Source organism: Choloepus didactylus, chromosome 3 (assembly GCF_015220235.1).
Source record: "Choloepus didactylus isolate mChoDid1 chromosome 3, mChoDid1.pri, whole genome shotgun sequence".
Classification (NCBI taxonomy): Eukaryota; Metazoa; Chordata; class Mammalia; order Pilosa; family Megalonychidae; genus Choloepus; species Choloepus didactylus.
Window position 1 is genome coordinate 81,119,451 of NC_051309.1, and position 144,179 is coordinate 81,263,629.

At 37.4% G+C, this 144,179-nt stretch overlaps 3 protein-coding genes across 5 annotated transcripts in view; 1 reads left to right on the top strand and 2 right to left on the bottom strand.

The window, feature by feature from the left end:
* Window positions 1–206: 206 nt before the first annotated feature.
* Window positions 207–50,134, bottom strand: NUP54 (nucleoporin 54). 2 transcript variants are annotated; one of them, XM_037830016.1, is made up of 13 exons: window positions 50,028–50,094; window positions 49,228–49,389; window positions 46,371–46,454; window positions 46,129–46,281; window positions 34,935–35,161; window positions 33,721–33,908; window positions 31,809–32,005; window positions 30,418–30,472; window positions 29,881–29,974; window positions 21,360–21,467; window positions 3,365–3,484; window positions 2,994–3,104; window positions 207–838 (listed from the first exon to the last, which is right to left on the bottom strand). In XM_037830016.1, the coding sequence occupies exons 1-13, from the start codon at window positions 50,092–50,094 to the stop codon at window positions 710–712; spliced, it is 1,695 nt and encodes a 564-aa protein (XP_037685944.1). In that variant the 3' UTR covers window positions 207–709. The 2 variants fall into 2 exon arrangements, with proteins under 2 accessions (XP_037685944.1, XP_037685943.1); XM_037830015.1 differs by lacking the exon at window positions 49,228–49,389 and having other exon boundaries at window positions 50,028–50,134.
* A 23,569-nt stretch (window positions 50,135–73,703) lies between these two features.
* SCARB2 (scavenger receptor class B member 2) overlaps window positions 73,704–144,179 on the bottom strand; it is a 91,461-nt gene continuing 20,985 nt past the window's right edge. The window contains exons 2-12 of one of the 2 annotated variants that reach the window (XM_037830017.1): window positions 137,590–137,747; window positions 114,561–114,708; window positions 113,335–113,523; window positions 105,637–105,728; window positions 98,405–98,524; window positions 86,548–86,717; window positions 82,842–82,960; window positions 80,006–80,079; window positions 78,494–78,545; window positions 75,680–75,838; window positions 73,704–74,155 (exon numbers count right to left, since the gene is read on the bottom strand). In XM_037830017.1, the coding sequence (XP_037685945.1) occupies window positions 74,117–74,155; window positions 75,680–75,838; window positions 78,494–78,545; window positions 80,006–80,079; window positions 82,842–82,960; window positions 86,548–86,717; window positions 98,405–98,524; window positions 105,637–105,728; window positions 113,335–113,523; window positions 114,561–114,708; window positions 137,590–137,747 (1,320 nt within the window). In that variant the 3' untranslated portion in view covers window positions 73,704–74,116. The remainder of the gene's footprint in view (window positions 74,156–75,679; window positions 75,839–78,493; window positions 78,546–80,005; window positions 80,080–82,841; window positions 82,961–86,547; window positions 86,718–98,404; window positions 98,525–105,636; window positions 105,729–113,334; window positions 113,524–114,560; window positions 114,709–137,589; window positions 137,748–144,179) is intronic. The other variant, XR_005215889.1, reaches the window with a different exon arrangement.
* On the top strand, window positions 102,041–102,536 carry LOC119529540 (10 kDa heat shock protein, mitochondrial). Its single transcript, XM_037830018.1, has one exon. The coding sequence runs from the start codon at window positions 102,117–102,119 to the stop codon at window positions 102,423–102,425; it is 309 nt and encodes a 102-aa protein (XP_037685946.1). The 5' UTR covers window positions 102,041–102,116; the 3' UTR covers window positions 102,426–102,536.

Sequence of the window (144,179 nt, forward strand, 5' to 3'; positions counted from 1 at the left end):
ATAAAAGTCATTACAAATCAAGAATTTATTTGTTTTCCTTTTTTAGAAATAAGATTTAAAAAACAAAAAGATTACAAAAATGATAAGTGATTTTGTCATATCCTAATTGCCTAGTTGTGTTCTGTAAATTCCAAATAAGTAAAATAATACAAAAATATATTTTAAAATCTTTATAGAATGAAAAGAAAACCACATTAATCATTAAATACTCTTGGATTTTCTTTACTCCTCCCATAGATGAATACACAAATATAAAAACAGATGTACATTTACATTGTGAAGTACAAGTCGCCAACATCCAAGTAATTATACAATTTTTGCTATGTGCAAAGTAGACAGTTCATATTTACTTGCTATGGAAAGTAGAGTACAGGCTTATGGAGAATAATTATTAAACACTGATTATTTTTAAGAACAATGCTGTTGTAAAAATGTACAATAGTACTATTTGGTAATTATGTACTTCTCTTTTTAAAAGTAGATACAGCTTTTAGATATAAATCTTTCAAAGCTATCTTTGAAGAGCTGTGAGGTAACTTATTTCGGATTTGATGAACAATAATTTATTAAGTAACCTTCTCAGAAAACAAGCCAAGAGAGGGTTGTTTCTTTTTTTTATTTCCTCCATGTGGTCAGTTTTATTCTTAAGGAAGGCCTAATGCAATAAGAGGATGAATGTCTTAAATCTCCAACACAAGGTTGTGAATTGTCAACTGAAGACACCACCTCTGATATGGATGCTTTCATTCAATCCATGTTCTACCAACTTTATATCTTCTAGATCATCTTTTATGATGCTAATCAAGTGGCTAAGGCCTTCCTGTTGTTGTTTCAAATGCTAGAATGAATTAAAGAAAACCAAATTAATACATCAGTAAATTGCAAGCTACTCCCAGGAAAGGATTCCATTTTTCACTTTTTTACTAGCAATACAGTACCTAGTAAATTTGTTCCATATATAGTGGGCATACATATTTAAACACTTAAACTACATCTTTTGCTAAGAAAACTTCTGGATGACCTATAGTAAAAAACATACTCTGAAGGGCAATAAAATCAGACAAATAATGAGCAATATTTTCAGCAGCAATTTTTACAGAAGATGCAGATATGTATTTTCAGATAGCCATTCCTTTTATCAACCTTTGATTAAAAAACACGGGTATGATATTAATTCAAAGGCATTTAATACAGATGACTAGCAGAATGATCATTCTGTTAAGTGGGAATTCTCATGTTTTGAAATGCAAAGTACATAGTGATGGTAATGGTGATGACAACTACAGTTGCTAACCTTTATAAGAGTCCTTCCCATGTGTGTGAGCAGTATTATAAGAGTGTCACAATTATTAACTCATTTAAAATCCTTTCGAGCACCTTTCTGGGTACCATTTTCACATCTACTTTACAGATAAGGAAATTGACACAGGTATGTGTTCAATATCACTAGGTGATGAGCCAGGATTCAATACCAAAACAATATACTGCATTTCATTATTTTAGGAAGGTAGGTGCTTATATTACTCCCAATTTTATTGTAGTTTTCATACATAAGCTCTTTAATAATAGCTCTTTATTACAACTTGCTGTATTCTTTCTCAGTTTTGTTGCAAATATTTACAATGAAGATAACTCAGGGTATGAACACTTTCCAAGAACCTAGGAGTCAAACAAGTATTACTTTATGTAGAATGACACTAACCATTCTAACCCCCATAATAAAATTGAATTTGTTGATGACATTTATAACCATCTAAAATCCTCAGGGTCATGCCAGCAGTTCTAACTAATACGTTCCATAAACAGTTTACTATCTTAAATATACTTTACTTAGACACAATTCATGGTAGGACAGCTTTCCTTAATTAATCTGTATTTGTACTAATGAAAAGTAGCCACAGCAGTATTCCCAACTTTTTTCATACAAGGTGAGCTTTAGAGAGAAACAAGTGGTTTGTGGTTCTGGCCACCCCAACCTTCTTCACTCAGGTGCCCTGCAGGCTGAGGGCATCAGTAACTCACAGGTTGGGAGGTATGAACTATAGCAGCTGATTCTCAAATGTCAATGTGCATACAGATCACTCTGTGAGCTTGATAAAATGCAGGGTCTGAGATTTTTTTTTTTTTTTGTAAAACATCTTTCTCAAATTTATTTAAAAAAATAAATGCATTATGACAGAGCCCCCCAAATTGGTACACAGGAAGATTTTAAGTAGTATACAAATTAACTTAAGGTACATTAGGAAAAATAACTGGCACATAGAGCCTATGACTTCACAAATACTCATTATTTAAAACAAAGATTTAGAATTTTTAAATGAATTTATTAAAAAAATTAGGTAAGTAGTAGTACAAATGTAAGTGTTAAATGTAAACAGCAAAAATGTGGTGTTGGTACACATGGGAAAAATTTGGGCAATACTGAATTAAGAGGCAAATACTGAATTAAGAGGAGACTCAGTATGTGCCTAATCAAGCCATAGGGTCCTGGCTCTTTAAAGAGGCTCCTTCAGATTTCCTGTCCAACCCACAAAGTTTACCATTAACTATTTTTGCAGGCAGAGAGGCCTTTATTTACTTAGCTGAGTATGGACTGCCCCTCATTGCTGGGTAATCCACTAGCAGAAGCTGCCACTCATCACTGAGCAGTGATGAAATCCCTTCTCTACCCTTCTCTAAGTGCTGTGAATACCACCATACTTGTCTTTTGTTGAAGGAAATATGCTGACCTCAATGATTTCAACAGGTCTTTCATTAAGAGGTTCTTGTGAAGCTCCCAAAGCTTTACACAGTGTGTGTATGGGGAAAGGGCTGGGGGTGGGGGAAAGAGCACTGAGTCAGAAGGGGTGTTTCTGGCCTACCCAGGGTCTGAGATTTTGCATCTCTAAGAGATCCCAGGTGAGGCTGCTGCTGCTTCTTAAACTTGAAGTAGCAGGGTCTAGAGAACTTTGGTGCTTTCACTACCTCTGAATTCACCCTAGTACAAGACTTACCTGCTTGATTTCTCGTAACAGATCTGCATCTATGTAATATCTTTCTTCAGATTTGACTGCCCCAAAATGATTCTGCATTCTGATTTGGGACATCAATTCATTTAGTCGGCCCTAAAAATAAAACAAAACTGCTAACAATACCAACCATTTTTACAAGAAAAAATATGTAAAATTTTCCAATTCTTCCTTGTACATATTTGAAACATAAATGTATTTAAGTTGAAAACATCACAGATAAGAGTTTGCTTTGGAAATGAGGTTTTGATGAAAGAGAATGTATGCTCTTCATACAAAATAATTCCTTTTTGAAGACTATTTAACTTTTTCCCTGGAGAGCATTCTGAAACTTTGTGGGTCTTCTAAGTGCTCACCTTGAACTGAGTAGGTGCATTTAGTTCACACTGAATTGTATCCAGCTGAACTCGTAACTGCTCTTCATCCGCCTGGATGGCATAACCACTCTTCCTCTGAATTTCCTGTTTGATTAGGACCTATACAATCACAAAAGAAAACCCACCAATACCAACAGAATCTTTTCAGTTATGTAAGTAATTTTATTACAATCAGTTGTTGAAGGCTAACACTCCCCCTAGTAGGGCTTAGTTAGCAGTTTAACATTTGAATTATGTTTCTGTCAGTTTTAATATGGCAATTTATCACATAAGTATGGAGACTTACACTTAAATTTTTTTTAAACTATGGTCTTTTTATGGCTTTACCAAAACAAGTACGAAAATAGTCAACATAATGACAGTTTTAGACATTTACCCACAAGCTTTCAAAATCAAGTGTTCTTTAAATAAAAACAAATTTAGTCTATAATACTGAAGAGCTTTAAAAATTAATTTTATTTGATTTTTTATTATATTACAAAAGCAATGTGTTAGAGACAACAGAATGACAATATATAAAGGCAATGCAAATTCTCTCTCCCACACTCGAGACAGTGCTGACACACTGATGTGCATTCTTTACTTTTCTCCTTGCTCATACATACAAGGAACCAAGAATGTTTGTTTCCCAACTTTTATTAAAAAAAAACCATATCAGACACCATTCTGCAATAAGTCTTTTTTTTAAATTAAATTTTTAAACTTAAAAAATACAGTAAAATCAGGTGAGGTAGTTTGCATACTGATCTCTTAAGGCATACTGATCTCTTAAGGCATACTGATCTCTTCTTGCTTTGCTTCTACTCACCAACCCCAAGCTACCCTGTTAATAACTAAGTATGAGTCCCTCTAAACATTTATCCCATGTTCCATAACCACATATCTTTCAGACATCTATAGGTAACTATCTAATTTTCAAAAAAATTGGATATTGCATTTTTTCTCAGCCTAACTTCATGAAAATCATTATCTAATTTTTATTTTTAATAGTGCAAAAATTTTCATGCATTGTTAAATTGTGTTTTTTTATTTTTAGGTGATATTCATATGATATACACACCATCATACTGAAGTGTACAGTTCAGTGGTATTTACTGTATTCACAATGTTAATGGAACTACCACCTCTCTCTTAGTTTCAAAACTTTTTCATCACTCCATAAAAACACACCCCGTATTCAATAAGTAATCACATCCTCCCCTCCCCCCCATCCCCTGCTAACCTCTAATCACGCTTTCTGTCTTTATGGGTTTACCTATTCTAGATATACAATATAAAGGGAATCATACAATATATGACTTGTACCTGGCTTCTTTCACTCAGCATATTTTCAAGGTTCATCCAACCATATCATGTATCAGTATCTTGTTCCCTTTTATGGCTGAATAATCCATTGGATGTATATACCACAATTTGCGTATCCATTCATCTGTTGATGGGCATTTGGGTTGTTCCCACCTTTTGGCTATTACGAATAATGCTGCTATAAACATTCATGTACCAAGTTCTATGTGGACATAGGGTTTCATTTCTCTTGGGTAAATACCTAGGAGTGGAATTGCTGAGTCATATGGTAATTTTATGTTTAATTTTTTGAGAAACTGCCAAACTTTTCCACAGTGGCTACTCCATTTTACATTACTACCAGCAACATAAGAGTGTTCCAATTTCTTCACATCCTGGCCAACACTTATTCTCCATTTTCTTGATTAAAGCCTTCCTAGTGCAGTGGGAAGTGGTAGCTCACTGTGGTGCTGATTTACACATCACCTTGATGATCAATGATGTTAAACATCCTTTCATGTGCTTGTTGGCCATTTGTGTATCTTCTTTGGAAAAATGCCTATCCAAGTACTTTGTCCATTTTTAATTGGGTTGTTTGTCTTTTTCTTGTTGAGTTGTAAGAGTTCTTTATAAATTCTGGATATTAAACCATTATCAGAAAAATGACTTGCAAATATTTTCTCCCATTCTGTAAATTTTTTCACAAAATTCAGTATTGCCAACCTAACAATATTAAGTCGTCTGACCATTGAACACAGATGTCCTTCATTTACTTTGGTCTTCAATTTCTTTTTTTTAGTTTTCAGGATACAAGTCTTTTACTTCCTCAGTTAAATTTATTCCTAGGTATTTTATTCTTTTGGATGCTATTGTAAATGGAACTGTCTCCTTAATTTCTGTTTTTGATTCTTCACTGCTGGTGTAGAGAAACTACTGATTTTGCATGTTAATCTTGTAGCCTGCAACTCTGCTAAATCCATTTATTAGCTCTAGTCTGTTTATTTGGATTCTATGGGAGAGTTGAGATATAGAATCTTATCATCTGCAAATACAGTTAGTTTTACTTCTTACTTTCCAATTTGGATGCCTTTTGTTTACTTTTCTTTCCTCATTGCTTTGGCTAGGACTTCCAATACAATGTTGAATAGCAGTGATGAAAACTTAAAGTAGGCATCCTTGTCTTGTTCTCATCTTATGGAAAAGATGTTCAGTCTCTCAACTGTAGGTTTTTTCATAAATGCCCTTTATCATGTTAAGGAAGTTCTGATCTATTCCTAGTATGCAGAGCATTTTTAACATGAAGTGTATTAAGTCTGCCTTTGCTGTGTCAATCGCTGTTCATGTTTTTGTTTCTTCCTTTTGTTCCATTAACACTGATTTTTTTCCTTTTGTTCCATTAACACTGATTTTCATTTGTTTAACCATATTCCTATGATAAATTCCATTTGGTCCTGGTGTATAATCCTTTTAATATATTGTTGGATTCAGTTTGCTAGGATTTTGTTGAGGATTTGTAAGACATACTGCTCTGTAGTTGTGTTTTGTTTTTATCCTTTGCGCTATCTGTGTTTGACTTTTGTATCATAATTCTTTGGTAAGAAATGTTCCTTCCTTTTCTATTGTTTTTGAAAGAGTTGAAGTAGGATTGGCGTTAATACTTCTTTAATGTTTGGTAGAATTCAGCAGTAAAGCAATTTGGTCCTGGACTTTTATTTGTTGGGAAGTTTTTATTACTGATTCAATCTCTTAACTTGTTAAAAGTCTACAGAGATTTTAAATTTCTTATTGAATCAGTTTTTGTAATTTGTGTTTCTATGAATTTGCACTTTTCATTTAGATTAGTTTGTTGGCATACATTTGTTCACAGTATTCTCTTATAATCCTTTTAATTTCTGTAAGGTTGGTAGTAATCCCCCCCCCCCTTTTATTTCTGATTTTAGTTATTTGCATCTTCTCTTTTTTTCCTTAGTCACTGTAGCTAACTTTTGATTTTATTGTTTTTCTATTCTCCATTTTGTTTTTCTTTGCTCTGTTATTATTTCCTCCCTCTGCTGTCTTTGGGTTTAGTTTATTCTTTTTCTACTTCCTTAAGGGTAAAGTTAGGTTGTCAATTTGAGATCTTTCTTCTATTTTAATGTAAGCATATAAAGCTACATATTTCCTTCTACATACAGCTCTAGCTGCATCCCACAATTTTTTTTTCCTTTTCATTAATCTCAATTTATTTTTTAATGTCCCTAGTTATTTCTTCTTTCACAATACATTATTAACCAATAATTTATTCAGTCATTCCTCAGTTGATGGGCATATATTGTTTCTAGTTTTAACACTGAACAATGCCCTAATGTATATGAATGTATATCTTTATTTACTGATCTATATCCCCCAAAATGAGATTGCTAGGTTTAAAAATATGTGTATCGGTTCTAACAGAAGCTGCTAGATTGCTTTCCCCAAAGATCCTAACAATTTAGATTCACAGGCTTACATGTGAGAGAATCCATTTCCCCACATTCCTGTGAGGTGTTGTTGCTTTGAATTTTTGCCAATCTGATGGTTTACAGGGATCTCACATTTTTTCCTAGAATTTGCATTTCTCTAATTCCTAGTAAGTTAAAGGAGTGTCTTTTGATGGTTAAGAACTACTTAGCATTTGCTGTTCTGTGAACTGCCTTTACACATACCCTGTTCATATTCCCAGGTTTTCTTGTCAAATGATAGGATCTTGTTCTAGTTTGCTAATGCTGCAGAATGCAAAACACCAGAGATGGATAGGCTTTTATAAAACAGGGATTTATTTTGCTACACAGTTACAGTCTTAAGGCCACAAAACGTCCAAGGTAACAGATCAGCAATGGGGTACCTTCACCGGAGGATGGCCAATGGCGTCCGGAAAACCTCTACTAGCTAGGAAGGCAGCTGGCATCTGCTCCAAAGCTCTGGCCTCAAAACGGCTTTCTCCCAGGACGTTCCTCTCTAAGCAAGCTTGCTCCTCTTCAAAACATCACTCCCAGCTGCACTCCGTTCCCTCTCTCTGAGTCAGCTCATTTATATAGCTCCACTGATCAAGGCCCACGCTGAATGGGTGGGGCCATGCCTCCAGGGGAACATCTCATCAAAATCATTACCCACAGCTGAGTGGGGCACATTCCAGGCAAATCTAAGCATCACCAAAGCGTCTGCCCCACACAAGACCACAAAGATAATGGCATTTGGGGGACACAGTACATTCACACCGGCACAGATCTCTTTGTACATTATCCATATTAGCAGTACAGCAAAAAAAGCCAACGGATAAATGGCTTCTGGTATCATTTCCTCTACAAAATTTTCTAATTCTTATGTACCAAATTTTATTTTATAGTTGCTTTCTGGTCAAAGGTCTCCTCAATCCCTACGTTATATATATAGCCTCATAATTTTCTTAGAGTTAGGACTTTAATCCAGTTTTACTATTTGGTGTGATACAATGACCAATTTTTTTCCAGAAGGATAGCCAGGTACTCTAGCATTATTTATTAAATGAACCTACTAAATAAATATAAATAATGTATGCATCTTTTTCACATACATTAAATTTTCATATATATTTGCAACTATGTCTGGATTCACTATTATGTCCAACCCTATGTCAATACCATCTTGATATGACTGCATTAGCATTGACTCTTAAAATCTGGTAAGATAAACCACCTCATCATTTCTTCCATCTCCCCTCCCACGAGCTAGTCTCAAACATTTATCCTCTTAAAGATCATTTTAATCAATTTTTTTAAAAAGGGTAGAATTCATTTTAAATATCTGGAATAGAAAGTGGCTATTTTTATACTGTCTTTTCATCTAAGAATATGGTTTATCTATTTATTTGTAAAGACCTTATTTCAGATTTTTACTTTCCTCATAAATTTGACACTAAGATTTTGTACTTTTTGCATACGTTTATTCCTGTTTTACAGTTTTCATCATAGTGAATGGAATATTTTCCTATTTCCATTTGTAATATAAAGAAAAGCTAAATTTTTACACATCTTGTATCCAGCTACCTTAGCTTAAAAATTCTACTAATTTATTCCCTTGGGCTTTCTGGAATACAATCATATTGTCAGCAAAAAGGAGGTAAGTTAATCTCCCTTCCAATGGGTATATTAATTATTTAATTTCCTTAGTCATTTTCATGAACATTAAGTAATAACATTAAGTAATAATAACAATATTGGGTATCAGTGTCTACTTCCTGGATGTGATTTTAGTGTTTTGCCACTTAGAATATTTGCTGTTGGTTTTTGGTAATCTAATCTATTCTCCCTTTTTTAAAAAAATATTTATTTTTATTTAGTAATGCATAAAATATAGGATTCTCATATTCCACTCTATTATGAACACCTTGCGTGGGGGTGGTATATGTGATACATTTCATGAAAGCACATTTTTATAATTGTACTATTAACTGTAGTCCATGGTTTAACTCACAGGTCACTGTTCATGTGCAATTCCATGGATTTTTTAAAAACATTTTTATCCTAGTACCACATATATGACTTAACATTTCCCCTTTTAATCACATTCAAATTTATAATTTAGTGCTGTTAATTTTGTTCATAATGTTGTACTATGTCATCACCACAACTTTTCCATCCTCTCAAATAGAAACTTTGTATATTTTAAGTCTTAACTCCCTATTTCTACTCCTACCTTGTCCCCTGGTAACCTTGAATACAAGATTCTGATTCTGTGAGTATACTTACACTAATCATTTCATATCAGTGACAGCATAAAATATTTGTCTTTTCGTGGCTGGTTTATTTCACTCAATATGTCGTCTTCAAAGTTAATCCATTTTGTTGCACATATGAGAACTTCATTTCTTTTTACAGTGGAATATTTCCATTGTGTGTGTGTATATATACACACACACAATTGTATATAAGTATATATACATAATTGTATATATGTATATATACATTGTGTACATATATAACGTGTATATATAGACACACATTTTGTTTTATATATACACATAAGTTATATATATACACACACACAACATTTTGTTGATCCATTTATCAGTTTATGGACACTTGAGTTACTTCCATCTTTTGGCAATTGTGAATCATGCCACCATGAACATTGGTGTGCAAATATTCTGTTTGAGTCCCTGCTTTAAATTCTTCTGGGTATATACCCAGAAGTGGGATTGCCAGATTATATGGTAAATAACTTTCTGAAGAACTGCCATACTGTCTTTCAGAGAGGCTGCACCATTTTACATTCCCACTGACAATGAATGTGGGTTCCTATTTCTCCACTTGCTCTCCAAACTTGTAATTTTATGTTTAACAGTAGTCATACTAATGGGTGTGAAATGGTACCTCATTATGGTTTTGATTTGAATTTCCCTAATCGCTAATAATGATGAGCACTTTTAATGTGCTTTTTTGGCCATTTGTAGAGCTTCCTTGCAGAAATGTCTATTCAAGACATTTCCAATTTTAAACTGAATTTGTCTTTTTGTTGAGATGAAGGATTCTTTATATATTCTGGATTTAAATCCTTACTGGATACCTGGTTTCCAAATATTTTCTTTCATTGTGTAGGCTGTCATTTTATTTTCACGATAAGAACTTTGAGGCATAAAAACTTATTTTGATGAGGGTCCCATTTATCTATTTTTTAATTTCTTGCTTGTGCTTTGGTTGAAAAGTGTAAGAAACCACTGCCTAACACAAGGTCCTGAAGATGCTTCCCTACATTTTCTTCAAGGAGTTTTATAAGCCTGGTTCTTATAAATAGACTTTTGATCCATTTTGAGTTAATTTTTGTATATGGTGTGATTCATTCTTTTGCATATGGATATCCAGTTCTCCCAGCGTGATTTGTTGAAGAAACTACTCTTTCCCGAGTAGTGGTCTTAGCCCACTGGTCAAAAATCAGTTGGACAAGAAGTGCAGGTCTGAGCTCAGCAGCAGTATAGTCCCCAGCCTCTCCCTGTCCCGGCTCTCAGTCAGCGACTTGCAGGGGACCCTCTGCGAAGAACCGGGCTACCGGGCTCCAGGCGTTGGGCGGGCAGTGATGCGGAGTCCATGATCACGATGGAGGCTTTGCTGGCCTTGGCCGTCAAGGCCTTGGGCTTGACCACAGCCTCCGGCTCCTACAAAGTCTTTTGCAAGGGACTCTCTTGAACCCCTCTTGCCTTCAACTTGGACTAGCAGCTGTGCATGAACTTTCCATAATTCTATGTCGCAGGATCCATGATCCTCAATATACACTTGCAGGTATAGTTTTAGAGCCCTGATTAAATTGCTGGCTTGATGGCACACCCACCAGTAACCTGACAGCTAAGTGGCCCTGCCAGTGGGAAGCCCTACAGTCTCGCGAGATTCCCGGTTGGCGTTGGCTCTCCTGACCATCACAAACTGCTTGCAGGGACAAGAGAGAGGAATTATGCGATTCTGGAAGCAGAGAATTTAAATTAAGACCCACAGAAATATTTAAGAAGCCGTGCAAACTTAAAATAGAAACAGGAGAAACTTAAGGATGTGACAAAGGGCACAGGGAGCATTATAAAAAAGGGAAGATGCTAAACTTTTTAGAAAAAAGTTTTTTATGTGTACAACAAACTCATGGCCCAAACCATGAGGAAACCAGTACACTTCAGGAATTTTGGATTGGATTGTAAGCAACACAATGAATGAGAAATAAGATGAAGAAATTAAGGATATGATGTGGTATTATGTATTTCTTCATCCCACAAGAGTAAACATCAACAATCAGGTGAAAACAAAACTTACGGGAAAGGGATTCTCCAAATACCAAGCAACATAAAATGCTATGATTTCTAATAGTGGTAGGACAGTAAGAAAGTGAACTCTATTTCATCATCCCTATGAACAGCTGTTTCAAGGACAATATCAAGACCTTTGGAGCCAGAGAGAAGGGAATGCAGTCAAAGTTTGGGTGTTCAATGACTCACATTTAAATAATCCTAACAATGTAAATGCTGTTTCTCATCTTTTAAGGGAATACTTAATTATAGTTACAAAGTTGAATGCAAATGTTCTCAACTTTGATAATGTAGAAATTTAGGGTTCACAAGTGGAGATATTGAAGGGGGGAGGAGAAAAAATTAATGGAATAATTGTGGTATTCTTATAAAGTGGGAAGTTAAGAGGTACTGGGTATTGTTGAAGGAAAAAAAGACATGTTTTAGTACTTAAACAGTAGCCACAAGTCTAAAGTAGTATATAACTATATTAAAGAGGGAGGAGAGTAGGGGAGAATTGCATGACATCAACAGGAAATGCGTAAAGGAGAGTTCAGGTGGGATGTCTCAAAAAGAAAAATTGTTAAGAGAACGTCTTTGCATTTGAATGTACAAATAAGAGATTTTTTGTTTTCCAGAGTTTGGAGGTAAATTAATGATGTGTAGATTTAAAACATGAAAAAAGCAAAATTAAGGTGATTGTAACCCCCAGGAAAAGTGAAAAGTTGTTAATGAAGTACACTGCAGACCTCAACTGTGAATAATACTAGTCATATAAAGTCGGTCATTATTTTGTAAACACTGAATACTGATTTAACAAGAAATGATTATGTAACAATGGGAAAACAGGAGAAGGGCAAGGTGTGTATGTAATTGGGGAGAGTCAATCAAAATCTAATATAAAAAACTGTCCAAAAAAAAACTGTATAGACATGGTATTTAGAAAAATGGAGGTAACTACAATAATAAATAGCTACGATAAACGTAGTTGTCTATGGAGAAAGGAAATCAGGGGAAGTAGAGAAAAAGCAGAGGAACGCTGTATTTCACTACCTAATAGTATTATTTTATTTTTTTGAACTATTTATATGTATTTCTTTGAGTAAATTTAATTTAAATAAATTTCATTTTTTTAAAATTCCCCAGATAATTAAAAGTGTACACCACTGGTTGAGATCTACCGGAGTAGAATGGGATTGAATTTTTAAATCAGGCAGGCCTCTGTTAAACTACATTGTGGCCTTAGGTGAGCCTATATATCTCCCTAAACTTCGGTTTCTTAAACTGTTAAATGAGGGTAAAAATACCCACCTTGAAAGGTCAGTCTGAGATTTAGAAATGTCTGCCTTAGTGCTGGATATATACACAATAAGCATTATATACTGTAACAGAATATCACATTAAGATGTGAATAAAACTTAAAACTCAACAATAACAAAAAAAAATCAGTTGACCATAAATGTGAGGGTTGAATTCTGAACTCTCAATTCCATTCCACTGGTCTACATGTCTGTTATTGTGCTGATACCATGCTGTTTTGATTACTGTGGCTTTTTAATACGTTTAAAGTTAAGGAAGTATGAGTCCTTCAATTTCATTCTCCTTTTTCAAGATGGCTTTGGCTATTTGGGGCCCCTCACCCTTCCAAATAAATGTGGTAACTGGCTTTTCCATTTCTGCAAGGAAGGTTGTTGGATTTTTTAGTGGGATTACGTTGAATCTAAATCGCTTTAGATGGAATTGATATCTTAATGATATTTGGTCTTCCAATCCATAAACACAGAATGTCCTTCCATTTATTTATGTCTTGATTTCTTTTAGCAATGTTTTGTAGTTTTCGGTGTACAAGTCCTTTATAGCTTTGGTTAGATTTATTCCTAGATATCTGATTCTTTTAGTTGCTATAGTAAGTTTAACTTTTTCTTTTTTTCTTGATTTCATCTTCTGATTGTTCATTGCTAGTGTATAGAAATGCTACTGATTTGGGGGTTTGATATTGTACCACGCCACTTTGCTGAATTAACTTATTAACTCTGGTACCTCTGTTGTTGATTTCTCAGGATTTTCTGTATATTGGGATCATGTCATCTACAAATAGAGCAAGTTTTACTTCTTCTTTTCCAATTTGAATGGCTTACATTTCTTTTTCTTCCTAACTTCTAGGACAATGTTGAATAACAGTGATGACAGTGGTCATCCTTGTCTTGTTCCAGATCTTAGAGGGAAAGCTTCCAGTCTTTAACCACTGAGTACGATGTTAGCTGTGGGTTTTTCATGTATTTCCCTTATCTTTGCATACCTGGGATAAATCCCACCTGACCATGGTGTAATTATTTTAATGTGCCCTTGAATTCGGTTTGCAAGTCTTTTGTTGAGGATCTGTATAAGAGCTATTTGTAATTTTCTTTTCTTGAGGTATCTTTATCTGGCATTGGTATTAGGATGATGTTGGCCTTATACAATGAGCTGAGTAGTATTTCCTCCTGTTCAATTTTTTGGAAGAGTTTTGGCAGGATTGGCAATAATTCCTTTAGAATGACTGGTAGAATTCACCTGTGAAGCCATCTGATCCTGTGCTTTTATTTGTTGGGAGGATTTTGATGACTGATTGTGGCAGCCCATGGCCTGAACAAAACAGGCCTGCAGACCTTGGCACACAGCAGTCTGCATGACCTAGGTAGCTAATGTTTAACCTATCATCTTTGTAAGCCAGTAAAGAGAAAAAGGGTAAATTGTAACTTTAAACAGGAAGTAAGCAGTAGATGAGAAACTCTTGGTCTCAGGAAAGAGCAAGAATGTTAATCTAGTCTACCTGCTTCCTGGCCCCTAAGTGTTATCACTCTTGTGGTTATTTACAAAGCCCCATCCTATAATTCTTTCCTTCCTGCATCACTCTCATGTAACAGGATGCCCTTCCACCCTTAGGAATGTCTTTGTCTTAAACCCTTAAAACTGGCTTGCTGTCCTTTTTCAATTGTGTGGCCAACTTCCCTGCAAAAGCGCTACCTGCTGGCGAGAAAAAAGTTGTTTGATTTCTGCTGATTTCCACCTCTCTGTGAGTAAACCTCTCTGTGAGTAAGCCCCAAATAAAGTTCATGTTTCAGAAAATGCTCAGTGTATTCTTTGGTCTCTTGACTAGCAAAGCCCCCTTGGGCTGTGACACTGATTCAATCTCTTTATTTGTGACTGATCTGTTGAGGTCTTCTAATTCTTCTAGAATCAGTTTAGGCTGTTTCTAGGAATTTGTCCTTTTCTTCAAAGTTGTCTATTTTGTTGGCAGACAGTGGTTCACAGTATGCTTTTATGGTCCCTTTTACTTCTGTGGGATCAGTAGTAATGTCCTCCCTCTCATTTCTGATTATTTATCTGCATCTTCTCTCTCTTTGTCTTTATCAATCTAGTTAAGGGTTTCTCAATTTTATTGATCTTTTCAAAGAACCAACTTTTGGTTTTGTTACTTTTTATTGTTTTTTAATTCTCAATTATACTTATTTCTACTCTAATCTTTGTTATTTCTTTCCTCCTGCTTGCTATGGGATTAGTTTACTGTTCTTAGTTCCTTCAGGAGTGCAGTTAGGTCTTTGATTTTAGCTCTTTCTTTTTTAATGTAAGCATCTTGGGCTACAAATTTCCCCCTCATGGCTGCCTGTGCATTTTCTCATTTTCCTTCATCTCAAAATTATTTACTGAATTACTTTGCCATTTATGATTTGACCCACTGATCATTTAATAATATGTTATTTAGCTTCCATATATTTGTGGATTTTCCAGTTCTCCACCTGTTACTGATTTCCAGCTTCATTCCACTGTAGTCAGAGAAGATGCTTTGTAGAATTTCTAGCTTTTTACATTTATTGAGACCTGTTTGTGATGCAATTTGTCATCTATCCTTCTCATGTGCACTTGAGAAGAATGCATATCCTGCTGTTTTGGGGTGATCATTATATGTCTGTTAGGTCTAGTTCATTTACCATATTATTCAAGCAGTTTGTTTCCTTATTGGTCTTCCATCTAGATGTTCTATCTCTTGATGAGAGTGGTGTATTGAAATCTCCAACTATTATTGTAGAGGTGTCTATTTCTCCCTTCAGTTTTGCCAGTGTTTGCCTCATATATTTTGAGGCACCATGGTTAGGTGCATAAATATTTATGATTGTTATTTCTTCTTGGTGGATTGGTCCTTTTGTTGATAACATACTGTCCTTTGTCTCTTATAACAGCTTTTGACTGGTATTAGTATATTATTATAGCTACCCCAGCTATTTTCTGATTACTATTTGCATGGAATATCTTTTTCCAATCATTCACTTAACCTATTTATGTTTTGGGGTCTAAGGTGAGTCTCTTGTACACAACATAAAGTTGATCATGCTTTTTAATCCACTTTGCCAATCTGTGTCTTTTGATCGGTGACTTTAATTCATCAGCATTCAGTGTTAATACTGTAAAGGCAGTACTTCAACCATTTTGTCCTTTGGTTTTATTATGTCATTTTTTTTTTCGGTCTCTCCTTTCCTTTATTGCAACCTTACCTTTCTGTTTAGTTGATCTTTTGTGATGTATCCAACCCCTTTCTCATTTCTGTTTCTGTATATTTTCAAAGTACTTATCCTGGAGTTTACATCACACATCGTACATCTATAACCTACTAATTTGTAATGATACCAACTTAGCTTCATAGCAGAAATATTCTCTGAATCTTCATTTCTTCATAGTACAAGTCATTCTCTTCTGTCTTTTCCTTTCAACTGGCAGAACTCTCTTTAGTAATTCTTGTATAGTAGGCCTTTTGTTGACAAACCCACTCAGTTTCTGTTTAACTGTGAATATTTTAAACCCTCCCACATTTTTGAAGGGCTGTTTTGCCACTGTTTTCCTGGATAAAGTATTTTTGACTGGCAGTTTGTCTCTTTCAGTACCTTAAATATACCACTGTGTCCTCACTTCCATGGTTTCTGATGAGAAATCAGCACTTAGTCTTATTGAGGATCCCTTGTATGTGATGAATCACTTTTCTTTTGCTGATTTCAGAATTCTCTAGTTATCTTTGGCCTTTGACACTCTGATTCATATGTGTCTCGGAGTAGGTTAGGATTAGGATTTATTCTGTTTGAAGTACACTGCGCTTCTTGGACATGTATATGTCTTTCATAACAGTTGGGAAATTTTTAGTCATTATTTCCTCACTATTCTTTCTGCCCCTTTTCCCTTCTCTTCTCCTGAGACACCCACAACGTGTATGTTTGTGTGCTTTGTGCTGTCACTTAAATCCCTGGGACATGCTCAATTTTTTCTATTCCTTTCTCTACCTCTTCTTCTGACTATATGATTTTGATTGCCCTGTCTTCTAATTCTTGGATTCTTTGTTTTGTCTGCTCAAATCTTCTGTTCTATGCCTCTAGTGTATTTTAAATTTCTACTATTGTGCTTTTCATCCCCATAATTTGTTGTTTCTTTTTATACTGTCAAATTCTTCTTCATGCTCATACATTGTCTCCTCAATATCTTTTATCTCTTTATATATAGTCCTTTATTTCCTTGAATTGATTTGGATTTGTTTGAACTTCTTTGATTAGTTCCAAATTCTGTCTCCTCTGAAGTTTTAATTTGTTCCCTTGTCTGAGCCATATCTTCCTGTTTTTTTAGTATGGCTAGTAATTTTTTACTGATGTCTAGGCATCTGATTATCTTGATAAGTTAACTCTGAAGTTCAGTTTCTCCCTCTTGTCTAGGGTTTTACTGTTGATTGGCTTTGTGCTAATGCTCTTCAGTGACGCTTGGTCCAACTTATTCTGGACCTTTAGAGTAGCCTGAGTTTTAGTGATCAGATTTTCTCAGCTGCTCTTTGATTCATGAACTGGATATGTGGTACAATTTTTAAGATTGCACTTTTTGTGCAGTTGTTTCACTCCAGGATGAAGTTTCCTTTTCTCTGTTCTGTCTCTGGGAATCTTGATCTGTTTTTGTCATGCAGAATTTTCTTCCCAGCTTCTCTTATTTAAATTTGCTCCCTCACTCAGTGCCCCATTTTCCTTACACTTTTCATTTCTGAGACTCTCCAGTCTCACAGTTCAGTTTAACTCCCTTAAAAAATTTTTTTTCTTTGGTATCCTGCCCCAGGGAGTAAGATAAGATCAATTCAGAAAAGTGGGACACTCCAAAAAATGTTCATTTTGCATTTAGGGAATCTACTTGGGTAGAACTGACATCTTAACAATATTTAGTCTTCCAATCTGTGAACATGGAATGTCTCCATTTATTTAGGTCTTCTTTCATTTCTTTTAGCAGTGTTTTATAGACTTCACACCCAAAGCACAAGCAAGAAAAGAAAAAAATGGGACCTCATCAAAATTATAAACTTTAGTGCCTCAAAGTACTTTTATCATGAAAGTAAAATAACAACCTATACAATGGGAGAAAATATTTGGAAACCACATACCAATAAAGGTTTAATATCCAGAATATCCTTCAACTTAACAACAAAAAGACAAACAGCCCAATTAAAAAATAGTCAAAAGACTTGACTAGACATCTCTCCAAAGGAGATATACAAATGGCCAGAAAGCTTATGAAAAGATGGTCAACATCATTAGCCATTAGGGAAATGCAAATCAAAACCACAATGAGCACACCCATTAGAATGGCTGCTATTTAAAAAAAAAAAAAAGGAAAATAACAAGCGTTGGAGACAATGTGAGAAATAGGAACACTCATTCATTGCTGGTGACAATATAAAATGATGCAGCCTCTGTGGAAGACAGTTTGGCGGCTTCTCAGAAAGCTAAGTATAGACCTACCATATGACCCAGCAATCTCACTTCCAGGTATATACCCAAAAGAATTGAAAGCAGGGACTCAAACACATAATTGCACAGTGATGTTCGTAACAGCATTATTCACAATAGCCAAAAGATGGAAGCAATCCAAGTATCCATCAACTGATGAATGGATCAACAAAATGCAGTATAAACATACGATGAAATATTGTTCAGCTGTAACAAGGAATGAAGTCCTGATACAGACAACAACATGGATGAACTCTGAGGATGTCAGGTTGAGTGAAATAAGCCAGACACAAAAGGACAAATATTGTATGATCTCACTGATATGAACTAATTATCGTAAGAAAACTCATAGTTAGAATCTAGAATACAGGTTTCCAGGGTGGAGAATGGGGAGCTGATGCTTAATTTTTGCAGAATTCTATTTAGGTTGATTGTAAATGTTTGGAAATGGATAGTACTGATGGTAGCACATTGTTATGAGTGTAATTAACAGCGCTGAATTATGTTTGTGAATGTGGTTGAAAGGGGAAGTTTTGGGTTATGTATGTTACTAGAAGGAAAGTTAAAAGATAAAGCATGGGAAAATGAGACGAAATAGTTTCAGTGGCTGAGAGATTTCAAATGGAGTCGAGAGGTCACTCTGGTGGACATTCTTATGCACTATATAGATAACACCTCTTAGGCTTTAATGTATTGGAATAGCTAGAAGTAAATACCTGAAACTACCAAACTCCAACCCAGCAGCCTGGACTCCTGAAGACAATTATATAATAATGTAGATTACAAGGGGTGACAGTGTGATTGTGAAGACCTTGTGGATCACACCCCCTTTATCTAGTGTATGGATGAGTAGAAAAATGGGGATTAAAAACTAAAGGACAAATGGGGTGGGATGGGGGGATGATTTGGGTGTTCTGTTTTCACTTTTATTTTTTATTCTTGTTCTGGGTCTTTCTGATGCAAGGAAAATGTTCAGAGATAGATTGTGGTGATGAACGCATAACTATGTTATCATACTGTGGACAGTGGATTGTATACCATGGATGATTATATGGTGTGCGAATGTATTTCAATAAAACTGAATTGAATTAAAAAAAAAAAAAAAAAGATAAAGCATGGGATTGTATAACAGTGAACCCTGTTGTGGATGATGGACTGTGGTTAATAGTACAAATATAAAAATGTTCTTTCATGAATTATAACAAATGCATGAAACTATCACAAGGTGTTAATAATAGTGTGGTATGTGGAAAAGAATACACCTAATGTAAACTATGGACTATAGTTTAACAGTAGTATTTTAATATTCTTTTACCACCTGTAAAAACGGTACTACACTAATGCAAAGGGTCAACAATAGGTGAGTACATGGGAACGCTGTATTTTTTACATGCCTGTTTTGTAAACCTACAGTTTCTCTAATTTGAAAAAAAAACAACTTTAAAACAAAAACATTATGCTAAGTGAAAGAAACCAGACACAAAGCACTACATATTATATGATTCCATACATATAAAATGTAAATATAAATAAATCTAGATTCAGAATTAGATTAGTGGTTACATAGGGCTGGGAAGGATAGAAGGATTGAGAGGTTACTGCTAAGGAGTATGGGGTTTTTCTTTTTGGTGTAATAAATGTTCTAAAATTGACTGTGGTGATGAATGCACAGTCAATTTATAGTTAATGTTCTAAAATGACTGTGGTGATGAATGCACACGGTCAATTTATAGTAAATGCCAATGACTGTCCACTTTGAAAACAAAATAAACAAGCAAACAAATGGGGATGCAAAATGATGCAGCTGCTTTGGAAAACAGTTTGGCAGTTCCTCAAAAAATTCAACAGTATTACCATGTGCCCCAGCAATTCCACTCCTCAATATATACCCAAGAGAAATGATAGTATATGTCCGCACAAATACTTGTACATAACTGTTCATAACGACTTTATTCATAATAGAAAAAAAAGTGGAAACAGCCAAAATGTCCATCCACTGATGAATGGATAAGTAAAATGTGATATACTCATACAGTGGAATATTTTTCAACAGTAAAAAAATGAAGTGCTAAGATATGCTACAACATAGATGAACCCTGAAAACATGCTATATGAAAGAAGCCAATCACGAAAGACCATCTATTATATGATTCCATTCATATGAAATATCCAGAATGGATGAATCCATAGACAGAATTAATTTTGCTTGTTTTTAACTGAAATAAACTGGAATGAACTTTTAAATGTTATATTTGCTTTTACAATTATTCCACATTAAAGGAAAGCTTCATTATGCAAAAAATGCAGGCTAATAAATATAGAAGGAATGAAAGAATTATAAAATCACTTTGTGAATCCCAATGTAATAAGTGAATCAGGCAAGGTTCATCAATGTAAATACTAAAACACCAAATGAAAGGTAATTTGGGAATAGCACTGTTCACATAGTGCCCAAGTATTATCCTACTGATTCCTTTCTAATTACAAAGGAGAGATCTGGCAATTCCTGCTTTAACCAAATGATCAAACTTGGCACTACTAATAGGAAACATCCTAAAATTATGTGCTTAGTGATGTAACACAACATGAAATATACATCACCACCTATGAAGCATTCTTGCCAAAAATGTTTAATGTGAATCCCAAATCTAATTTCCAGTTTATAGGAAATAAAGGTAAGAGGAAAAAATTAAAAGGTATCATGAAAAAATAATCAGACAAATCCAGAATGGAGGTACTATATAAGAAATCTGGCCCAGACTCTTGAAAAATTCAGTGTCATTAAAATATACACACACAGTAAGGGGATTCTTTCAGATTTAAAAAGCCTATATAAACATAAAACTCAAATGAACATTGGTTGGATTAGAAAAAAGAAGAAAGTTATAAAAGACATTTTTGAGATAACTAGGGGAATTTGAATATGGACTGGATGTTAGATATTATGGAATTTCCAAGTGTCACAACGTCTACAACTTACTTCCAAAAGATGAAAGATACACCAAAAGAGAAAAAGGAAAAGAAGGAAAAAAGGAAAAGAAAAAAAAAGAAAAAAAATTAAAACAAATGTGGCAAAATGTTAACCTTTCTGTAGAGGTGAAAAGTTTTAATATAAACCCTGAAAAAAAAAAATCCAAATTATTACCTGTAAGGTTCTATGGGAAAGATCCATGAGTTTCCTCTTGTATTGTGCAATTTTGGCCATAGTTGTAGTCTGATTCTTCTGTAACTCACTAATATCTTCAGATATGATCTGTAAAAAAATTTTTTTGAGGTAAATCAAGTATAGATATCACAACTATTTATCAGTTACACCTAGATGCAAAGTCAAATTCTAAGGTAAGCCTAAAATTCATCTCTCAAAATATAAAATCTTTCCTTTTAAACCTGCTTTTAAAAACTTTCTTCCCTTTACAACATTTAAAAGTTTAAAAGTAGTACTCAAAGATTTGGCAAAGAGTATGGAAAAATAAAATATTTCAGAATAATTAAGGACTTTGAGGTAATATTATGGAATAGAGCCACCAAGTAGACCATGAATGGGAAAAGTTAAGATCTATATGATGACATCCAGGAGGGGCCTTAACAGACAATTAGACCTGAATCTAACTACTGCCAGAAAGGATGGTCCAATATTAACTGTTAGAAATACCTGGAGGGAATGATCAGAGTGGAGAGAAAAAGGAAAAGATATTAATTACACAACCCAATACATTTTTATGCCTTTAGATCTGTAATTTTGCCTCACCTTAGCATAAAACCCCACTGTTTTGCCTTATGAAGTCTTAACCTTAAAGGCTGAGTTAAAAACCCCACCATTTCATTAAAGTTGCCCAATCAGGGTTAATACCAGAACTGTTCCTAGCATAATTCATTATTCTGTGCTATTGGCTTATACTAAAATGTTGTAAGAAACAGGATAGGAAGATTGTATAAGACATATTTTAGCATGCCTGCCTGCTCATAACACTTTTTAAGGAAATTTCACACCTTAGGCCATGCTGGAGGGACTAAATTAGTTGATCATGTTTTATATTATATAACCTAGGTACCTTCCCATCCCAGTTTTGAAAATTCAGCAGGAGTTCCTGAACAAAATTAATTATAGTGTACTTCTATACCAGTAATAACTTAAGAAGGAAAAAAAAGAGAAACATTATCTTTCACAATATTGACAAACATTAAAACAATCTAGGACTTAAGAAAGAATGCACAAGATTTTTAAAGAGGATAATTTTAAATTATTTCAATTATAAAAAGACCTGAATGACTGAGACATTCTTAGTCTCTTAGCTCACTGATGGAATGATTTAAATTAAGATTCAACTCTCCACAAATTAATCTACAGTTAAGGAAATTCCCAACAAAAATTCTAGCTTTTTGACAAGTGGACTCTGAAACTGTTGTGGAAGAATAAAGATCTACAAAGAACTAAGACAGATCGGGGTGAGAGGTATCCACTGCGGCACGCTGTCAGAGCCAACCCGCCTGGTTGTGTGCCACTCTATCTCTGTCATTGAATACAGCTATAAAAACTGGACAGAACTCATGAAACAACTATTTTAAGACTGAAAAATAAATAGTAGTAAAATGATTGGAGAAGACCTGAATTTGAAGTACCACTCACTGCAGTGAGTTTACCATTTTTTACTTCCCCCTCTGGAATCCCCTGCTCTGGTTTCAGTACAATTTAAAATTTACAAGTGAGTATCAGCACTGACAAAGAACCCCAGGAGAAGCCTGCTATTTCTGGTATAAGGAGATAAAGGTTGGGGGTTGCTGAGAGTAGGGGAAATCCTTTGTTTTTATTTCATTTTCTCTGTTCTTTTCTGCCCCAGTTCTTCAATCCTGTGGAAGAAAGCATGGGGGCCTGCAGAAGCCTAAAATTCTGAAGGAGGGAAACTTCCTATCCCAGTGGAAGTGCAGTAGTTGAAAGAGGGTGGGGGCAAAGCTCAGTTACTTTTCTTTCTCTCCCTGTCCTCTCACTACTAGGCCCTAGATATAGGCAGACTTGCAGGAAGTACACAGAAGAGCAGGGTAAATAAAACCCCAGCCTTCTAGAGGACCAACAAGGGGAGCCCCAAGGAAGACTGCAAAGTACTGGGAAGATTACATTGAGGGAGGATCTCAGGAAAGCGACTGCATACACTTGTTTATGAATTCCTGAGCTCAACCATTTCTTCAAGTGAGTGATATGACCATAAACAGCATACCACACACTTTGAGAAGTGATGTAGGAGACAGACCACTGCCCAGGCCCCTGACAGGTCACAGTATGGCACACATGGTACAGATTTAAATAGCACAGCAAAGGCTTTGAAAAATGGAACTTATACTGAAACCACGAACCACAGAAAGCCAGTCAGAATCTGGGAACTGAACCCAACAGGAGCCAACTGCCTATAAAAACAAAAATATCTCAACATTCTCCATAATATTCAAAATGTCCAAGATATTAAGCAAAATAACTCAGCATACAAAGAACTAGGAAAATATCAAAACATGGGAAAGAATGATCAATGGATGCCAATGCTGAGATGATGCAGCTGTTGAAATTATCTGACAAAGACTTTGAAGCAGCTGTTAGAAAAATGACCAAGTTATGTTAAAAACTCTTAAAAGGAAAAATACAAAGCCTCAGCAAAGAAACAGAAGATATACAAAAGAAGCAAGTAGAAATTTTAGAACTGAAAAATAGGATAAACAAAAATTTCACAATAGCAGACATGAGCAACAGAGATGACAGACGAGTTAGTGAACTTGAAGATAAAGCAATAGGCCTAATTCAATCTGAACCACAAGAGAAGAAAAGATTGGGGGGCGTGGAGGGAGTGGAACAATACCAAAAGTCTAATATTCAGGACATCAGAGTCCCAGAAGAGAAGAAAAAATATGGCACAGAAAAAAATATTTGAAAACATAACAGCTGAAAACTTTTCAAATTTGGCAAAAGACATAAACCTACAGGTTCAAAAAGCTCAGCAAACTCTGAACAGGATAAATCCCAAAATACCCATGCCCAGACAAATCAAAAGCAAACTGCTAAAAACCAAAGGCAAATAACAATGCATTATTTATAGGAGAACTACTCAAATGACAGCAGATTTTTCATGGAGACTAGAAACACTTTTAAAGTGCTAAAAGAAACAAAATGTCAACCAAGAATTCAGAAATGAAAATGAAATAAAGGCATTCTCAAATGAAGAACAGAAGACAATTCAATGCCAGCAGATCTAAAAAAAGTTCTTCAGAATTAATACAAGGGAGAAACAGAACAGAAATGATATACATCTAGATAAACAGATTAAGACTCTTTCCGTTTTTAAAAATATTTATGTTTGATGGTTGAAAGCCAAAATTGTAACTTTTTTTGATGTGGTTGCAATGTATGTGGATATAATATATAAGACAATTACAACATAAAGGAACCTATATAGCAGTAAGGTTTCTATATTCCACTAGAAGTGATAAAATGCTAATTATGTGTAGTGAAATAACTAAAGGAGGTTTCAACCTTAACACTATTAGTTTGGGGCCAGATAATTTTTTTTGTCATGGGGCACTGTGCTGTCGAGTATAGGTTGTTTAGCAGAAATCATGGCCTCTACCCAATGGATGTCTATAGTACTCCTCCATTTGAAACAACCAGACATAGCCAAATGTCCCCCCCGGTGGGTGGGGGTGGGTGCAAAATCACGCGTCATTGAGAATGACTGCTTTAGAACAACCACTAAAAATCTGATAGTTGAAGTCACAATAAATTAAAAATGTAATGCTGAAAAATGTCCAAATAACCCAAAAGAAGGCAAAAAGGGAGAAAGAGAGGAAACAAAAAACAGAAGGAACAAAAGAAAATAAATAATAAAATAGTAGGCCTAAATCCAAACTTCATGCTGTTTACAAAAAACATACTTCAAATATAACAATATAAGTAGGTTAAAAGTAAAAGGATGGAAAAAGATATGCCAATTAACCACTAATCAAAAGAAAGCTAGAGTGGCTATATTAATATCATATGAAGTAAACTTCAGAGCAAAGAAAATTACCAGGGACAAAACAGATCACATAATAATAAAAGGTAAATTTGCCAAGAAAACATAATAATCCTAGATGCAAATGTACTAGATAACAGAGCTTCAAAATACTTTAAGCAAAAACTGATAGAACTAAAGGAGAAATAGACAAATCCACAACTGTAGTTGGAGATGTCAACTCTCCTCTCACTATAATAGAATAGACAGAAAAATCACCAAGAATATAGAAAAACTGAACAATACCATCAACCAACTGGATCTCACTGACACTAACAGAAAACTCCACATTCTTTTCAAGGTCCTTAATAAAGTTAAAAGAATTAAAATTCATATCAAATATGCTCTCTGACTATAAAAGAATTAGACTAGAAATCAATAGGAATGATAGGAAAGTCTCCAACACTTGGAAACTAAACATACTTCTAAATAATCCATTAGTTGAAAAATTCAACCATTAAAAAGAACGCTCAAGGGAAATTAGAAAATATATCAAAATTTGTGGGATTTGGGGATGCTTAGAGGAGAATTAATAGCATTAAATGCTTATATAAGGAAAATAGAAAGGTTTCAGGTAAATAATCTAAGCTGCTACCTTAAGAAACTAGAAAAAGAACAAAATAAACCTCAAGCAAGTAAAATAAAGGAAATAAAAAATAAGAGATGAAATTAAAAATAGAGAAAAAAAGAAGACATGCATTACCAATACCAGAATAAAAGAGGTCATATCATTACACTTTTAAATTTTTCTTGAGATATATTCACATACCATACAATTTAGTTTTATTGAGATATATTCACATACCATGCAATCATCCATATTATGCACATAACTTTGACAACTTATATGAAATGGGCCATTCTTTGAAAACCACAAACTAACAAAACTTACCCAAAATGAAACAGATAACCTCAATAGCTCTATATTTATTTAATAAATAGAATTCATAGTTAAAAACCTGAAAAAGCAATCCCCAGGTCTGAGATGATTTCACTGCTGAATTTAATCAAACATTTAAAGGAGAAATAACACCAGTTCTACATCATCTCTTCTATAAAATGGAAGAGGATGGAACACCTTAGCCTGATTCTAAAAGCAAGCAAAGGCAGCACAAGAAATTTACAGACCAATATCCCTCATGAAAACAGACACAAAAACCCTAATAAAGTATTAGCAAATCGAAGCCAGCAATATATAAAAATAATATAATACACTACCACCAAGTGGTACTTATCCCTTGAATGCAAGGCTGATTCAATATTCAGATATCAATAAATCTAATTTACCACATCAGTGGTTTAAAGAGAACCGCATGATCCTATCAATGGATGCAGAAAAAAAAAATTGAAAAAATTCCTTATTCATTACAAAAGTGCTCATCAACTAGGTATAGAAGGGAACTTCCTCTAGATAAGAGGAATCTACAAAAAACTTAGATCTAACATCATACTTAATAGTGAATGCTTTCCCATTAAGATCAGGAACAAGGTAAGGAAGGATGAACACTCTCAATATTCCTATTCTACATCAAACTGGACATCCTATGTAGTGAAAGAAGGCAAGAAAAAGAAATGAGTTATAGATCAGAAAGGAAGAAATAAAACTCTTTTCACAGATGACATGATCGTTTAACACAGAAAAATCTAAAGGAATTTATAGTTCCTAGAACCAATGAGTCAGTTTTGTAACATCACAAAATACAAGGTCAACACACAAAATTCAATCCTGTTTACATATAATAGTAACAAACAATTGGGCACTGACATAAAAAATATCATTTAAAGCAGTTATTGGGAATTCAAAATAGTACAGTCACTCTGGAAAACAGTTTGGCAGTTTCTCATAAATTTTAACATTTATGTGCCATATGTCCAGCAATCCCACTCCTAGGTTTTTACCCAAAGAAGTGAAAGCTTATGGTCACACAAAAACCAGTACACTGAATGTTTATAACCACTCTATTCAGGATCCCCAATAACTGGAAACAACCCTACAGTCTTTCAGTAGGTGAACAGATAACCTGTAGGGTACATCCATACAACTGAAGGCTACTCAGCAATAAAAAAGGAACTAATTCTGGATACACACAACAACTTGGATGAATCTCAAAATGACACAAACCACTGGAGAAAGGAGAGGGTGGCAAGTGGGAGAAAAAAATGTGAGTGGAGTTACGGGATAAAGGCGCGGGAATTAAAAACACCCAAGAAAGAGTCTCATGAGGGAATGGCTTGAAATATAAAATATATTTACCTCAAACCTCTCACCTGAAGTTCAAAAGAAAGAACAAAAGAAAGGAAAACAAAACAAACAAACAAAAAACTAAGTAGACCAAGAGCTAAATCCAATGGCCACTTTTCAGTCCTTTTGTCACTTGAATGCACTTGTATAATGGCCTTCCCTGTCTTTTCCTTTCTCTACATATTAGAGATTCATTGGAACTTGGCCCTTGGTTCCTTCTTTGTTACAAACTCTCCCCAGGAAACTACATATTCTCTCAGAATCCAAATCTCTTTCTCTTGTCTAGTCCTCTCTCCAGTACTTGCAAACTACATATCGATTTGCCTATTGGACACCTCCACCTGGACATTCTATAGATACCTCAAAAAGTACTACCATAACAAAATTTGTCATTTTCCTCCACAAAACTGCCCTTCCCTTCCTTCCTTCTGTATTCTTGACCTCAATTTACTCAGTCCAGAAGTATGAAATCATCTTAGACTCTTTCTTCTTAACTCTCCATACTCAATCACAAAAGCTAGTGACTCTAACTCTTAAACGTTTCTCATATCTACCTCATCCTCTCAGGTAGGCTCACACACGAGTTTTCTAATGGTTTCACTACCTCCAGTCCCACTGCCTCCTCCCTGAACTATCAGTACCTTCCCAGTGTTCACAAAGGTAATGGCAAGTTTTACTTAACAGCCTAAGATGTTTTCTATAAACTGGCTCCTGCTTATTTCATTGACTTCATCTCCTGCTCTACCCTATCATATCTTTGCTACAATCCTATTTTAATTATTTGCAGCTTCTCCAAACCAACCCTGCTATTTTATGCCTCCATGACTTTGTAACTGCTGTTATTTTTCCAGGAAGGCTGTATATCCTCCCCACCTACTTTTCTCCCAGCAAACTCCTGATTCATCCTTCAAGTCCCTGCTTAACAGTCTCTTCTAGGAATCTTTCCCAGGCATAGTCCTTCCTTCAGGCTTCCTATTTATTTACCTAACCTCTTAAATTAATTATCTGGACTCAAATTAATCTCTTTGTATAAACTGTTTTTCATACTAGACAATGAGCTTAAGGCCAGGTTCTGTTTTATTCTTCTCTGTATCTATAACTTGCTTAGAAAAATACCCTACATATACTAGTTAAATAAATGTTTGTTACGTGAATGACTACAGTAGTAAAGAGTAATGAATGTTCCAGAGAAAGCAAGGAAAAAACAACAAAAAGAAAAGGCCACTGAAATGTCTATTAGTCCAAATCATACAAAAACAAGGTCATTAGTATTCAACACTATTTCAAGGAAAATAATGCAACCTTAACCTGCAATAATAGAAGTCCAGTGTTCAGATAAAGAGAACAATAACTCTGGTCATACCCCACTTACAGTATTCTGGGCAACTCATTTTAAAAGTTATGCTGATGAATGTTCTTTCATGAATTGTAACACATATACCACATTAATGCAAGATGTTAATAGTATGGTAGTATATGGGAACTCTGTATTTTATGTATTTTATGCATGACTTTTCTATAAACCTACAACTTCTCTAATAAAAAAAAAGAAAGAAAAAAAAGTGATGCTGATAAATTCAGTGTGTCCAGCCTAAGATAATGAATAGTCTAGAAATCACGTCACGTGAGAAACTAGGCTAGGAATCTTTAGCCAGAGAAGAAAATACTAAACAGGAACAATGGTCATGATGTTCAAATAAGGGTAATACAGGGCTGTCACAGGAAGCACATGATTACCCACAAAGCAATGCCAGAAAAAATAGGTGTAAATTATAGCAAGGTAGACACTGGAAAGAGAATTTGTATCAATCAGCGCTGCCTGACAAAACAATGGGATGGTTCATAAAATAGTAAGCTTTTCATTACTCAGTCTGAATGAATGTCTCATCAGAAATTCCTTTATAAGGGAATCTGGAGATGACTTTTAAGAACCTTTAAATATTTTATTATAAATTCTACTTAATGAACTTAACAAAATATTAGGTACATTTAATAATTCAGTAATTTTAATTTGCTTCATCAACCTATGACTACAAATAATTATATTATCACAACACAAAGAATCATAATTATAGCCTCCATTTTCATAAGGTCCCTACATAAATAAAAGCATTTAGTAAAGAAAATAATATGCATTTGCTGGCTGGAATTGTAAACGGCAGTCTATTATTTGCTAAGCCAACAATTCTAAATTCTAAACTCATTACTAAAAGAAATCAGATATATGATTTGGGGGTCTCAAAAAGGTAGTTGTATAAAACTAAAATTGCTAATTTGAAGTGTACACTATATTGTTTCCCTGTAAGGCAAAATAGCACAATTATAAAAGGAATCAAATGTTTATAATCCCTTTTACTAACCCCAGGCCCAGAGAATGCAAAGCTAATGCTTACATCTAGTCTGGTCTGATGTTGCTTAGTCATCTGATCTTGAGCTTTCAATCTTCGGAGAAGTTCTTTGAAACCCACCATTGGTACAGGAATTAACCTAAGGAAATTCAAGTGGTCAATTTTCAGATCTTAAGCCTATTACTACAAAGTACAAGAAGTTAAGATTTTCATAATAAAAACATTCACGTAATTTTACATTAAATGCCTAGACAGATCAATGACTGTGAAATCAGCAATGATACACCAGAGATTTTATTCAACCTCCCTCTTTTGCAGACAAGGAAATACAGTACAGTCAAAAAACTGTATTGTTAAATGTAAAGGCAATTACAGGACTGGTACTCACATTTCTTTATTACCAGCGATATTTTACCACACTGTGCTGGCTAACCATAGGCAGCACTTTCCAAAAAGCAATGAAAATGAAAATGAACTCGTCCCAAATGTAAGAATAATAATTAATGGCTTGCATTTGTTTGTTTCCTTAATAACACATATTAGTTCTTACATCAAATTGAAACAAGATCAAAATATACTTACTTTTCAGAATCAGGGTTATCTACCTTGGCTTGTTCCCAGATAATAGGATCAACACCTATCACAAAGAAGAAATATTTTTCCTAAAATACATTATTTTTCATTTTTATAATATTTGTATGGCAAAGGCCTTCCCAAAGTAAGACACAAAACCAGAAACCATAATGAAAAATGACTTGTCCTATATGACCACTATAAAAATAAAATTTTTTATAGGATGAATAAAGCTAAAAAAAATGCACAGATTGAAAGAAAATATCTACAACTTATTGTATAATAGATTAACCTCCAGAATTTATAAAAAGGTACTATACGTCATAAAGGCAAGAAATCTGTAAGAAAATGGGCAAAGGATATGAATAAGTAATTCACAAAAATTCAAACATGTGGCTAATAACATATGAAAGATGTTCAACTTTAGTAGTAATCAGGGAAATACAAATTAAAATATTAGGTATTAATTTCTTCCCATGAGAATGGCAAAAATCAGAAAAATTCATAATCTCCATTGTTGGAAAAAATGTAGCAAAATGAAAACTCACACATTTCTGTTAAGAATGTCAATTGGTAAAAATTTCTTTGGAGAGCAATTTGGCAACATCTAACAATATATAAGGTACATATAATCTTTGACTCAAAATTTCATTACCAGAGATATATTCTAAAGAAATAGATAACCATGTGTTCTAAGATATACTTACAAGGACAGTAATTGTTGCTTAGTTTCTAATAATGAAAAGATAGAGAAGAAACAATCTAGTGGTTAAATAAATTAAGGTATATCCATAAAATACTATATAGTATTTTAAAGTAATAAGATTTACCTTCATGCATTGACATGGAAATCACTAAGAAATACTGTAAGTGAAAGGGCAAGTTGAAATAAATGCACACTGTACTATCCTTTTTTTGAAGGACATGTACATAAGCTTGTATTTCACAATCACAGATAAAACACTAATAAAATACAATATTTTACTGACAGTAGTTACTTCTGGGGAAGGGAGGTAAAAGGAAATCCGTTACATAGTCAATCTAGTTATACCATCTAAAATCTTTTACAATGAGAACACATTCAAAATTCACTTGAATACTCAATTAAAACAAGTGATAAACTAGAAAAAAATCAAAATTTTATGAGTAAAGAACATTTGGATATTTTATGAGTTTTCTTTTGCTCATTATTTTCTAAATTTTCTAACATATTAGTTACATAATTAAAAAACTAAATGAATGAATACAATAAAAAGATCCAAAGCTGTGTCGCAAATAAGGTGACGTGATAAGCTGACAAAAGTTTTAGTAACATTAATAGCCAATCAACATCACCCAAATTAGGTGGAGGGTTATTTATAATTTTTAATTTTCTCAATTCTATGACTCTAGAAACATACCAGCAGGAGGATTCTGTAAAAGCTGTTTGATCTGTGCAGGAGAAAGTTCTGTTCTAGTCATAGAAAGAGTGACACCAAGTTGCTGCAACTGTGTTTTTATATTGGCTTGTTCAAAATGAGCATATAATGTTGTAGTTGGAACTCTTCTTGAAGTACCATTTGGAGAACGCTCAACAACATAAATAACGACTTCTGTCCTAGGGGAAAAATATCCCAGTTATAAAATACTGAGCACAAAACTCACAGCCACAAATATCAACACAGCATGTAATTTTAAAAGAGTTAGTAGGTGAATTAAGAAATGGTTGCTCTGAGTATAACAGAAAAAAGCTTCCAGAGTAACCGAAGATAAAATGAATTTTTAAAAAATTCTTATATAACAAATAAAAGCTAAGCCTAATGCTATTCCTTAGAAAGCTATTCTATTATGGAAAAAAAGAGGGGCAGGCTCAAGGAAAGGTTAAATGAAATCTAGGAAATATCTCTTAATCTAAAACGAATTGCAGTTTGGGGAGATTCAAAACTCTAAGTTTAATAATAATAATAAAGAAATGGGGACTCTGCCTAGCAGTTAAATTTTTATGCTGTATATTTCACATTAACATACTGAGTCAATCAGAAAATGTATCACTGCAACTTGGCCATGATTTGTAAAATAAATATTGCTAATGTAAAAAAACAAACAAACAAACAAACAAATGGTTGCTCTGGTAAAAGGAGTTAAAATGTTTTTTCTTAAATCTTGGAAAATAAAAAAACCTTTCCTAATGTTACAATCACTGGTGAACCAACTTAAATGACAGCGCTAAAATGAGATAGGCAAATAAAGTAGTATTTGTAAAAGGGTCTGCTTAATTGCAAAATCCTACGTAAACGTTATTTATTTTTTTCAAAATTGAGAATTACTTTGGAGACTACTTAAGTTTATGGGTTTCTTCATTGCAATTAAGACTGTTTTAGTGTCCCAGGCTGCTCAAGCAAATACTAATGCAATGGTCTGGTTGACGCAACGGGAATTTATTTGCTCATGGTGTTGAGGTTAGGAAAAAGTCCAAATCAAGGCATCATCAAGGTGATGCTTTCTTTCAGTAGACAGTCGTGTTCTGGAGCTGGCTGCTGGCGATCCTTGGTCCTTAGATTGTCACATGGCAAGACACATGGCAAGGTCTCCTGGTTTCTCCCTTCCCTTCTGGGTTACACTGATGTTCAGCTTCTGGCTGCTCCCTTTGTGGCTTTCTCTCTCTGCGTCTGAATTTCATTCTGCTTTCCAAGGACTTCAGTAACAGGATTAAGTCCCTTCCTGATTGGGTTGGGCCACACCTTAATTGAAGGAACCTCATCAAAAGGTCCTACTTACAGTGCATTCACATCCACAGGAATGGATCAGAATTAAGAACATGTTTTTCTGGAGTACATATAGCTTCAAACCACCACAAAGAACAAGAAGTAAAATCCAATCTGAGTCATTATAGTTCATTAATAATAATTGTTCTAACCCTAAATGTCCTAAAATAAACATCTTGCCAATTAAGACTGAAAAATTATACATGGAACAAGGGAAGTAAATTAATCATATGTACCCGTTAATGACCATGAATAATGAATCAATTAATTTAGCTCCTAAAACTTAACAGTAACATCTTGTTGGCCTTTGATTTGCAAAGATACATTTCCTACTGAATGAAACATTTCCTGCCCCTGAATGAAAAATCTAAGAAATTATTAGCATGTGATAAGATATCCAAAATTTTTAAAAAAAGCTTTTAAACAAATGTTTCTATAAACACTGAATAAATACTAGCTGAGAGATAACTCTGAGATTTAATTTGTACTTCAGCAACAAAAACACTATTGATCACTCTCTTTGGATCAAGGCACACATAAATATATAGTATAATTAATGTATACTTACTGATCATCTGGCAATGTTTTAATACCATCTACATTTACAGAAAGGGTCTGGTTTCCTCCCAAAACTTTATGCAATGATTCTACCAATTGCTGTTGCTGGCTTCGAATATCTGTTTCTTTTTTGTTGAAAACTAAAACCACTAGTCCATCTTCATCTTTATTATTGGGCATACAACTGTAACCTACTGCCTGTGTAATGTCAAAATAAACAATATCAAAAATATATACAGATCTTCAATCAAATGTTTACTATTAATAGCTTAATATCCACTAAAACAGGCAAAACAGCTTAATGTTTGAAATGAAGGGAAAAGGAGTCTTTTCACCACTCTGTCCTCGAGGTCACACAATTATAAAAAGAAAATATGAACATATGTTTAAGATACGTGCAATTAAAATTTCCTCAACAGAGACTAAAGAGCATTCTCCCTAAAGAAACTTTGATATATATTATTATTGGGTGTTTCTGAACATTGTTGAAACAACTCTTCATATCATTTTAATAATAAATACAAAAATCACAGACCAAAATATATTTTATTTCACTACATATCTGACTCTTGGAGTCTTAAACTCTTAAGTTCTACAAATATAAAGAAGCGATTTACGAATACATACTTTTAAGATACAATAATACCACTGCCAATTTACAAATACTATCAAGAAGGTGTACATCATTTTATGATTTCATGTAATACAAAACTTTAGGGAACAAGTTAGTTTATTACATATTATTAAAATAGTCAGCTACACCTTTCTGAAGAATTACTCTTTTAGATAGAAGCCTTTTACCTGTTTTAATGATCTTGGAATCCAGCTCTAGGAGCATCGATAGGGTTAGCATACCAAGCAGAGCAAATACTCCTAATCACTGATTACGTGAACTTTCCTGGACAATGTTAGATGAATACTTCAAAATTCTAGTTTGAGGTGTTTCTTTTATAGATGCTATGCAGACCAATCCCCTTTTGTTAACATTTTTATCTCAGTTATATGTCACTCTAGTCACACTTTCCTGAAGTCATATTCTGGTCACCCTCAATCACATTTGTAAGAAATCACTTCGTTTTGTAATTTATATTTTAATAAATGTATAATCATACCATGTTCAAGCAGTACTAGAGAACCAAGCAATTGTTTTTTCAAAATTATTTTAATCTAAATATCATATTCTCCCCCCACTTTTTAAAAGGAGACCAAAAGCAGGCATAATACCTTAAATCGGCAAAAGGGATTTTCTTGTGTGAATTCCACTGGTGGAATGTTATTGTTGAAATATCCTTTTCCTGTGCCCCAAAAAGCCTGCAGCTGATTCCATTTTGCCAAAATAGCATCTCTCTCATCTCCCAATAGTGTTGGAGCAGAAAGGGCACTTGCTGTATTTATCAGTTGGTTGGATTGGGTAGGAGCTTGTGTAGGCTGATTGAAGAGACCACCTAATGCTAAAAATGTATCCAAAAATTAGTATTTCAAAAATAGAACTTAATTTAAATCCTAGATGCGATGGGTACAATAATGATTCCCCAAAGCTGTATGTATCCTAATCTCCAGAATCTGTGACTATATGACAAAAGGGACTTTGCATATGTGACTAAATTAAGGATCTTGAGATGTAGAAATTACTCTGAATTATCCAGGTGCTCCAATAAAATCATAATGGTTTTTAGAAGTGGAAAGGGAAGGAAGCAGGGTCAGGGTCAAAGTGAGGTGTAAATATGCTATGCTGATGGCTTTGAAGATAGAGGAAGAGGCCACGAGCCAAGAAACACAGGGAGCCTCTAGAAGCTGGAAAAGGTAAGGGAAAAGATTGTCCCCTAGAGCCTCCAGAATAACAGCCCTACTGACACTCTGATTTTAGCCCAGTGAAGACCATTTCTGAACTTCAGATCTCTAGAACTGTAAGACAACAAATTTCTGATGTTTTAAAGTGGGTGGTGAAAGAACCTAAGATGGCGGCTAGGTGAGACAGGGCAAAAAACACCTCCATGAAAAATACTAGATAAAAACGAGAAAGTGACCCAGAACACCAGTTCCAGCGATGCACCAGCTGGACAAGGTCTACTAAAACCACAGGGACCATGCACTCGGTGAAACCAGGAGTCTACATTCTGAAAGGAGTCTACATTCTGAAATGAGTGAGTAAGCCGGCTGAAAGTCCCGCGGCCCTGCTGTGGTGTGGGCAAACTGGGGGTTGGCGTTTAGAGATAGACTAGTTCTTTTTTTTAAAAAAAAAAAAACAAAAACCCAGGAGCGTCTGCAGTTATGACGGTGAGAACCGCGCAGTGAAGCATGGCAGGAACGGGCTGTGCCAACCTCTCAGTGTCTGGCATGGAAGATAGACCACTGCTGATTCCCTCAGAGCCAGGGGGGCAGAGGGGAGAGACAAAAGGAGAAAGAAACTGCGCTGCTTGCAGCCAGCTCCCCGGCGGACTGGAGACACTCCTGCCCAGGGCCGTACCCACAGCCCAGAGCCGCAACATGACACTCAGTGTGATGGGGAGTGTATCCATGGCACTGCACACACGCCACAATATCAGCCATGGACAGTGGTCTTGGGTGGACACACAGCTAGTTGTCCCGGAGCTGGGAAGGTGAAGCTGTGAGAAAAGGGGGGGGAAGGGGGTTGAGATGCCCCATTCAGCCATCTTTGCATCAGGCTGGGAGCACCCCTGCACAGCCTGGCGGCCCAGGGCTTCCCTTGAGGGACAGCGCACACTTGTGACGTAGCACAGCCTTCCATCAGTAGAGGTCCTGGAAGATCACAGCTGAGAAGGGGGGCCTGCTTGGAAAACCCAGGGACGCTACATCAATGCTGGGGACTTGTGGGTCAGTGGCAGAGAAAATCTGGGGCAAAACTGAAATGAAGGCTTAGACTCTTGCAACAGCCTTGACTCTCCAGGAACACCTGGGAGGTTTGATTATTAAAGCTGCCCTGCCTCCCTAACCACCCAGACACATGCCCCATATTCAGGGCGGACAGCACCAACAACACACCCAAACTGAGTTCACCTATTGAACCCCACAAGAATCATTTCCCCACACACCACAAAGACAAAGTTGAGGAGAACTGACTTGAGGGGAATAGGTGACTCGCAGACGCCATATGCTGGTTAGAGAAAGTGTATGCCACCAAGTTGTAAATCTGAAAAATTAGATTGGTATTTTTTTATAACTTGAAAGAACCCTATCAAACAAAGCAAATGCCAAGAAGCCAAAAACAACAGAAAATCTTAAAGCATATGATAAAACCAGACGATATGGAGAACCCAATCCCAAACACCCAAATCAAAATATCAAAAGAGACACAGTACTTGGCGCAATTAATCAAACAACTACAATCAAAGAACGAGAGCATGGCACAGGATATAAAGGACATGAAGAAGAACATGGCACGGGATATAAAGGACATAAAGAAGACCCTAAAAGAGCATAAAGAAGAAATTGCAAGAGTAAATAAAAAAATAGAAGATCTTATGGAAATAAAAGAAACTGTTGGCCAAATTAAAAAGACTCTGGATACTCATAATACAAGAATAGAGGAAGCTGAACAATGGGTCAGTGTCCTAGAGGACCACAGAACAGAAAATGAAAGAACAAAAGAAAGAATGGAGAAAACAATCGAAAAAATCGAAATGGATCTCAGGGATATGATAGATAAAATAAAACATCCAAATTTAAGACTCATTGGTGTCCCAGAAGGGGAAGAGAAGGGTAAAGGTCTAGAAAGAGTATTCGAAGAAATGGTTGGGGAGAACTTCCCCAACCTTCTACACAATATAAATACACAAAGCATAAATGCCCAGCGAATTCCAAATGGAATAAATCCAAATAAACCCACTCCAAGACATACTCTGATCAGACTATCAAATACTGAAGAGAAGGAGCAAGTTCTGAAAGCAGCAAGAGAAAAGCAATTCACCACATACAAAGGAAACAACATAAGACTAAGTAGTGACTACTCAGCGGCCACCATGGAGGCAAGAAGGCAGTGGCATGACATATTGAAAATTCTGAGAGAGAAAAATTTCCAACCAAGAATACTTTATCCAGCAAAACTCTCCTTCATATTTGAGGGAGAGCTTAAATTTTTCACAGACAAACAAATGCTGAGAGATTTTGCCAATAAAAGACCTGCCCTACTTCAGATTCTAAAGGGAGCCCTACTGACAGAGAAACAAAGAAAGGAGAGAGAGATATAGAGAATTTTAACAGATACATATAGAACCTTACATCCCAAATCACCAGGACACACATTTTTCTCTACTGATCACAGATCTTTCTCCAGAATAGACCACATGCTTGGACATAAAACAAGCCTCAATAAATTAAAAAAAAAAAAAAAAAAAAAAAAAAAAAAAAAAAAAAAAAAAAAAAATTTGAATATATTCAAAACACATTCTCTGACCACAATGGAATACAAATAGAAGTCAATAATTTTTGATTTATAACTCCACTATTTACTTCCTACATGATATAAAATACACAAACTCTAATGACAAATCAGTGGTTTTGGACTCAATGTAAAATATGTAATTTTTGACAAGAACTATATAAAGTTGGGGGAATGGAGGAGTATAGGAACGCAGTTTACATGTCCTATTGAAGTTAAGCTGGTATCAAAGAAAAACAAGATTGTTATGGATTTAAGAGGTTAATTTTAAGCCCCACAGTAAACACAAAGAAATTATCAGAGAATATGACCATAGAGATGAAAACTAGAGTACGGGTTAAGAGAAATGGGGGAAGAGGCAATGGGGAGTTAAGAAATGAGTGTAGAGTTGCTGTTTGAGGTGAAGGGAAATTTCTAGTAATGGAGGGTGGGAAGGTGATAGCATTACAATATTCTAAATGTGATTAATCCCACTAATGGAATGCCAGGGAGGGGGTGGAATGGGAAGATTTAGGCTGTATATATGTTTCCACAATTGAAAAAAAAAAGAAAAAAAAAAAAAAGACAGCCTAAATAGATGACAACTGAATGCCAAGGATGATCCTGGATGGGATCTGAGAATGGAGGACAAGAGGCTCAAAGGGACACAGTTGGGACATAAGAAAAAAAAAAAAAAAGGAAATATAGAATGTAAGCTTTGTATCAATGTTGAATTCCTTGAACTTCTTAGCTGCACTTAATGGGATTGCATAAAAGAATGTTCTTGTTCATGGGAACTGTATATGTGAATTATAGTGTTTGTTCAAGGATGTGTGCAGCTTGCTCTCATATGTTCAGAAGACAGAGCAATAGATGATGGATGATAGATAGGGAGGGAGGAAGGGAGGGAGGGAGGGAAAGAGAAATGGCGGGGTGACAGCATGTTAAAGTTGGTGGATCGGGGTATCGGGGGAGGGCAGTCAGGGTATGCTGGAGTTCTGTGTATGGGGTTTGTATTGTTTTTGCAACTGTTCCTAAAACTTTGAATTTATTTAAAAAAAAAAAATAAAGTGGGTGGTAATTTGTTACAGCAGCAATAGGGAACTAACACGCTAGGACAACACCTTATAATGTTAAACTTCCTTTTCTAATGATGTCACCTTAAATGATTGATTCCATTACCAGGACACAAATTGGATCCACAATATCAGACCCATGCCAAAAAAAAAAGGAATGCATTTGGACCTGGAAATTACATTTCCATTAAAGTTGCAGGATTTCCTCTTTTTTAAACAATTTTATTGCTATCACAGTTGTATAATAAATATAAAGTGAGGATATACAAGCAATAAAGAATCATTATTATATCAATGCAAGCTTAATAAACCATTTTTTTCTCTTATTACAAAGAAATATATAGTGAAAGAACAAATGGATTAACCATCAGGATTCTAGGCTAAAGCTTTAGCTGGCTATGTAGCATCTGACACGTCACTTAACTGTTGGGCTACAATTTCTCTAGCGAAAAGTATGGCGAAGTTATAAGATCGAATGAGTATTTCTCCAAGTTTGAGATAAGTAAGTACCACTACTACCTGAAATTACACAGCTGTCATAAACAAATAGCTTGTCATTAAATAGCACTAATTCACATATAAAAATAAATTATGTAATTATATCAAGAAAAAAGTCTCAGTTTGGTGCTAATATGCCTGTAACTCTATAATACTTGCTTATCCCACTTTTTAAGAGGGAGAAGATGTCCAAAGATCAGAGCTTAAGGCAACAAGTATCTAGAATTTATTAACACCACTATATATTCTTTGTACTTAATATTATCTTTTCTTTATGGCAAATAGCACTGGTTTTCCACTTAAAGCAGCAATATAAATATTTCTTTTAAAAGAAATGTATTAAATGTAAAAGTAAGTTGATTTTATTAAAGAAAATTATTAAACAATACAAATGGTATGTAGATAAGGGAAAAATCATGAAGACAGTACCAAAATGACTTGAGTTTTAGCAGCATCATACTAGATGATATTTAAGTTCTCTTTCAGCTCTAAAGATTGAGAGTACCACAAGATCCATGGTACTTCTACAGGGCTGGAGAAGGGGTGCTTTTACATTTCAAAGAGTATTGTTAATTCCCAAAATGGGCAGATATGAAAATTGGAAAGAACTAGACTACAAGCCAGAAGACCTGAAATATGGTTTATTAAAAGCTCATTTTGTAGCCTTGGGCAAGAAATCCCTGGGTTTATCTTCCTCATCTTTTACATGAGACAATTAAACTATACTATTTACTATACTGATTTACACTCAATCTTCCCTTTACAATAGACTTCACACTGGATTATGACCACATTAGTCCATTCAAAGTGGACTACCTGTCATCAACTGTAACAAATGTTCCACACCAATGCAAGGTGTTGGTGGTGGGGTGCTAAATGGGAATCCTGTGTTGTATGCATGATTGTTCCACAAACCCACATCTTCTCTAATAAAGGGGGAAACAAAGAGTAAATGATAAGTGAAAATGTTAATTACGTAGAATAAAACAGAAAATGAAAAGTTTACTACCTGAACAGCAGTGATGACCTCAAATTATAAAATCCACTAGACTCTCTTTAAGCCTCAGCTTACTTGATTTCTCATACTTTACTACCTTCTCAGAGCCCTTATGCTGTTGACTATTCTTTCAGCCCCCAAAGAAATTTTCAACCTTTGTTGAACACTGTTGAACACTTGAACACACAACCTCCTTGAGAATATTCATTTACATGAATTCATTCAACAAATACTTAAATACCCACTAAGTGTCCAGCATAGAACTAGATATTAAGGATGTAGTGATTAATAAGATAGACAAGGTTCTTGCAGTCAATAGAAATAGACTTTAAACAAACTGAGCACAAACAAATATTAACAACTGTGATAAGTGCCTCAGAGAAGTACAGAGGCTATGAGAGTACTAAACAAGGGAGGTAATCAAGCCTGAGGGGGTATCAAGAGAAAGTCGCCCCATTAGCACTTCAGCTGAGCTGTAAAGGAAGTAGTCATCTAGGCCATGGGGTATAAGTAAAGACAAACAGCATGTGCAAAGTCCCTGTGACGGAGAGAAGGGAAAGATGGACAACAGCGGTAAGGACTGACCAATGAGGTAGAAAAAACAGACTGGGATGTCATAGAAGTTAAGGACTGTCACTGGCCAAAAATGTGACAATTTGAGCATCAAAAATAATAATGAATGCAACTAATTGAAACACATTCAGTCTATTAAATCCCATGCATTCAAAATGATAATTTTAAAAAATAAAGACCCAAAGCTAAAAGCCCCATTGGAAATAATCAACTCCTTCTTATAAAAATATCAATTACAAATAATGTATTCTCCTCTCCTATACAAACTGTATTTCAGGGTAAATAAGTAGTCTTAGGGGACGAAGGAAACATTCTTTTTACAGAAGGAATCCAGTGTGGAAGGGAGGGTGAAATGAGAAAATCACCATTTTGCAACTTCTGATGAAATAACTGATTGAGGCAATGATCAACAATGAATGAAACCATTAGGTTAAAGGTTGATGGGGAACTTGAAAAGGGAGAGATTGGTTGCCACCACCTGGACCCAATGATCAATCTTAGCACCACAAAAAGTGGGACAGCCTCCTAATGCAATATATAACACATAGCAGCAACTGCAAAATATTCTTGCCAAAACATAAAAAACCTGAGTCTAAGTCCCTAAGGCTAACTTTCATTTACCAAACATACAGTAGATATTCATGGAAGATAGTCAAATGATACCAGAAGAAGCAAATAGACAAATCCAGAATGAGGAACATTTTACAGCACAACAGACTCTTCAACAACACAAGGGAAAACAGGAAAGTGGGGAATGCTCTACATTAGAAAGAAATTTAAGAGACATAACCAGCAAATGAATGTGTGGACTTTGGATCACGATTTGAATAAACCAACTAAAAATAAACATTTTTGAGACATATAGGGAAGTTCGATTATGGACTGGGTCTTAGATGCTATGAAGGAAATGTTAATTGTGGATTAGAATAATATCCATATTTTTCAGCAAAATACTTGCAAATTGAATCCAACAGCACTTTAAGAGAGTTATAAACCAAGACAGTTTTATTCCAGGGATGCAAGGGTGGTTCAACACAAGAAAATCAATTAATGTAATAGAACACGTCAATTAATATAATACAACACATTAACAAATTGAAAGGGAAAAATCACATGATCATCTCAATTGACACAGAAAAGGCATCTGACAAAACTCAGCATCTTTTCTTGATAAAATACTTCAAAAGGTAGGAATCGAATGAAACTTCCTCAACGTGATAAAGGGCATATATGAAAAACCCACAGCTAACATCATACTAAATGGTGAGAGACTGAAAACTTTCCCTCTAAGACTGGGAATAAAACAAGGATGCCCACTGTCACCAGTTATTCAGCATTGTGCTAGAAGTTTTAGCTAGAGCAATTTGGAAAGAAAAAGAAATACAAGGCATCCAAATCAGAAAGGAAGAAGTAAACTTCCACTATATGCAGATGACACGATCCTATATTTAGAAAGTCCCAAAAAAAGTATGACAAAGCTACTAGAGCTAATAAACAAATTCATCAAATTGATGGGATACAAGATCAATACACAAAAACCAGTAGTGTTTCTATACAGTAGTATCCAAGGAGGTAATCAAGAAAAAATTCCATTAATAATAGCAACTAAAAGAATCAAATATCTAGGAATAAATTTAACCAAGGATGTAAAGGACCTATATTGAGAAAACCACATTGCTAAAAGAAATCAAAGAAGACCTAAATAAATGGAAAGACATCCTGTGTTCATGGATTGGAACACTAAGTGTAGTTAAGATGTCAATTCTACCCAAATTGATCTGTAGATTCAATACAATACCAATCAAAATTCCAACAGCTTACTTTGCAGGAAAAGCTAATTATCAAATTTATTTAGAAGGGTAAAGGACCTTGAATAGCCAAAAACATCTTGAAAAAGAACAAAGTGGAAGGATTCATGCTTCCTGACTTTAAAGCATATTAGAAAGCCACAGTGGTCAAAACAGCACAGTACTGGCATAAAGATAGACATATCAATCAATGGAATACAATTGAGAGTTCAGAAACAGACTCTCAGATCTATGGTCAATCGATTTTTGACATGGCTCTCAGGTCCATTCAAATAGGACAGAACAGTCTCTTCAATAAATAGGGCTTGGAGAGCTGGACATCCGTATCCAAAAGAATGAAAGAGAACTCCAATCTCATACCCTAAAGAAAAATTAACTCAAAATGGATTGAAGACCTAAATAAGAACCAGTACCATAAAACTCCTAGAAGGAAATGTAGGGAAACATCTTCAGGTTCTAGTGCTAGGCAGTGGTTTCTTAGAGCTTACGCCCAAAGCACAAGCAACGAAAGCAAAATAGATAAATGGGACGTCCTCAAAACTGAATACTTCTGTGCTTCAAAGAGCTTTGTCAAAAGGGTGAAAAGGCAGCCAACTCAATGGGAGAAAATACAGCATTTGGAAAATACACATCTGATAAGGGTTTGATATCCAGAATATATACATAACCTATAACTCAACAGTAAAAAGACAACCCAATTAATAAAATGGGCAAAATAAATGAATAGACATTTTTCCAAAGAGGAAATACAAATGGCTAAAAAACACATGAAAAGACGATCATCACTAGCTATTAGGGAAATGCAAACCAAAACCACAATGAGATACCATTTCACACCTTGAATGGCCATTATTAAACAAACATTCACTTGAATGGCCATTATTAAACAAACAGGAAACTACAAGTGTTGGAGAGGATGTGGAGAAATTAAAAACACTTATTCACTGCTGGTGGGAATGCAAAATGGTACAGATGCTGTGGAAGACACTTGGGTTGTTCCTCAGAAAGATAAGTATAGAGTTGCACTACGATCCAGCAATCCCATTACTCAGGATATACCAGAAGATATGAAAGCAATGACATGTACAGACATTTGCCCACTGATGTTCATAGAGGCATTATTCACAACTGCCAAAAGACGAAAGCAACCCAACTGTCCTTCAACGATGTATGGATAAACAAAATGTGGTATATGCATATGATGGAATATTTTTTAGCAGTAAGAAGGAATGCAGTTCTGAAGCATGCGATGACATGGATGAACCTTGAGGACATTATGCTGAGTGAAATAAGCCAGACACAAAAGGACAAATATTGTATGAGCTCACTAATATGAACAAATTATAATATGTAAACTCCTAGACATAAAGTCTAGAATATAGATTATCAGGAGATAGAATGAGGCTAGAGAATGGGGAGCAGTTGCTTAATATGTGCAGAAACTCTTTAACCAGGTTGAACTTAGACATTTGTAAATGGATAGAGATGATGGTAGCCTATTATTGTGAATATAAATAACAGTACTAATTGTGTGTGAATGTGGTTGAACGGGGACGTTTAGAGTCATGTATGTCACCAGAAGGAAAGCTAGAGGTTAAAACATGGGAACATATAATATAGTGAATATTGTGGTGGATGACGACTATGATTAACAGTACAAATATAAAAAAGTTCTTTCATGAACTAGAACAGATGTACGACACTATTATAAGGAGTTAATAATAAAGTGGCATATGGGAAAAAATGTAACTATTGCAAATTATGAAGTAGAGTTAACAGTATTATCTAAAGATTCTTTCATCAATAATAACAAATGTACCACACCAATACTAGGGATCAATAATGGGGGGCATGGGAGCTAAAGGGTATGGGATATTTTTGGTTTTCTTTTTTCCTTTTTTTGGAGTAAAGAAAATGTGTTGATTATGGTGACAATTACACACCTGTGAGCCACTGATTGTATACTTTGGATGGACTACAGGGTGTGTGAATATATCTCAATAAAATTGCATATAAAAAAATAAAGCCATCTGGAGACAACCTCCCTACCACCCCAAGAAAACTGCTGGTCATCTGTGGAGAATGCTAAGGAACCAACTCTTATTTTTTGAAAACTAGTAATAAAGGGAAAGAATCAACCAAATAGTAGATGAGGTGAAGTTTATCTTTATAGGAGTATTCCAATGAATAAATGGAAAAGGAATGGTAGAGCTAGAATAGCACCATTTTACAACCCCTTATGAAGTACAGATCTAGCTAATGATCATCAATGGCTGCTAATATCACACAAAAAAGGGAAATAACCAGATATTATATACCTCCTGATGAAGAAAACACTATTTATACAAACAGTTCTTACAAAAAATACATATATAAATAAATAAATATAAATTAGCTGCTAGATCCAACCCAATTCACAAGAACTACAGAGGACAATGAATTATGTTTAACTATACAGAGGAATGTAACAGCAAAGTCCTAAGTTGTGACAAAATTTAGGACAAATGATCCAATTTCTTCAACAAATTTAAAAGAAATAGAAAGAGGTAGAAGGGGATACTTAAGACAGGCAAAACTGAACAACACTGTTTACAATCTTGAGTGATAAAGCTACAAAGAAAAGTAAGGAAGTGATCACCATAAAAGATAGGCTATAGGGGGAAGGGAGAATACTGTGATTGGGAGGGGAATATGGTGGGTTTGTGAGGTCTTTGGCCATAGTCAATCTCCTGACACAGGCAGTGGTTACCAGGATGTTCATGTTAAATATAATTAATTAAGCAGTACTTTTGTACAATTTTCGTTTGTGTTAATTTTAAAAACAAAATAAAACTCAATGGAACAATATTAAACACCGGAGCCATATCATCCTCATCATGACAATCAGTCTTCTCCCTAGTTATACATAAACATGAAAAATAGTTTTTGGAATCCTTTGGAATATAATATTTATAATTCTTTAAAAAAAAAAAAGTTAATCCACTTCAGTGTTTTGAACAGTGCCTTTTACACAGAAAACATTCAATAATGTTAGCTAGTACTGTTACAGTTTTATATTTGAAGTAAGATGAAAACCTCTTATACTTACTAGTTTGCTGCTGCTGCTGCTGCTGCTGCGTATTAAATCCTCCAAATCCCAATCCGGTTCCTAAACCAGTACCTAAACCAGTACTAGTTCCTGTTGTTGCGCCAAAACCAGTACCAAATCCAAACCCTTTGTTCTGAGTACCACCGAAGAGTCCTTTGAAAGAAAATTAGAATTGTATGTTTAACAAAAAGCCTGACCTCTACCTCATTTATTTCTACAAATGACTTAGTATGACATCTTACCAGTAGTACCCGTGTTAGCTGGAGCAGAAAAGCTGAACGCAGAACCTGTTGTTGTAGATGTTGTCCCAAATCCTCCAAACCCACCTAACAAGAAAAAGATAAATAAAATAGAAAGGAAGAATCTTTTGTATACGTAAGAGGTCATTTCTTTTTCAAAGTATTTTGTAAGTAACTGTTACATGTCAAGCCAAAAGATATTGATTTAATCTTTCCTTTATGACAATTTTTTTAGAACTATACTACTTATCAAGAAGTCAATATGTTGCAAGAAATAGGTGACTAAGTATTTAAAGTAGAAATCCCACAATGCAATATATATACCCTTTAACTAAGGGGTGGTTAACAATTACAGCTGGGAAAATAGATCAAGCCCATTGACATAATCCTTAGGAAACTCTAAAACAACGATGCATGTATCCTTTTAAACTAAGGGTTGCAAATTCAAATGCCTACAAGATTTAGGCTAATAACATCAGTAAGTGATGAAAAATGAATGGTGGAACTGTTCAAAATGAACAGTATAAACTTGTTTTTAAAAATGGCAGCAGTTCCTAAATTCTTGCAGATCACTGTTGCAGGAAAATGCTAGTTTAGTAATGTCATATATTACCACTTCTCCCCCCAGGAGAGATGGAAAATCCAGATTTTGCATGTGAAATCTACTGATTTGAATTCTAGCAACTAATTCAAATCATTTTAATATAATATTCCACTTAACCAATAGTAAGCTGAACATTTATTAGCAGACTAAATTGCAAGTTTCCAATCTTGGTTTTGGTGAATTAATTTATATCTACTTTAGCTCATATTTCTATTTTGTCTCCATCAAGTCTCAGCAATTTTCCAAAGAAAACAAACCAATATACTGACCCCTATACAAGAAGAATATGTTTCTTGTAGGAAGAGATAAGAAAAAAGCACACAAGTGGAAGGCAGTGGCAGGAAGGTGAGAAGGGCTATCGCAGACCTTTAGCACAATTTGGCCAACTCTGCCAGAAAAATTTCAGACAGTTACATAGGAATGGAAAGCTAGTCAATCTACAATAGTTTTATGGGTTTTTTTTTCCTCTTCAAAACAGTCTTTAGCAGATTATTATGTGGTGCCAAAAAGACTTTCAAGATAAACGTTTGGACCCCGTGTGCTCTGAGTTACGGTACAGGTTTCTGAGATTCTAAACTTAATCTCATATATTTCTGGTATACAAGACAGATTAATCAATATTGTAACATAAAAGATATAAGGAGTATAAAAACAACCCTTTGATAGTAAATCATATAATTCTGATTTGGAAAATTACTCAAGAGTAGACTGCATGTGGCAAGCCAGCATAACCAAATATTCAGACTGTTACTTATAGGTCCTACTGCAGTGCTGCAAACTAAATATTTTGATAAAAATCACCTGAAGTATTAAACCTTGTTCTTAATCTTTTACATTACTCCTCACTTCCACGGGACAACTAAGATAAATTCTGAATTGACTACACAATAAAAATATTAGTCAATATTTTCTCATGCTCCATAATACCAAGAATACTTATTAGTAACAGCAGATCTATCTACAAGGGTACAAAATAAAAACGTAAACAAGAATTTCTATCAGCCTTTTGCAGAAGGTTAAGTTAATTAACATATGTAAAAGAAGTAGTTAAAACAGTTTCATTGTCACAACTCAAAAGTGAGAACACAAAATGAGGAATGAAATCAAGCAAACAAACAGGTATATTTATACTTGTCGAATATGATCTGGGTGGCTATACTCAGAAACACAAATATCAAAATAATGTTTCTGTTTTACCCAGTGCCAATTTTAAGCAAACAGGGAAAAGTAAACATACTAAATAAAAGACAGGGAAATATGATCACTTCAAATATACCTTAATAATAATCATTTATTTTACCTTTACAATTTTCAAGTCTTCAAACTGTTTTCAACTCAAATACTAAGGTGATATTCAGATTGCAGTAACAAGTGAATGCTCAAAATAGCAGACTTCCCAATAAGTTTTAGAGAATAATGTTTACCAAATGCATATAATTGGCATGGGCATAGGTGGCATAATGTAAGAGATATGGAGAGTAAATTCATATACGAGCAGCTGAGGAACAAGATTTTTATATAGGGTCACAGTAAGTAAAGTACACAAAAGACCTACTTTAAATTCACATATATCCATTACAGTTTTTGTTTTGCAAAATTTTTAACAAGCTTCACACAATCCAACAAATACCAAAATCTTCTTAACTATCTTTTAGAATGCAAAGCTGTCTCTCCTACCTTTTAGGCATGGCTTAATACTACCTGAAAATAAATTAAATTGCACTCTCTGATAATTTCCCAAAAATACAGTAAAGAATTGGGGATTCTTTCTATAATTACATATCTTACAAAAACGTATCCTAATCTGTCAAGTTGGCCAAAGAAATACATTATTATTTAGCAAGTTAAAAAAACAAGACAGGTCACTGCTGTTCGTATAAGACTTGTTTCTCTTTGGAAACATAAGGACAATCAAATGAAATCCCAATGAATGACGTAGGAAAAATGAAAAATGACTGCAGGAGTCCAAGAATCTCTGGAAAATGGGCCAGAATGGTGAGTTTATACTTCGGCAGATATACCTAATAATTCGGAAGATATACTCAGTTCAATTAAATGCAAATTTAACAAGGAAATTTTCCAGAACCACGTCTTTGAAGACAGTTAAAACTTGATACAAATGTTTTTGATTCGACATTAATGAATTTCCTCTCCTTATTAGACAAGGGATTGTTCTTTCCCAAACTCTAGGAACCACGAAATATTCTTGGACTCCAGCTCCCAACACTAGTTACACATACGACCCGTAGTATCTACCTGCACTTGCCAGACTGTTACCAAAATTGAACGGAGGCGCCGAGGTAGTAGAAACACCGAAATTCCCAATATTAAAGTTCACTGCAGGATTAGCAGTTAGTCCGAAACCCCCAAAATTAAACCCACTGGCGGTGGAGTTGGCAGTCTCAAGCCCACCAAATCCTGATAGGCGTGAAGGCAAAGAAAGAAAAATTTTTAAAGGAGGAGAAAGAAAAAAAAAAGAAAAGAAAAGAAGGATTAGAAGAATCAGCAGGTTTCACAGAAGTGAACAAAAACAAACTGGACGTTGCTCCAAATGGGTTAAGAAAACACAGGCGGGAAAAAGCAGAAGGAGCAGCAGCGTGAAGACCCATAGGAAGGACCAAAGGGGCCGGGGCAAGGGCTCCAGCTTGTCCGGGCTCAGACAGAGGGAGCCGCAGAGCAGCTCCCAGAGCCACCCAAACCTATCCGCGTCCAGTTCGGCTGCGGGAGCCAAGAGAGCTTTCCCGCCTGTCCCGGAAGCTAGGGTGCCGAGGGGAGGGCGGATCTCCAGTAAGCGGAGAGAGGAGTGTCCCGGAATCGGACTCCCCTGTGGCGGGAAGTGCAGCTTGGCAAGACAGGGCCCTGCGGGTACCCACAAGACTCTTCAGGAGTCGCCTCGGCCCCTTAGCGGCCGCCCGCCCTTTTCCGATGCCCCAAAATCTCCACGCGGGCAGGAGACCACAGGATATCCCAGCCCGGGAACCGCGGACAGAGGAGGGGCAAGAAGGCCTAGAGGCCTCCTCTCCTGCCCGGGAGAAGGTCAGAAAGGAATCACTCACCCGCGGGGGCCGCAGTAGCTGCAGAGGTGCCCGAAGTGCCCGACGGAGCCCCAAAGTTGAAGGCCATGTCGCGGGAGCCGGGAACCAAGGCGTTTTTCCCTGGACACTCGGTGCGCTCCGCTATTCAGTCCGGCCGGGAAATCGCCACACAGCTCACCGAGTTCCGCTTCCTTTCTGGCCCAGGCTTGGAGGCGGGATGCATGAAGGGCTCAAGGGTGGAGGGTCGACAGGAAATGCGCTTAGAGCGGCTCGCTTCCCGGGGGCTTTGTGGCTTCACGCCGCCCGGGTCGACACAATGAAAGTAACACGCTCGCGGGGGCGTACCGCCTGACAGCCATTAAAACATGTATTAAGGACGTTCTTTGAAAAAGGTATGCAGAATGCTGAAGTTGTTGCTGTCGGGATAGGCGGTGGGCATCTTGGAATATGCATGTCTTACTGGTAGGGGTCGAAGATGCTGCCCTCTCAAAGAGCTGTCATAAGAGGACCTGGGTTGGGGTCGGGAAGGCCCTCCTGAGGAAGAGATGTTTGAACCCAATCCTGAAGGATGAGTAGGCGAAAAGAGATAGGAAAGAGATAGCATGTTGGAAGAACTGAAAGATAAGGGAAATAGTGGCAAACACTTAAGGTGTGTTAACTATGTGCTAGGCACTATTCTAACCGTTTTACTTATTTTAATTTAATCCTCAACTACCCTGTGAGGTAGGTTATTATTATCCCCATTTTCTGGAGAAGGAAATACACACAGAGGTTCAGGTTGGGTCTAGAATCTGTGCTCTTAACCCCTAAGCTGTAACGTGAGCACTGAACTGAGGGGCAGAGTGGCCTTCTATGAGGCATGAGCACCCTACCCTCTAAGTACTAACCTCTGCCCTCATTCTACTTGCAGTATCGTTTAATCCTCATAATAACCCCATAAGAAAGGCTTGGTTATTAACAACGTTTTACAGGTGAAATGGGAGGACCCGGGTTTACAGTTGCTAAGCGGCTTGCCCTAGGTCAACTCGCTGGTGAATTCTAGTCTAGTTTTTGAACTCAGGTTTCTCCAATGTAAGAACCCCAATTTTTCTTTAATAATGTTATATTGTCTTGTACATTATGGAAAGAATTTTGGACCATTTCCTGAGGGTAATGAAAAACCTATAAGGAATTTCAGGGGAGTGATATGATCAGAATTTTATGTTTAGAAGATCTGTCTGGTTGCCATAAGGAGAATGGATTGAAAGAAGCCAGTATGTCTGAGGGAAGACAGCTTTTAGGAGTCGGTTGTACAGGTGAGAGATGATAGCAACTTGTATTATGGTTCTGGCAGTGAGGTGAGCAAAACACATTTGAGAGAAATTTTAAAAATAGAATATTTTGGACTTGCTAGTGATTTGGACATGAGGAATAAGGACTCAAGAGGGACTCCCTGGTTTCTGGTTTGAGCAAATGGGTGAATTGTGGTGCCATTGTCTGATCCCTTGTGGTTGATTGACCTACATACCCCAATTTAGACATGGTCTTAATCTTAATTTGCATTCCTGTGCATTTGAACCCATGGTAAATAGGACTTTTTGAAGATGTTAGTTTTAGTTAACAGCATTGCCTAACTGAGTGAGGATAGGTCTTATTACTGGAAGCCTTATAAAGAGAATGCTGGAAGTCAGCAGGGACCTGAGGGACCTGGAAGAGAAAGGAAAGGACATTGCCATGTGAGGAGAGGAAGCAGAGATACAAGCCAAGGAATGCCAAAGATTACTGGCAGCCAGCATCAGAACGCTACCAACCTTGGGAGGAAGCAAGCCTTCTAACCTCCACAATTGTGAGATAATAAATTCCAAACCCATTGTGTGATATTTGTGATAGCAATCTGGAAAACTAAGACATCCTTGTAAACTTAGAGTGTGCTCCCACAGCCTTCTTTCAGCATCCATTAAAGATATATTATTATTCTATAGGGGCAGGAATGATGTCCCTCTCGTTCCATGCTCAGCATAGTGACAGGCAAAAAATAGGGCTCAAAAAAGAATGAATGAATGAATAAGAAGTATTTTTGGGCCAGATCTTGACCTTTCATGCCATGCTAAGAAGCTTTGATTTGATTGTTTAAGCTTTGAGAGCAATTGAAGAATTTGAGCAGGGCAGTAACAGGATCAGCTTAATAAAACTCCCATTATGGTATTATTGTGAAAGATGGAGCTCCAGTAGAGACTATTAAGAAGGTATTGACCTCCTAGTAAAAATGTCAGCCTTAATAATAGGTATTCCCTTTTGCTCCCCTTTAAATTCTACTGAAACCACAATGTAGGAATCTTTTTAAAAAATTAAAGCATAAACCTAAAAAAAAGGATAGAATGGGAAAGGACGCAGCAGTACCAACATTTTGGAAGCAGATAGTCTAGTGGTTAAACACTTAGCGCACTTGAAAAAAATAAAACCTAATCCAGCAGAAAGGAAAACCAAAAATAAACTCAATTGACACTTCCAGCAGTCTTCCAAACAGCTCAGGAATTGGAGGTATCAGGCATTTTTATAAGGTGGTATTCTGGTTTGAATGCATTATGTCCCCGAAAACACCATTATCTTTGATGCAGTCTTGTGTGGGCAGACACACAAGATTAGCGTTGATTAGATTGTAATTTCTTAGATGCCACCCACCCAACTGTAGGTGGTAACTCTGATTGGATAGTTTCCATGGAGGTGTGGCCCTGATTCATTGTGGGCCTTGATTAGTTTACTAGTGCACTATTTAACCTCAGACAGAAGGAGCGAGCTTGCTACACTCAAGAGGGACACTTTGAAATACACACAGGAACTGAGAGAGAAGCTGCAACTTACAGAGACATTTTGGAGATGGCCTTTGAAAGCAGACTTTTGCTCTGCAGAAGCTAGGAGAGGACAAATACCCCAAGAGCAACTGAGAGGGACATTTTGAAGAGAAGCTGCAGTCTAGAGAGGAATGTCCTGGGAGAAAGCTGTTTTGAAACTAGAACTCCGGAGCAGACGCCAGCCATGTGCCTTCCCAGCTAACAAAGGTTTTCCAGATGCCACTGGCCATCCTCCACTTTATGGCCTTAAGACTGTAACTGTGTAACCAAATAAACCTTCTTTTATAAAAGCCAATCCATTTCTAGTGTTTTGCATCCCAGCAGCATTAGCAAACTGGAACAGATGGCGTGAAGGGGAGCTAAGTGAGAACTGGTTGAAAGTCTGTTTAAGAAGCAGAGTCCCTGAAAACCCCTCCCCACTTTGCACAACCAAATGAATACTTCTTTCTCACCTTAGAAAAAGAATAGAGGTTTATTCTCTAGAGTGATTTAAACAGTGTCTCTGGACTGTGGGGGACCAGAAACAAGAGTTGGTTGTAGTATACTGAATACTGGAAGGTTGAGTGAATATGCATACCAGATGCTAAGATGGCCTGGCCATCTTCTCCTATGGCTCTCAGAATATTGGCAGCTGGGCCTTTACTCTCCAGGTAGAAGACTGAAAGAATCTTTTATAGCAAAAATGTCCAATACTAGAGAAAAGACTTGATTATTTGACATCAGAAATTCTCTAAATAAATGGTCCAGCCAGATCACTTTATAGCAGTGATTCTCAACTAACAGTGATTTTGCTCCCCAGAGAACGTGTGTCAGATGTCTTCAGACATATTGGGTTGTTGCAGCTGGGAGGATGCTACTGGCATCTAGTGGGTAGAAACTGGAGGTGCTGCTGAACACCCTACAATGCACAAGATAGTCCCTCTTCTCCCAAAGAATTATCTGGCTTCAAATGTCAGTAGTGCCAAAGTTGAGCTCACAGTTTGCAATCCCCACTCAGGCATTCATAGCTTCTGATCAGCTTTTGTGTGTGTGTGGGTGTGGTAAAACATATAACACAAAATTCGCCATTTTATCCATTTTAAATATACAATTCAGTGGCATTAATTATATGCATAATGTACAACCATCACCACTATCTGTTCAAAACTTTTCATCACCCAGTACAGAAACTCTGTACCCATTAATCAATAACTCATTTCCCCCTTTTCCCAGTCCTTGTAACCTCTAATATACTTTCTATCTCTATGAATTTGCATATTTTAGCTCTTTCTTGAAAGTGGAATGAATCCATAATATATGTCCTTTTGCATCTGCCTTATTTCACTTAGCATAATGTTTTCAAGGTTAATCCATGCTATGTCCTATATCAGTACTTCGGTCCTTTTGTGGTATACATTGTATGTATACCACAATTTATCCATTCATCTGTTGATGAACACTAGAGTTGTTTTTACCTTTTGCATATTGAAAATAATGCTGCTGTGAACATTAGCATAATTATCTGTTTGAGTATCTGCTTTCAGTTCTTTGGGGTATATACCTAAAAGCAGAACTATCCAATCACCTTTTAAGTCTAATTCTTAAATATATATGAGTAGACGAGCAAGGATTATCAGACATCTGAGGATTTCATTTGTTATGAGATCATAACAAACAGGAAAAAAAGGAACTTGGAGTACTATGTGAGGAGAATGAAGCTTTTTAAAAAGCAAATGTATTTACAGCATACCACTGGTGAATCCTCACTCTAGGGCAATAGAAGTGTTTATTGGAACACCTATTATGCACAGAAGAAAATAGGAATCATATTTATTAAGCCCACTGTGCAGGTTTGGATATATTATGTCCCCCCAAAAACCATGTTTTAATCCAGTCTTGGAGGATATTTGGATTAGGTTGTTTCCATAGGGATGTGACTCACCCAGCTGTAGGTGATGCTTTTGATTAGATTATTTCCATGGAAGTGTGGCCCTGGCCATTCAGAGTGGGTCTAAATTAGATCACTGGAGTCCTTAAAAGAGCTAAGACCAACACAGAGTCCAGACGTTTGCTGACATTTTGAGATGCTAGCCCAGAGTTTGCTCTGGAGAAGCTAAGATAGGACAAAATGCCTCAAGAGCAGCTGAGAGAGACCTTTGGAGAGATGCTTGGTTGCTGATAGAGATGCTCAGAGATGTTGGAGTTGTGGACAGAAGGGAGTTTGGAGATGCTAAGCTAAGGATGCACAGGAGCTGAAACACAACGCAGAACCAGCAGACGCCAGCCACATGCCTTCCCAGCTGAGAGAGGTGTTCCAGACGCCATCAGCCTTTCTTTAGTGAAGATATCCTCTTGTGGATGCCTTAGTTTGGACACTTTTATGGCCTTAGGACTGTAAACTTGTAACCAAATAAACCCCCTTTATAAAAGCCAAAAAAAAAGTTCAAATATATATCCCCAGGAGGTAAGAAAATATATTGCAACCATGAAATAATAACAGGGTAGTATTGTTATTTTTTTTTAGAAAAAAAAAGGCTCTTGGAAATTTTAAATATATTGCCAGAAATGAAAAACACAATAGAAGAGTTGGAAGATAAAAGTGAAGAAATCTCCCAGAAAGTAGAACAAAAAGACAAAGGTATAGAAAATAGTGGAGAAAATAAAATTAGAGGACTAGTTCAGAAGGTCTAACATCAGTGTAAAAGAAGTCCCAGAAGTACATAGAGAAAATTCTGTCCTTTAAGTCCTTCAAGATTTGACCTCTACTATCTGTCTTTCATTCATTTAGAATTTACTAAGCCCTCCCTATTGTGTGTTTGGCACTGTTCTGAGCCCTGAAAAAGTGGCATGGTTTGTACCTTCATATACTCACAGTCTAGTGAAGGAAAGCCAGTGTTAAACAAATAATAAGCTTGTGATGCATGTTCATGAGGGCAGTAGATGGATGGCATTCATGAAAGAAATAATATAAGAAAATTTCCCATGATTGAAAGAAATGTTTCTGGATTGAAAAGGCCTCACCAAATGCTCATTACAATGAATGAAAATAGACTCATGCTAAGGTACTGTTTTTGTTTCCTGGTTGCTAAAACAAATACTGTGCAATGGGCTGGCTTAAACAACAGGAATTTTTTGGCTCATGGTTTTGAGGTTAGGAAAAGTCCAGAATAGAGGTGTCATCAAAGCAATGCTTTCTCCCAGATGACTGTGGTGTTCTAGGGCTGTCTGCCAGTGATCCATGCTCCTTGGCTTTTGTGTCATATGGCAGTGTACATGACAGCCTCTCCTGTCTTCTCTGGGTTCCATTGACTTCCTGCTTCTTCCCCAAGGCTTTCTCTCTATGTGTCTGAATTTCATTCTGCTTATAAAGGACTTCAGTAATAGGAGTAAAACCCATCCAGAGCCACACTGTAACTGAAGTAACCTCATCAAAAGGTCCTATTTACAAGGGTTCACACCCACATAGATGGATTAAGTTTAAGAACATGTTTTACTGGGGTGTATAGCTCTAAGCCATCACAAGCACATTCTGAAAGAACAGAACCCTGAGGGTAAAGAAAAGCTTCCTGAGAGATAAACAGGTCACACAAAAATAGATCAGGAATCAAAATGAATTTGGACTTCTCAACAGCAATGCTAGTTAGAAGGCAATAGAGAAATGCCTTCAGATTTCACAAAATTCTATTCCCAGATCAGATGGGAAGATAGAATAAAGTCATTTTCAGACCAACAATTTCTAAAAAAAATGTCACATGCACTGTTTCTCAGACAATGGGTTACTAGAGGATGTGCTCCAATAAACCAAGAAAGAGAAAGACATGATACGGAAGAGGTTTAACACAGGAGAGATGCAGAGAATCCCCAGGGTATCAGCTGTGATCATGCTTACAGGGCAACCAGTCCAGACTTAGCAGGTCAGAAAGTTCTGGGAGAGGCTTGTGCATGAGAATGGAAAATATGAGAGAGATTTACACAACAAAGAGTTTGGGGTTGAACTGGTGATAAATAGGGGGATCATTAAGCAAATGAAGAGTTAACAATATTGTATGGGAAAGGAAAGGCAATAAAATTTACTACATGGCTCAATTGTGAATATTTCCTACATAATCCCAATAATGTAAAGACTGAATATCCTTCTAACCGAAATTACAACATAACTGTATTAGAAAGACTGGGGAATTGAAAGAATACATATGTGTAGTGAGGACAGAACAGGAAAGCCAAATATTCATCATAGTGGCAGGTCAATGGATAATGCTAAAATTGAATACTCAAGAAGCAATATGTTATCTTGAGTCATAGGGGTAAATTTTTTTTTAATTTTTTTTTTAATTTTTTTTAAATTTTAAGCTAGAAGAGGTACCTCTGGGGATGATGACTGCTTTTTTTTTAATTTTAAATATTCTTGTAGAATTTATTAAATGCTTAAATCTATGTGTGTGTATAACGTCAATTCAAAATAAAAACAACCACCCCCAACAAATAGTCATTGTATCTATCAAAATTACAAATGTCCCTTGACCTAGCAAATCTACTTCTAGGAATTTATTTTACAAAGGAGATTGCAAAATGATGGAATACAAGGTTATTCATTGCAGCATTGTTTATAATAGCAAATGATTGGAAACAAATGGGTTTGGTTAAATAATAAATTATGTTACATTTATACAAAATAATACTATTCAGTGCTGAAACAGAAATGAGAAAGTTCTTCATGTACCAAAAAGAAATATCTCAAAGATTTGGTGCACTAATTGAACCTCCACATGGCTTGGACCCCCTGTCATACATAAATGAAGTTTGAGGCTTAAGGGTAAAAGATGGCTCAATAGCACCATCTGATGGTAGGTCAGGAAAATGCATCACACTAAGTTGTAGCTCTGTAAAATTATAGATAAATGTTCAAATAATCTGCATATTCTAAAAGAACCCAATCAAGATAAGCAAATGTCAAGAGGCCAAAGACAAAAGAAAATTACAAAGCATATAAAGAAACTAGAAGATATGGGTAACACAAATGTCCAAGTGAAAAAGCCAGAGGAGACAGAACCTGGAGCAATTAATCAAAGAAGTTCTCGCAAACGTCAATATTATGGCTCAGGATATAAAGAACATGAAGAAGAACCTAGAAAAGCATAAAGAAGAATTTGCAAGAGTAAATTTTTAAAATAGCAGATCTTATGGAAATAAAAGATACTGTTGATCAAATTAAAAATATTCTTGAGACACATAACATCAGATTTCAAGAGGCAGAGGAACAAATTTGTGAACTCGAGGATCAGGTGATGGAAAGGGAAAGCACAAAAGAACCAATGGTGAAAAAAATAAAAAAAAATTGAAATGGATCTCAGGGAAATGATGGACAATATGAAGGACAATAAAGGAATCATTTGTGTCCCAGAAAGGGAAGAGAAAAGTAAAGAGCTAGGAAGAGTATTCAAAGACATTGCTGGGAAAAATTCCCCAACCTTCTAAATGACATAAATAAAATAAATCAAAGATGCTCAATGAACACCAAATAAAATAAATCCAAATAAACCCACTACAAGGCATATTCTGATCAGATTGTCGAATGCTAAAGAGAAGGAGAAAGTTCTGAAAGCAGCAAGAGAGAAGCAATTCATCACATACAAGGGAAACAACATAAGATTGAGTACTGGCTATTCAGTGGGCACCATGGAGGTGAGAAGGCAGTGGTATGACATATTTAAAATTCTGAAAGAGAAAAATTGCCTGCCAAGAATTCTTCATGCAGCAAAGCTCTCTTTCTTTTCTTTCTTTCTTTTTTTTTTTGTAGGTCAAACATTTTATTTAACACATTATAATTAATGAGGGAACCTGCAAGATGGTAAATCTTATTCAAAGAGCATTTTTTTAAATTTCAGCATAAGCTTGCTAGATAGGACATGAAACTATTTGACATCCTACAGAGCAATAAACGATAACCTTTGGGTGATCTTCTCACCACTTGCATTCCTTTGGGGCAAAGTTTTTTAAATTGCTATTGGACAAAAATCAGTGGCATTGTTATCAGCTTTTTACAAGCTAACTTCTACACTTACAGAGATGTCACATTTTCTAATCAGTAGTAAATAAATGGTTAAGCAAAGTTTTGCATCCCTGAAGAATTAACCATACCCAAACCTACTCAAGCAAGTTAGACAATGCCCAGCACTGCACTAAAAGGACAATAATAGTAATAGTAATAGTAATCTATTTTGCTTATTTTGAAGTTTTAGATAATTTTTGTAACACTTCCTCATTTTGGAAATACTCTGAATAAACCCCACTGAAACAATTACCACCACCAAAATGAGCTCTTCACTGTACTCCATGTAACCTCAGTAGTAGGAAATAACATGAGTGGAACTACTTAAATAAAATCAGTAAAGCTAGTGTATGATAAGCTACTTGCCTTCTATAATAAATATAAATCTCAATGCCACAATCCCAGTGCAGGGTGCAAAGCTCTCTTTCAAAATTAAAGGAGGGCTTAAAAATTTTCAAAGACAATACTGAGAATTTGTTAACAAGAGACCTGCCTTACAAGAACTACTAAGAGGAGAAAAAAAAAGAAAGGAGAGCGAGGTCTGGAGAAGTGTACAGAACTGAAGAGTCTAAGTAAGGGTACCTTAAAGGAATAAAAAGAGAGTGGGGAAAAAAATAGATCTGACAAATAAAAACCAAAGGATAAGATGGCTGGTTCAAGAGCTCCCTTCACAATAATAACATTGAATATATAACATCGGATATGAATGGATTAAACTCCCCAGTTAAAAGATATAGATTGTTGGAATGGATTAAAAAATATGAACCATCAATATTTTGTTTATAAGAGACTCATCTTAGACCTAGCAACACAAAGAGATTGAAAGTGAAAGACTGAAAAAAATATTCCATGCAAGCTACAGCCAAAAGAAAGCAGGGGTAGCAATACTAATTTCAGATAAAATAGACTATCTGACTATCCATGGATGTTATAAGTGACAAAGAAGGACACTATGTACTAATAAAAGGGACAATTCACCAAGAAGAAATAACAATCATAAATGTCTTTACACCTAATCAAGGGGCTTCAAAGTATATGAGACAAACATTGGCAAAACTGAAGGAAGCAATAGATGTTTCCACAATAATTGTGGGAGACTTCAATATGACACTCTCCCCTATAGACAGATTACCCAGACAAGACCAATAAGGAAATTGAGAACTTAAACAATGTGATAAGTGAATTACACGTCACAAATATATATAGAACATTACATTTCAAATCACCGTGATATACATTCTTCTCTAGTGCTCATGGAACCTTCTCCAGGATAGATCTTATGCTGGGGTATAAAACAAGCCTCAATAAATTTAAAAAGACTGAAATTATTCAAAACACATTCTCCAACCACAATCATATGCAACTAGAAGTTAATAACTATCAAAGATCCAGAACACTCACAATTATCTGGAAGTTAAACACACACCTAAACAGTCAATGGGTGAAAGAAGAAACTGCAAGAGAAATTGCTAAATATCTAGAGATAAATGAAAATGAGAACACATCAAAACTTATGGGATACAGCAAAGGTGGTATTGAGGGGGAAATTAATAGCTCTAAATGCATACATTAAAAAGAAAGAGCTAAAATTAAAGAACTAATGGAACAACTGGAAGAAGCTAGAAAATGATCAGCAAACTAATCCTAAAGCAAGTAGAAGAAAAGAAATATCAAGGATTAAAGCAGAAACAAATGATATGCAAAACAAAAAACAACAGTGAGAATAAATAAAACCAAAAGTTGGTTCTTTGAGAAAATCAGCAAGATCGACAAACCCTTAGCTAGACTGATAAAGTCAAAAAGAGAGAAGACCCAAATAAATAAAATAATAAATGAGGGGGAATATTGCTATGGATCCTGAAGGAATAAAAAAAAATCATGAGAGGATACCATGAGCAACTCTATGCCAACAAACTAGATAATTTAGAGGAAATGGATAATTTCGTGGAAACACACGAACAACCTAGACTGAAAAGAGAAGAAATAGAAGACCTCAACAAACCAATCACAAGCAAAGAGATCCAATCAGTTATTAAAAACTTCCTACAAATGAAACCCCAGGGCTAGATGGCTTTACAGAGGAATTCTATCAAACTTTCCTAAAAGAACTGACACCATTCCCACTTAAAGTCTTTCAAAAAATTTAAGAACATGAACACTACCTAACTCATTTGATGAAGCCAGCATCAGTCTAATACCAAAACCAGATAAAGATGCTACAAGAAAGGAAAACTATTAGCCAATCTCCCTAGTGCATCATCCCTAATGGATGCTAAAATTCTCAACAAAACACTTGCAAATCGAATTCAAAGACATATTAAAATATTTATACACCCTGGCCAAGTGGGGTTCATCCCAGGGATGCAAGGGTGTTTCAACATAAGAAAATCAATGTAACACAACACATTAACAAATCAGAAGGGAAAAATCAAATGATCATTTCAATAGATGCTGAAAACACATTCGAGAAAATCCAACATCCTTTTTTGGGAAAATCACTTCAAAAGGTAGGAATTGAAGGAAACTTCCTCAAGATGATAAAGGGCATATATGAAAAACCCACAGCCAGTATAGTACTCAGTAGTGAGAGACAGAAAGCCTTCCCTCGAAGATCAGGAATGAGACAAGGACACCATCACCTCTATTATTCAACATTGTGCTAGAAGTTCTAGCCAGAGCAATTCGGCAAAACAAAGGAAAAAGGTCATCCAAATTGGAAAGGAAGAGGCAAAGCTCTCATTATTTGCAGATGATATGATTTTATACTTGGAAAACCCTGGGAAATTGACAGCACACCTACTTGAGCTAATAAACAAATTCAGTGAAGTGGCAGGATATAAGATTAATGCACATAAGTCAGTAATGTTCCTATACAGTAGAAATGACCTAACTGAAGAGACACTCAAGAAAAAGATTCCATTCTCAATAGCAACTAAAAAAATTAAGTACCTAGGAATAAACTTAACCAAGGATGTAAAAGACCTCTCTGTACAGAAAATCACATTACTCTACTAAAAGACATAAAAGGGGATCTAAAGAGATAGAGAGAGATTCCGTGTTCATGGATGGGAAGGCTAAATGTCGTTAAGATGTCAATCCTGCCCAAACTGATCTGCAGATTCAATGCAATACCAATCAAAATTCTAATGATCTATTTTGCAGACTTGGAAAAGATAATCATCAAATTTATTTGGAAAGGAAAGATGCCTTGAATTGCTAAAAACATTCTAAAAAAGAAAAATGAAGTGGGAAGATTTACACTGCTGACTTTGAAGCCTGCTATAAAGCCAAAGTAGTCAAAACAGCGTGGTATTGGCACAAAGATAGCCATATTGATGAATGGAATTGAATAGAGAATTCAGAAATAGACCCCCAGATATATAGTCAACTGATTTTTTGTTAAGGCCCCCAAATCTACTGAACTGGGACATAACAGTCTCTTCAATGATCTCAATATAAGAGACAGTGCTATAAAACTACAGGAAGATAATGTAGGGAAACATCTTCAAGAACTAGTATTAGGAGGTCGCTTCTTAGACCTTACACCTAAAGCACAAGCAACGAAAGGAAAAATAGATATATGGGAACTCCTCAGAATTAACACTTTCTGTACCTCAAAGGAATTTGTCAAAAGGTAAAGAGGCAGCCAACTCAATGAGAGAAAATATTTGGAAGCCATGTATCTGATAAGAGACTGATATCTTGTATATATAAAGAAATCTTACAACTCAATAACAATAGTACAAACAACCCAATTATGAAATGGGCAAAAGATATGAAAAGTCAATTCTCTGAAGAAGAAATACAAATCGCTAAACAGCACATGAAAAAAGATGTTCATCTTCACCAGCTATTAGGGAGATGCAAACCAAGACCACAATGAGGTATTATCTCACACCAGTGAGAATGGCGGCCATTAAAAAAACAGGAACCTACAAATGCTGGAGAGGATTGGAACTCTTATTTATTGCTGTTGGGACTGTGTAATGGTTCAGCCACTCTGGAAGACAGTTTGGCTCAGTTTTCCTCAGAAAACTAGATATCAAATTACTCTATGGTCCAGAAATCTCACTTCTCAGTATTTACCCTGAGGATCTGAAAACAGTGATATGAACAGATATTTGTACACCGATGTTCATAGCAGCACTGTTCACAATTGCCAAGAGATGGAAACAACCTAAATGTCCTTCATCAGATGAATGAATAAACAAAATATGGTGTATACACGATGGAATACTATGCAGCAATAAGAAGGAACGAGGTTGTGAAACATGTGGCAACATGAATGAGTCTTGAAGACGTAATGCTGAGTGAAATGAGCCAGACACAAAAGGAGAGATATTGTATGTTACCACTGATGTGAACTCTGTGAAAAATGTAAAATAAGTGTCTATATTATAGAATATATGGGACCTAGAAATAGCAGCTACTGAAGAGAAACAATCATCTAATAAGAACAGACAAGATATTTAGGGTAATCTTAATGATATGGGAATGCTCAGGTGTGACTATGGTTTATTAATTTTCTTTTCTTATGGTAGGAGTACATTGGAAGGAATGAAGTTATTTCAAGATATTTGTTTTTCCCATTGCTTTGCTTTGTTTTGTTTTGAAATGTTTTTTTATTTGATAAAGTAATTTTTTTAAAAAAGATAATTATATGAAAAATTCAGGATGCAGAACACTGTTGTGCTAGTTTGGATGTATTATGTCCCCCAAAATGCCATGTTCTTTAATGCAATCTTGTGGGGGCAGAGGTATTAGTGTTGATTAGGGTGTGACCTCTTGATTGGATGTTTCCATGGAGATGTGACCCACCCGACTGTGGGATAATACTTTTGATTAGATTATTTCCATGGAGATAATGGACCCCACCCAGTTGGGGTGGGTCTTGATTTAATCACCGGAGTCCTATAAAAGCCCACAGACAGAAAGAGCTGTTCTACATCTTAGAGAGACATTTTGGAGAACACCATTTTGAAATGCAACCTAGGAGCAAGCAGACACCAGCCATATGCCTTCCGGGCCACAGAGATTTTCCCGACACCCGTTGGTGTTCTTCAGTGAAGGTACCATACTGTTGATGCCTTTGTTTGGACATTTGCATGACCATAAGACTGTAACTTTCTGGCCAAATAAACCCCCTTTATAAAAGCCAATCCATTTCTGGTGTTTTGCATAATGGCAGCATTAGCAAAACAGAACAACTGTGTACATTATGTTACCATTTTTGTGTGGGGGGGGAAGAGAGCAGTAAAATATGTAAGTATACATATTGCTATGAAATATCCCAGGAAAGATACACTAAAAAACAAACCAAAACAAAACAACCTAATAACATTTGTTGCCTCTAGGAAGAGAAATTGGTCTAGGTAGAGGACAGGGGTAGAGGAAGACTTTTTACTATAAATCCCTTTTAAGTTTTTTGAATTTTGAAATGTAAATGGTTGCTTATTTTAAAAATTAAATAATACTAATAGTGGCTATTGCAGGAGCTCTGATATGCGGATGAGGACAGCAGGAACAGAGAGTGAGGAGTGAATGGACTTGGTGTTTGATTAGACACAGCAGGGGAGCAGTTAGCATGAGTCTCTGGCCTCTGGCTGTACAGCTGGGTGGATTGTGATGTTATTCCCAATAATGGGAATTCGAGAAGAAAACAAGAAAAAAATGAGTTCCATTTTTACTTACTGTTTTTGAGAACAACCTGGCTGGGGATATCCAGGAAGTGTTTGGATATGTGGGGCTGAAGTTGAACAGAGAGGTCTATGTTTAGATTGTAGTTGAAATCAGCGAAGAAAATGGGATTGCCAGGGGGAGAGTGAGAATAGAGTGGCTGAGCACCAGGAGTTAAGAAGAGAGCAGAGAGTCGTCAAGGAAGTCTGAGATAAAGTGGCCAAAGAGATAGCAGAAGAACCAACAAAGTGGAATCACAGACACTAAGGGTGGAATTACAAGAAGGGGAGAATGGCCAGGGTTTGAAAAAGAATGGACAAATATTTCTTCATTAAGGAAGCTTTCCCTGACCACCCTTTCTAAAACAGCATATTCCACTCCTGCCACCCTATATTCACCTTAATATTCTTGGCACTTTAGCACCACCTGCTTCTGTATCGTCTGTCCCCTTCTCCCCTCATTAAAATGTAGGTTGTAGCAGGGCAGGGAACTTTGTTTTATTTACTGGTTGTATCCAAAGTTCTAGCACAGTGCTTACCCCTACAACAGGCCCTTATTAAATATTGTCCTGGTTTGCTAATGCTGCTTTTATGCAAAATGCCAGAAATGGATTGGCTTTTATAAAGGGGGTTTATTTCATTACAAAGCTACAGTCTGAAGGCCACGAAAACATCCAAATTAAGGGATCAACACAAGTATACTGTCACCAAAGGAAAGCCAATGGCGTCTGGAAAACCTCTGTTAGCTGGGAAGGCAGGTGGCTGGTGTCTGCTTACTCCCAGGTTGTGTTTCAAAATGATGTTCTCCAAAATATCAAGTGTCAGCTTTCAATGGCCATCTTCAAAATGTGTCTCTCAGCTGCAGCACTAAGTTCCTTTTGTTTGTCAGCTCTTTTATATGGCTCCAGTTATTTAATTAAGACACATCCTGAATGGGTGGGGTAACACATCCATGGAAATTATCCAATCAAAGGTCTTGCCCACAGTTGAATGAGTCATATCTCCATAGAAACACTCAATCAAAAGGTTCCAACCTAATCAACACTAATATGTCTGCCCCCACAAGATTTCATTAAAGAACATGGCATTTTGGGGGACATAATACATCCAAATGGGCACAAATATCATGGGATGGATGAGTTCCTCTACATGTCCTTCTTCCTTACCTTTCCATATTTATCTCCAGGTCCTGCATATTTTATCTTTTTAATATTTCTATAATACTTCATCTTCACTGTCTTCTCCTTGGTTCAAATTACCATTAACTCTTGCTAGACTGGGGGCTGGCAAACTACAGCCCATGAGCCAAGTCAAGCCTGCTGCCTGTTTTTTGTAAATACAGTTTTATTAGAAGATAGCCACATCCATTTGTTTACATACTGTCTTTGGCTGCTTTCTTGCTTCAAGGGCAGAGTTGAGGAGTAGTTGCAACAGAGACTCTATGGCTCTCATTTCCTGGAAACTATTTTCTGTTTGGCCCTTTATAGAAAAAGTCTGCCATCCCCTTGTCTAGACAACTGCAGTAGCCCCTGTAGTAAAATAAGCTGGGCTGTCTGTGACCTTGGCAGTTCATTCTGGGTTGCCTGGAAAATGAGCTAGCTGGGGCTGCAGGTTCCCCCTTCTCCTAGATGAGAGGGCTGCACTTACATTCAGCTTTTCCTGGAGCTGATACCTTCCTCACCCCAGCCGTGGAGACTAACATTCTGTTGGTCTTAGAATAAAAACCAAAATCTTAAACGTGCCTTAGGGAGACCCTATGTGCTCTGGCCTCTACTTTCTCTCCAGCCTTATGTCCCAACACTCTTCCTTCTCTGAACTCCAGCCAAACATTTTCTCATTCACTTGTTTTAAACATATTCCCTCCTGCCAGGCACATCCTATTTCCTCTGTCTGAAATGCTTTGTCCTTTGCCTAATTAACTCCTATTCTTCATTCTCAGTCAAGCCATCCCTGAACTCCCAGTCACACTTCCAGACTATCATGACATTTAGTTGAAATTTTACATTTATCTGTATGATTATGTGGCTATTGTCTTTTCTCCCTAGACCATAAGCTCCATATTTATCTTCTTGGTCACCAGTAGCTTAGCATATACTGCCTGGCATAAAATAGGTGATCAATAAGATTAGTTGAATACAAAAGTATAGTGTGGAAAGAAGACGGGCTCTAAAGATCACATATTTTATGTTTCAATTTATATAAAATATCCAGAAAATGCAAATCTGTGAGACAGAAAGATTAGTGGTTTCCTGGGGCTGGGGTGGGAACAGGGATTAACTGTCAATGGAAATGAAAGATCTAAAACTGGATTGTGGTGATGGTTATACAACTCAGTAAATTTACTAAAAATCATTGACTCATATACTTAAAATGGGCAAATTTTATGATATATAAATTATAGCTCAATAAAGTTGTTTAAAAATAAAAATATATATTAGTTGAATAAATGAAAGAATATGGTTATTAATGGGAATGCCACCTTTATTTTATGTTAAATGTGTATACTTGTTTCTGTACCACACTTTCTTAATTATTGTTTATGGATATCTATCTATCTATATATATATATGGAGAGAGAGAGAGAGAGAGAGATTTTTTTCACATACCATACAATTATCCAGAGATCCAAAGTGTACAATCCGTTGCCCATGGTACCATCATACAGTTGTGCATCCATCACCACATTTTTTTTTTCAACTTTAGAACATTTTCATTACTCCAGAAAAGAAATAGAGACAAAAAAGGAAACTCATATCTTCCCATACCCCTAACCACCCCCCTCCATTATTGATTCATAATATTCATTTAGTACATTTGTTACTGTTGATGAAAGAATGTTAAAATACTATTAACTGTAGTATATAGTTTGCAATAGGTATATATTTTTCCTATATGACCCTCTCTTATTAACTTCTAGTTATAGTGTCATATATTTGTTCTAGTTCATAAGAGAGATTTCTAATATTTGTACTGTTAATCACGGACATTGTCCACCTCAAGATTCACTGTTTTGTACATTCCCATCTTTTGACCTCCAACTTTCTTTCTGGTGACATAAATGGCTTTGAGCTTACCCTTTCCACCACATTAACACACCATTCAGCACTGTTAGTTATTCTCACAATGTGCTACTATCACCTCTGTCCATTTCCAAACATTTAAGTTCACCCTAGTTGAACATTCTGCTCATAATAAGCAACCGCCCCCCATTCTTTAGTTTCATTCTATATCCTGGTAACTTATATTTCATGTCTATGAGTTTACATATAATCAGTTCATATCAGCAAGACCCTGCAGTATTTGTCGTTATGTGTCTGTCTTATTTCACTCAATGTAGTGTTCTCAAGGTTTCTTCATCAACCCATTTTTTTAAGACAGTTTTGTTCACACACCTATATTCCATCCTAAGTAAACAATCGATGGTTCCCTGTATAGTCACGTATTTATGTATTCACCACCATCGCCACTATGTATATAAGGACATCTCCATTTCTTCCACAAAGAAGAAGGAAGAGTCAAAGAAGGCAGAGAGACAAAAGAGGAAGAAAAAGAGAGAGGGGGAATAAAAAACATAATAGCTAGGAAGCACCAAAAGGAAAGATAGCATTAAACTAAAGCAGCATAAAGAGTCAGACAACATCACCAATGCCAAGAGTCCCATACCCTTCCCGCATGTCTCCCCTCCCCCCATATGCATTTAGCTTTGGTATATTGTTATATTAAAGGAAGCATAATCCAATGTTTCTGTTAATTATAGTCTCTAGTTTGCATTGATTGTATTTTCCCCCCAATCCCACCCTATTTTTAACACTTTGCAATGTTGACATTCATTTGTTCTACCTCATGTAAAAACATATTTGTACCTTTTATCATAATTGTTGAACACCCTAGGTTTCACTGAGTTATACAGTCCCAGTCTCTATCTTTCCTCTTTCCTTCTGGTGTCCCACATGCTCCTAAGCTTCCTCTTTCAACTGTACTCACAGTCATCTTTGTTCAGTTTACTTACATTGCTGTGCTACTATCTCCCAAAATTGTGTTCCAAACCTCTCACTCCTGTCTTTTCCTTTCCATCTGTAGTGCTCCCTTTAGTGTTTCCTGTAAAGCAGGTATTTGTTCACAAACTCTGTCATTGTCTGTTTGTCAGAGAATATTTTAAGCTCTTCCTCATACTTGAAGGACAGTTCTGCCGGATATAGGATTCTTGGTCAGTAGTTTTTCTCTTTAAGTATCTTAAATATATCACCCCACTTCCTTCTTGCCTCCATGGTTTCTATTGAGAAATCTGCACATAGTCTTATCAAGCTTCCTTTGTATGTGATGGATTGCTTTTCTCTTGCTGCTTTCAGGATTCTCTCTTTATCTTTGACGTTTGATAATCTGATTGTTAAGTGTGTTGGCGTAGGCCTATTCAGATCTATTATGTTTGGAGTACGCTGCACTTCCTGGATCTGTAATTTTGTGTCTTTCATAAGAGATGGGAAATTTTCATTGATTATTTCCTCTATTATGACTTCTGCCCCTTTTCCCTTCTCTTCTCCTTCTGGGACACCCATAGCACATACATTCCTGCAATTCATGTAGTCATTCAATTCCTGGAGACATTGCTCCTATTTTTCCATTCTTTTCTCTATCTCTTCTTTTGTGTGTAGGCTTCCAGGTGTCGTTTTCCAGTTCCTTAGTGTTTTCTTCTGCCTCTTGAGATCTGCTGTTGTATGTCTCCATTGTGTCTTTCATCTCTTTTGTTGTGCCTTTCATTTCCATAGATTCTGCCAGTTGTTTTTTCGAGCTTTCGATTCTGCCTTATGTTCGCCCAGTGTTCTCATTATATGCTTCATCTCTTTTGCCATATCTTCCCTAAACTTTCTGAATTGATCCAGCACTATTTGTTTAAATTCCTGTATCTCAGTTGAAGTGTAAGTTTGTTCCTTTGACTGGGCCACAACATCACTCCTCCTAGTGTAAGTTGTAGTTTTCTGTTGTCTAGGCATCTGGCCTCCTTGGTTACCCCAATCAGGTTCTCCTAGACCAGAACAGGCTCAGGTCTTGGAAGAAGGCAATAGTTTCAGGTCCCCCTGAGGGTGTGTCTTAGAAGATTGGTACACCCTGTGAGGCCTCAAGTCACTGTGCTTTGTAGCTCCAGACTGGTGTAAGGAGGTGTGGCCCATGGCTGTTTCCCCCCAGGCTCTGGTGTCTGGTTCTGAATGGAAGGTGGGTAGTAGAGCTTGGCACCACCTTTTTCCTCTAAGGGAAGATATATCCCCTGGAGAGAGGTCATTTACATTCGAATAGGCTCTCTGCCTGTGCTTTCTCTACCCTTGTTTGGGTCAGAGCACTGGGAAATGAAAATGGTTGAGGCTTTCTCCACTGAGCTGAAAAAGGGACAGAAATCCCCCCTTCAGGGACAAGCCCATGGCCACCCTCAATTTCTCCCATCGGCCAGAGACAGTACCTAGTCCTCTGGGTTCCTCCTCCCTCCCAGAGAGGTCCTCTGGCTCTCCAAGTTCAGTCGTCACCAAAAGCCTCTGTCTGCTTGTTGGGGGTTCGTAGCTTGTGTTGAGCAGTCCACGCTTGTTAATTAAAACCCCAGTTGGCGCTCAGCTGAGCTGTATTCGCTTGCTCAGAGAGTGCTGCTCTCTATCACAGCGCGGCTTTGCAGTTTGCCATGGCAAGGGGGCTCTCGGCTCAGGTCCGCAGTTTTTACTTACAGATTTATGCTGCAATCCCATTCCTCCCAATTCAGGTTGGTGTATGATGAGTGGGCAGTCACATTTGTTCCCCTGCAGTTATTCCAGATTATTTATTAGTTGTTCCTGGTTGTTTATTAGTTGTTCCAGGGGGACTAATTAGCTTCTACTCCTCTCTATGCCACCATCTTAGCTCCCTGGATATATATTTTAATACCTGGCAGTACTTGTCACTCCTCATTAGTATTCTTTAAAAAAATATTTTCTGGATTCTTCTTACTAATTTGAAATAAATTAGGCTCGGTATGTAACAAAAGTCCAGGCATCTCTATATAACTTTGGTTATTAAACTTAAATACATACAGGAAGCTTCCTTTGTGACAAATACTAGCAGAAATCAGATTTGGTATTCCCAGAAAGCACCTAGGCTGGGGATCAAGTGTCCTTTTACATGAGGACATTTGTAACATTGAACTGGATATTCCATAAATGATCTGGATTCATTCTGACTTCAGAAATAAGATGCAATATTATTGGCATGGGAAAGTTTTTAAAGATAATCTGAATTTTTGGACTAAAACCTTTAGTCCAAATGTTCCCAGAAACAAAAGGCCCCAGTACTTCTCTAATAGCTCTTTGATCCTACCAAGCCCTTTTATGATGACTTGTCGTACCTTTTTGGGGTTCACCTGAAGCAGAACCTGAGATAAGGATATTAGTGCAGGTAGAGTATTTTGGAGGAAGTGGCAGGAGGGAGCGAAGGAGTGAGACAGGGAATGGAGAAAAGCTAATAAAAAGGTAGGTTACCTCTGTGGGCAACCAAGGCTCAGTCCTCCTGGGGACCTTCTGAGGAACCATATAAAATGATACAAAGAACTGTTCATCTGAGTGACTGGAGCATTTATCAGCTTGCTCCTGCCCCCTTTGGTTGAGGGTTGCTCTAGGGATAACAAATCCCCTGTGCTCCTGGGCCAGGACAGAGGAGGTTTCCAGGGCTCTAGAGAAAGCCCTGAGGCAGAAAAGAGCATGGGACACGCTTGAAGTGGGACTTGCCAGTCTGCCTGTAAGTGTCCACCACAGCTGAGCTGAAATCAGAGGTGACCTGAAGGGTATGACTCAGGGCTGCATCTGTCAAAGGAGCAAAGAGTATCTTTCAAATGAAATTCCATAGACAACTGGACACCTGATAACATCACATTCAATTTCCACTGCAATTTCATATAAACAATAGTTTTTTTATTAGTGAAAAATTTTGTTTGCATTAATGATAGAAAAAACATGTCAGGAATCATATGAAGTGAATCAGCAGCATAAGCTACATGAAGAAATTCTGATCAGTATTCTCTTTAATAACCACAAGCAGTTTGTTCCAGTAAAGACCAGATGGTCAGGTGTGAGGGTCACCTTTCATAGAACTCATGTCTCGAGCAAGTTAAATTAAAAATAAGCCTCCCTTAAATAAAAATTCCAATAGAGGTTCATCATGTCATACTTGTTCCACTTGACTATTAGTGATTTTTCTAGAACATGAGGAAATAAAGTCGAGTGGGAAAAGCCTTTGCCTTCAAATGGCAACATCCATTTCCTGTTCTGTGCTCAACTCACAATTTTCCCTGAGAGAAGTGAGTTGTCTTGGTTTCTTCCTCTCTAAGGTAGCATAACACCATATTCTGTGACTGTGATAATCCTGACAAGCACAAAAGCCTTTGGGACCTTCCCACAATAATGGCTGCAAGAGAATGAGCACGAGAAATAGTTTGTTATTTTCAACCTAAAGTCAAACTAGTACATTTATTCTTCTTTACTAATCTGTAATTTTGGCTGTATTTTATGGGTTTATCACACACTTTTCAGAGAGAAAATATCAAATGTAATTTTAACCAAGAAACTGTTCAGAAGCATGAAACAAATATGGAAATAAGCAATGTTTTTGTCACTCTACTTGTGTGGGACTCAGTCTAAAGGTATACATCATTAACTATAATTTTAGCATCCAGAGTATTTAAAAATTTCTCCCTCACAGAAGATTATATTCTGATAATAGGACTGAACAATGAGTACTCATTGGCTTATCAGTTTTATTAAGGTGGATAGGTGGCTGTATAAAATAATAAGATATGCAAATTATCTAGTTATTGATGTGCCCCAAATCTAGATAGTTGGCAATTATTGAAGACCAAATGTTTTCCATTGAGTTTTTCACTTTTTGGAGTACCTAAAGGTTCTACCTTAAGAGTTTAATGAATTGCCCCTTCAAGAAGAGAGACATACTACATTGCTTTAGTGTAGTGATGGAAAATTTTGACAAGTGAATTAAAGCAATTAATTATGTCCATGCAGGGATAAGAAGCTATGTAAGTGAATTTCACAATTTTTTCTTCATTGGCTTACATTGAGAGCCAATTTTAAACAAGAAATTCGTTAGAATGATTCAGTTATTAAATTCTGTAAGCACTTTACCAGATAACTATATAAGGTTCCCAATTAAAAATAAACGGTGAACTCTGAGAATCAAAGAAAATTCCCCAAAATATGCTTTAACATAAGATGGTTCCCAATCCTCTGACTTAGATTATACTTTAAAGTGAAGAGGGCTTTAGAAGAAAGGTGGTCCCAAGGGACCTTTCTTTAAAGTACTGTTTGTGTAATATTGTAAACCCCCTCTATTCTGTCAGCAAAGGATTGTCAAGGGTAGTTGAGGACACATTTTTCTCTACTCAGTAAGTGACGCTGAACCACAAAACATTGCAAGGAACTGAATCTGAGGAAGAAGAACATATAAAAACAACTTGAGAGTTACCAAGTAGTTGTTTGCCTTAATGTGATAGTGAAAGACTGCTCCAGAAGAAATGTCTCGGAGTCAGACTTCTGGAAATTTATGTGTAACTTAGGCAGTGGATGAATTTCCTATATTCATAAATAATTTTACAAATAATCACTGAATAGTGTTTCAGCTAATATAGTTTTATAGTTGGCAAGGAAGATTGGGGGAAAAGAAATCAGTTACTGATTACATTTTCCCAGGACCATCTTTCCACATGAAGATCATTTTGACCGAAAGATAACAGTTAACCACCCACTAGTGCCATAACTAGCATTTAGTTCTGCTCAATATGAAACATCTTTACTTGTTCCCACCAACATTATCTGTTCATTCTCTATGTTTGCAAAAGTACAAGAAAAAAAATCCACAGGTGCTTATACAACTCACAATTCCCTATACCATCCACCCTATCCCTCACCCCACCCAATCCCTTCCCCTCTTGATTCCTACCCATTATAAAAGTAGTCAGAAGACTGAGTTATTTTCCTCAATGAATTATGAACTGGAAATGTGCATAAAATGCAATACGTAACTTTTTAAAGAAGAAATCAGATGCATTTGAATGATGTATTGAATGAAGATACAATTTTACCCTGGGTTCCAAACTCTATTTACTTCTGGGTTGGCATGAAATGAATGGAAGAACACAACATAAAATGGAATACATGTATTTTGAGCACGAACTTCGCTGAATGAAGCATAAGGTTAGCCCAAGTAGCATTAACAAGTGATGCAGAGACATCATAACCACAACAGTGGTCACACATTTCGGGAGCTACCAGTACCCAACAATGAAAACATTACTATAGAAGAGTTTATTAAATACTTGCTAGACACTTGAAAAACAAAACAATTTGTCAGGGACCATATGATTTTATAAAGCATAATGGCCAGCCATATCACCCTGTTTTTTAACTTGCTGGCTGGAATACTCTCAAACACTTGTCAGCTGGGTCCTCCCCTTCTCCCTACAACAGGAAACAAGTCGGTGAGGATGCTGAAGGTTTCCCCACACCATAATGCAGGTCAGGACAGTGCACATGGTTCCTTCACCAAGCTCGATGGTTAGGTTCGAATGAGGGGTGCTCTTTCATCTGCTGTTCCCTGAGACAGAGAAAAGAAAGGACAGGGAAGTTAGGTTTCACATCAGAAACTTCTCCCCAGATGGGAAAAGTCAGGTAATGGTGGTGGTGGTGGTGGTGAAGACATAGAAGGAGTGACTCATTGGAAGGCAGTTTGTCCCAGGTATTCTCCTCTCTTGGCCTGTCTCTTCTTGCTCTTTATGATTTAGACATAACCTCAAGGAGGCCTTTCCTGACCACCCCTGCCCCCAATACTGGAGTTGTATCCTTCTCCGTGTTTACCCTGTACATAAGCTATAATAATTGTCATACCCTATTGAATTTGCCTCCTTCCTGGCTTGAAAACCACTAGAGTATATTTTAATATTCTGTCTGGGAGGATGATAGGTGCTCAGTAGTTGCTTGCTTGTGGAATACATGAATATGGTTAATTATAGTAGCATTTACATGGGGTTTCATCTGTTCTTATGAAAATCTCAGTAACCATACAAAGTAGGATGGAGGTAACATCCATGGACAAAAGTGGCAAGACAGTTTATTCAAAACAGTTAATTCAGGCTAAAGTGACTGGCATAGCATAAGAAACACGATGGAAGAATCTAGAAAGTAGTGAAATCCAAGCTAATATTACTCAAATGGTTTTAACCTATTTCATTTTCTACTTCACATTTGCCTCAGATACTTGTTCAGGTGGCTAGGAAAGAAAAGTCTTTGTTGACAAAAAGTGAAGCTGCTGAGAATTTAAGAAAGGATTCTACAGGAAAGATTCACTGAAGGTATTTTTAGCACCCTGAGTTAGCCTGCTGGTCACTTAGGAAGGTTAATCTGTTTCACCCATCCATTTGGGTTGTTCTCTTCCCTCCAGGAAAGTAACTGCTTTCATGCTACAACCATTTATTTTGCAAGGATGTCTCGATGGTAGGTATCTTCTGGTATATCAGGGATTCTTTCCAAGCAGGTCTCTGACTGCCTTGCTGTATAATCTTGGAGCTGGTATATCATATTTAGTAATAACTAATGTTTATTATACTCTTTCTATATTCTCATATGGGTCAAATGCTTTATGTTTACTGCATCATCTAATTCTCAGGAAAAACTCATAAGGAAGGCTTTATTATATCCCCAGTTTTACAGATAGAGAAACTGAGGCATGAGTTCCAGGACCACACAACTGTTAAGTTGCAGAACTGGGATGTGAACTCAGGTAGTCTAACAGCAAAGCCTAAGCGCTTAACTGATAGATCTTTTTCCTCTTCTTTGAGGTTATTGTTTTCAAAGATGTCACGTTTACTCCCAGGGAACACATTCAGGTATTCCATTCCCACCAAGAGAGCCTCAAATACTAGATGGCACTATCCCATCATCCCATCTTCTTTGACACATTTCCTTTGCTTCTCAGCGTGTAACCATGAAATCACTGTACCCAGCATAAAACCCCAGAATGCACCCTAAAGAGCCAGCTGGCAGAATGTCAGTGAAGCCCAGTTGAGGAATTCCTCAGGTAAAGTTATCTGGTAAGGGAGAAGTTTCTTCAGCTACTACTCACCTCATCCATGGATCCCTGTCCTCTGCATGCAAGCCAGGTGAAGATCAAACCAAAGAACACACCAAGGGCCATGATGATGTAGGGTATGTTGGTGATGACCAAAGTAGTGTTAATCACAGACCTCAGTCGACTTGCAGTTTCTTCATCAATGAGAACAGTCTGGAGGGAAAATAAAATATACTCCCTTGATTACTAAACATCCAGGTGTAATGTTTTTTTCTGTATCTTTCCTTCAAATCATTAAACACAATTTGGGTATGTTCTCCTGTCAGCAAACCAGATATACTGAAAATCCATTTGATAAAATGGAGGACTCAGAGGGGTCATCTATTTGTTAACATCATATCTTTTCCTGTGAAGGCATTTACTGCTCTCAAAACAGATTGGGAAAAGGAAGGAAAGTATTCAGAAATGTTGAGATAATAGCCTCTTTTGCTTCAGACAACTCCAACTCACTGTTCAAAATCCAGCTCAGTATAAATTCCAGATGTTTTCTCTGACCACGTAGGGCCTGGTTAAAGGCCCTTTCTCTGTGCTGCCATCCACCTCTATAAAATCCTCCACCTTGTCCTCACATCTGTTGGTCTCTCCCTGACTGAGGTCCCTGAAGGCACTAACAACACTGGGAATGGAACCCAGAACACAGCAGATGCTCAATTAATATTGGTTGATTGAATGAATTAATGAATGGAATGTTCCAACAACAATAAGTAGAAAGTATAATTTCCCTCTTGGTTAAAGCTATGTAGTAATCAAGACCAGAGGTCTTGACAGAAAATGTTCAGGAAGTTTTGAGGCTAACCAGAATTCCAGAGGGTGTTGATAACTAAGGAAATGTAATAGAATAGCACTTTCTGTACTCAGAGCAGAGGTATGATTATCTTCAACCGTCATGTGTGACATATCTGAAAAACTTAAGCCCATAAAAATTATGAACAACAAACGGCACTTTGGGCTTAATTTAGGCTTAATTTACATTGAGCCAGAGGATCAGGCTCTAGGCCTTGTTCTTGCACAAACTGGCCAAGGTCCCTCTGGGCCAAAGTTTCCTCTTCTAATAAAAAGTGTGGAGAGAGAGACAGAGGTAGTTACAATGGGCACTTCCAGGTCTAATATTGTATGTTTCTGGAGAATAGAAAAGTTAAGTTCTTTCTAGGAGGCAGCAAAAGCAGAAGGCTTCACTCCATTGTTCCCTGCACTTAACCTAGTCTTTAACCAAAAAGCAAAGCAAAAGTTGGAATTGAAGAGACTTCACATATGCCATTGCTATGAGCATCACTGGCAGAAGAGGACCTTCTGCATTTTCAAAAAGCCATACTTTCATGCCCCTCCCCACAAACGATAATAATGATCCAGAAGCAATCGTAAAAAGGTACTACAAATGGGTAAATATTGCCTGAATTTTTCCTATGAAACAATTAGAAACTTGTCTTGGAGTTGTAATCACAAACCCTTCAAAAGTTTATAAATGTGGCTATCAATATAATGTTAAATGAAAAAAAGATATAAAACTGCATCTACAGTGTATGATCTCAACTATGTAATACCAGATCCAGAGGCAACATGTGAAGGTGTCAACTGCACTTGTCTCTAGTGGATAGGCTGAGGGATGATTTACTTTTAAAATATGTTTTTTAATTTCCCAAGAGTTCTCTATAAAGAGCATATTAGTTTTACAAGATGATAAACATAAGCTAATATTTTAAAGTTATTAGAAAAAATTTTAGAACACACTGAATAAAATATAGCAAATTAAAAACAGTATGTCAGTAAGAATCAGATTTTGTGAGTAGTGATTTTTTTCCTTTTTTGCTAATTTGCTTTACTAAATTTTCTACAAAGAACAAGTATTTTTAGAAAACAGAGCTTTAAAAAATGCCTCTGTTAAAACAAGCCTGAAAATGGGGGATTTATTTACAGGGGAAACCCTGCATTTTCCCTCAAAACTATGTGAAGCGAGAGGGGGGAATTGAAGGTATATAACTATGCATATGTAATATGTGATTCAGAAAATAATTTCTCATGGGTGTCTTAAATAATGGGTGTGTTGTATTAGATATATGTTACTCAATAAAAAAATGTAATGGGTGTGTTCAGAGCTTTCAGAATATGCTTTTATTTATAAAACTTCAATTTCTGTGGGTAGACTAAAAAAAGTATTGCTTCAGGGAAATACTTTTTGCTTGAACTAAGATATGATCTGTTTCCTATAATTCATGTTACACGTTTGCTTACAGTAGAAAAAACTCTTTTCTATGGTCATGGATAAGGCAACCATATATCACTGAAATTAATGGATATCTATACATTTTATTTAATCATTTCTTTAACTGCCTTCCACAAAATTTTTATTCAGTGTTGCCAATCATTTTAATTTTACTTCCCCTTTTCTCCTTCTCAACTAATCAACAGTAAATTAATCAATTTTACAAACTGACAGAGTTTGGTAGAAGAAGTAAACAGACCAAAGAAAGGTTTACCCTGGACATCTGGATGTGGACTATTTGTTCTGTTTCAAAAGTGTCTGACTGTGTTTCATTCTACCTTTGCATTTTGTTTCTTACATAATCAGCTCCCTAGAAGGGAGTTTCATCCAAATAATGTTCTTTAGAAGAGAAATTTCCTTCTGTCGTTTTTCCAAATCAAATCTCAGAGACAGGTTCATGTAATCATTCAAACAGCACTTTTCTGAGGACAAACAATCGTCTAAAAATCATCTTTCCCTCTTTATCAACTGTAGCTATCAACATATATACAGCAGTAGATGTTTTAATAGAAGTGAAAACATATCCAAGTCTCCCCCTCAGGACTCACCTCATTGAGATACATCACAGGGAAAACCATAGTTCTAATATTTCCTGTTTCACTACAAAGATAAAAAATGAGACTATGTTGTAGACATCATCATTATGATGGCAAACTAATCTGAAGAGATAAGTTTATATGAGAATTCCAGCACACTTATTTTGTTTTACTGCCAACTTAATTATCTTTTCAAACATATATAAGAAAGAAGTTAAGATTCCAATATTATGTCAGCCTAGCAATTCCAAGTGCTACACATGTATTTAAAGTGTTAACTATTAAAACACAAGATGTTGAAAGCAAATTCATCAAAATGATTACCACTGTCCTAAGAGTCATCTCAGGGGAAGCCACACACCCAAGGAACAATGATCCATTCCTCAGAATGTTTTGGAACTAGCCCACTTAATCACTGTCTTCAGCATAACTGCCAGGAGCTGTCATTTTGGAGCACTTAGCATATGCCAGCTCTATGCTGAGCATTTTGTGGACATTATCTCATTTAACTAAAACAAAAGTCCCATGAAGTAGGTATTATTGTCCCAGGTTCACAGATGAGGAAATTATGGTTCAGAGAGGCTAAGTAATTTGCGCAGGGTCACCACAAGTAACTGATGGAGTCAGGATTGAAACTCCATTTTGATTCTAAGGCCCCAGCTCTTAACCCACTAAGTTATACTACCTCAGAAATACATACATAGATGACAAAAGTCATTCATGCAAACCACATTTGCTCCTTAGAAAGATTCCTGACAGGTAGAATGAAATCTGGCAAATTTGATGGAAGAATCCACCAAGTTTATAGTTTATATGTATATGTGTGTATGTGTGTGTGTATGTGAATAGAAAGATAGAGATGTGTGTATGTGTGTATATATATAGTTTTGTTCTATATATGTATAGTTTTGCATACTGCTTTGGTATTCAACATTATATCATAAGCATTTTATCATTTCTAAAAAATTCTTATTGAAAAGTTTGTGCAGGAGATTATATTTTAGGAGTCATGACTAAGTATAGCGGTTTTTAGATTGAATTGGGGGAGTAAAAGTTGGATTCAGGAAGCATATAGTCAGGAGGCTATTTTAACCATCCTAGAGAGAGTGTATGGCTATCTCGGAGCAGTGGGAGTAGAAAGAAAGGGATGAGAACCAGAGACATGTTGAGGGGATGCTGACTAAAGTGAGTTTGACTTTGGAGCCACACAGCCTTAAATTCTCTGTGCCTCAGTTTCCTCATCTGTCAAATCATACAGGGTTGTTGTGACAAAAAAATGAGTTGATGCTTGTAAACTGGAATAGTGCTGATCCATGGAAAGCACTCGGTGAGTATCTGGTTAAATAAAACAAGTAAATTCCGAGATCAAGGCACCCTATGAAAATGCTAGCCATGCCCCATCCCTGAAGGGCAGTGATAAGCAGAGTTAGAAGAGGTGAGCTTTATTCCTCCCAACACCAACCCCACCAGAAAGTCAATGTAGCAACACTACCATCTGCCTCTGTAGAAATAAGCAAAACTTACACAAAGGCATCTAATTTTCTGACATAAATGTTGATTTGGAACCTCTTGGCTGCTCTCAAGATAATCCCAGTCAACTGCAAATAAAACCAGTGATAAGAAAACATTAGAATTTAGTAAAACTGCAAACATAGTATTTTCAGTACTGTACCATTTCTGTGTGGTTCTGATAAACAGTGGGGCTGTGATGGTTAGGCTGAGGTGTCAACTTGGCCAGGTAATGGTGCTCAGTTGTCTGGTCTAGCAAGCACTGACCTGTTACTGCATGGACATTTCATGGACTTATATCATTAGTAAATTGATTGCATTTATGGCTGACTACATCTACAATCAACTAAAGAGAGTGTCTTCAGCAATGAGACGTTTAATCCAATCAATTGAAGGCTTTAAAAGGAGAAGTGGTAACTTCAGCAGTCAGAAGAGAAAACTTGCATCTCTACTTCAGCCAGCCAGCTTCTCCTGGGGAATTAATCAAAAACCTTCATCGGAGGTGCCAGTTTACAGTCTGCCTTACAGAATTTGGGCTTGTGCATCCCCACGGTTGCATGAGATACTTTTATAAAATCTCATAATATTTACAGATACCTCCTATGGGTTCTGTTTCCCTAGAGAACCCTGACTCATACAGGGGCTATTACCATGTTTGATATGCAGAGTGGGACAGGGGGAGACTAATCCCCAGAACAAGATGAGAACCATTGATTGTTTTAGGTACCTAATAGAACGATGCTTCTCAAACTTATAATTTGCCTGTTAGTCCTTAGGAATCTTGTTAAATTGCAGATTCTGATTCCGTAGGTCTGGAGGGGGACAGGGGTGCTGAGATTTGGTATTTCTAATAAGATCCTGGGATGTTGCAGTCAGCAGGCCACACTTTGAATGACAAGGCCCTAGAGGACCTGAGTAGGAAGAAGATCCAGCAGAGACCCTGCCAGGTCTGGATATCTAGGTAGATGTCCAGAGAGCTTTGAGGAGGATGGTGCTCACTGCCTGGGAATGGAGCCCAAGTGTACTCAGAGCCCATACAACAGGTCAAAGGAGGAATAGCTGCAAGAGCTGTCTCCCCCATGACAGTTCCATCCTTGCAGTAAGGTTTTGGCACTGCGCTTATCCCTTGGTGATAATGAGCACCTGCTAACAGTTTGGTTGATGAAAATGAATTGACCAATTGATGGCTAAAAGAGGAAAGGGAGAAAACCACACCTAATCTTACTCACAAAAGGATAAGACCACTGTTTTCTAAACTACACATGCAATAAGTGCAGTTAAGACTGAAGTGCCTATAAAATTTTGTGTCAAGTTAGGAGGCCACTTGTGGCTTTAATCCAGGCAGGAGATGATGAGGGCCTGAATTCAGCCACCAGCAGGGGACACAGGAAAGGGGGAATGGACTTGAAGAAAATGAGGAGATAAAATCAACAGGATTTCACGCCTGGTAGGATGTGGGAGGCAGTGAAGTAGAGAGGCAAGGGAGAAGTCAGAGATGCTCCTTCCAAGTTCTCTGGCCATGCGTGTTTCCATTTGTAAGACTGGGGAGACAAGAGTTGCCGATTTCTGGTGATGATTTCTGTCTTGGACAGGTTACCTCAGAAGTGCCTGATGGGGCATTGTTTATGACAGATATCCTTTGGGATATCCTAGCGGTAGTGAAGTAAGAGGCTTGTGCTTGTTTGAAGCTTTTATGTACCCCAGAAAAGGCCATGTTCTCTTAATCGATTCCTGTGGGGGCAGATATATTGGTGGTAGGACATTCTGATTAGGTTATTTCAATGGAGATGTGACCCACCTCATTCAAGGTGGGTCTTAATCCTTTACTAGAACCCTTTATGAGGATAAAAAAGGTAGGAAAAGTCCAGAGAGCTCAGAGAGAAACACCCAAAGAGAGTTAAAAGAGAAAAGCCTGGAGAAACAAGCAAGGACACACGGAAGCTGAAAGCAATGAAACTCAGAGAGAAGGACCAGCAGACGCCAGCCATGTGCCTTCCCAGCTGACAGAGCCCTGGATGCCAGCAGCCTGTCTTCAGAGAAGGTATCATCCGTTGAAGCCTTAATTGGGACATTTTCATGGCCTTAGAACTATAAATATGCAAGCTAATAAATCCCTATTGTTAAAAGCCAAAAAAAAAAAAAAAAATTTGTGTCAAAAGAATGTTCTTGCTTTTTTTATTATTGTTGCATGGTACTTAAAATCCAATGATGAAGGGATGACCTTCAATTCAGCTCCTACAATGAGAGGCTTTCACATGAAATGATATTCAAATCTTTCCAGAGTGATTTTAGTTTACCTCTTCTATGATCACAGGATTAAAGTGTATGTATTAATCTCATGGTTTTTAAAAATAGTGTCATAATAAACTCTCAGAAGTACCTGCAGAAAAAGGTTTGCCAAAATAACTGAAGTTAATATATATTTTTAAATGTCAAACAAAAATTTCTGTCAGTGAGTAAGCAGAGGACTGTCGTCAGTCCTACTGATCCGCACTCCAGTGGGAGAAACATATAGACACTCGGGTCCAAGGCCAGCAGGAGAAGATTGGCCAAGTTACATGCATGGGTCCAAGCTCAGTTGTTTCCATGGACTGAACTTGCACTGTTAATGTTTTTGTTAAAGCAGGTTCACTGGTAGGGCTGCACATTAGATCTGTGGCAATCGGCCTTCTGTAACAGGACTACTGCATGGCTACGTATCACATAGCACTAAGCCGAGTTTCCCCCACTTGAATACATATATGAAAGGTAGACAGTATATGGCTTAAGAATGCTCAGAACTAAACCAATGTACACTGTAGAAACAGAAAAATAATGTATGCTTTGTCACTAGGATGAAGTGTGCACTCACGGGATTAATGTCCACAAAAGTCTCATGATACTCCTTATTTGGATGTATGCCTGCTATGGCCGAAACAAACTTCTCATCCGCTTGGTAGAAGTGTGGAAAAGACATAATAATGGGTGCACCTGCATTTTAAAGAAAACAGAGAAATTAATGATGCTAATTTGAAAGTCTAAAATAATATAAAGTTCCTGACCACATACCTGGCTCCTAATTAAAAAAAAAAAAAAAAAGCTATAGATAACTAAACATGGTGAGGGAGCAGGCTGAAATTCCATCCTATACTTTCTAGTTCAAGATCTCTACTTCATTTTCTGATATCTCATTCACACCCAAATTATTTTATTCTACAATAAACAGTGAAGGCCTGGCTAAATTATTTATTCTTCAACAAAATATTTACTGAACCTATAGTGTCAAGAGTCATCTGTACATTATTTTAACTAACATTCCCAGCAGACCTATGAGATTGTAACTACAATTCTCATTTTATATTTGAGGAAACTGAGGAACAGAAAAGTCAAAAATTCGCCCAGGAACATCTAGCTATCAGGTGATGGAGGCAGAATGCTGATGAATGACAACTGTCTTACCTCAAAGCACTTATTTCAACTACCATCCTGTACAAGTAAATGGAGTCTTTTTTTTGGGGGGGGGGGGGTTCATTTTTCTTTTGTTCTGTTTTTATTGTTTTACCAAAGAAGGACCTTATTCTCCTGAATATGTTGATGCAGAAATATTTAAGACTACATGCCCAACCTCCGACTAGATCAAGGTCTGCTCACATGAATTCCCTATTTTCTTTTCCATATTTTCCCCCTATTTCCCTGTGTTTTCCCTATTTCTCTGTTTTTCCCCCCTACTCATGTTAAGAACCAAATTGGGAAACAAATTAATAAAGGAAACCTATTCTAGCTCTTGCTATTGAAGAGGAGAGAGGTACCTAATAATTGCTGCAAATATAGTTTTGGAGAAATAAACTTATTGACAAGTAATTAAAATTTGCTTACATATTCACCAGCCCATGGCTCAAGATATGCATCATTTCTCACATCAGCATTTTTTAGGGGGAGTGGTAAACATATTTTATTGGCTACATAATTGATCAAAGAGTGGATCTAGCTTTAGGCATGGACTGATCCAGAGGTTCAAATGAGGTTATTAGAACTTGGTCTCTCTCCATCTTCTGACTCTGCTTCCTCTGTTTGTTTCATTCTCTGGCTGCCTCATTCCATGTGGTAGCAATGATGCCATCAACACCTCCTGGCTTACGTTTCCTTAAAGCTCACAAACTCAGAGAAAAAAGTACAACTGTGTCTCTCCCCACCCACCCCCCTTTTTTTTGATAACATACAAAAACAAAATTTCCCATTTTAACCACTTTCATGTGTACAATTCAGTGATATTAATTATAGTCACAATATTGTGCTATCTTCACCACCATCCATTATCAAAACTTTTTCATCACCCCAAACAGAAACTCTGTAAACATTAAGCAATAGCTCCCCATTCCTCCCATCCCTAGCCCCTGGTAACCTATAATCCACTTTCTCTCCCTATGAATTTGCCTATTCTAGGTACTTCATATAAGTGAAATCATACAATATTTGTCTTTTTATGTCTCACTTATTTCACTCAACATGATGTCTCCAAGGTTCATTGACACTGTAGCATGTATCAAAACTCTATTCCTTTTTAATGACTGAACAATATACCATTGTGTACATAGCATATTTTGCTTATCCATTCATCTGTTGACAGACACTTGAGTTGCTTCCACCTTTTGGCTATTGTGAGTAATACTGCAGTAAACACTGAATACTGCAGTGTACAAATATCTGTTCAAGTCCCCATGCTCAATTCTTTTGGGTATGTACCTAGAAGTGATGTTGCTGGGTCATATGGCATGTCTATGTTTAATTTTTTGAGGAACCACCAAACTGTTTTGTTCTTTACTGGTAAGCAGTTCCACAAAGCCACACTTTCTTTCTCTGTGACCTGCAGTGACCTTTAAAATACATTTCTAAAATACACTGAGGGCTTAATAAAGGCCAGACGACTGATCTATGTGTTTTACATGCATTATCTCTCTATCTCTCACACAACCTTCCAAGGAAATTCTCATCACTCCCATTTTATGGCTGAGAAAACTGATGTTCAGAACTCAATCAGTTCAGCCAATTTGCTAACAATTAGAATAGGACTGAAAGCCAAATCTGCCTGACTCCAGAACACTCACTCATCCCACTATCCAAAATATTCCCCAGAGAATTCAGAAAACTTGAGGAAAATCCTGTAGAGTTTAACTTTTTGTCCAAATTTGGGAATACCTAAGAGCAAAGGATTATAGCAAGAGGCTGAAGTCTTGCAAAGTAGAATGTTTATATTGATTCTGACATCAATTTCTTGAGGAAGCCAAAAGTTAACGAAACAGTGTGAAAAATCTGTCTACATTTGTTCCTTGAGCCAGATGCATGCAGGCTGAGTGGATGGGGACACTTTCAGGACCACTCACCCAGTAAGGCCACAGAAGAGATCAGAACCAAGAACTTGTTCCCATTCATTTTTGGTCTTCATCTCCAGGTAAAAGGTACCATGCTCCTTGGCACAGCATAGTCCCTGGCATACTGGTTTTCAAATACCTAGACACTGTCTTTGTTAGAATTACCTGGAGTGCTTGTTAAAAAAAAAAAAAAAAACAAAAACATTCTGGGCCCTAGCATATCTGGAATGGGGCGCTAGGACATAGTTTTTAAACAATTTTCCAGATAATTCTGATACAAGGCCAGGTTGGGAGCCTCTGGTCTCCAGACAAGAATTCAGAGTTATTACCACTGATCTCAGACTTGTCCCCAAAAGAGATGGTAAAACAAATTAGACAAGGGAGCAAAAGTTAGTGCATTATACTTTTTTAGTTGAAAGGTGAGTTACAAAGAGGGACATCTCCCAAAAGAAACTTTAAAGAGGAATTATAGCGCAAAAAGAGAATCACCATACAAATATGTGAACACACTAAGTTCTAGCAGAGATTTTCTTGGAGAGAAGGATTTTTATAAAAATCATGTCCCCTCTCTAAGCCCTAATTCTACAGTCATAAAAACAGGACACTGAATGTCTATTTGGGCTATCCTGAATAATCTATGCAATATGTGATTGTTAAAACTGACTAGTTTTCAGGATGAAGAAATACATTTATCCATTGTAACACCATGATAATTCTGCTTCATTCACGGAAAGGAGCAGAGTAGGTCAGACATTAAGAAACACTGGGAAATTGATGGCCAGGGTTCAAAACTAACCCTCTTCTAAATCACTGAAATCTTAGCCAGGATAAGTACTTTCCCTTTTAGCATTGTTTTGAACACGAAATTAATTAATGCTTTACACGTATTCACTACATATAAATATGTTAAGCGCTTGGAACAGTGACTGCCTCATAGTGAGTTCTTAGAAAACATTGGCTATTACTATTAAAACTTCTAAACTACTGCCCAGAAGAAACACATGGCATTCTAGAAATAAAGAAACAGAAAGCATTACAGAAAAGCCCATCAATAAATTGTGACCGTTCAATAGCCATGTTACAAAACATTACTCTTGAAAGGTCATAATCTGTCTTTCTACTGGGCTGACAACTTATTTTTTGTTGAAGACTTCCAATCCTTCTGCATTCTAACACTGACAATTCTGTCCCCTCTTTTAAAGTTCTTACCATTCTTGCAGATGCTGACATTCAAGACTCCTGAGCCCAGGCAGTTTCCTTCAGGTATACAGAAGCCAGCATTGTCTGAGGTATTGGCTAAGATTTCTGCAGGCACTTTGTACCGAAAGGCAGACAGTCCCTGCACACTCTCAAAGTCACTGAAGGTTATATACACTGACCTATTAGGAAATAAGAACAAAAAGTCAATGTGGGCTCCAGTCAGTATAATCTGCCCAGTAAGTTAGCAACTGTTCTCAGCTATAAGCTTACAGGATAAGTGAAAAATGAAGATGCAAAAAAAAAAAAAAAAAAGCTTGAAAAAGAGCTCAGCCAACTCAAAGTGTATTCAAATAGAAGATAAATTTTAATGAAAAATGTTTAAGAAGTATCAACTATGGTAATATCCAAATAAGACCAAGAGAAAACCAAATGTGTAGTGAAAATTTAAGATGACGTTTAGAATGGAGACTAACAAAAAGGGAAAAAAGAGAGTCTTCTAGACCAGCAGGGAAACATCTGGATGAACCAGAGGCAAAGAAAAGCAAAGCAAGGCAGAGGCAAAGTAAAAGCAGAAAAGGCAACAAAGGGCTCAGCTAGTAGATCCTTAAGAATTTAAAAAGTGCCACACTGGACAGATATTTGATTAGAATATATGCTTTGATATTCATTTCTCAAATAAAAATAATTAGTTTCCATTTCTGTCCCAGTTTTTTATTTCAGTGGCGCTCAATATAATTTTGGCTTTAGTCCTTACTGTGTTTCAAACAGCGGTCCCTGAAAATAGTAAATACCTCTTTTATATACAGCACATGAATAACGGATGAAGTACTTTCACATACACTGTTGTGCTGGTTTGAATCTGTTATGTACCCCATTAAAAGCCATGTTCTTTAATGCAATCTTGTGGGTGCAGACCTATTATGGGAAGGATCTTTTGATTAGGTTGTTTCCATGGAGATGTGATCCACCCAACTGTGGGTAAGACCTTCTGATTAGTTATTTTCCACGGAGGTGTGACCCCACCCATCAAGGTGGGTTTTAATTAGTTCACTGGTGTCCTCTATGAGACTATAAAAGGCAAAGACATTTTGGAGATGGCCGATGAAACAGAAGCTTGGAGATGCAAACAGAAAGACGTTTGGAGACGCTAAGATAAGAGATGAAGCCCAGAGTTTGCCCCAGAGAAGCTAAGAGAGGACCCCCAGATGCTTAGAGAGAAACACCCTGGGAGAACAAGCAAGGATGTACAGGAGCTGAAAGAGAGAAGCTAAGAGAGACAGAGGCCCAGAGACATTTTGGAGAAGGCCATTTTGAAACCAGAATCCAGGAGCAAAGGAACAGGAGATGCCAGCCACGTGCCTTCCTAGCCAACAGAGGTGTTCCGGACACCACTGGCCTTTATTCAGTGAAGGTATATTCTTGTTGATGCCTGGGTTTGGACACCTTTGTGGCCTTAGAACTGTAAATTGTAACCTGATAAACCCCCTTTATAAAAGCCAATCCATTTCTGGTATTTTGCATAACAGCAGCTTTAGTAAACCAGAACAATTGTCTTAACTGATTTTTTCAGCATTTCATTTGAAGGCCAAGAGGAATGCTTTCTGAGTCTCACTTTCCAATCTTTGAACCACAGGTAGTGATATATTCCTTGCAGACTTGTGAAGCACATGTGAGTTGCCTTCCACTGTACATCCCACCCCTGTACCATGTTTTAATGACATATTTTAGGCAAACAAAAAGTAGAGAAAATACTAACAAATATACTCTTGTATCTACCACCCAGATAAATGTATACACAAGGGATACATAACTGTATATAATGGATACAATTGAAGGTCCATAAATAACTCTTCTGGTTATATTTCTTTCTCTGCCTCCCCAGAAGTAACCACTATTCTGACTTTGGGGTTTATCATTCCTTTACGGGTCTGTATGCTTTTATATATGTACATACTCATATACAATATGGGTATTTGCTATTTTTAAATGTCATATAAATAGTATATCATAATCTTTTTCTATAATTTGCTTCTTCATTCAACATTATATTTTTTAGTTTTATTGCTTTAATATATATAGCTCTGGTTCTTTTCTTTTAATTCCTCTATGATATTCCATCATATGAATATACCACAATTTATTTATTTGTTCTCCTTTTTATAGGCATTTAGATTGTTTCCAATTTTTCACTACTACAAACAATGTTGCAATGAACATTTCTTTATACGTCTCCTTGCTTGTATACACAAAAGTTCTTCAGGCCAGGGAACCTACCTAGGAGTGAACAGCAGAATCTCAAGTTTGGACATCTTTTGCTTTACTAAATATTGCCAAATGGCTCTCCAAAGTTATCGTTCCATGTAAGAATGTCAAATCATTTTATAAACCTCCCTTCTAGGTTCCGTTTCACTCATTTCACCCAATTGCATTTTCTCATTTATTTTTGTTTCTTTCTTTAGTCCTTCCACAAATATTTACTGAATAGGAAGGCCAGTAAGAAGGTGGTGGTGACACACTATATGAGAGATGGAAAGGATCTATGGCACAGAAAGTGGGGATGCAGAAGTGGGGGTGAATTCAAGAACTATTTCTGAGGAAGAGTCGATAGTACTTAGTGAATGATTAAATGCAAGAGAGGAGGGAGAATTTATAGTGTCACCAATGTTTCTGGCGTGGGTGACTGGAAAGATGGTGCATTTATGTAAAATATGCAACTCTGGAAGAACAACAATTTGGAGAAGTGTGAGAACAACGAATCAACAGTGTTGAGTGCTACTAGCTCACTTCTGACTTGGAAGAAAAGTTTCATAGAAAGCTGATGATAATCCAGACTGCAAAGAGTCAGCCTTGCAGAAGTGGGTGGAAAAGGAGGTGGCATAAGAATCAGCCGCTCATTCAACCGGTGAAGGGTGAGAGGAGCAGTGGCATGATAGGAAAGGGGAATCAGGGTTGAGAGAAGGGTGACTTCTTCATACAGAGAAGACTTAATCACGTTCATTTGTAGAGAGTGAGTAGGCAGGATAGAGTCAGAAATTACAGAGCAAGTGAGAGAAGATATGATCAATGGGAAGATAGCTAAACTCTGAAATATGGACAACAGTAAGATTTATCTTCTCTTCTCTATAGAGATTACCTGTGCACTGCAAGAAGACCAAGTCAAATTTCAGTCTTGACAGAGCTACCTTAATAAATAATAGCCAACACTAAATATTCCTTACTGTGTGACAGGCCCTGTGTTGAGTGCTTTACTTACAATAACTACTTCGTTCTCATAACAACCTCTAAAGTTGGTAACTATCTCTATCCCTGTTTTACATATTAGAAATGTAAGGCCCATAGTGGTTAAATAACTTGCCCAAGGTCTCACAGCTCTAAGTGATGGGATTCAAACCAATGTAGTCAGACTCCGGAGTCCATGCTGTAAACCACCATGCTATACTGCTTCACAATATGACACCAGCATTTATCACTTATTAAGCATAAATACCCATGCATAATGAGTGTAGCTACATCTCTTCCTCACCCTTTTGGTGGTCTTGCAGTCAAACAATTTCTTTTTAAAATTCTCACCTGCGGCAAGATGGCGGAGTGGTGAGGAGCAGAATTTCGTCTCTCCCCTAGAGCAGCTGGCAATTACCGAAGAACTATATGAAACAGTGTTTTCGGGGTCTCCAGTAACCAGTCACAAATTGGACACAAGTTTGGAATTGGAGGAAAAGCTAAGATTGCAGTGAAAATTGTAAGTTCCCCGGACCAGGGGTCGGGCACCCCCCACACACACCCAGACCTCACAGACTGTCTTGCTGCCGGCTCCCTGAAAGGGGGGGGGGGGGGGACCAAAAAACAGCAATCTGCTGAGGGCAAGAAGGGAGGCTCAAACCAGCCTCAACTGCAGAATTAATTAACAAATTAATTAACTAACTTTGGGAGCTGGGGTGCTAAAGAAGGGCTGGGCTCCAAGAGGTGGGGGCACGTAAAAGCAGGCACCCATTCCCAGACTCCAAAAAAGCCATTTTTTTTTTCCCTTACATTTTGTCCCTTCTGGCTTCTCACTGATCCCTTATCTTTCTTCATTTCAATAGCCCCCCGGCAGGGGTGGAACTGAAGCAGTTGGAGAGTAATTATCAGACAATAGCCCAAAGCATATCTTTAAATGCTCTATTCTGACACTGACAAAACTTCCAGGCTGGGGAAAGACGTTTAAAAGAGACTCTTTTTCTTTCTTTTTTTTTTTTCCTTTTTTCTTTTTCTTGATTTCTTTTCTACTTTTTTTTTTTTTTTTAAATCTAAAAGTAATATATGTGGTTATTTTCTATCGGAAAGCCCAGGTTGAGGGACTAGGCTGGGCTTGAGGGGAGACAGAGTACCCACAGTGTCTTTGAATTCCGTATTCACTACTGAAGGCCTCCACCCCATCTTTAATTGGCAACTCAGGCTGACCAAGGAATCTACCTGGAGAGGCCCCAAAGAGGAGAGAGGAGAAGGGAATAGTGCCCCTGAGAGACAACTGGAATTCTGAGGATTGGGAGAGTGGAGGGAGGCCCAGCTCAACTGGCAGTCCTCCTTCTGGGAATTCAGACCCCAGGGGCTGGAATTCAGATTCCAGCTTCAGTCAGCCACGCCCCTGACAGGATCAGAGTCACCAGGAGAACTAAAGGCTCCATACCTCCTTACACTGGTGGGGGAGCTGCAGGCTGGCCAGCGCCACCTGCTGGACAGGAGAGGAAAAGCACCAATTCTAAAGGCCTCATAGGAGGGTCTCATTCTCAGGAAAACTCCATACCCTCCCAATGAGACCTGGGCCTCACTAGACTGGGAAAATCTGACTATGGTCGACCATATCTGAGGAGACCCACTCACAAAAAGATTCCATAGAGGCAGAGCAAGAAACAGAAAAAACAAGAGGGGAAAAATTCTGATCAACTAAATAGAACCTAAGTTAGAGGTCTAGAATAAGTTGAACTGAATAACAGAGGCCAGAAAACAAAGCCAACCAACAAGAAAACCACTAGGTAAAAGACAGAAAACAAGCTCCAAAATAAACTAATCAAGAGAATCAGATGCCTAGACAACTTAAGATAACAAGCCATACCAGGAAACATGAAAACATGGACCAGCCAAAGGAACAAACTAATAGCTCAGCTGAGACACAGGAGTGGAGGCAACTAATGCTAAATAAATTTGATGAAATGAAGGAAGATATAGCAAAAGAGCTGAAGGATATAAAGAAGACACTGGCTGACCATAAAGAAGAATTCATAAACTTAAAAAAACAAATGGCAGAACTCATGGGAATGAAGGCCACAATGGAGGAGATGAAAAACACAATGGAGGGACACAACAGTAGATTTGAACAGGCAGAAGAAAGAATCAGTGAACTGGAAGACAGGTCATTCGAATTCATACACACAAAAGAACAGATGGTGAAAAAAATGGAAAAATATGAGCAGGGTCTTAGGGAGCTGAGTGACAACATGAAACGCACAAATATACGTGTTATGGGTATCCCAGAAGGAGAAGAGAGGGGAAAGGGGGCAGAAAGAGTAATAGAAGACATATTCACTGAAAATTTCCCAACTCTTATAAAAGACAGAAAATTAGAGATTCAAGAAGTACAACATACCCCAAATAGAATAGATCCCAATAGACCTACTCCAAGACACTTACTGGTCAGATTGTCCAATGTCAAAGACAAAGAGAGGATTCTGAAAGCAGCAAGAGAAAAGCAATCCATCACATACAAGGGAAGGTCAATAAGACTATGTACAGATTTCTCTGCAGAAACCATGGAGGCAAGAAGACAGTGGCATGATATATTTAAGATACTGAAAGAGAAAAACTGCCAACCAAGAATTCTATATCCAGCAAAACTTTCCTTCAAAAATGAGGGAGAGATTAAAACATTTTCAGACAAACAGACACTGAGAGAGTTTGTGAATAAGAGACCGGCACTACAAGAAATACTAAAGGGAGTGCTACAGCCTGATAGGACAAGACAGGAGAGAGAGAGTTGGAGAAGAGTGCATAAATGAAGACTATCAGGAAAGGTAAAAGGAGAGGAAAAAATAAGATATGACATATAAATTCCAAAAAACAAAATGGTAGTAGAAAGTACTGCCCTTACAGTAATAACACTAAATGTAAATGGATTAAACTCCCCAATAAAAAGACACAGACTGGCAGAATGGATTAAAAAACAGGACCCATCTATATGCTGTCTACAAGAAACTCACTTTAGACACAAGGACAAACATAGACTGAAAGTGAAAGGTTGGAAAAAGATATTTCATGCAAACAACAACCAGAAAAAAGCAGGAGTAGCTATATTAATATCAGACAAGTTAGACTTCAAAAGCAAAACAATTAAAAGAGACAAAGAAGGACACTATATATTAATAAAAGGGTCAATTCATCAAGAAAACATAACAGTCATAAATATTTATGCACCAAACCAGAATGCTCCAAAATTCATGAGGCAAACACTGCGATCACTGAAAGGAGAAATAGATACCTCTACAATAATAGTTGGAGACTTCAATACACCACTCTCATCAATGGATAGAACATCTAGACAGAGAATCAGTAAAGAAACAGAGATGTTGAATTGTATGATAAATGAACTAGACTTGACAGACATTTATAGAACACTACATCCAACAACAGCAGGATACACTTTTTTCTCAAGTGCTCATGGAACATTCTCTAGGATAGACCACATGTTGGGTCACAAAGCAAGTCTCAACAAATTTAAAAATATTGATATTATACAAAACACTTTCTCAGACCACAATGGAATGAAGTTGGAAATAAATAAAAGGCAGAAGATCATAAAATTCACAAACATATGGAGGCTAAACAACACCCTCTTAGAAAACCAGTGGGTAAAGGAAGAAATTACAAGAGAAATCAGTAAATACCTCGAGGCAAATGACAATGAAAACACAACTTATCAAAACTTATGGGATGCAGCAAAGGCGGTGCTGAGAGGGAAATTTATTGCCCTAAATGCCTATATTAAAAGAGAAGAGAGAGCAAAAATTGAAGAGTTAACTGCTCACCTGGAGGAATTAGAGAAAGAACAGCAAACTAACCCCAAAGCAAGCAGAAGGGAAGAAATAACAAAGATTAGAGCAGAAATAAATGCAATTGAGAACAGGAAAACAATAGAGAGAATCAACAAAACCAGAAGTTGGTTCTTTGAGAAAATCAATAAAATCGATGGACCACTGGCTAGGCTAACAAAAAAAAAAGAGAGAGCAGATGCAAATAAATGCAATCAGAAATGGGAAAGGAAATATAACTACCGACCGTGCAGAAATTAAGGAGATAATGAGAAGATACTATGAACAACTATATGCTAATAAACTAGACAACTTAGATGAAATGGACAACTTCCTAGAAAAGCATAAACAACCAACATGAACTCAAGAAGAAATAGATGACCTCAACAAACCAATCACAAGTAAAGAGATTGAGTCAGTCATCAAAAAGCTCCCAAAAAGGAAAAGCCCAGGACCAGACGGTTTCACAAGTGAATTCTACCAAGCATTCAAGAACGAATTAGTACCAATCCTGCTCAATCTCTTCAAAAAAATTGAAGAAGAGGGAAAGCTACCTAACTCTTTCTATGAAGCCATCATCACCCTAATACCAAAACCAGGCAAAGATACTACAAAAAAAGAAAATTATAGACCAATTTCTTTAATGAATATAGATGCAAAAATCCTCAACAAAATACTCGCAAATCAAATCCAGCAGCACATTAAAAGAATTATACACCACGACCAGGTGGGATTTATTCCAGGTATGCAAGGCTGGTTCAACACAAGAAAATCAATTAATGTAATACACCACATCAATAAATCAAAGCAGAAGAACCACATGATCATCTCGATTGATGCAGAAAAGGCATTTGACAAAATTCAACATCCTTTCCTGATGAAAACACTTCAAAGGATAGGAATAGAAGGGAACTTTTTCAATATGATAAAGGCAATATATGAAAAACCCACAGCTAACATAACAATGGGGAGAGACTGAAAGCTTTTCCTCTAAGATCAGGAACAAGACAGGGATGCCCACTATCACCATTGCTATTCAACATTGTGCTGGAAGTTCTAGCTAGAGCAATTAGGCAAGAAAAAGAAATAAAAGGCATCCAAATTGGAGAGGAAGAAGTAAAACTTTCACTATTTGCAGATGACATGATTCTATATGTAGGAAATCCAGAAAAATCTACAGCAAAGCTACTAGAACTAGTCAATGAATACAGCAAAGTAGCAGGCTACAAGATCAACATGCAAAAATCTGTAGTGTTCCTATACACAAGTAATGTGCAACAAGAGGAGGAAATCAAGAAAAAAATCCCATTTACAATAGCAACCAAAAGAATCAAGAATTTAGGAATAAACTTAACCAAGGACACAAAAGACCTTTACATAGAAAACTATAAGAAACTGCTAAAAGAAATTGAACAAGACCTGAAAAAATGGAAGAACATACCATGTTCATGGATTGGAAGATTAAATATAGTTAAGATGGCAATTTTACCTAAACTGATTTACAGATTCAATGCAATACCAATTCAAATCCCAACAACTTACTTTACAGAAATAGAAAAAACCAATAACTAAATTTATTTGGAAGGGTAAGGTGCCCCGAATAGCCAAAAATGTCTTGAGAAAGAGGAGTGAAGTGGGAGGTCTCACACTACCTGACTTTGAAGCATATTACAAAGCTACAGTGCTCAAAACAGCATGGTACTGGCATAAGGACAGATATACTGATCAATGGAATCGAATTGAGTGTTCAGAAGTAGACCCTTACATCTATGGACAACTGATCTTTGATAAGGCAGTGAAGCCGAAGCAACTGGGAAAGAGCAGCCTGTTCAATAAATGGTGTTTGGAGAAATGGATATCCATCTCCAAAAGAATGAAAGAGGATGTCCATCTCACACCTTATACCAAAATTAACTCAAAGTGGATCAAAGACCTAAACATTAGCACCAAGACCATAAAACTCTTAGAAGAAAATGTAGGGCAATATCTTAAAGATCTTGTGAAAGGAGGTGGTTTCTTAGACCTCACACCCAAGGCACGAGCAACCAAAGAACAAATAGACAAATGGGATCTCCTCAAAATTAAACACTTTTGTACATCAAAGGACTTTGTCAGAAAAGTAAAAAGGCAACCTACACAATGGGAGATGATATTTGGAAACCACATATCAGATAAGGGTTTAATATCCCGAATATATAAAGGAATCCTGCATCTCAATAACAGAAAGACAAACAATCCAATTAAAAAATGGGCAAAAGACATGAACAGACATTTTTCTGAAGAGGAAATACAAATGGCTCAAAAGCATATGAAAAAATGCTCAACTTCACTGGCTATTAAGGAAATGCAAATCAAAACCACAATGAGATATCATCTCACACCTACCAGAATGGCCATTATCCAAAAAACAGAAAATGACAAGTGCTGGAGAGGATGTGGAGAAAGAGGCACACTTATTCATTGTTGGTGGGAATGTAGAATGGTGCAACCACTCTGGAAGACAGTATGGAGGTTCCTCAGGAAGCTAAATATAGATTTGCCATATGACCCAGCTATTCCATTGCTGGGTATATACTCAGAGGAACTGAAACTTAAGACACAAACAGACATTTGTAAACCAATGTTTATTGCAGCATTATTCACAATTGCCAAGAGATGGAAACAGCCCAAATGTCCATCAAAGGATGAGTGGATAAACAAACTGTGGTATATACACATGATGGAATATTATGCAGCTGTAAGACAGAACAAAGACATGGATCATGTAATAATGTGGATGAACCTTGAGGACATTATGTTGAGTGAAGTTAGCCAGAAACAAAAGGACAGATTCTGTGTGGTCTCACTAATATGAACAGACATTAATGAACAAACTTTGGGAGTTAAAAGCTGACAACACAGGCAACCAGGAGATAGAAAGAGGGCAGAGATCAGCCATTTGATGCTGAAGGACTACAGAATGTTTAGGATTGATCCAGAAATAGATAGGATAATACTGTGTGATGGTAGCACGGTATTGTAAGTACACTGAACAAAGATGTCTGTGAGTAAAGCTGAAAGAGGTGGGATAGGAGAATGTATGACACCAGAGGTAAAGATAGATGACAAAGACTGGGACTGTATAACGTGGCAAAAACTGGAGTGGCCAATGACTGTTACTAAATATACAAATATAAAAATGTTTTTGCATGTGGGAAAGCAAATGAATGTCAACCATGTAGAAATTTGAAAAAGGGATGGTATTCAGGAAAAAACATAATCAAAGCAAACTGGAGTCTATGGTCAACAGTAACATTGTAATATACCTCCATTAAATGTAACAGGCAATACACCAATGCTAAATGTTTATGAGAAGGGGATATAGGGGAGTAATATGGGATTCTTGGTAGTGGTGCTATTTGCTGTCCTTAGTAGTATATTGTATTGTATGACATGTTATTTTTCTTTTTATCATTTTTTCTTATTGCTAAAAAAAAAAAACAATTTTTCTTTTAGTAATCAGTATGTTCAAATGCTGATTGTGGTGATAAATGTACAACTTTATGATGATACCATGAACAACTGATTGTACACTGTGGATAAATGTATGGTATGTGAATATAACTCTATAAAATTGTAGAAAAATATATATAGGAGTAAAAGTGTTGGAGAAAACATGGTGAGAGGGATGATGCCTCACCAATATGGACTAACTACAATGTGTAAACTCAGAATTGAATCTTAGAACATAGCCTAACATGGACACAATAATTGTAATAGTCCCTAGATTGTAAGCTCTTACAGCAGTTAACTCTATCCCTGAATTGTAAGGCCTATCTCTAAACTTTGAGATACTGATCCCCTAGCATATGTTGTCACAAACATTGGAACTGGCAGTTTGATGTGCTGAGCCCTCGAGCATGGGACTTGCCCTTATGAAGCTCATTACCACAAAGGAGAGTCTGAAGTTGTATGTAATGGTGCCTAAGAGTCTCCCCCTGAGTGCCTCTTTGTTGCTCAGATGTGGCCCTCTCTCTCTCTAACTGAGCCATCTCGACAGGTGAACTCGCTGCCCTCCCCCCTACGTGGGACCCAACTCCCAGGGGTGTAAATCTCCCTGGCAACGCAGAGTATGACTCCCGGGGATGAATGTGGACCCAGCATCGTGGGACTGAGAGTATCTTCTAGACCAAAAGGGGGATGCAAAATGAGACAAAATGGTTTCAGTGGCTGAGAGATTCCAAATGGAGTCAAGAGGTCACTCTGGTGGACATTCTTATGCACTATATAGATAACACCTCTTAGGCTTTAATGTATTGGAATAGCTAGAAGTAAATACCTGAAACTACCAAACTCCAACCCAGCAGTCTGGACTCCTGAAGACAATTATATAATAATGTAGATTACAAGGGGTGACAGTGTGATTGTGAAGACCTTGTGGATCACACCCCCTTTATCTAGTGTATGGATGAGTGGAGGAATGGGGATAAAAACTAAAGGACAAATGGGGTGGGATGGGGGGATGATTTGGGTGTTTTTTTTTCACTTTTATTTTTTATTCTTGTTCTGGTTCTTTCTGATGTAAGGAAAATGTTCAGAGATAGATTGTGGTGATGAACGCATAACTATGTTATCATACTGCGGACAGTGGATTGTATATCATGGATGACTATATGGTGTGTGAATGTATTTCAATAAAACTGAATTTAATAAAAAAAATGATTGGCTTATGAAAGGCTAATCAAATCTGAAAAAAAAATGTTTTTGAAAACAGCATTGACTACCAAATAAAAAAAAATCAGTACAAAAAAAAAAAAAATTCTCACCTGCAAAAATCAGACGGAAAGACATAAAGGACTTCATCTTTGGTTATTAATGGGTGAAAAGAATCTCCATCTGTCCCATTAATCATATTGCACTTCTCTGTTGTCCACCAGTTAAGTGACCTGCAATAACAAGTACAGAAAGGGTCAAGTTCATAAAATTGGGAGCTGGCTACCCATAGTATCATCTTCACACACAGACCGAAGGAAGCTCTCAGTTAGGGATTGGATCAAGAGGGAGAAAAGTATCTCCAACACCCAAATCAATTTTGACAGATGAAAGCCAGAAATCCCTCTTCCCTTTTGTGCCATTTTAGATGTATTATGTCCCCCAAAACTCCACGCTCTTTGATGTAATCTTGTGAAGGCAGACATTAATTAATGTTGATTAAGTTGGAATCTTTGGATTAGGTTGTTTCCATGGAGATGTGACCCACCCATCTGTGGGTAATACCTTTGATTAGATTATTTCCATGGAGGTGTGGCCCCACCCATTCAGCATGGGCCTTATATAAGAGCTCAGACAGCAGGAGCTTTCTGCTGCAGCTTACAGAGACATTTTGAAGATGGTTATTGAAAGCTGACACTTTGGAGAATGTCATTTTTAAACACAAACTGGGAGAGCAGATGCCAGCCACATGCCTTCCCAGTTAACAGAGGTTTTCAGATGCCATCAGCCATACTTCAATGAAGGTACACTATTGTTGATGCCTTACGTTGAACACTTTATGGTCTTAAGACTATAACTTTGTAACAAAATAAATCACCTTTATAAAAGCCAATCCTTTTCTGGTATTTTGCATAACAGCAGCATTAGCAAACCAGAACACCTTTCTCCAAAAACAATGTGTAGTCTACCCAGAGGATAAGAAATATAAATTTATTTAAAGCAGTGATTCAATTTAGCATTAATAATAACCTTGTCCATGGCTAACCCACAGACATGAATTCTGGATAAATATGTTCGGCTGTTTAATATTCAGGACAGAGCATCAACTCCGTCTTCCCTAGGAACAACCCTCTGTTCCAAACACAACGGAAGACTTTTCTCAGACCACAAGAAAGCTCAGTTTTGAATTGACTTCATACTTAATAAAAACACAGTTGAGAGAGAAGATTTTTTCAATTAATTTTTTGGACAATGGTGCAAAAATGCAAAAGAAACAAAAGGACAGGCAACAATTAGTAATCTTCCCAAATTCTAAGTATATGAATGGAGGGCCTCTCTCAAGTAGAAACACAGAGCAGTGGCTGATAAAATACAAAAGGTGATGATTTAAAAGGACTACACCATACTCAAACACAAATATTTCCCTAGGTAATAAAAAGGTCATAAATGCAAAGTGGTGAACAGAGCTAAAGCTACTGGCCCACTGGGCTACAGAGCTGGAGGCAAGGAGAAAGAAATGCAAGCTCAACTCCTAAGGGTAACAAGGACTAAAAGTTGTCCACCAAGGGCTTGAAGTCAGGGCAGGGATTCATGTTCATCAAGAAAGATCAAAGACATTTATAACTATGCCTAAGAGTCATCCCCAGAGAACCTCTTTTGTTGCTCAGATGTGGCCTGTATCTCTAAGCCAACTCTGCCCTCCCCACTACGTGGGACATGACTCCCAGGAATGAGCCTCGCCTTGGCATTGTGGGATTGAGAAATCCTTCTTGACCAAAAGAGGGAAAAGAAATGTAACAAAATAAAGTTTCAGTGGCTAAGAGCTTTCAAGATATCAAATAGAGTCGAGAGGTCATTCTGGAGGTTATTCTTATGCAATACTTAACTCCTTTAAGTTTCTGATGTATTAGAATAGCTAGAAGGAAATACCTGAAACTGTTGAACTGTGATGCAGTAGCTTTGATTCTTGATGATGACTGTACAACTATATAGCTTTTATCATGTGACTGTATGATTGTGAAAACCTTGTGACTGACACTGCCTGAATCCAGCATATGGGCAGATGAGTAATAAAATAAAGACAAAATATATAAATAATATGGGGGGGGCGGGGAATAAGGGTTGGAATGTTTGGCACATTCTTTATTATTATTTTTTATTTATTTTTATTTTTTATTATTTTTTAGGGGGGAGTAATGAAAAAGTTCTAATATTGATTGTGGTGATAAAGGCACAACTATATGGTGATACTGTGAGCCAATGATTGTATACTTTGGATGGATTATATGGTATGTGAATATATCTCAATAAAATTGCATTAAAAAAAAGAAAGGCCAAAGAAAGCAACTTCTACCTGTTGCCTGGTGTTAAACATGTACAAAACTGAATGGCTAGGGAGACAGGAAGACACAGTCAGCCTCACAACCCAAACCTGAGCCAAGCTGCCTGCAGACTGTGGCTGAATCTGTGGGAGGTAGGAAGCCCACCCATGAATATTGGTTCTGGACTGAGGGCTCCAGGGTGGGCTACATGGAGGCAACTGTGAGAGGATGGATAGACAGATAGACAGACTGACATCCACAAAGATACAGATTGACTTCCCAACCAAAATAATTCTGCAAATTATAAATAAAGAAAATGTATGTTAAGAGATAGGAAACAAAATCAACATGAGAAGATGAATTCACTATAGAAGAAATTAAAATAATAGAACAATCTGGCTAATACTTTAAATAAATATGTTGTTTAGTATCCTCAAAGACAAACAAAAGAATAACATCCTTTAAAAAGAATGAGGTATTATAAAAAAAAAAATAATAAACAGGAGAGAATAAATCAAGAATAGGGAGATATAAAAAAGGAAAAATAGAAATCTTGGAAATGAAAAAAAGAGTTTCTAAAAAAACTCAATATAGGGATGAAACTAGAGAGTAGAAACTTGAAGACAGAATTGGTGAATTGAACAACAGTTCTGAGGAAGTTATAAAATATCTTCTGAGAAAGGCAAAAAGATAACTAAAGGAGCAATTAGGACATACAGAGAATAGATTGTAAGGCTGGCTCCAATAAATGTTGAATAGGAGTTTTAGAAAAAAAAAAAAAAAAAGAATAGGACAAATATCTGATGTAAAGTTAGAATGGTAAATAGTTTTACTAATCATCTTAATTTGCTTAGACTCCTATTTTCACTCAGGAAAACTACAAAGAAGAAACAAAAAGCAACCGAAGCAGGCTGGCACGCCAAGGATCCCCTTTGATGCTGACAGAAACCTCCGCCCCTGGTAGAAAAGAGGGACTGTAAATAATAGTCAAGCTGATGTCAGCAAGTCTGCTTATCTTCACCAGATAGCCACAGGCTTGCACAGATGTCCTCCTTATGGGGGTTGCTAATCAAAAGACTGTGACCTAAGCACAGTTTACTCCGGGCAACTCATGCTCACCTTGCAGTTCACGTAGCCCCCACTTCCCTCGCAACTCATGTCTTCCTCGTCCCTCTTCATCTCCCTATTTCCAACCCCCCACATCTTCCCTTTATCAACTGCGTCCCCCAACCCAGCCCCTTGAGCAGCAACTTTCTTTTAGTTCTGCTCCGCACGTGTGCTATTTTGCACAACAAACTTCTGTACTTTGTTTTTCAGAGTCTGTGTTCAGCCTTAACACTGAGAAGCAGTAGTTGAAGAGACAGTGGCTGAAAGTTTTCCAAAATTTAAGAAACACATAAGGCCTTGAATTGAAAGTATGTCCCGAGTGCCAGGGTCTAAGCGATTTCAGTCCTTGCGGTGGTGGTAACGCGAGAGCAGAGCACGAGTTACGGCAACCGGAGCCATGGCAGGACAGGCGTTTAGAAAGTTTCTTCCCCTCTTTGATCGAGTATTGGTTGAAAGGAGTGCAGCCGAAACTGTAACTAAAGGAGGCATTATGCTTCCAGAAAAATCTCAAGGAAAAGTTTTGCAAGCAACAGTATTAGCTGTTGGATCGGGAGCTAAAGGAAAGGGTGGACAGATTGAACCAGTTAGCGTGAAAGTTGGAGATAAAGTTCTTCTCCCAGAATATGGAGGCACCAAAGTAGTTCTAGAAGAAAAGGAGTATTTCTTATTTAGAGATAGTGACATTCTTGGGAAGTATATAGAGTGAAATATTCTTGAAATGGCATCATGTGAAGCTGCCCATTCCCCTGAAGTTCTGAAATCTTCTGTGATGTAAATAATTTCCATGTCTTTTATAATAAACTGATAACCCAGTGTCTCTAAAATTTAATTTCACTGTACTGATATAAACATTTCCAAATAAAAATATGTAAATGAAAAAAAAAAAAAAAAAAAGAAAGTATGTCCCAAGGGCCAAACAGAATAAATAAAGATAATTTCAAAGCTGGATACATTGTAGTAAAATTGCAGATCAAGGAAAAAGACAGATGCCAAAAGTCAATGAAATATCTTCATCATGTTGAACTGTAAATCTAGAATTCTACACCCAACTAAAATTATTCAAAAGTGAGAGTAAAATTAATATATTTAAAAATATACAAAGACTAACTGAGTTTACCACTCATAGATCCTTACTGAAAGACCTACTAATACAGGGTTTCTCAACCTATTAACATTTTAGTCCTGGTAATTCTTTGTAATTTGGGGGATGTCCTGTGCAGTATAGGATGTTTAGCAGCATCCCTGGCCTCTACCCAATAGACATCATACCATCCCCCAATTGTGACAATCAAAATTATCTCCAGACATTGCTGAATGTCCCTTGGCGACAAAACTGTCCCTGCTTAAGAACCACTAGACCAATGGATAATCTTAAGCAAGAAGAAAAGTAAACCCAGGGGGAAGGTATGAAGAGGAAAAAATAAATGAATTAATAAAATATATTGGTTAATTTAATTAATACTTACTATAGAAATAGTGACCTTTTTATTTATATGTAGTTTCCTAATAAGGTGAAATAAGTAATAGACAACAATAACAAAGAAGGTATGTATATGTGTGTTAAGATGGGTAAGTTATTGTCTTGTTTGGAAGGAGAATAGGGACAACATATAGCTTTAGATTTTGTTAGGAAAAATTGTTGTTAAATGTGAATCATAAATATCTAAAGGAACAAAAGGAATAAATTAGCTTGTAGTGGGGGAATACAGAAAATTTTATCTATCTAATAGAAAGCAGGAAAGAAAGAGAAAAAAACAGAGAAAGAAAAAATGAGATGGTAGAAATAAATCCAAATATATCAAATAATATAGCAGCAAGCATATTACAAACATATCAGTAGTTACATTTTATATAGAAGGATTAAAGTCTCCCATTAAAAGACTGGAAAATACAAAAAAAAAAAAAAAAAAAAAGACTGGATTTAAACCAAATCCAGCTATATCTTGTTTACAAGTAAGTTTTCCTCCCAGCCCTGTACCTCAGTCATCAACTTCCAGAAGTAATACTGTTGTCAGTTTTTTGTAAGTTATTTCAGAGTATTATATATTTGTGTGTGTAAATGTATGTTTATGTGTGTGTGTATATATATATATAATATATACATATATATGCTTTCTAAAATTTAATGTTTGCTTTTAGGTAGTTTTAAATTTACAGAAATATTGCAAAAATAATAGAGAGTTCCTGTATATTCCAGACCCAGTGTCCCTATTATTCACATTTCATCTTACTATAGTAAGTACTTTATATTTGTCACAACTAATGAACTAACACTGAGAGATTGTAATCAAGTAAAGTCCTTACTTTATTCAGATTTCCTAATTTTTTCCCTTATGTCCTTTATCTGTTCCAGGATCCCATCCAGAATACTACATTACATTTAATTGCCATACCTCCTTAGGCCCCTCTAAGCTGTAACAGTTTATCATATTTTCTTTGTTTTCCTTAACCTTGACAGTTGTGAGGAGTGCTGATGGTATTTGGTAAAATGTCCCTCGTTTGGGATTTGGCTGATGTTTTTCTCATGGTTAAACTGGGGTTAAGGGTTTCTGGGAGGAAAACCACAGAGGAAAAGAGCCATTTTCAACCCACCATCATCTCAACAATAAATGCTGTCAATATGACTTAACATTTATTAATCTTGGTCACATGAGAGGGAGTGTTTGCCAGATCTTGCCACTATGAAGTTACTTTCCCCTTTCCACATTGTACTCTGTGTGTGTTTACTTGTATGTATATGTGTAGACATGCTTTTTTTAAAAAAAAATAATAATAATAATAAAAGGTAGCATACTAGCCTTGCTGTTCAGCGCCCTGACTTTTTTCCCTTAATATTTCTTGGAGATGGGCTCTCTTGGTCTGTTTACCAGCCAGACAACTGATATTTGGGAATGTTTAAGGGATAAATTAACCATTACTTTCCCAGGCTTTCTAGAATATATCTTTGCATCTACTCAGGTCAGCAGAAAGAAGCACTGATATTAGCTAAGCTTTCTGTCAAATTATTTCATGAATACTAGAAATGCCTCTGTGAAATAGTTTTATATTATATATGAAAATGATGTGGAAATTTTTCATTACATTAACCCAAATTTCTTTTATAAAAGATTCTAGAAAATTTTGAAGCCACAATGCAGTCTATTTTTCGTGAAATGCTATAGGCAATAACAACCACAACGCTCAATGGGCTTCCCATTTTTGTGGATTGTTGAAAAGCTTAGAAGTAAATTTAATGTTCTAGAACAGAACTCCTCTTAGAGGCCCTGAAGAATTAGCCTCTTTTTTGCTTCAAAGTTTCTAATTTATCTGACTTTAAAAAAATCACTTTGTTTTACATGTAGTTTTTTTTTAATTTTTTATTCAGATTTATTCACATACCATACAATCATCCAAAGTATATAATCCATTGATCATAATGTAGTTTTGTAAACTGCCTCATACCCTTTTTAGAAGTAGCTTGTTTATAAATTACACATAAAAATATAAAATAAAAAATATTTTTGAAATGCTATAACACTGTACTCAAACATATTTTATCATTAAAGAAAAACACACCAAATTCCCATAACCACTAAGTTAAAGAAAAAAGAGAACCCTTACCCCCAACACACAAACAACAAATGCTATAGCTACAACTCACTCCCTGATGACTAAGCAGGAGTGAGACTTTTCACTGCCTTGTAATTCATGCCTGACCAACTACAAATAAAAAATCCACATATCAAAAATTAAAATTTAATGGTAAAGTGCCATTACCCCAATCTTGATATATAAAATAATTATTGTAAAAATATTTTACATATTTATAGGATTTTCATCCAAAACTGACAACACTAAAAATTTATTTTGAAGCAATGCAGAAGTGAACACTTGGCTTAAATAAAATTTGAAAGAATAATTATACTGATAAAACTTACGTTTTTCCATTCCACTCCAAAATCTTTGTAAAATTAAGGTAATTATCTTCTCCAGTTAGAAAAACATAATCTCCATCATTAGTCCCATTTTTCTGAAAATTAAGTGAATATGATAGGTTAAGTAGCTAATAAATTTAATCTTCTTAATGAAACTGTCCTAGTTGGGCCTACTTGCTACATGAGACTGGACCAGGACAACAGAACAGAGTAAATATTTCATTAAACACCATATTAACCATATGCTACTTTACGGTTTTTAAAAAGCCCAATAACCCAACTAAAAATGGGGAAAGGACTTGAATTTCTCCAAAGAAGATATACAAATGGCCAATAAGTACATGAAAAGATGCCCAACATCATTAGTCATTAGGGAAATGCAAATCAAAATGGCAATGAGAGAACACTTCAGACTCACTAGGATGGCTATAATCAAAAAGAAGGGCAACAAGTGTTGAGAGGGTGTGGAGAATTGGAACCCTCATACACGGCTGGTGGGCATGTAAAAGGGTGCAGCCACTGTGGAAAACAGTCCCTCAAATTGCTAAAAATAGAGTTAACATATGACCAAGAAGTTCCACTCCTAGATATATACCCAAGAGAAACGAAAACTTGTACGTGATGTTCACAGCAGCATTATTCATAACAGCTCCAAAGTGGAAACAACCAAAATGTCCATCAACTGATGAACGGATAAACAAAATGTGGTGTAGCCATACAATGTAATATTATTTGATAATAAAAAGGAATGGCATATTGATACATGCTGCAATGTGGATGAGCCTTGAAAACATTACAGCAAGTGAAAGAATTCACAGACAAAAGGCCAAATACTGTATGATTCCATTTATATGAAATGTCCAGAAGGGGCAAATCCATAGAGAAAGAAGATCAGTGATTGCCCAGGGATGGAGTGGGGTGTGGTGTATTGGAGAGTGCCTGCTAATGGGCATGAGTTTCTTTTGGGAGTGATGATGCAAATGTTCTGGAATTAATGGTGATAGTTGCACAGCCTTGTGCATATACTTAAAAAAAATGACTTCATTTTTAAACAGTGAATTGTATGGTATGTGAACTGTGTATCTCAAATTTAAAAAGTATAAACCCAGGCCTTGGACCTGATTATACATGATTGATCTATGGCTATACTGGAAAATGGCTTTAATACAGTCCCATTTTCAATTAAGGTTTCTTTAGTTGTATATTCTTTCCAAGTTACACTTCTAAAGAACACATAAAGGCACTCTATATGTTCTTACAGCTTCTTTATTTGGAGATGGAGCTATGATTCCTGGCAAATAACATGGGTATTACTTCCTCCATAATAATAAAGTAATAGGAGCTAACAATTATTCTGTATTACAATATTCCTGGTACTGTTCTAAAATTTTTGCATCAAAAATCTCATGAAATCCTCAAAACAACCCTATAACATGGTGTGGCAGACAAAATAACAGCCCCACAAAGATATACACAACCTAACCTCTGGAATTTGTGAATATGTTATCTTTCATGGCAAAATGTACTTTGCAGATGTGATTAAATTAAGGATATCGGGATGGGGAGACTATCCTGGATTATCCAGTTGGGCCCAGTGTAATCACAGGGTGCTTATAAGGGAAAGAGGTAGCGGGGGTCTAAATCAGAGAAGGAGATGTGACAACAGAAGCAGAGGCCAGAGAGAGAGAGAGAGATTTGAAGATGCTACGGTGCTGACTTTGAAGATGGAGGAAGAGGCCACAAGCCAAGGATTTGAGGCAGCTTCTAGGAGCTGTAAAGGGCAAGGAAATGGATTCTCTAGAGCCTCCAAAAGGAATTCAGTCTTTCCAATACATTTCTAGAACTGTAAGATAATAAATATGAGTTGTTTTAAGCCGCTAAGTTTCTGGTAATTCATTATAGCAGCAATAGAAAACTAAAACAGATTTTGGTACCTGAATGTAGAGTGCTACTGTAACAACTACCTAGAAGTTTGGAAGTGGCTTTGGAACTAGGTAATGTGAAGAGGCTGGAAGAATTTGAGGCATGACAGAAGAAGCCTAGATTTCCCTGAAGGCTACTGGTAGAAATACGTATGTTAAAGACTCTGCCAGGGAGGGCTCAGAGGGAAGTGAGTAATATGGTAGAGAAAACCTACATCACCTTAGAGAATACCCAAATTATCATAAACAGAGTGTTGGTAGAAATATGGACATCAAAGGCACTGCTGGTGAGGACTCAGTAGGAAATGACGAACATGCTATTGGAACTGGAGGAACGAGGATCCTTCTTATGCAATGGCAGAAGGCTTAGCTGAATTCTGTTCCTGCAGTATTGTGAGAAGCAGAACTTGTAAGCAATGAACTTAGATATGTAGCTAAGGAGATTAACATGCAAAATGTTAAAGGCATGGTCTGGGTTGTTGTTGCTTATAGTAAAACGTGAGAGGAAAGGGATAAATTGAGGGAAGGACTGTTAAGCATAAAGGAACCAGGACTTGATGACTTGGGAAATTCTTAGCCTATCCAGATTGCAAAAGACACTAACATTAAGGAACGCACACTCTGGACAGAAAACCAAGGGCATGCCTGAATAACCTTTTCCTAGTCCCTCAGAAGGATTAAAAGCTCAGAGTATTCAGATGCAGAGGGCTCTCAAGAGATTGGGTGTGTGATTCATAGATCCCCTCAGCCATCTCAGTAGAAGCCAAAAATAGAAATGGGATTAGCCAGGAAAGATCTGTGAAGGAGCTGCTTGACTAATGCAGTGAATCCCGAAGATAATCCAGGAGAATGTTAAACCAGCAGAAACAGTAACAGCTTAAATTAAAAGAGACAGAGAGAACAAAATGAAATGAGGCTGCTGAAATCCCAAAAATCTACAGGTAGGAAACAGGCTGATAAAAATCAGCTGCAAATATCCTACATGAAAAATGTAAGATGATTCTTAGGGCAGAGCTGTGGGTCCAGAGGTTGAAGCTGTGGGAGTCACAAGCCACAGAGGATTATTTCCAGCCTTGAAACCTAATGCAGTTTTCCCAGCTGGATGTCAAAATTGCTTGGGATTAGTGACTCTTTTTTTCCTTCCATTTTCTTCCTTGTTGAATAGGAATGTCTATCATTATGTCTGCCCACCATTGATCAAGATCATAAATCATGTTGACAGAAAAATATCAGGCAAATCCTAGTAGAGGACACATCCAAAATGCTCAATGAACCCCAAACAGGATAAACCCAAATAGACCCACATTGCAATATAACATAATCAAAAGATCAAATGCCAGAAATAAAGAGAGAAATCTGTAAGCTGCAAGAAAGAAGCAATGTGTCATGTACAAAGGAGCTTCAGTAAGATTAAAGGCCAATTTCTCATCAGAAACCAGAGGCAAGAAGGCAGTGAGATGACATATTTAAACTACTGAAAGCAAGGAATTGCCAGTCAAGAATTCTATATCCAGCATAATGGTCTTTCAAAAACAGAGGGAGAGATTAAGATATTCCCAGATAACAAAATCTGAGAGAGTTTATCACCTCTAGTCTGGCCCTACAAGAAATGCTAAAGAGATTTCCACAGGTTGAAAGGAAAGGACAATGGACGATAGATCAAAGCTGCATGAAGAAATAAAGATCACCAGTGATGGTAAAGAAATGGGTAAATATGAATACCAGCACTATTATATTTTGGGTTTATAACTCTACTTTTTACTTCCTACAGGATCTAAAAGACAAATGCGTAAGATGTAATGATAAATCAGTGGCTTTAGACTTGTAATTTGTGACAAGAACTACATAAAGTGGGGGAAGAGGAACATAGTTTGTGTACACTATTGTAGTTAAGTTGGTATCAAAGTAAATGAGATTTAGTATATTAAATTTAAGCCCCATGGTAACTACAAAGAAAGTATCAGAGAGTATGCAAGCTCATAGAGACAGAAAGTAGAGGGAATGCTCAGGAATGAATATGGTTTGTTAATTTTCTTGGGGTATGGTAGGAGCATATTGGAAGCAATGTAGTTATTTTAGTATATTTGTTTTTCTTATTCCTTTGTTTTGTTTTGTTTTGTTTGAAATGGCTTCTTTTCTGTATTTTTTTTAATAAATAAAGTTAAAAAAAAAAAAAAAGTAGAGTGCAGGTTGCCAGAGATGGGGGTTAAGGGGAATAGGGAGTTAATGCCTAGTGAGTATAGGGTTTCTGTTTGGGGACATGAGAAAGTTTTAGTAATTGAAGGTGGTGAGGGTACAGCAATGCTGTGAATGTGATTAATCCCATTGAAAAATATGCTTGGGAGTGGTTGAGATGGGAAAGTTTATGTTCTGTATATGTTCTCACAACTAAAAAAAAAAAAAAAAACTAAAGAAGCAATCACAATTAAATGTAATATGTGATGCTGGACAGGATCTTATATGGGAGAAGAAAAGGTTCAAAAGGAATATTATTGGGACATATGAAAAAAATGGGAATATAGACTGTAAGATTGATAGCAATATTAAATTTCTTGAACTTGATAACTGCAATCAAGGTGGTTACATAAGTGAATATCCTTGTTCTTAGGAAATGTGCATGGCAGTATTGTGTTCGAGAGTATGATATATGCAACTACACTCAAGTGTTCAAAATGGATAGGAAGGAAGCAGGGAGGAAGGAAGGGGAGAGAGAGAGAGGGAAGGAAGGAAGGAAGGAAGGAAGGAAGGAAGGAAGGAAGGGGAGAGAGAAAGAAAGAGAGAGAGAGATGGCAAAAGTGGCAAAATGTTAAAATCGGTGGATCTGGGAATCTGCAGTGAGGGGTAGAGGTGCATTGGAACTCTGTGTATGGGATTTGTATTATTTTTGTAACTGGTCCTATAAGTTTGAAAGAATTTCAAAATAAAAAGTTCCAACAGTGTAACATCCTACAATATAGCTGACCAGTACTAAAAGCTGTCAAGGTCATCAAAAACACGGGAAGTCAGAAAATGTCATAGCCAAGAGGAACCTCAGGAGACATGACAACTAAATGATATGTGGCATACCGGCTGGACTCCTGGAACAGATAAAGAAAATTAGGGAAAACTAAGGAAATCTGAATAAAGCATGGGACTTTAATTAACAATAACTTATTAATATTGGTTCAGTAATTGTAACAAATGTATCATACTAATGTAAGATAATATTAGGGAAAATTATATGCAGGGTATAAAACGTTCATACCCTTTGTGAATTGTCTTCTCGTCTTTTTTTTTTTGTCTCATTGGGGGTTCTTCTTCTTTCACTAAACATTATTACACCAGCTGTGGCATGTGTCAACATAGTCCACAAACATAATAACCATGTTATGTTCCACATATGAAATTTTACATGACTTTAAGATATGGGTAAGGACCCCTCTTTAAGAATAGCAATGCAAACACAACAACAATTTAGGGGTAAATTCCAATACCCTGCAGAAAAAAAAATGCTGAACCACAAATTTTTAAAAATGCATATATATGTCGATTCTTGAAGTCCTCTGCTTAAATGTAAGCTAAGCTAAGTGGTTAAGCATTTAAATGTTTCAGAGTAACTCAAAAAAGTTTCTCCCTCTTTGTGCTGTTTTCTGCACAAGAGTCAAATGCTTAATATGAATGCTTCCCTGTCACTTGCTAGAACTTTTGTTATCTGAGGACAAGCAGGAATGAATGGGTTTTGTGTTATTGAAGTAGGGATGTGGGTTGAATACAAGAAACCTATTACCGAGGGAGGTTGAGAAGTCTTTCATATAGAGATCGGAGAATAAGACGGTACAACATTTATATGACTGGCATAATTTAAACATAATCCATTCTACCAGGAGGCTTGGCTGGACTGGGTGACCTCTCAAAAATACTTTACAACTCTACTTTTATACATCTTAAGAATCCACACTCGGTGAGAGGTGCTAGAACTCTTATGCCAAGGGGAATAGAGGCACTCTATAATCAATGGGTATAGATTACACTGATTGGCATTGCAATATGACAATAAGAGCATCTGGTATTTAGCCAGGTCCCTTTTTCTAAGGGGCTCTGTGCCAATTCTCTATATATCCCCATCATCCTATTCATTTCTACACTCTGTCTTCCTATCGTTTGGATGTTTTATTGTTAAAGTCTTTGAAGGAAATGTATCCCATCATGTAAACTTAAAGTTTTCTTTCTTTATCACAATGTGCAGGGAACCAGGTGGAACAGACATACAGACCTAGTGTATCAGAGGGGAAGGTTGGCAGAATGTCAGTAGGACTGAGGAAAGATTAGAGACTGGGCTTGGATGGGTGCAGAAGCAGTGGGTGCCAGTGAAGATGCAGTTAAGGATCTGCAGAATCAGGCCATAACCCCGCAGCGTATTTTGTCTTTGAATGAGTGATGGCACAAGGGTGAACTTTTGTGCCACGGGCTAACAAGCAGATAAAAAACTGGACAAAGATGACACTATCTTTTACCAACAACACTACAGAGTTTATTTGACTCCAAAATGGAAACGTATACCAGTCACTCATATTAATGCAGGATCAGTTTTTGAGCCTGTTAGGAGAAAAATAACAGTGGTTCCTTAAATTTGTGTTGCATTTTATATTTTGCAAAGTGCTTTATGGTCTTCCCAATTCTTCACAACCACCTTTGAAGTATGAGTATGTGTAGTCTTGACTTAAACAATGATGAAACTGAGGTTCAGAAAAGTCCCATAGTTACTAAGTGAAAAAGACAGAACTTAAATCTAGATCCTCTGAATCTAAGCGTCATGCTTTTTCTCAGATGTAGGAAATCCATTCAAAGTACTTACCTAACTAAGAAATGTTACAGGGGTTTTCACTAATGGGATCTTATAGAGATAGAGTGGTGATTGCAAGGATAGGAAAAGGGCAAGAGCAGAGAAAGAAAACAAAGCAACACATCCTTGCCTTGAGAAAGGAGAAATGCCAATTTCTTCACCAGTCTGTAAATGTAGGTTACGTTTTTAAAAGATATATAGGGATATTAGTTGTAATTCTGATAAGTTCAATGATATGAAAACAAAAGCACAAACCATACAATGAAAATTAACTGAGAAATAATGACGTATTAGGAACAGGATCTACTTGGCAGACAGATGGAAGCCATGGGATCAAAAGGGTCTTGAGGGAAACCTTGTACCTCTCTGTAGGAGGCTCTTCTGAAGATATTTCTAGAAGGAAGGTCTAAACACAGCTTAACAAGAAATAGGTCCTTCTTCTGGAAAGCTGTGTTCCTGTGAGACAGGACCTTTCAGGGAACATCTATCTAATCTCCCCACCCAGGGACCCAACTCCTAGAACCCCCTCCTCTCACATAGATAGTATTTGTTTACAATTTTATCTGAACAACTTCTAAGGAGTCACTTGCCATAGAGAAGTTGAAATGCTATGGGATTATATGATAAGAGTACGATTCTTGAATAGGCAGAGCTGGAAAATAACTACAAATTTAAAGATGAGAAAATTCTGCAGAATCTCAGATTCTACCCCAAATCTAACACTTTCTTTTTGAGGTCAAGCTTGTCTTTTATAACCTCCCAACTATTCATTTTTCTCAAGTTGGGTTTTTTTACCCACTAAAACACTCTCTTATTTTTCACATAGTCTATAAGCTATCGGGAGCTCCTGGCAATTTTGGTCTTCTCCTAAAAGAAAACCAGCATTAAGATGACATCTGGTTTGGGGTACCCCATCTCAGCAGAACAAAGAGGCTCTGGAAAGGAAAAGCAAATTACCCCATAGAACAATCCAAAATAGGGAGAGATGTCTGGTCTTAAAGTGCTGATAAGGGATAAGATCTCATCTTTGTAGCCCCAGAGCAACTCGTGGACGGTGTGAGTCACAAACAGCTTCTGCGGATAGGCTTTCAACATGGCCTTGATGAACATGCCGATGTGGTAGGTCTGGGCCCATTCCATGGCAGTCTGAGGAGCAAAGGAAAATTCAGTGAGCAGTGGTCCCCTCCAAAGCACAGCCACCCCACTTTCTTCTACAACCCCTTCAGCAAAGGTGGCTGGAAACTTAAATGTAAGTGTTGAGATTAAAGAACTGAAAACTAAGTCAGCGAGCACCTCTGACCCTTAAGATGTTGTCTTTTCTCAGTATTACATTTTGTAAGTGTGATTTTAGCATCTGCAGTTCCTGGCTTTCCTGAGCCCATATGTGATATCGCAAAGGGGGAAGAGCTCTTGTAAACACATTGGCATCTTTGGCCACTAGGTGGCACCACCTTCCTCTGAGCAAGGCCAGAGACTGGGCCCTCATAAACCCTCCACCGCCGGGTAGGAGGGCACCTCACAGACTAGTTCTAATACCCTCCAGGTCCTGGGTCCAGACGCATTAGCAGCAGTCACCTAGGAGTTAGGGTGGGAACCTCAGAAGGTGGTGTTGTAGGTGAATAAGAAATAAGAAAGTTTCCTGGGTCTCAAGTTGTGTGGTGTAGACGCTATTATTAGATGGTAGTTCGGTTATAAACAGAGCCCAATTAATCAAAGTAGGCTTTAATCAACAGCCCAGGCTCTGCTATTTGGAAAGGGGTGGAAAATCAATACATAGCTTGAGAATTTAAAATCCAAGATAAAAATCTGAACTAAGAACTGGCATGCAAATTCTATTGTTAGAGTTTCTGAATTAAAACAAGGGGCAAATAAATATTTTAAAAATTATTGGCTATCAAAAATTCCTAGGGACATTTGTTTTTACAAGTGCTGGTCTTGAACATGCAGCAAGAGATTGTGAAAAGTCGCATTTTGTCTTAATTTGAAAAGACCTTGTTTGATAGACCTTAAAAAAAATCTAAGATGTACTTTAAAGAAGGGAAGGGAAAATGCAGTTTTCTTTTTATATATGTTTATTTTTAACATAATTTAATAGCTTCTAAGTGTGAAACCAGAATAGCCTTAAGCTTAGCTTTTTCCTTTCTTCTAAAATCCACAATAATGATATTAAAATGCCTACTTACCAATACAGGAATATTTATTGTTCTAAGCAAGTCAATTTTAGGGTCTCCAACAGAAAGAGCTCGTTCAAAAACATAGGCCTTGTTGCTAACAGCAGATACTACTGTTCCATTATCCCCAAATTGAATATTTCCTTTGCTTCTGATCTCTCTAAAAGAAAGAGAAGGGTTTTGTTTGAAAACAGGCACCACTTTAACATGTAAGACTTTTCCTTTCTTTCAGAATTGAAGGTATTTTAAATATAATATTCTAAATATAACCAGATGGTAGGTTGAATTAGGTACCCCAACAAACACATGTTCTTAATTTTAATCCACACCGGTGTGTGTGAATCCATTGTAAATAGGCTAACCTTTAGAAGACTGATTGATTACATGTTGAAATACTATTTTAGATACATTGGATAAAATAAAATATATTTTTAAAATTAATTTCACCTGTTTCTTTTTAGTTTTTTTTTAAACGTGGCTTCTAGAGAACTTAAAATTTCATATGTGACTCACATTATCTTTCTATATTCAGACATGGGATAGAAAGGGCATTAGGGGGCTAGACATCCCACCTCCTCCCTAAACCTTTCCTGACCACAGCACAAGGGGATTCTTCCTATCCCTGAAGATCCCTAGAGCTTGCTGTCTGTACCATTTCTTTGGCACTTAGTTAAAAACTGCTTAATGACATTATTTAAATTGTGAAGGTATTATCTTGCAGCCCCAGGTAGTTAAGGTAAGTAAGCCAGAGAGAGGTAGCTAACATAAGCAAGCTAATGGCAGAGACTTGTATATTACACCTCTTTATACCTCTTAAATCCTTTCTAGTTTTAAAATAAAAGTAGAAAAGCAAACAATAAATGACTACATATAGATGCATAAAAATAAGTGTTTCTTAAATGCCTACAAATAGATGCATAAAAATAAGTGTTTCTTTGTAACTTCTATAGGACCAAGCACCAAGCTATACACAATAATAATATTTGACACTTGAATAGCTCTTCATTTTGTTTCATTTAATCCTTACAACAAGCCTGTAGTAGGGAGGGAGCAAATATTACTACCCCACCTTCACAAATAACGTCACAGGGCACAGATGGGCAGTAGGAGAGTCAGAACTTGAACCCAAGTCTTCTAATTGGAGTGTAGTGCTCTACCTTCTGTAGCTGATGGCCTCTGATAAAAGAGCCTTACTGTCTGTGGAGTGAAATCGGTGCAGGCTTCTAACAAAAATCAAACCTACATAATTGCATACCCTTCCAGTTCAGGAGAGAGAAGTACATAAAAAATCTGATAGAGGCGGTTGTGTTAAAATATTTACACAATTAGTGGTTAGAAGGCATTTGCAGTACACTTTTAGTTGCTATGCATCCATTCCCCTTGCTTCTGGTAACAGCCCCTGATTCCCTTTCCTCTCCTCCACTGAGTGCAGCTGTGGTGGGACCATCAATCAAGGAGTGATGTGGGAACTGAACTCAACCACTTCCTCTTACCTGGGCCTTTCAATCCCATGCAGAGTGCCTCAAGATGAAAAACACATGGGAGCACAAATGATGTGATGATCAATAAGCTCCTGCGGCTTGGATCTTTAAAGCTGCCCTGGACTCTACCCCTTTCTTCCAAGCCTCTTCCTTTGATTCTGTAACCCACTCCAAATCCTTCAAATAAATTCCCTTTCCACTTAAATTAGCCAGAGGTTGTTTCTCTTGCCTGTAACTGGAGACTACTGATAGACACACCAAAACCTTTTCTTTGTATAAATGAGAAAACTGAGAGTCAGCTAAGGTAACTAGTCCATGACTAAACACATAGTATCAGAACCAGTTTAGAATCCTGTCTTCTGATTGACTTCACATCAGTTTTCCTTGCATCTACAGAGAAGTTAATTCAAATGTGATTAGTTCTAACAGGTAACTGTGAGTCAACATTCACAGCAACATTACTCGTAACAGTCAAATTGAAACAATCTGAGTGTCCATCAAGTAATGAATGGATAAACAAAATGCAGTATATACATGCTATGGAATATTATTTGGCCATAAAAAGGAATGAAGTTCTGACATGCAACAACATGGATTAACCTCAAAAACATCCTGTTGAGTGAAATAAGCCAGACACAAAAGGACAGATATTGGATAATTCCACTTAAATGAAATAACTAGAATAAGAAAATTCAAATTCATAAAGCAGTAAGTAGACTAGAGGTTATCACGGGCTGGGAATAGCGGAAGGGGGGAGTTATTGCTTAATTGGTACAGAGTTTCTGTTTGAAGTGATGAAAAATTTTGGTAATAGATGGTGGTGAGGGTGACACAACATTATGAATGCAATCAATGCAACTGAACTGTATGCTTAAAATGGTTAAAATGCCAAATTTTATGTCATATATATTTTACCACAACTTTTTAAAAACATGATTTGTTAGAAGATGGAGAAGAAGACATTTCAAAGCCAAATCCCTGCCTCAGGAAAGGTGGATGCCTGCAGTAAGGCACATATTCCGTTCCTGAATTACTTCCCTTACTCCAAAGCCTCCCTGCAGTCAAGATAAGGAGGAAAGACTTCTCTACCTGTAGCTGTTTATAATAGTGCTTAGGGTCCCAAGGTGGCCTAGCTAACCACTAAGGACCAGAAGGAGAAGTAATCAAAAGGTGAACACTAATGTGCACTCAAAGAAAGCCTAGTCAGGGAACCAAGTGCTGGGATTCTAATAGGTCCAGAAGCCAGGGGTCAACTTTGCCAAAAGTTTTCTCACTGAAGTAGAAAATCAATAACCTTGCCAAGGCTTTAGAGGCCTCGTGACTCTAGAGGCCTGAATAATTCTAAACCTAGGGTTTACTTAGTTTGTGTTTACTGAGTCTTTTAAAAAATTTTCTTTATTATCTGCCCTGTAAGACCCTTACATTTTAAAGGAAAACTGAACACAGAAATGCCAATTGCTATGTCTTGTAACCTGACTTGGTTTCTCAATCAACTTCAGGAGTTAAAAGCCAGGGTTTCCCAAACCTCAACAAATTTAATTCTTCGACAGGCTGACCATGGCAGGTCACTCATAGATAACACATGGCTTCCCTCAGCAACCTGGGCTCTGCCACCAACCTCCCCAAGTCACAGCTGACACGTGGCCTTTACGGAGGGGGTCTCACTGAAGGAAGGCAGTGCCGCCCAGCTGTGAGAAGTGGCCTCCCATTCTGCAGAGACAAGGAGAACTGGAGGCACCACGAGGGGCCTTCCTCTCAAAACAACATAGGATAGTCAGAGAACACCCAAAATGTTTCCTCTCCCACTCTGGCAATGCGAGGGAGGCCACAGGATGTGAAGAAGGGGTTTTATTAGCAATAGTAATAAGCCTGGTTACCTAAATCTCCCCCACAGCTGATCAAAACATAATCCAACTACAAGCAAGGAGTTCTGAACAACAGACTGAGAGCAAGAAGTGACCGATCATTGTCTTAAAGTATCAGAGAAGACCAACGAAGAGTTAAAAAAAAATCAAGGCAAATTTTGGGTCTAGGCAATTAATTAAGGACCATATTTGAAAGTCCTTATGGAAGATGCCCGTAAATTACAGCTGACGTTGAATGCCTCCAGGACATCATCATGTCAGATTGCAGTATAACATTTGTTAATCACAGTGATGGTCCCAGTTATTAAGAAAAAGTTGAGTTTTGTGCTATGTATTTAATCTGGCAGGATGGTGCGTTATTGATTTTAAAAATATTTTATTTACAATAGTTTTTGTTACATAAAAAAAGGGGTACTTTTTTAAACAGAAATTTTAAACTCTTGAATGTTTAAACAGAACAAAACCTCAACATCATAGACGGCAAACAATGGCCTAAGATAAAAACTGGAAATCAAAAGGAACTTGTGCAATATCTAATTCCTCAGAGATGTTGGATAAATTTGATGCATGGAATATTATCATATAACCTTATCTTTCAGTCATTTCTGTTCCTTTATTAATTCGTCCAATTGTTCTGTGTTGATAATTAACATAAGAGATGACTGAGCACATTGCATAAAAGGTGGGTTGACAATTGACTGCCAGGCTTTGAATTGTGTCCTGGCTTCATCAGTTACTAGCTCTGTCACTAAGGACAAATTATTTATTGCCTCTGTGCCTTAGTTTCCTCATCTGTAAAATGGAGATAACAATGCACATACCTCATTGGGCTGTTGTGAGAATTAAAAGTGTTAATCCATATGAAACACTCCTAACATTATCTGGCACAAAGTAAGTGCTTAGAAAGCATTTGCTATTAACAGCTTGTGGAAGGGCTTGGAAAGACGGTAAGGCACTCTGGCTGCCCTCAGACAATTCACAGGCGAGCACCGGACACCGTCATTTAATCAGCTACCTCACTCGTGGTTAGTGCTGCGCTGGGTGACCGCAAAGGGCCCGCGGAACACACGGAGAAGCCAGGGGTGGCCACTGGAACGCGAGTCGGAGGAAAGCGTCACACCGGCAGCCCGTCCAAGTGGGTTCTGCAAGCAGAACCCGGGGGGGAAGGGTGAAGGGAGCCTTCCAGACAAAGGGAAGCGGAGAGCGGGAGCCGGGGCAGGCTGCACGGCGTGCAAGCACGGGAGCGTCTCCGGGGCCGACGGTGAGAAAGCTGTGATTGTCGCGGAGGATGGCACTACCCAGATGCGTTAGAAAGAGCGGCCGCAAAACACGGCGAGGCTGGGCTGAAGAAACGCGTTGACATGGAAACGAGCGCGACGAGACGCCCGGGAAGAAAGGGTGGAGCGTGGGGAGAGCCCAAGGCAGGGCGCTGACTTTCCATTACCACTTCCCATTATCACTGTCTTGTCAGCTAACCGAGGACTGAAAACTTAGAGCCAACGCAGGACCCTGAAAGATGCCATGAGAGGACTGTAGGGGAAAGCCTTGGCTCGCATATGTTGGGGTGTGCAAGAAATGAAATATTCTCTCTGTCCGGTAGGCTGTCCTCTGAACCAAAAGGGCTTGCACAGGCGATTCACCTGGTACTGCCACATGCATTTAAGTCATGGGTCACAACCTTTGTGCAGGATAAAAAGGGTTGAGGATTCTTTTTCTATAGTTTCTTACTTTTGAGCAGTTCAAGGATTTTTAAAAACTACAGAGACTTTTGTTTCTATGTTAAGAAAACAAATATATTTTGAGCTACTAATCTAAATGGTGCTATCAAAGAAAATGAGTCAGGTTTAGAAAAGGGATAAGCATTCTCTCATAATAATAGAAATAACCACGGTATTCTGAGTTTTCTATTATCTCTTTGATTTAAAAAATATTCATACAGTTTGGCTCAAAGTTGAATTAAGAATCAAGGGGCTAAGAGGATAGAATTTGAAAGTATAAACAAAGTTCTTACCTTTGCCAATTAGAAACTTAAATGTGAAAAAAATAAAACTATAAGAAAATAGACTTGTATATCAAAACTCTGAAAGGAGCAGATTTTAAGTTCAAAAATGACAGAAAAGTTCATAAAAGAATACACTTTACACATAAATTTGAAAAATTAAAAAGGCAAATAATTGCCACAAATGTGACAAATGTTTAACATCATTATTATATAAACAGTTCACAAAATGGCATGAACATACCAGAACCTAGTCAGTTAATGGGCAAAGAATAAGACCTCAAAGTTGGCAAACACAATTGGTTCACAAACATGAGGAAAACATTCAGTCCATGTGGCAATCAAAAGACAAAATGAGCATTAACATCTGAACTCACCACAAAACGTGGAAGTTTGGGGGAAATACCACTGTGAAGCACAGTTTGTTCGTGTGTCAGATTAATCAGGCCCTTCACAGCCTGCCTTGGTCCTTCCCCCCATTTCAGAGATTTTCCCACCACCAGACCAATCATACTAACAGAGAGATTGGCCTCATGCCCTCTCCATCCTCTTCCCCAAGGCCCTTCTCCCCACACCTCAGCTAACTAGATTGGAAGAGAACTGGCACTGGAATGTTCTGTTTTTCTTGTGCAGTCTCAACTATGACCAACTATTTAAAAATAAATGGGAGGCGGGGCAAGATGGCAGACTGGTGAGCTGTATGTTTTAGTTACTCCTCCAGGAAAGTAGGTAAAAAGCCAGGAACTGCGTGGACTGGACACCACAGAGCAATCTGTCTTTGGGCATACTTCATACGACACTCATGAAAACGTGGAACTGCTGAGATCAGCGAAATCTGTAAGTTTTTGCGGCCAGGGGACCCGCGCCCCTCCCTGCCAGGCTCAGTCCCGGGGGAGGAGGGGCTGTCAGCTCCAGGAAGGAGAAGGGAGAATTGCAGTGGCTGCTCTTATCGGAAACTCATTCTACTGATTCAAACTCCAACCATAGATAGACTGAGACCAGACACCAGAGACTCTGAGAGCAGCCAGCCCAGCAGAGAGGAGACAGGCATAGAAAAAAAACAACACGAAAAACTCCAAAATAAAAGCAGAGGATTTTTGGAGTTCTGGTGAACACAGAAAGGGGAAGGGCGGAGATCAGGCCTTGAGGCGCATATGCAAATCCCGAAGCAAGGCTGATCTCTCTGCCCTGTGCACCTTTCCTTAATGGCCCTGGTTGCTTTGTCTATTAGCATTTCAATAACCCATTAGATCTCTGAGGAGGGCCGTTTTTTTTTTGTTTTGTTTTGTTTTTAAATCCTTTTTGCTTTTTCTAAAACAATTACTCTAAGAAGCTCAATACAGAAAGCTTCAAAGAATTGAAATTTGGGCACGTCAAGTCAAGAGCAGAACTAAGAGAGCTCTGAGACAAAAGGCAATAATCCAGTGGCTGAGAAAATTCACTAAACAACACAACTTCCCAAGAAAAGGGGGGTGTCCGCTCACAGCCACCATCCTGGTGGACAGGAAACACTCCTGCCCATTGCCAGCCCCATAGCCCAGAGCTGCCCCAGACAACCCAGTGTGACGGAAGTGCTTCAAATAACAGGCAAACACCACAAAACTGGGCGTGGACATTAGCCTTCCCTGCAACCTCAGCTGAATGTCCCAGAGCTGGGAAGGGGGAGCAGTGTGAATTAACAGATCCCCATTCAGCCATCATTTGAGCAGACTGGGAGCCTCCCAACACAGCCCAGCAGCCCAGAACTGCCCTGGGGGGACGGCACTCACCTGTGACATAGCACAGTCATCCCTCAACAGAGGACCCGGGGTGCACAGCCTGGAAGAGGGACCCACTTGCAAGTCTCAGGAGCCATACGCCAATACCAAAGACTTGTGGGTCAGTGGCAGAGACAAACTGTGGCAGGACTGAACTGAAGGATTAGACTACTGCAGTAGCTTTAAAACTCTAGGATCATCAGGGAGATTTGATTGTTAGGGCCACCCCCCCTCCCCGACTGCCCAGAAACACGCCCCACATACAGGGCAGGCAACACCAACTACACACGCAAGCTTGGTACACCAATTGGGCCCCACAAGACTCACTCCCCCACTCACCAAAAAGGCTAAGCAGGGGAGATCTGGCTTGTGGAGAACAGGTGGCTCGTGGACGCCACCTGCTGGTTAGTTAGAGAAAGTGTACTCCACGAAGCTGTAGATCTGATAAATTAGAGATAAGGACTTCAACTGGTCTACAAACCCTAAAAGAACCCTATCAAGTTCAGCAAATGCCACGAGGCCAAAAACAACAGAAAATTATAAAGCATATGAAAAAACCAGACGATATGGATAACCCAAGCCCAAACACCCAAATCAAAAGACCAGAAGAGACACACCTAGAGCAGCTACTCAAAGAACTAAAGATGAACAATGAGACCATAGTACAGGATATGAAGGAAATCAAGAAGACCCTAGAAGAGCATAAAGAAGACATTGCAAGACTAAATAAAAAAATGGATGATCTTATGGAAATTAAAGAAACTGTTGACCAAATTAAAAAGATTCTGGACACTCATAATACAAGACTAGAGGAAGTTGAACAACGAATCAGTGACCTGGAAGATGACAGAATGGAAAATGAAAGCATAAAAGAAAGAATGGGGAAAAAAATTGAAAAACTCGAAATGGACCTCAGGGATATGATAGATAATATGAAACGTCCGAATATAAGACTCTTTGGTGTCCCAGAAGGGGAAGAAAAGGGTAAAGGTCTAGGAAGAGTATTCAAAGAAATTGTTGGGGAAAACTTCCCAAATCTTCTAAACAACATAAATACACAAATCATAAATGCTCAGCGAACTCCAAATAGAATAAATCCAAAAAAACCCACTCCGAGACATATACTGATCACACTGTCAAACATAGAAGAGAAGGAGCAAGTTCTGAAAGCAGCAAGAGAAAAGCAATTCACCACATACAAAGGAAACAGCATAAGACTAACTAGTGACTACTCAGCAGCCACCATGGAGGCGAGAAGGCAGTGGCACGATATATTTAAAATTCTGAGTGAGAGGAATTTCCAGCCAAGAATACTTTATCCAGCAAAGCTCTCCTTCAAACTTGAGGGAGAGCTTAAATTTTTCACAGACAAACAAATGCTGAGAGAATTTGCTAACAAGAGACCTGCCCTACTGGAGATACTAAAGGGAGCCCTACAGACAGAGAAACAAAGACAGGACAGAGAGACTTGGAGAAAGGTTCAGTACTAAAGAGATTCGGTATGGGTACAATAAAGGATATTAATAGAGAGAGGGAAAAATATGGCAAACATAATCCAAAGGATAAGATGGCCGATTCAAGAAATGCCTTCACGGTTTTAACGTTGAATGTAAATGGATTAAACTCCCCAATTAAAAGATATAGATTCGCAGAATGGATCAAAAAAAATGAACCATCAATATGTTGCATACAAGAGACTCATCTTAGACACAGGGACACAAAGAAACTGAAAGTGAAAGGATGGAAAAAATATTTCATGCAAGCTACAGCCAAAAGAAAGCAGGTGTAGCAATATTAATCTCAGATAAAATAGACTTCAAATGCAGGGATGTTTTGAGAGACAAAGAAGGCCACTACATACTAATAAAAGGGGCAATTCAGCAAGAAGAAATAACAATCGTAAATGTCTATGCACCCAATCAAGGTGCCACAAAATACATGAGAGAAACATTGGGAAAACTAAAGGAAGCAATTGATGTTTCCACAATAATTGTGGGAGACTTCAACACATCACTCTCTCCTATAGATAGATCAACCAGACAGAAGACCAATAAGGAAATTGAAAACCTAAACAATCTGATAAATGAATTAGATTTAACAGACATCTACAGGACATTACATCCCAAATCACCAGGATACACATACTTTTCTAGTGCTCATGGAACTTTCTCCAGAATAGATCATATGCTGGGACATAAAACAAGCCTCAATAAATTTAAAAAGATTGAAATTATTCAAAGCACATTCTCTGACCACAATGGAATACAATTAGAAGTCAATAACCATCAGAGACTTAGAAAATTCACAAATACCTGGAGGTTAAACAACACACTCCTAAACAATCAGTGGGTTAAAGAAGAAATAGCAAGAGAAATTGCTAAATATATAGAGACGAATGAAAACGAGAACACAACATACCAAAACCTATGGGATGCAGCAAAAGCAGTGCTAAGGGGGAAATTTATAGCACTAAACGCATATATTAAAAAGGAAGAAAGAGCCAAAATCCAAGAACTAATGGATCAACTGAAGAAGCTAGAAAATGAACAGCAAACCAATCCTAAACCAAGTACAAGAAAAGAAATAACAAGGATTAAAGCAGAAATAAATGACATAGAGAACAAAAAAACAATAGAAAGGATAAATATCACCAAAAGTTGGTTCTTTGAGAAGATCAACAAGACTGACAAGCCCCTAGCTAGACTGACAAAATCAAAAAGAGAGAAGACCCATATAAACAAAATAATGAATGAAAAAGGTGACATAACTGCAGATCCTGAAGAAATTAAAAAAATTATAAGAGGATATTATGAACAACTGTATGGCAACAAACTGGATAATGTAGAAGAAATGGACAATTTCCTGGAAACATATGAACAACCTAGACTGACCAGAGAAGAAATAGAAGACCTCAACCAACCCATCACAAGCAAAGAGATCCAATCAGTCATCAAAAATCTTCCCACAAATAAATGCCCAGGGCCAGATGGCTTCACAGGGGAATTCTACCAAACTTTCCAGAAAGAACTGACACCAATCTTACTCAAACTCTTTCAAAACATTGAAGAAAATGGAACACTACCTAACTCATTTTATGAAGCTAACATCAATCTAATACCAAAACCAGGCAAAGATGCTACAAAAAAGGAAAACTACCGGCCAATCTCCCTAATGAATATAGATGCAAAAATCCTCAACAAAATACTTGCAAATCGAATCCAAAGACACATTAAAAAAATCATACACCATGACCAAGTGGGGTTCATTCCAGGCATGCAAGGATGGTTCAACATAAGAAAAACAATCAATGTATTACAACACATTAAAAACTCGAAAGGGAAAAATCAATTGATCATCTCAATAGATGCTGAAAAAGCATTTGACAAAATCCAACATCCCTTTTTGTTAAAAACACTTCAAAAGGTAGGAATTGAAGGAAACTTCCTCAACATGATAAAGAGCATATATGAAAAACCCACAGCCAGCATAGTACTCAATGGTGAGAGACTGAAAGCCTTCCCTCTAAGATCAGGAACAAGACAAGGATGCCCGCTGTCACCACTGTTATTCAACATTGTGCTGGAAGTGCTAGCCAGGGCAATCCGGCAAGACAAAGAAATAAAAGGCATCCAAATTGGAAAAGAAGAAGTAAAACTGTCATTGTTTGCAGATGATATGATCTTATATCTAGAAAACCCTGAGAAATCAACGATACACCTACTAGAGCTAATAAACAAATTTAGCAAAGTAGCGGGATACAAGATTAATGCACATAAGTCAGTGTTTTAGTTTGCTAATGCTGGAGAATGCAAAACACCAGAGATGGATAGGCTTTTATAAAACGGGGGTTTATTTCACTACACAGTTACAGTCTTAAGGCCACAAAACGTCCAAGGTAACACATCAGTAATCGGGTACCTTCACTGGAGATGGCCAATGGCGTCCGGAAAACCTCTGTTAGCTGCGAAGGCACATGGCTGGCGTCTGCTCCAAAGTTCTGGTTTCAAAATGGCTTTCTCCCAGGACGTTCCTTTCTAGCAAGCTTGCTTCTCTTCAAAACATCACTCCCAGCTGCACTCTCTTTCCTCTTTGAGTCAGCTCATTTATATAGCTCCACCGATCAAGGCCCACCCCGAATGGGTGGGGCCAAGCCTCCATGGGAACATCTCATAAAAATTATCACCGACAGCTGGGTGGGGCACATTTCAAGCAAATCCAACCAGCACCAAAAACTTCTGCCCCACACAAGACTACAAATATAATGGCATTTGGGGGACACAATACACTCAAACCGGCACATTCCACCCCCTGGAACCCAAAATGACATTATCTTTCCAAATACAAAATACATTCATTCCATCACAATACCACAAAAACTCAAATCATTTCAGTAACAAAAGTTAAGTACAAAATCCCATCAAAATCAAATATAGGCGTGGTCAGTCCTAAGGCATACTTTTCCTTTAGCTTGGATCTGTGGACTTAGAACAAGTTATATGCTTCCAATATACAAAGGAGGGACATTCATAGGATAAACATTTCCATTGCCATAAGGAGAAAGAGTAAGGAAAACAGGGTTAACAGGACCAAAACAGTTCCTAAAACCTGCAGGACAAACTCCATTAGATTTCAAAGTCTGAGAGTCATTTACAGAACGACGTTGCATCCTTGGGGCTTGAGAGAGCGGGAGCCTAACCCTTCCTAAGGGCCTTTTCGGCAGCCCTTTCCTCTCCAAACACTTAGGTGAGTGCTCCAATATATCCACACATTGGGGAGACCACCTTCTCGGCCCCACCCTCCTCAAACATCGGGGCAGCTCCCGGATTCCCTTCCATCTCCGGGGCACACGCTCAACCCCTTCAGAACAGCGTGGTGGCAGCCAGGCTCTCCCCAATTCCCTGGGAATGTGCTCCACCCTCTTTGGGGCTTGGGGTGGCAGGACATTTCCTGAGCAACGAGGTGGAAGGCCCGCCCTCGACCTCCAGGGCAAACTCACCCTTTCCCTGCATGTGGGCTGCTCCGCTCTCTCAGCCCTAGACCTCCTGACTCCAGACCTCAACCTCCACGGCTCTGTCTTTGAAGAAATTTTTCCTTTAATTTTTTCCTTGTCTGTCTCCTCCAGTCCAGACCGGCAATGGCTCTGTCTATAAAGATCTCGCAAAAATTCTGTTGGCTTTGCATGAAGCACACAGGGGTCAAAGCCATCAGACAACAGGACTTTCCACAAATCCTTTCTGGATAATTCCATCTCCAATCTTGGCTTGTACTGAAATGGCGGCTGGGTTCTGTGTTTGGTTACATCCTCATGTTGGGCTGTAGCCTCTGGGATTCCACCCCCTGGAAGCTCGTAATTTTCTAAGCCATCAGCTTCTGGTTTCTTTGAACCCAAGAGTTCAGTTCTAAGTTTATCTCTCTCCACTCGCATTTTACTATAAGCTGCAAGGAGAAGCCAGGGTATATCCTCCACAGATAGTCTGGAGATCTCCTCAGCTAAGTATTCCAGGTTGTCACTTTTAAATTCTTCCTTCCATCTGACACCAGGACTCAATTTTGCCAAATTTTGTGCCACTTTAAAACAAGGATCACCTTTCTTCCAGTTTGCAACAACACATTCATCATTTCTGCTCAAGTCCTCATCAGAAGTATCTTTAGAGTCCATATTTCCATAAACAGTCTCTTTAAAGCAGTTTTGGCCTTTTCTATCAAGCTCCTCACAACTCTTCCAGAAACTCCCCATTATCCATTTAAAAAGCCGTTCCAACATGTTTGGTATTTGCAAACTCAGCAGCAAAAGCACCCCACTCTCGGTACCAAAATCTGTTTTAGTTTGCTAATGCTGGAGAATGCAAAACACCAGAGATGGATAGGCTTTTATAAAACGGGGGTTTATTTCACTACACAGTTACAGTCTTAAGGCCACAAAACGTCCAAGGTAACACATCAGTAATCGGGTACCTTCACTGGAGATGGCCAATGGCGTCCGGAAAACCTCTGTTAGCTGCGAAGGCACATGGCTGGCGTCTGCTCCAAAGTTCTGGTTTCAAAATGGCTTTCTCCCAGGACGTTCCTTTCTAGCAAGCTTGCTTCTCTTCAAAACATCACTCCCAGCTGCACTCTCTTTCCTCTTTGAGTCAGCTCATTTATATAGCTCCACCGATCAAGGCCCACCCCGAATGGGTGGGGCCAAGCCTCCATGGGAACATCTCATAAAAATTATCACCGACAGCTGGGTGGGGCACATTTCAAGCAAATCCAACCAGCACCAAAAACTTCTGCCCCACACAAGACTACAAATATAATGGCATTTGGGGGACACAATACACTCAAACCGGCACAGTCAGTAATGTTTCTATATGCTAGAAATGAACAAACTGAAGAGACACTCAAGAAAAAGATACCATTTTCAATAGCAACTAAAAAAATCAAGTACCTAGGAATAAACTTAACCAAAGATGTAAAAGACCTATACAAAGAAAACTACATAACTCTACTAAAAGAAATAGAAGGGGACCTTAAAAGATGGAAAAATATTCCATGTTCATGGATAGGAAGGCTAAATGTCATTAAGATGTCAATTCTACCCAAACTCATCTATAGATTCAATGCAATCCCAATCAAAATTCCAACAACCTACTTTGCAGACTTGGAAAAGCTAGTTATCAAATTTATTTGGAAAGGGAAGATGCCTCGAATTGCTAAAGACACTCTAAAAAAGAAAAACGAAGTGGGAGGACTTACACTCCCTGACTTTGAAGCTTATTATAAAGCCACAGTTGCCAAAACAGCATGGTACTGGCACAAAGATAGACATATAGATCAATGGAATCGAATTGAGAATTCAGAGATAGACCCTCAGATCTATGGCCGACTGATCTTTGATAAGGCCCCCAAAGTCACCGAACTGAGCCATAATGGTCTTTTCAACAAATGGGGCTGGGAGAGTTGGATATCCATATCCAAAAGAATGAAAGAGGACCCCTACCTCACCCCCTACACAAAAATTAACTCAAAATGGACCAAAGATCTCAATATAAAAGAAAGTACCATAAAACTCCTAGAAGATAATGTAGGAAAACATCTTCAAGGCCTTGTATTAGGAGGCCACTTCCTAGACTTTACACCCAAAGCACAAGCAACAAAAGAGAAAATAGATAAATGGGAACTCCTCAAGCTTAGAAGTTTCTGCACCTCAAAGGAATTTCTCAAAAAGGTAAAGAGGCAGCCAACTCAATGGGAAAAAATTTTTGGAAACCATGTATCTGACAAAAGACTGATATCTTGCATATACAAAGAAATCCTACAACTCAATGACAATAGTACAGACAGCCCAATTATAAAATGGGCAAAAGATATGAAAAGACAGTTCTCTGAAGAGGAAATACAAATGGCCAAGAAAAACATGAAAAAATGTTCAGCTTCACTAGCTATTAGAGAGATGCAAATTAAGACCACAATGAGATACCATCTAACACCGGTTAGAATGGCTGCCATTAAACAAACAGGAAACTACAAATGCTGGAGGGGATGTGGAGAAATTGGAACTCTTATTCATTGTTGGTGGGACTGTATAATGGTTCAGCCACTCTGGAAGTCAGTCTGGCAGTTCCTTAGAAAACTAGATATAGAGCTACCATTCGATCCAGCGATTGCACTTCTCGGTATATACCCGGAAGATCGGAAAGCAGTGACACGAACAGATATCTGCACGCCAATGTTCATAGCAGCATTATTCACAATTGCCAAGAGATGGAAACAACCCAAATGTCCTTCAACAGATGAGTGGATAAATAAAATGTGGTATATACACACGATGGAATACTACGCGGCAGTAAGAAGGAACGATCTGGTGAAACATATGACAACATGGATGAACCTTGAAGACATAATGCTGAGCGAAATAAGCCAGGCACAAAAAGAGAAATATTATATGCTACCACTAATGTGAACTTTGAAAAATGTAAAACAAATGGTTTATAATGTAGAATGTAGGGGAACTAGCAGTAGAGAGCAATTAAGGAAGGGGGAACAATAATCCAAGAAGAACAGATAAGCTATTTAACGTTCTGGGGATGCCCAGAAATGACTATGGTCTGTTAATTTCTGATGGATGTAGTAGGAACAAGTTCACTGAAATGTTGCTATATTATGTAACTTTCTTGGGGTAAAGTAGGAACATGTTGGAAGTTAAGCAGTTATCTTAGGTTAGTTGTCTTTTTCTTACTCCCTTGCTATGGTCTCTTTGAAATGTTCTTTTATTGTATGTTTGTTTTCTTTTTAACTTTTTTTTTCATACAGTTGATTTGAAAAAAGAAGGGAAAGTTAAAAAAAAAAAAAAAGAAAAGAAAAAAGACAAACAAGGAAAAAAAAAAAAAAAAGATGTAGTGCCCCCTTGAGGAGCCTGTGGAGAATGCAGGGGTATTCGCCTACCCCACCTCCATGGTTGCTAACATGACCACAGACATAGGGGACTGGTGGTTTGATGGGTTGAGCCCTCTACCATAAGTTTTACCCTTGGGAAGACGGTTTGCTGCAAAGGAGAGGCTAGGCCTCCCTGTATTTGTGCCTAAGAGTCTCCTCCTGAATGCCTCTTTGTTGCTCAGATGTGGCCCTCTCTCTCTGGCTAAGCCAACTTGAAAGGTGAAATCACTGCCCTCCCCCCTACGTGGGATCAGACATCCAGGGAAGTGAATCTCCCTGGCAACGTGGAATATGACTCCCGGGGAGGAATGTAGACCCGGCATCATGGGATGGAGAACATCTTCTTGACCAAAAGGGGGATGTGAAAGGAAATGAAATAAGCTTCAGTGGCAGAGAGATTCCAAAACGAGCCGAGAGATCACTCTGGTGGGCACTCTTACGCACACTTTAGACAACCTTTTTTAGGTTCTAAAGAATTGGGGTAGCTGGTGGTGGATACCTGAAACTATTAAACTACAACCCAGAACCCATGAATCTCGAAGACAGTTGTATAAAAATGTAGCTTATGAGGGGTGACAGTGGGATTGGGAATGCCATAAGGACCAAACTCCACTTTGTCTAGTTTATGGATGGATGTGTAGAAAAGTAGGGGAAGCAAACAAACAGACAAAGGTACCTAGTGTTCTTTTTTACTTCAATTGCTCTTTTTCACTCTAATTATTATTCTTGTTATTTTTGTGTGTGTGCTAATGAAGGTGTCAGGGATTGATTTAGGTGATGAATGTACAACTATGTAATGGTACTGTAAACAATCGAAAGTACAATTTGTTTTGTATGACTGCGTGGTATGTGAATATATCTCAATAAAATGATGATTAAAAAAAATAATAATAAAAAAATAAATGGTCACCTCATTGGGAGTTTCTAGGAGCAGCCACCTTTCCAAGACATGGCAGAGACTATTTTTTTTAAGATAAAAACTGACAAATACCAAGGACAGGAATTTGTAAGACAGTAGAGCAGTCTCAACCAAGTTACAATTTTTGAAACATTTAGTGATTAGCTGGTCCCTGTCTAGTAGAAATAGTCTATTAAAAATAAACAAATAACCTATGCTAACCAATGTATATCTGCTCCCCACTTATAAGAACCCCCCATGTAAATTGGAAACTTAACACCAGCCAATCAAAACATTTCCTCACTTGCTTCGTGTTTGCCCTACATAAGCTCTTCCCCTTGTACCCTGTTGGCAGAGCTCCCTTCTACTTTCTGGATGAGATGCTGCTTGAGTCATGAATTGCTCAATAAAGCTGTGATATCCTAATTTCAGTGGTGTTAAAAAGTTCCACTTTAATCACAAGTCATGAGTGACAGATATCAGATATGATCGATGACTGAAAAAGTAAATACAGAGACCCACAAGCCCAACAGAGGCCATGGAAGTCTCCCAACCCACTCAACCTAGCCAGGAACTCTCAACAGTTTTCAATGCACATGTGAGTTTCCACGCCTAAAGAAACTCAATATCGGGTTTTCATTGGGTTATAATTAGGGAACCCACATCTGTTTCTCAAGACAACAAGGATAATGACCTCTTCCCAGGAAGAGGCCTGGGAGACCTAGAGGAAACATATTAGGGTTTTTTTTTCTCAGATACATTTTCTGCATGGTGGCAGAGTCTCCCTTTTCATCCCAAGAAATTTAGTTTAAAAAAAGCAGGACACTCAGATCCTACTCCTGGTTCAACTTCTAATTGTCCCCAAGCAGGACAGATTCAGATGCAGACTTGCTCTACCCTACACAGAGAGATTCTTTAGGGATAAAATACATATAAAAATGATTTTTAAAATGAGGACCCATGTGTGTGTTTTTAATTCCTTCATACAACAAAAGGGTTCATCCAACAACAACAGAATAGACATTCTTCTTGAGTGTGCATGGCTCATTCTCCAGGACAGACAGTATCTTAGGTCACAAAACAAGTCTCAGTAAATTAAAAAGTATAGAATTCATATGATGTATATTCTCTAATAACAATGGAATGAAGCCAGAAACCAATAACAGAGGGAGAAATGGAAAATTCATGAATATGTGGACATTAAAGAACCCTTAAACAACCATTGGTTAAAGAGGAAATCACTAGGGAAATTAGGAAATATCTTGAGATGAATTAAAATGAAAATACAAAATACCAAAACTTATGGGATGCAGCAAATGCTACGCTGAGAGGAAAATTTATAGTTATAAAATGCTTACACTAGAAAAAAAGAAAGATTTCAAATCAGAGACCTAACCTAAAAACTGGAAGAACTAGAAAGGGAAGAGCAAACTAAACCCAAAGCAAGCAGGAGGGAAATAATAAAGATTAAAGCATAATTAAATGAAATAGAGAATAAAAAAACAATAGAATCAACAAAACGAAAAGTTGGTTCTTTGAAAATATCAATAAAATTGACAAGTGTTTATCTAAACTGACAAAGAAAAAAATGAGAGAGGACACATATGACTTATATCAGAAATGAAAAGGGAGAAATTACTACTGACTGCACTAAAATAAAAAGGACTATAAGAGGATACTGTGAATAACTATATTCTGAAAAATTAAATAACCTAGATGAAATGGACGAATTCCTAGAAACACACAAACTACCTATACTGACTCAAGAAGAAACAGAAGATCTCAACAAACCAATAATTAGTAGAGTTGACTAATCAAAAAACTCCCAACAAAGAAAAGCCCAGGACCAGATGCCTTCACAGGGGAAATTTTACCAAACATTCCAAGAAGACTCAACACCAATCCTGCTCAAACTCTTCCAAAAAATTGAAGAGGAGGAAACATTCCCTAACTCATTCTATGAGGCCAGTATCAACCTCATACCAAAGCCAGATAAAGATATCACAAGAAAAGAGAATTACAGACCAGTATCTCTGATGAATACGGATGCAAAAATCGTCAACAAAATACTAGCAAACCAAACCCAACAGCACATTAAAAGAATTACATAACATGATCACGTGGGATTTGTCCCATGTGTGCAATGGTGATTCAATATAAGAAAATCAATTAACATAATATATCACATTAACAGAATAAAGGGAAAAAACACATGACCATCTCAATTGATGCAGAAAAGGCATCTGACAAAATGCAGCACCCTTTCTTGATAAAAACACTTAAAGAAACAAGAAGAGAAGGAAACACCCTCAACATGATAAAGGGCATATATGAAAAACCCACAGCTAATGTCATACTCTACAGTGAAAGACTGAAAGCCTTCCCTCTAAGATCAGGAATAAGACAAGAATGTCCACTGTTACCACTGTTACTTAATATTGTACTGGAGGTTCTAGCCAGAACAATAAGTCAAGAAAAAGAAAAGGCATCCAAATTGGAAAGGAAAAATAAAACTTTCCCTATTTACAGATGACATGATCCTATGTACAAAAAAATCCTGAAAAATCCAAAACAAAGCCACTTGAGCTAATAAATTAATTCAGCAATGTGGCGGGGTACAAGATCAAAATCCCCAAACTAGTAGTGTTTCTATACACTAGCAATGACCACTCAGAAGAAGAAATCAAGAAAAATCCATTTACAACAGCCACTAAAATAATCAAATATTTAGGAATAAATCTAACTAAGGATGTAAGGACTTGTACACTGAAAACTACAAAACACTGCTAAAAGAAATCAAGTAATCATAAGTAAATGGAAGGACAATATGTATTTATAGATTGGAACATTACATATTGTTAAGATGTTGATTCTTCCTAAAGTGATTAACAGATTCAACACAATCCCAATCAAAATTCCAACAACTTTCTTTGCAAAAATGGAAAAGTCAATCATTAAATTTATATCGAAGGGAAAGGGACCCTGAACAGCCAATGCCGTCTTGAAAAAGATGCAAGTTGGAGGACTCACATTGCCTGATCTTAAAAACAAGCTACAGTAATTAAAACAGCATGGTATTGGCACAAGAACAGATACATATACAAATGGTATCAAATTGAGAACTCAGAAATCAATCCACACATTTATGGTCAACTGATTTTTGACAAGGCAGCAAGGACCCCTCAATTGCAAAAGAACAGTCTCTTCAACAAATGGTGCTGGGAAAACTGCCCATTTGCAAAAGAATGAAGGTGGACCCCTATTGCATGCCATATCAAAAATCAACTCAAAATGGATCAAAGACCTGGACATAAGAGCCCAAACTATCAAACTCCTAGAAGAAAATGTAGGAAAGCATCTTTAGGACCTTACGTTAGGCAATGGTTTCTTAGACTTTATACCCAAAGTGCAAGCAAAAAAAGAAAAATTAGATAAATGGGACCTCATAAAAATAAAAAACTTTTGTGCCTCAAAGGACTTTATCATGAAAGTAAAATGACTACCTACACAATGAGAGAAAATATTTGGAAACCACATATCTGATAAGAGTTTAATATCCAGAATATATAAAGAAATCCTCCAACTCAACAAAAACAAGACAATCAATTCTAAAAATGGGTAAAAGACTTGAAATGACATTTCTACAAAGAATATAAACAAATGACCAAAAAGCACACGGAAAGATGTTTATCATTGTTAGCCATTAGGAAAATGCAAATCAAAAGCACAATGAGATACCATTTTACACCTAACAGAATGGCAACTATTAAAAAACAAAATTACAAGTGTTGCAGGGCATGTGGAGAAACAGAAACACTCATTTATTGCTGTTGGAAATGTAAAATGGTGCAGCTGCTATGGAAAGCAATATGGTGGTTCCTTAGAAAGTTAAGTATAGAACTACCTTATGACCCAGCAATCCTATTTCTAAGTATCTACCCAAAAGAATTAAAAGCAGGGACTCAATATTTGCAAATTGATATTCACAGTGGCATTATTCACAACTGCCCAAACATGGAAGCAACCCACATATCCATTAACTGAAGCATGGATAAGCAAAGTGTGGTATATACATGCAAAGGAATTTTATTCAACATTAAAGAGGAAAGAAGTTCTGGTCACACAACAACATAGATGAACCTTGAAGACATCATGTTGAATGAAATAAGCCAGACACAAAAGGATAAATATTGTATAATGTCACTCATATGAAATAATTAGAATAAGCAAATTCATAGTCAGGAACTAGAAAACAGGTTACAAGGGGAAGGTGTTGGGTTAGGGAACAGAATTAAGTCTTAAAATGTACTGAGTTTCTATTTGGGATGATGGAAAAGAAAAGTTTTGATAATGGGTGGTGGTGATGGTAGCACCACATTCGTGAACGTAGTTAACAGCACGAATTATATATTTGAATGTGGTTAAAAGGAAAATTTTAGATTGTATATATGTTACTATAAAAAAACTTTTTAAAAAATCCATGAAACTGCAGAATACAGTGAACCCTAAGTTAAACCAAGGATAACATTTAACAGTACAATTATAAAAATGTGGTTGCATCAATTGTAAAAATGTTCCACACCAATGCAAAGCCTTTATTTTATCCACGATTGTTCTGTAAACCCACAACTTCTCTAATAAGAAAAAATTCAAAACATGAGAACCTGGGTGGTTTTTAAAAATTCCTTCATATAACAACAGGGTTCATCTTTACAATTCTGGATCCTGATTTATACAGGCTAAGACAATTATTCCACTAAGACTAATAACAATAGCAACATTTAATTAACAATTATTATGTGCTAGGCACTTTTGTTAGCACTTATGAATATTGACTCATTGACTCATTTAATCCATATTACACTCTTATGGTAGAGTCCTATTTTTATCCCCATTTTATAGATAAGGAAACCAAGGAATAGAAAGCTAGTAAAGAGGTGGAGGCAGTATATGAAACAGACAACCTGACTGCAGAGCCAGACTGTGAGAAACCCAGGCAGGGGCTGAGATTTTTGTGTCTGATTTCCCAACTCCAAAAACAGTACTGAGTCATAATAAGTGATTCAGTCAGCAGCTATCTATTGAGCAATCGATGATGACAGAATTGTGAGGCATATTTACCATTTAGCAGTTTTCAAGAGGAAAGATCTTGCTGTCTGCTTTTACTAATCTTTTAAAAAATGATTGTAAGGAATTCTCCTAAACTGCCCAGGTTTGGAATTGGGAGTCACTGACAAAGAATCTAACCAGCTCTGCAACTTGGTTATCTTGTATACCCAGAAGGGGAGAGGAAAAGGAGAGGATAAGAGATTTAAAAAAAAAAAAAAAGGGAGGGGGGCATCCCCAGAATGAGGCTCAGCAGCAACAAGAAATTCTTCACAGACCACCAACTAATTCTGGAAATGGGTCTAAAACTGGTGTGTTGGAGAGGGAAGTTGGGGGAGGGAGGTGCAAAAGTCACCAAAGGAAATCAAGGGGCAATCTTAAAAAAAGAATCAGGGCGGTTTGGTATGCCAAGCCCGAGCCCTCTCTCAGGGCTTGCCCTTATGAAATTCCTTACTGCAAAGGAGAGGCTAAACCTGCTTATAATTGTGCCTAAGAGTCTCCCCCTGAGTGCCTCTTTGTTGCTCAGATGTGGCCCTCTCTCTAGCTAAGTCACCTTGGGGGGTGAACTCACTGCCCTCCCCCCGATGCAGGACGTGACTCCCAGGGGTGTAAATCTCCCTGGCAACACAGGATATGACTCCCAAGGATGAATCTGGACCTGGCATCGTGGGATTAAGAACATCTTGTTGACCAAAAGGGGGGTGTGAAATGAAACAAAATAAAGTTTCAGTGGCTGAGAGATTTCAAATGGAGTTGAGAGGTCACTCTCATGGGCATTCTTACGCACTATATAGATAAACCTTTTTAGGTTTTAATATATTGGAATAGTCAGAAGTAAACACCTGAAACTATCAAACTGCAACCCAATAGCCCTGACTCTTGAAGACGATTGTATGACAATGTAGCTTACAAGAGGTGACAGTGTGATTGTGAAAACCTTGTGGATCACACTCCCTTTATCCAGTGTATGGGTGGGTGAGTGGAAAAATGGGGACAAAAACTAAATGAAAAATAGGGTGGGATGGGGGGGTGATTTGGGTGTTCTTTTTTACTTTTATTTTTTATTATTATTTCTGTTCTTTCTGTGTAAGAAAAATGTTCAAAAATAGATTGGGGTGATGAATGCACAACTATATGATGGTACCGTGAACAGTTGGTTGTACACCATGGATGATCGTATGGTGTGTGAATATATCTCAATAAAACTGAATTTTTAAAAAAAAGAGTCAGGGAAGGAGAATAGCTCTTCATGGCTTAATAATCAAATTCTGCCAACTCCGGAGGAAGCAGCTGCATTTCTAAACATATCAAGCTAAGACTCAGCCCAGTCCTCAAAGCCATTTTCTGTTGAGGTATATCACACATGCGTGCCAACCAAGAGCAGCATTTCAGCTAGCATGAAACAAAATCCAGGCTCCCAGCACAGCATAAAGAGCCACGTTCGTGAAGGGACAAGGACCAGTCACAGTGGGGTTATTCCATATTTTTGGCATGGCAAGGAGGCAGTCAGGACTCACCTGTAGGTATATGGCCCCACTTCTGTTACCTGAGGGATCTCTCCCTCGAGGATCTCCTCTGGATTGGTGACATTGAAGAAATAGAACTGGGTGTATACAGGCAGAGGGGGCTTCTCCCAAGAGTCAAAGGTCTCAGTACCATTTTTTAATACAATATTCTAGGAGAATAAAACAAAAGAAGATTTACTAAAATATACATTGAACAAAGGAGGCAGATCTTCTAGCTCTTTTATTTTAACTATTTCACAGGCATTCAACTACAATCCTTTGGGAGCAGGGCCATGTCTTACATAAATATTGAAGCCCCCAGCCCCTGCCCCTCCTTAGCTCTATGAAGACATAGAAAGTCACCAAAAAATATTTGTTGTAAAGGAAGGATGCAAGAGGCACAGCTCATGGGTGGAAACATGGTATTACCAAAACCAAGGCCATAGATTGAGTACCCACAAGTCAATGGCTTTGTGATTTTTGAAGATTCCAATGGTGGTGGTGTACAGCTGCTGTAGAAGTTGGCCATTGTGAGAAGCACCATGCAGTCTCAGCTTGCTTGGTAAGAGTGGCCTTGCTTGGGAGACAGGCCACTTTTAGAACCACACCCATCCCTACCACTTCTACCACCAGGGGCTTTAAATGCATTTTCTCATTCAATCCCCAACAAAACCACAAATCAGAGATGCCTATCCTGTCCAGAGCCTCTCTGACGTAAAATGTCTACAGTAGATTGCATTCTTTGTCCACAATCCTTCCTTCACTCCCTTCTCCCCCTCCTTGCCATGGCTCCCTTATGGGAGGAGTACTCGTTCCAATTCCACTAACGTTGGACTTGGGCAAATTAAAAACTTTTGTACATCAGAAATACAGAGAGTCGGGCAAGATGGTGGCATAGAGAGGAGTGGAAGCTAAGTAGTTCCCCTGGAACAACTACAAAAAACCAGAAACAACTAGTAAATAATCCAGAATAACTGCGGGGGGACAAACGAGACCATCCATTCATCATACACCAACCTGAATTGGGAGGAATGCCCGAGAACACAGCATAAAATCTGTAAGTAAAACCTGTGGAACCAGGTCGGGAGACCCCCTCCCCCATAGCCCGAGCTGCGGAGCCGCGTGGTGCCAGAGAGAAGCTCTCTCCCAGCAAGCGAATATAGCTCAGCTGAGCTCCAACTGGGGTTTTAAGTAGCGAGTGTGAACTGCTCACTACAGGTACACAGCCCCAAAAAAACAGACAGAGGCTTTGGGTGACGACTGACCTGGGAGAGCCTGAGGGTTGCCTTGGACTGGGTCTGAAGGGGACTATCTGTTTCTTTTTTGGCTCAGTGGAGAAAGCCCCAGTCATTTTCAGTTTCCAAGGCTGTGACTCTGGGAAGGGTGGAGACACCACAAGCAGAGAGCGAGACCACTGAAATGCTAATGACCTCCACCTGAGGGGTCTGTCTTCTCTAGGAGGAAAGGGGTGGGGCTCTTTCCATTCAGAACCAGTCCCCAGAGCCTGGGGGAACACGGCCATACCTCCTCACACCAGTCAAGAATTATAGGCTAACAGGCGTCACCTGCTGGGCAGAAAAGCACAGTGACCCAAGGCATCAAAGGGTGGAGCAATTTTCTAAGACACACCGGCAGGGAAACCAGATACTAAATATTTCTTCCCTCTGGGACCTGAGCCTGTTCTGGTCTGAGAAAACCCGATTTGGATAACCAAGGAAACCATGCCTAGACAACAGAAAATTACAACCTACACTAAGAAAAACAAAGTTATGGCCCAGTCAAAGGAACAAACGTACACTTCCACTGAGATACAGGAATTTAAACAACTAATGCTAAATCAATTCAAAAAGTTTAGAGAAGATATTGCAAAAGAGATAGAGGCTGTAAAGGAAGCACTGGACATGTATACGGCAGAAATCAAAAGTTCAAAAAACCTACTAGTAGAATCTATGGAAATGAAAGGCACAACACAAGAGATGAAAGACACAATGGAAACATACAACAGCAGATCTCAAGAGGCAGAAGAAAACACTCAGGAATTGGAGAACAAAACACCTGAAAGCCTACACACAAAGGAGCAGATGGAGAAAAGAATGAAAAAATATGAGCAACGTCTCCGGGAACTCAAGGATGAAACAAAGTATAATAATGTAACGTATCATTGGTGTCCCAGAAGGAGAAGAGAAGAGAAAGGAGGGCAGAAGCAATAATAGAGGAAATAATTAATGAAAATTTCCCATCTCTTATGAAGACATAAAATTACAGATCCAAGAAGCGCAGCGTACTCCAAACAGAAGAGATATGAAGAGGCCTACGCCAAGACACTTATAATCAGATTATCAAATGTCAAAGACAAAGAGAGAATCCTGAAAGCAGCAAGAGAAAAGCAATCCATTACATACAAAGGAAGCTTAATAAGACTCTGTGCGGATCTCTCAGCAGAAACCATGGAGGCAAGAAGGAAGTGGGTGTGATATATTTAAGATACTGAAAGAGAAAAACCACCAACCAAGAATCCTGTATCCAGCAAAGCTGTCCTTCAAATATGAGGGACAGCTCAAATATTTTCTGACAAACAGACAATGAGAGACTTTGTGAACAAGACACCTGCCCTACAGGAAATACTAAAGGGAGCACTACAGGGTGATAGAAGACAGGAGTGTGTGGTTTGGAACACCAATTTTGGGAGATGGTAGCACAACAATGTAAGTACACTGAACAAAGGTAACTATGAATACGGTTGAGAGAGAAAGATGGGGAGCATGTGAGACACCACAAGAAAGGAGGAAAGATAAAGACTGGGACTGTGTAACTTGGTGAAATCTAGAGTATTCAACAATTGTGATAAAATGTACAAATATGTTGTTTTACAAGGGAGAACAAGCAAATGTCAACCTTGCAAGGTGTTTAAAAATGGGGAGGCATTGGGGGAGGGATGCAATCAGCATAAACTAGAGACTGTAACTATAGAATCATTGTATTATGCTTCCTTTAATGTAACAAAGGTGATTATACCAAGGTGAATGCAGATAAGAGGAGGGGATAGGGGAGGCATGTTAGACACTAAACATTGGTGGTATTGTCTGATTCTTTATTCTACTTTGTTTTAAGGTTATTTTTCCTTTTGCTGCTTCCTAGCTGTCATTTTTTTTGTTTCCTCTTTCTTTTGCCTCTCTACCTTCTTTGACTCTCCCTCCTGCCTTGTGGAAGAAATGTAGATGCTCTTGCTTAGTATGAGCAGAATGTTCAATTAGGATGAACTTAAATGTTTGGAAATGAACAGGGGTGTTGGTAGCAAGATGTGAGAATAACTAACAGCGCCGAATGGTGTGTGAATGAGGTGGAAAGGGGAAGCTCAGAGTCATATATGTCACCAGAAGGAAAGTTGGAGGTCAAAAGATGGAAATGTATAAAACTGAATCCTATGGTGGGTAAATGTCCATGATCAACTGTACAAATACTAGAAATCACTTCATGAACCAGAACAAATGTATGACAATACAATTAGAAGTTAATAATAGAGGGGCATATAGGGAAGAACTATATACCTATTACAAACTATATACTACAGTTAGTAGTATTTCAACATTTTTTTCATAAACAGTAACAAATGTACTATATCAATACTAGGAGTCAACAATTGAGGGGGGTTTGGTTAGGGATAGGGGAGGTTTAGAGTTTCCTTTTCTTTTTTCTTTTTTCATCTTTCACTTTATTCTTGTCTGGAGTAATGAAAAGTTTCTAAAAATTGAACAAAAATTAAGTGTGATGATGCACAGCTGTATGAGGGTTACCCAGGGGCAAGTGATTGTACACTTTGGATCTTTGGATAATTGTATGGTATCTGAACAATCTCAATAAAAATGGAAAAAAAAAATACAAATACAAAAGAAATTCTTTGCTAGGGTCATCATAGTGAGGAAATATCAATGAATCTTTTCATTATAATATTTTACACCTTTACACTTGGGATGTAAAAGAGCAAAGGAATCCCTGCCTGAAATCCATTACAGTATCATTAGCCTTTGGCTGCTGGAAGTTCCGCACATTGGTTGGACACATCTAGCACTAGGATTAAGGCCTAATTTCACCTTAGTGCAAGAAAAGTTGCTTGCAGATTTCAGTGCCCGTCCAGAACTTGACTGCAATCCTGGAAAAAGGAGTCAGCATTTGCTGAATTTTTCTGAAATTTGTTTGAAAGGCTTGTGCTCACGTAGTGAGGATTCCCGTCCGTGTCCGTGGTTGCCAGAACTGCTTGATGGAGAAGGTTGGCTTCCTTTTCCAAATCTTATTTTCCCTGAGAAGTTTTGGGTCCAACTCTCTGAGCTCATCTTGTTGCATCAAAGGAGCATTTGTACAGAGATATCAGACACTTTAGACCAATCAGAAGCATTTTTTTTTTTCTGTGCAGCTAAAGGTAAAGTTAAGTACTTGTGACAAGATAGTTATGATGATGGAACTGAAATCCAAGGGAATCTGACTGCACAAGTTTGAATCCTCCTTAACTACCATTTCCTTGTCCACGAAAGTGTTGGCTATTTGCTTCTGCCTCCTGAAAGTTTCCTGCCTGTCCTCACCTATTTTTCCTATCACAGATGTGCATTTTGTGTATATTGATGCTTACATTTAGCTTTTTCTTGGTTCCAGACAAAACTCCTGTTTTGGGATACAGGTTTTTGCCATGTAAAGAGTAAAGTTAATTAAAACAAAGAAACAAACAAACAACAAACAAACAAACAAACAAAACTTTTGTACATCAAAGGACAAAATCAAGAAAGTGAAAAGACAACTGCAAAATGAGAGAAGGTATTTGGAAATCATATGTGGTGACTTGGAGTTATGTACCCCATATGTTCTTAATCTTAACTCATTCCCGTGGTTACAAACCTACTGTAAATAGGACATTTTGATGAAGTTACTTCAGTTAAAGTGTGGCTCAACTGAATCAGGATAGATTTTAGTCCTGTTACTGGAGGCCTTGTAGAGAAGGCCATAGAGAGAGAGAGACCATGGGAGCAGCCAGAAACCAGAAGTCAATGGAACCTGAAAAGAAAGGAGAGGACACTGCTATGCGCATTGTTATGTGACAAGCCAAGGAACCCCACAGATAGCCAGTGAGTCAGAAGATATCTACCCCAGGAGGAAGCAAGCCTTCTAGCCACTGAAGCTGTTAAGCCAATCCATTGTTTGGTATTGTTTCTAGCAGCCAGGAAACCAAAATACCATATATCTGATAAGAGTTTAATCTCTGGAATATATAAAGGACTCCTACAATCAGCAACCAAAAGGACAACCCAATTTAAAAATGGGCAAAAGACTTAAATAGATTTTCTTCAAAGAAGATATACAAATGGGCCAATAAGTACATGAAAAAAAATGCTCAACATCATTCCCACAAGGGAAATGTAAATCAAAATCACAATGAGATACTATTTCACACCCACTAGAATGGATACTATTTTTTAAATGGAAAATAAGCTCTGGTGTAAACGTGAATAAATAGAACCTTAGTACACTGTTGGTAGGAATATAAAATGGTATAGCCCTCTGTGGAAGACAGTTTGGCAAGTCCTCAAAGATAAACCTATAACTACCATATGACTCTTCAATCCCACTTCTAGGTATATACCCAAAAGAATTGAAAGCAGGGACTCATATAGATATTTGCAAAACTGATGTTTAGAGGCAGCATTATTCACAATTGCCAAAAGATGGAAGCAACCCAAGTGTCTATCAACATATGAATGAATGAGCAAAGTTGTGGCATACACATAAATAGTATTCAGCTGTAAAAAGGAAGTGACGTTCTGATATATACGACAACATGGATGAACTCTGAAGATATCACGTGAGTGAAATAAGCCAGACAGAAAATGACAAATATTGTAAGATCTCACTGATATGAAATAATTAGAATAAGCAATACACAGAGTCAGAAACTATAATCTAGGTTACCAGGGGCTGGGGTGGGAGTAGAGAATGTAGAGTTAATGCTTAAATTGTACAGAATTTCTATTTGGGGTGATTGAGAAGTTTTAGTAATGGATGTTGGTAATGGTACACCACATTGTGAATGTAATTAACAGACTGAATTATATATTTAAATGTGATTAAAAGGGAAATTTTAGGGTGTTGTATATATATATATAGTGGTGTGTTTACTAGAATAAACAATAAAAAAAATCTATATGACTATACAACACAGTGAACCTTAATGTAAATCATGAACTGCAGTTAATAGAACAATTATAATAATGTTCTTTCATCAATTGTAAGAAATATACCACACTAATACAAGGTGTTAATAATAGGGATATATATGGGAACTCCATTTTATAAATGATTTTTCTGTAAACCTAAAACTTCTCTAACAAAAAAAAAAGTAAAAGAAAAAAGACCACAATCCCCTTCCCCCAAAATGATTTAAGTACATGAAAAAGATAAAAATGCAAAGTAAGAATAAACAAGCCAAAATATGAACAGTGATTAGCTGGAGGAGTAGAGGAGTCTGGATAATTTTAATTTTTCATTGGTGAGATTTTGTATTTTCCAAAATTTTTATAATGAATAGAAAAAAAATTAAACATTGGGAACATTTTAAA

What these genes read in the sequence shown, in the direction of transcription:
- NUP54 (XM_037830016.1), bottom strand. Translation starts at nt 50,094, where the DNA reads ATGGCCTTCAACTTTGGGGCTCCGTCGGGCACTTCGGGCACCTCTGCA. An exon ending in TAACAGTCTGGCAAGTGCAG is followed by an intron (nt 46,455 to 49,227) that starts GTAGATACTACG and finishes TTTTCTTGTTAG; the next exon opens with GTGGGTTTGGAGGATTTGGG. An exon ending in ATGCACCTACTCAGTTCAAG is followed by an intron (nt 3,105 to 3,364) that starts GTGAGCACTTAG and finishes TTTTATTTTTAG; the next exon opens with GGCCGACTAAATGAATTGAT.
- LOC119529540 (XM_037830018.1), top strand. Translation starts at nt 102,117, where the DNA reads ATGGCAGGACAGGCGTTTAGAAAGTTTCTTCCCCTCTTTGATCGAGTA.